The sequence below is a fragment of the Neoarius graeffei genome, chromosome 24 (assembly GCF_027579695.1).
Source record: "Neoarius graeffei isolate fNeoGra1 chromosome 24, fNeoGra1.pri, whole genome shotgun sequence".
In the NCBI taxonomy this organism is placed as follows: domain Eukaryota; kingdom Metazoa; phylum Chordata; class Actinopteri; order Siluriformes; family Ariidae; genus Neoarius; species Neoarius graeffei.
The window spans coordinates 391,145-492,500 of NC_083592.1; the positions used below are offsets into that span (position 1 = coordinate 391,145).

General features: G+C 44.0%; 3 protein-coding genes across 6 annotated transcripts; all 3 read right to left on the reverse strand.

Annotated features, from left to right (window-relative positions):
- Nucleotides 1–2,162: 2,162 nt before the first annotated feature.
- smad4b (SMAD family member 4b) lies at nucleotides 2,163–34,293 on the reverse strand. Of its 4 annotated transcripts, none has more exons than XM_060907638.1 (11): nucleotides 34,192–34,293; nucleotides 17,363–17,591; nucleotides 12,748–12,922; nucleotides 12,509–12,538; nucleotides 12,161–12,421; nucleotides 11,743–11,832; nucleotides 11,211–11,261; nucleotides 4,145–4,328; nucleotides 3,771–3,939; nucleotides 3,287–3,425; nucleotides 2,163–3,168 (listed from the first exon to the last, which is right to left on the reverse strand). In XM_060907638.1, exons 2-11 carry the CDS (start codon nucleotides 17,588–17,590, stop codon nucleotides 2,957–2,959), a joined length of 1,539 nt encoding a protein of 512 aa, XP_060763621.1. In that variant the 5' UTR covers nucleotide 17,591; nucleotides 34,192–34,293; the 3' UTR covers nucleotides 2,163–2,956. The 4 variants fall into 4 exon arrangements, with proteins under 4 accessions (XP_060763621.1, XP_060763622.1, XP_060763623.1 ...); XM_060907639.1 differs by having other exon boundaries at nucleotides 12,161–12,415; nucleotides 17,363–17,638; XM_060907640.1 differs by having other exon boundaries at nucleotides 3,287–3,395; nucleotides 17,363–17,638.
- LOC132872857 (uncharacterized) lies at nucleotides 32,241–37,039 on the reverse strand. Its single transcript, XM_060907963.1, has 2 exons — nucleotides 36,971–37,039; nucleotides 32,241–33,566 (listed from the first exon to the last, which is right to left on the reverse strand). The coding sequence occupies exons 1-2, from the start codon at nucleotides 37,037–37,039 to the stop codon at nucleotides 32,241–32,243; spliced, it is 1,395 nt and encodes a 464-aa protein (XP_060763946.1).
- Nucleotides 36,132–91,387, reverse strand: me2 (malic enzyme 2, NAD(+)-dependent, mitochondrial). The gene is made up of 15 exons (XM_060907642.1): nucleotides 91,218–91,387; nucleotides 90,163–90,280; nucleotides 59,468–59,601; nucleotides 58,457–58,606; nucleotides 58,282–58,357; nucleotides 57,977–58,138; nucleotides 55,336–55,549; nucleotides 54,988–55,085; nucleotides 45,443–45,556; nucleotides 45,239–45,350; nucleotides 44,973–45,115; nucleotides 44,746–44,848; nucleotides 39,099–39,169; nucleotides 37,676–37,774; nucleotides 36,132–37,558 (listed from the first exon to the last, which is right to left on the reverse strand). Exons 2-15 carry the CDS (start codon nucleotides 90,268–90,270, stop codon nucleotides 37,397–37,399), a joined length of 1,746 nt encoding a protein of 581 aa, XP_060763625.1. The 5' UTR covers nucleotides 90,271–90,280; nucleotides 91,218–91,387; the 3' UTR covers nucleotides 36,132–37,396.
- Between the last annotated feature and the right edge of the window lie 9,969 nt (nucleotides 91,388–101,356).

Here is a 101,356-nt window from a genome sequence, read left to right on the forward strand (position 1 = left end):
CAATGAAGAGTTTACAACATCAACGAAACTGACTTCATGTTAAAACTGTTAATGTTATAGTCATGCTGTCTGTTGTTGCCCAAATGAGGATGGGTTCCCTTTTGAGTCTGGTTCCTCTCGAGGTTTCTTCCTCATGTTGTCTGAGGGAGTTTTTCCTTGCCAACGTCGCCACAGGCTTGATCACTGGGGATAGATTAGGGATGAAATTAGCTCATGTTTTAAGTCCTTCAAATTCTGTAAAGCTGCTTTGCGACAATGTTTATTGTTAAAAGCGCTATACAAATAAACTTGACTAAACTCCCGTTGAAAAGTTTAATCTATGCAGCTAATTTGGTAATCATAAGTGATTTTTTAAAATACTTTGTAATGCATAAAAAGCTTGCCTGCCCAAGCTTTCAACTCTATCCAGTGTCTTCGTTAGGGGGAAATGACGTCACTTCAAGCATGCATTGCTTACCTTGAAGTGATGTCATTTCCCCCGATGAAGACTCTGGATAGAGTTGAAAACTTGGGTAAGCAAGCTTTTTATGCAGTACAAATTATTTTTTAAAAATCACTTGTGAAAAATAAACTCTTTTTGCCAATCATGGCAAGTGCCCTGATGTGCCCCTCCAGGGCACTGGGGAAGGACCCCCAGATCATCACTAATCCTTCACCAGATTTCACAATGAGCGTGAGACACTGGGGCTTGTAGGCCTCTGTTTAACCATTAGACAACCAGATGATGGGAAAAGCTGAAAATTTGATTCATCAGAGATGATGACCTTACTCTGGTCCTCTACAGTCCAACCCTTATGGTATTAAGCAAACTTTAGCTTGGCTCTTCTTTGCTTCTCATTGAGGAAAGGCTTTTGTCTAGCTTTACATGACTTCAACCCCACCCGGAGGAGCCTGTTTCGAACAGGTCTGTGAAGATTTTCAGTCATACGGTGGTGTAGTGGTTAGCACTGTTGCCTCACAGCAAGAAGGTTCTGGGTTTGAGCCCAGTGGCCGGCGAGGGCCTTTCTGTGTGGAGTTTGCATGTTCTCCCCGTGTCTGCATGGGTTTCCTCTGGGTGCTCCGGTTTCCTCCACAGTCCAAAGACATGCAGTTAGGTTAATGTGGGGTGGTTTTGGGCTGACGTGCCCTTGAGCAAGGTACCGAACCCCTGACTGCTCCCCGGGTGCTGTAGTGCGGCTGCCCACTGCTCTGGGTGTGTGTGTGTGTGTTCACTGCTTCAGATGGGTTAAATGCAGAGGATGAATCTCACTGTGCTTGAAGTGTGCATGTGACAAATAAATGTTTCTTTTTCTTCCAGGTCATAGAAAACTATGGGTGGTAACCACAGCCTGTTTCGAACTGTCCTTGCCATGCACTTAACCCCAGCTGCCATTTGTCATTCTTTTTGTACATCACTCGATGTCATCCTACAGTTGTTGAGTGACATTTGAAGGAGTTGACGATCATTCTGCTCAATGGCAAGTCATTTTTGCCCTCTGCCAGCCTGTAACTTTGTTGTCCCCAATGTCTGCTGCTTGGCATTGTTCTTATGAACTGCTGTCTTTGAAATTTTGAGGACTGAAGTAACACGATGCCCACTGTATCCCTCTGCCAGTAAAGCCAAAATTGAAACTTTTCTTTTTTAACTCTTTTGGCATGATGAATATTTTTGTATTCCAGTTAAAGGTTCTACTAGCACTGTTTTTGCCATCCAAACTGGTCCTATTGCAAGAGGATAGTGGTGACCATAGCAGTGATTTTTATACTTTTCCTCATTAAATAAGATTTGGTTCAGGTGATCACCTAATGAGCGCTTCGTTAAGTAAAATGAGGTGTGTGCTTGTGTTGGAATTCCAGCACAGACACTGGAATGAAATGACTTATACATAGAGATGCAGATTTACGAAAAAATTGGTCTCTTAATTTTTTTCCAGAGCTGTATTTACTGATTGAGACTTCAAAGCACTTTTGTAATTCACTCTGGATGAGGGCATCTGCCAAATGGCATAAATATAAATGTGATGGCTTAACATATCAGCTTTCACCCTCCCTGTGTCAGTAACTATGGTATAATAGGTTAGAACTGAAAAGTGGGCAGGAAAATGACCAAACCAAAAGAAAATGGGGATGGGGTATTAAAACAAACAAACAAGCAAACAAAAAAAAAACCTGGAACACAGGGGAACACTGAATGGTGTTTATTGTAACTCTCTTATAAAGTCAGAACTCTAACATGGTTTTATGCTACACCAAAATGTCTAAATGCAGATTATTGTGATTTGTGTTTACTGTGACATTTATAGCATGTTGGGTACGTGATGGTGCCACAGCCTTGTCTAGGCTTGATAGTTTTTCTGTGATACACACTTCATAGCTAATGCTTCTGTTTATGATCCACTTTCAAAAATTCATCAAGAGAGAAGCTGCAATCCTGCAGTGTGTGTTTGGAGAGCTGCTCCAAGTTCTGGTCGTGTTCCAGGAGAACTGTCCTCTTCCTCAGTGGTTCTGATGAGGTTCCTGCGGTTCCTGTACTGTCGTTTTCATCACAGTGATGTGTGTGAGACGAGCTCAGTGTGTGTATGAGTGCTACCACAAAAGGTTAATAGTGTCAATCTGTTATTAGGTGTAGTCCTACAGGAATGAAGGTATGCTAAATAACTGCTTCTCAGCCACGCCTCATTGAGCTAAAATAACACCTGCCTGTAAATCTCTCTCTCACTCACACTCTCTCTAACATCTTTATTTACACATGTGGTGCTGAAGCACCTCTCTGGTTCAGTGCTCACCCTTTAGGAAACAGTGGGTTTTTTTATGTTAAATGCTGAGGTGCACAGAGCCGAGAGCCAAACATGAACCTCGTTTCATTCAGCAATGAGGACAGCCAACTGAGGTCAACCAGGGGACTGAAGGTCAGTTGAGTGGTGGGGTTTCTTCTGGGTTACAGGTCACTCAGATGACCTGGGTTTGGGGTCCAAGATCAGTCAAGTGGTTGAGGATCAGCTATAGGCATGGTGTGTAGAACCTCATCCAGCAGCTGCAGTGCTCTGTGGAGGTGAATCTCAATCCAACATGGTGTTTCTTTGATGCTCTGACGAGGATAATCAGGACCCCAACCTTTCACAAAACTCATGCGCAGAATACACAACCGCCGCAGATCATCCACGCCGATACCTGCAGCTGCAGACAGACCTGATAGACACATACACAGAGTTACATTGCCACTGATGTAGAACATGCCCCAGTATATCAGTACATTTTTGTGTGTGTGTGTGTGTGTCCATCCCCCCGTCCGTCTGTCCGTCCTCACTGATAGCTGGTGCGATCCCTCCCACTGATCCTGGTCCTGGTATGTTTCCTGCGACTGCTGCAGCTTGAGCTGCTGCTGCTGCCTGAGCCGTGGCTGCCTGCTGCTGCATCTGCCGGTGGCACTGTCTCAGATCAAACACCTCCACACCCAACCACCACAAGACACCCACATTTGCATGGAACAAAGAGAACAGTTGTTAAAAATGGGATGATGGGTAGTGCAGAATACGGATTGTGGGGATGGACAGTGTGGATCAGGGTAGTGACGATAGTGGATTGGGGAATGGAGCATGTGCACTGGGGGTGTGGAATAAGGAGTGTAAAATCAAGGAATGGGTAGGGTTTTTTTTTTTTGGGAAAACTTTGGTGTGGGTCCAGTGTTTAGAAATCAGGAATTATGTTTTGATGATTGTGCGTTTCGCTTCTGGAGAGTGGTGTTCAGGGTTCTCTGATGTAAACACGGAGGATTTTGAGGTTAGTGTTACCTTGATGTAAGCACTGGGGTAAATTTTGTGGACAGCATCACCTGGTGCACGCCCAGCTTCCCGATCCAGATAATAACTCTGGACAAACACGGCGTGGTCACTAAGGCATCGCACCCAAACATCACCCTCACCCTTACACTCCAACTGTACCCCTTTACCAATGTGCAACCTGGACAGAAAGCGCAAGATCAGTGAGGTTATAGAGTTTTCCACTGAAAAATTAATTAGATCTACTAATTGCTATTCACAGGAACACTCATGATGATCCTGTAAAATAATTATGCTATGAAAACACTTTATAATTAAAACATGATAATGAGCAGCATGCAGCTGTGATTATTTTTGACCGTGTAGTCTGGGATAGATTAGCATGCCTGGCTCTCTCGATAGCCTCAGTGCGGTGAACGTTGCTGAGCTGGCCCAGGCAGAAACGATCTCCTCCTGATGGATCCACATAACCGTCAACTGTCACCACCGGACATGAAGACGGCACCTTAAAAGTCTCGCCCACCTGAACATCCATCTCAAAATACGCTATAGAACACCAGTAATCTGGAGCTGAAAGAAAGACAGCAGTCTGTCCGAGTTCTGGATAATCAGAACACCTCATAACATCAGTGACTACAATTCCAGTCTATATTACAACGCGTGTCTGTGCACGTGTGTGTAGGGCTGCTGGGATTAGTCAACACAATCGATAAGTCAACATCAATATTTTAAATCGATGCACATTTTTTAAAATTCATGAAAATTTATCAGTTTGATTTCTAAAAGGATTTAATTCATTATAAATTGTTTTTCTTCAATATCACTACATTCAATTCAATTATTTTATGGTCAGTGCACAATGGGCAACAAAAATTAGTTGTTTCCAGTGGTACATACACTACAGTAAACAGACCCAGCCAAGTGAACACATTATACACATATATCAAATAAGCAGGAAAATAGCAATAAATAAAACTGGGGTATTAAATATTGCATATAGAGATCATATTGCACACATCCAGTATATTACTGCACCCATCCAGGACATCCACTGCATCACTGCATGACTGTATCATAATTATTCAAAGGTTTATTACTTTAATGGCACTTGGGTAAAAACCTTTCAGAAATCTGGAAGAAATCTCCATACAAGGTGCAGTCAAAAAGTTCAGAGTCTGTTCCTGTTGTGAACGAAGCGAGTGCACACGGTCATGCGCGTGCAACTGTAGCACATGCGCACAGTCACAAAAAGACATGTAACATGTTGACAGCGTGACATCACACAGCATATACTGACTGCTCGCTCCTGCTGCACGTGCATGACTGTGCTGTGCACCGATCATAGGCAACAAGAACAGATTTGGAACTTTTGATCCCTCCTCGTGTATGCAGCATGCAAGACGTCAGTCGTTTTTGGCTCCAATCAACACTGACTTTTTATTTAAAAAAACAAAAAACACCTGATCTGATGGTTCGAAAGAGGTTGAGTATAAAAATTTCCAAAGACCCAAGGCTTTGCCTGTTGTCTGCCTGAAACCTTCAAATTTCCATTGAATAAAGTGTTTGAGAAAATATTTAGGCTGGAATCTGGGCTGATTGCATGCTGATTGTTGGTGCCAGTATGTCTTCATGCACTTTGGGCTTATTGGGACATGTACCTTATCTTCAACCCTTTTTTCCAAAAAGTTGGGACGTTGTGTAAAATGTAAATAAAAACAAAGTGCGATAATTTTTAAAATCATGGAAACCCGATATTTCATTGAAAATAGTACAAAGACAACATACATCAAATGTTGAAACTGAGAAATCCAATTGTTTTTTGAAAAACATTTGCTCATTTTGAATTTGATGTCAGCAACACGTTTCAGAAAAGTTGGGACAGGGGCGTGTTTACCACTGTGTTGCATCACCTCTACTTTTAACAACACTCTGTAAATGTTAGGGAACTGAGGAGACCAGCTGCTGTAGTTTTAAAAGAGAAATGTTGTCCCATTCTTGCCCGATATACAATTTCAGTTGCTCAACAGTTCGTGTCTTTGTCGTATTTTGCGCTTCATAATGTACCAAATGTTTTCAATGGGAGACAGGGCTGGACTGCAGCAGGCCAGTTTAGCACCTGGACTCTTTTCCTACGGAGCCATGCAATTGTAATGTGTGCAGAAAGCGGTTTGGTGTTGTCTTGCTGAAGGAAGGCCTTCCCTGAAAAAGATTTTGTCTGGATGGCAGCATATTGCTCTGAAACGTGTTCATATCATGCAGCATTAATGATGCTTTCCCAGATGTACAAGCTACCCATGTCATGTGCACTAATGCCCCCTCATACCATCACAGATGCTGAATGCTTTTGAGCTGTGCATTGATAACAAGCCGGATGGTCCCTCTCCTCTTTAGCCTGGAGGACGTGGGGTCCCCTCGTCTCGTCTTCTTCCGCTTTATCCGGGACCGGGTCGCGGAGGCAGCAGTCTAAGCATGGAAGCCCAAACTTCCCTTTCCCCAGACACCTCGGTCAGCTCCTCAGGAAGAACACCGAGGCGTTCCCAGGCCAGCCGAGAGACATAGTCCCTCCAGCGTGTCCTGGGTCTTCCCTGGAGCCTCCTCCCGGGGGGACATGCCTGGAACACCTCCCCAGGGAGGCATCCAGGAGGCATCCGAAAAAGATGCCCGAGCCACCTCAGCTGATTCCTCTCGATGTGGAGGAGCAGCGGCTCTACTCCGAGCTCCTCCCGAGTGACTGTGCTTCTCACTCTATCTCTAAGGGAGCGCCCAGCCACCTTGCGAAGGAAACTCATTTCGGCCGCTTGTATCCACGATCTTGTTCTTTCGGTCATTATCCAAAGCTCATGACCATAGGCGAGAGTCGGAACGTAGATCGACCGGTAAATTGAGAGCTTCGCCTTTTGGCTCAGCTCCTTCTTCACCACGACGGACCGGTAAAGCGATCGCATCACTGCGGAGGCTGCACCGATCCGCCTGTTGATCTCACGCTCCATCCTTCCCTCACTCATGAACAAGATCCCGAGATACTTAAACCGTCCTTAAGTATCTCGGGACGTGGGGTCCATGATTTCTAAAAAGAATTTCTACTTTTGATTCATCAGACCTCGGGACAGTTTTCCACTTCGCCTCAGTCCATCGTAAAAGAGCTCGGGCCCAGAGAAGGGGGCGGGGTTAGGGGTTTCTGGATATTGTTTATATCTGGCTTTAACTTGCATTTGTGGATACAGTAATGAAGTGTTTTCACAGACGATGGTTTTCTGAAGTGTTCCTGAGCCCATACAGTGATTAATTTTGCTCACTCTTTCATGTGAATGTTTAATTATTTAAAACATACATGCTTGGAATTAAAAATGTTTTCGCCCAAAAATGTAAAATAGTTTCAATGATCAATTACCACATTATATATGTAATGCTTAATACAATATATTCACATATTTTAAGCACTTTATATTTCATTGGTTTTTGATTAAAAATGAACGCCATGTCACCTCATCGACTGGATTTAACAACTGCTAATGCCTTAGTCAACTACAGGACGAATGCCTTTTGCGAGGACGCACACTGCAAAGAAGTTCTTAGCAAAATTGCTCTCAAGACTCCGCCTTTCGAGCGAGTTCAGGAAAACCACGTATGGAAACAATGTTCATTGCTTAAGAGTCTCTACACTTGCTCTTCAGCCCCTAAAGGGCAACATTATCAGGAAACCCACCCGTTTCTGATTAATCTGATTCGATTTTTTTTTAACCATTACACAACTTTTCTAGTCTTTTGTTGCCCCCATGCTGATTCAAAATGAGCATATATTTTAAAATAAATAAAATTTCTCATTTTCAACATAAGATGTTATCTTTGTCCCATTTTCAATAAAAACACAGGGTTTCAATGACTTTCAAATCATTACCTTGCCTGGGACGGAGTCCACCAGGGGGCAAGGTATTGTTTTCGCTTGGGTTTGTTTGAGCACACCTCAGAGTGCCGCCTCAGAAAACTCCTCCCACAAACACACTGATTGGCTCACTATCTGCCTCATTTGCCTACAGTCATTGGATGGTTCCTTGGGTCATTTACATACACAAAGAGGTTTTGGCCACACCCACTTTTAAACCCTCACTGATAAAACTTCTCTGCTCTGTTAATTTATTACTATAAATATAAATTAATGGACTAGACTAAAGAAATCGCTTTCAGACATTTATGCTTATTACAGAGAGAAAGTGCGTTCCACTGAGCTTCCACTGTCTGCATTTTATATTATTCTACTCTTACAGTTTTTGAAACTGAAACCTCCGAACCGAGGCCGACACGCTGTCGCAGGGGGCAACAGAATCAGAATCATGTTTATTGGCCAAGTACGTTCACACACAAGGTCAAAACCAAGGTCAAGATAACAAAAAAGATCAAAATAATTTTTTCACAATATCTTCCTTCATATTCATCATAAGTGCTACCAGGCGGGGGCGTCGTGGCTCAGGTGGATAAGGTGCCATACCATAAATCCGGGGACCCGGGTTCGATTCCGACCCGAGGTCATTTCCCGATCCCTCCCCGTCTCTCTCTCCCGCTCATTTCCTGTCTCTACACTGTCCTATCCAATAAAGGTGAAAGAAGCCCCCCCCCCCCCCCCCCCCCAAATCTTTTAAATAAATAAATAAATGTGCTACCAGGTGAGGTTTGTTTTGCCTGACAACACTTGTTATATTTTGGTTTTATTTACAGTTTGCACAGCATCCCCCCCCCCCTTTTTTTTTTTGGGAAATGGAGTTGGGATTATTTTATTTCTGCCATTATTTAAACACTTCTTGTGGGGAATGTCAAAAACAACAGATAACATTTGAATTCTCATCTCATTATCTGTAGCCGCTTTATCCTGTTCTACAGGGTCGCAGGCGAGCTGGAGCCTATCCCAGCTGACTACGGGCGAAAGGCGGGGTTCACCCTGGACAAGTCGCCAGGTCATCACAGGGCTGACACATAGACACAGACAACCATTCACACTCACATTCACACCTACGCTCAATTTAGAGTCACCAGTTAACCTAACCTGCATGTCTTTGGACTGTGGGGGAAACCGGAGCACCCGGAGGAAACCCACGCGGACACGGGGAGAACATGCAAACTCCACACAGAAAGGCCCTCGCCGGCCACGGGGCTCGAACCCGGACCTTCTTGCTGTGAGGCGACAGCGCTAACCACTACACCACCGTGCCGCCCAACATTTGAATTATTGTGATCAATATTAACATTACAATTCCGGAGATTTTCGTCCCAAGCCAAAGGCAGTGTCTGCTCATCTTTCTTCCCACACAAGCTCACCCCTCCCTCTTTAATCCAGGTACCAATAGAACTTTATAGTGTTCTGTAAACATTCATCGTGAGTCAGTTTGAGTGCAGTAGCACCTGAGAAAGAGAAAAAAATGTGCGTGTGTGTTTGACATCAGTGCAATACATGCATTAGTGCAGCGTGTGTAACGTTCACGAGAGACTGTATCAAACAGTGTAAAAATAAGTGAGCTTTTATGCAAGAATAACACTGGGTAAATAAAAATATTCAAATTACATTTTTTTAGTATGTTTAGTGAAGGACATGGTGTGGATGATGGAAAACAAGAAAAAATAAATAAATTTAAGTGCAGACTGTGAAGTCCAAATAGATGGTATTGGAAAATGAATGTGTGGCAGCGGGGGCGTGGTCAAGTGCCGGTCTGTGACAGGAGGGCGGAGTCAGGGAAGGTAAGTGGCAGAATCACTACACCTGAGGTCAATTAACCGGTGTTTGTGTGTCTTCCCAGTGACCGCGCCCTATTTAAAGAGGGAGAGCGTAGAGCAGAGGAGAGCTCATCCCCGAACCAGACGCCAGTCGTGTGTGTGTCTGTCTAGTTAAGAGTTGTTCACTGAAAAGTGTGGCAATAAAACCCCTATTTCAGAACTTGATCTCTGTCCTGTCGTCCTCTGTGCTCCACCCACCCATACGAACCGTTACAGAATGCTAATTTGTATAGATTTAAAAATATGTTAAGTTCAGGAGAGACGGTATCAGACAGCGCAAATATATTCAGTGTTGTTCATGAACGTGTTAAATGAGTGCCATTCGTTGAACATGCTCATATTTTTGGTGAACTGAAAGAATCAGTTTGCAACTAATGAAAGTGAACATGAGCGTTGTTCACTCTGGTGAGAGGGAACAGTGTTCACACAACAGAAGCAGGGACAACAGGCAAAAACGTAATGTTCATATTGTGATAAGAAATACAATGTATTACGACATCTCAGGATCGAGCCTTAAACTTATACAGGACCATTGTGATTTTCTCACACGTTCCTTGTCTTGATCAGTGTTGCCTTACGGTGATGTGCTGGTCATTACATGACTGATTTGCTTATAATCAATAAAGCAGACTCCAAGAACGTTCTAATGGTAGGTGAAATTTGATATTTTAATTGCTGTTCAAATTTTCACTCTGGATTCAGTGCAGCTCATTGTTTAAAAAGAAAGAAAGAAAGAAAGAAAGAAAGAAAGAAAGAAAGAAAGAAAGAAAGAAAGTGAATGTGAACTAGCTCATTTTTGAGACTGAACGAGTTCATTTTAATCTGTAAACTGAACTTCGAGATAGCTCTTTTTAAGTGTGAACTTGCACAACACTGAAAATGTGTGCTTTTATTCAAGAATAAAACTGAATAAAAATTTATTAAAAAGTGTTAAAATAAGAATCGATAAAAAAAAATTTAATTGAAGCGTAGACTGTATGAATTAACAGCCGTTCCTCATTACCATTGTTTTGGACTACACACAACCTACTTTTGAATTTAATAATTTTTTTTACGCACTAAACATACAAAAACGTGCACACATCAGTCCTGAACAAACTGAATGTATTTCACAGCAACATTTGAATAATTTTCTTACTCGGTTTTATTCTTGCATAAAAGTTCACTTATTTTTATACCATCTGATACAGTCTCTCCTGAACATTACATGATCTATGCTAATGTGTGTATTGTGCATATGTCAAGTGCACACATAGCTTTTTCTCTTTGTCAGGTGCTGCTTCGCTCAAACTGACTTGCATTCAACATTTGCATACCAAAGTTGTACAAGTGATCGCTGCACTGAAGAGGGAAGGGTGTGTGTGTGTGTGTGTGTGTGCACCCGTGTTGGCTTGGGATAATTCTTGCAGTGCTCTGGAATTCTTGTGTTAAAGGTGAAAGTAAAGGAACAGTGGGAATATGTGTATATTATTACATGTTAAATAATTATGATGCATTTGTTTTCCTCAGTTTCTCTCCTGCTCTCAGTAAAAATAAAACAAATTAAGTTTGATTTTTGACAATCATTTCATCAACTAATCAGTAACATAGTTGAGAGATTAATCGAGAGAGAAATAGTTGTTAGTGGCAGCCCTGTGTGTGTGTGTGTGTGTGTGTGTGTGTGTGTGTGTGTGTGTGTGTGTTAGTTACCTGGATGTGTAGATATCGGGGGCTGGAAGATCAATTCATTATGTACAGGCCCTGAGAGAGAGACAGCAAGAAAGAGCAGCAGGAGACAGAAAGATAAACATCACAAACATTCCTGAGGTAATGTGGTTATGATGTTAATGCAGTAACATTACTGAGGGTATTGAGGTAATATTAACAGATATTACTGACAGTAATGTGATAATGTGACATTACTGATGGTAATGAGGTATATTATTGAGGGTAATTACATTAATGGCATTTAGCAGACGCTCTTATCCAGAGTGACATACAACACACCCAGAGCAGCCTGGGGCAGTTGGGGGTGAGGTAACTGTTAGGCCATGGCTTCCCCATGAGGTAATGTTAACAGTATGTGGTAATGTGACAGTAATGAGTTAATTTTATGATGGCAATAATGAGGTAAATGTTATGACAGTAATGTGATGATGGCAATGAGGTAACATTATGATGGAAATGAGGTGACGTTATGAGGATGCTACTGACTGTTAGTGTGAAAAGTACCGTTACTCACAGTACTGAGGCGGGTGGTGTTGCAAAGCTCCGCTTGGGTTGGCCAGGTTTGTTGGAAAGCCACTCCCTCTTGGCCATGAGCCACCGCTTGCTATAGGTGAAAAAGAATGACCTGGTTGGATTAATCCACTCCATCATTACACTGTACTTTATGTCTTCCTATTCCTACTCCCCCTGCTGGAGAATAATGCACACTACACTGGCAACAGAATAAGTGATGATCAATATTTAGCAATAGATTTAGTTCGCTACGGTTCTTCAAGTTGGTGTGCTCCAAACCAAACATTATATTCACTACATGAGTAAGCTAAACATTTATTAGCACACTCACTAATGTGCACACCTTCTGACAGCGTTACAACATAGTGTACTATGTAGTGAACAGAGTGTGGTTTTAGACATACAGGACCAGGTCTTACAGGCTGGTGTAGGCGCCATGCTGGAGAACGCAGGGCTGGGGGCAGAGCTGGCTGCCTCAGGTGGTGGCATAAGAGCAGGGCTGCTGAACGTCTCAGGAAGTGGGGGGCGTGTGGAAGTGGGTGGGACTGGGTGAGAGGGGGCGGGCTGATGCTGGATGGTCTGAATATTGTGTGATCCATCAGAGTTGGAGTGAGATGGCTGAGGGTCAAATTCCTCCTTAACCAAGAGACCTGCACTGGGACCTGCACTGGGGCCTACCCCTCCCCCCCACACACACACGGTCAATTCACCAAATTACGGAGTTGCAATGTAATTATAAAAGGTTAAATAAATGACATCATCCTCACCTGTTCCACCCAGATTCAATCCAGACAGATCTGAAACAACAAGCAAGAAAACAAAACAGACAGAGAGAGACACAAACCTAGTTGTGTGTGTATTCAGTCTGTTGATTGTGTAGATTAATGAAAGGTCAATAAGATTTAAAAATAATTTGAGGGTCGTTAATGATCTTATCACCATCACTGTTCAAGGTACATCTCACACTCCTGCTTTGTGTGTGTGTGTGTGTGTGTGTCTGTCTTACCAATACCAGGTGATGCCACCCTCTCGTAATGGTAGGGGTTTACACACACACTGTCACACTTCAGGTCAAAGGCGTACTGGCAGTATTTCACATGTTTCAGCTCATTCTTATGGAGATCAGGCCACCGCCATAACCGTGCATAGATCACATGGGGAAAGCCCTTACGGCCAGCAACCTACACACACACACACACACACACACACACTACTCTGAAAGTATTGGAACACCAAGGCCAATTCTTTTGCTTTTACTACACACTGAAGACTCTTGGATTTGAGATCAAAAGACACGTAAAAGATGATGGATCAGAATTTCAGCTTTCATTTCCTGATATTTACAATCCAACAATAAATATTGGAACATGTGACTGCCAGGTGTTTCTTGTGTCCCAGGTGGCTCCTGTTTGACTGACAGTTTCAATAATCTGTGTGCATGTGTTCACTGCTTCAGATGGGTTAAATGCAGAGGATGAATCACTGTGCTTAAAGTGTGCATGTGACAAATAAAGGTTTCTTCTTCTTAATAGGTCCAAATGTCGACTTTTGGTTGAACCCTGGGTTTCACCTGTGAAGACTGTTAAAAAAATTGCTGCTTCAAAGGAAACCCCACCATGATGACCAGAGAGCTGTCTATGGGAGAAAACGAGCCGTTCTGAAGCTGAGAAAAGTCGATCAGAGCCACTGCACGAGCGCTGGGCATCACCAATAAAACAACATGGAATTTCCTGCAAAAGAAAGAAACTGCTGGTGTACTAACAACCAGACATGGACCAGATCAGGCAGGAAAACAACCACAGTTTAAGACAAGCATTGTGAGAGCTGTGAAGAAAAACCCAACAACCGTCAGTGACGTCACTAACAACCTCCACGGGGCAGCGGTGAAGGTACCACAATCCACCATTTGAAGACGACCTCGAGAGCAGAAATATAGAGACCATGAGAGCAGATGGAAACCTCTCGTCAGCAGTAAGAATCAGAAGTCCGATTGGAATCAGGGATCCCAGCAGTAATTGAAAAAAATAGAGGAATGTAAGAAACTATCAGCAGGGATCAAGGGGGCTGCAAGCCCTTTGCGTGGTGCAGCGGCAGCGCCCCTGCTGGGGGTACAGGGGGTGAAGCCCCCTCAAGCTGTTGAGATTTTAACATTTAAAGATGCTATAGAACACATTTTTTACATAGATTTAACATAGAAAAGCAACAGAATTTAACAATAATGTGTATCTATTTGATGCCATATTTTGTAATCAATGACATAAGTGGCAAAAAAAATTGTTATTTATAAAAATTAGATGAAAATGTAGCTTTGAAGAATATACTTCTTCTAACCCGGACACTGTTCCGCTATCTCTTTTATGGACGATATCTTTTTTCCACGACATATTCAGGGCTGTGAAATTGTAAATAAGAAATCCGAGGAAAAGGGGGGGCCCGCAGGGCCCCAGACACCAAGCCATTTTAGGTGTTATATGGTGTATTCTGAGCATTTCCTGCAAGTAAAAAATTGATCTCAACAAGTAAATATTTGACTAGTCTTGGTCTTCATTTTGCCATATAAAATACCTATCAACAGTTTTCTCTTTTAAAATGAAAGATCCATGTAAAATACCTTGAAATATCTAATAAGTGCCTATATATTTTATCTCTTAATCAAAATAAAAGTAAAAAAAATGTGTAAATAACAATTTAAATAAATGTTAATAAAAGAAAACTTTGATAGGCCTTTCAAAATGACTTTGTGAAAAATCATGCTCAATATTTAAGTGAGAGATACCTGTTGTCTTCCAAATTACACTTAATTCTTGTATTATGTCCTGGCTTTTTCCAAGAGTCTGTCACAATGTCTCTTGTCTACAGAGCAAAAGTTTAAAAAAACTAATGTTTCTTATCTAATATATTATTTACATCTTTTCTTTTACTTCTGGCTCCTTCTATTCCTCTTTGCATCACTCCCAGCTATTTTTTTCAATTCATCTTTCAGTAAGGCTATTAGTTATTAGTTCTATAGTATTTGCATTCCTCTATTAAAGCTATTTACAAAATGTTCATAGTCTGTCAAACAGCATCTAATGAAAGTCTTTTAATTTTCTTTTCTTTAACACCATCTCTTTCAGTTTTGCAAACTTGTTCTTTTTCATCTTTTCCTTCAGTCTGTCTGTGTGTTGTTTTCTAGCCCTCTCTGCATCTCTCTCAAACACCTCCTTAGCTTTCCTTTTTGATGGCATCTTAACTATGTCTGATCTTGCACCCTGTAAGTACAAAATTCACGTACGCGGTGCCAGGTCACGCAATGGCTATTTTTAGCTCTGTCATGCACTCCTGAGCAGTGTTGCCAGATACTCCTGACGTTTTCCATCCCAAAATATGTTCAAAACCCACCAAAATGCACTTGAAACCGCCCAATCTGGCAACATTGCTCCTGAGTCGCAGTCAAGACGTGTTCCACGCTCAGCTGGCATAAAACTCCACGAGTCCGGCTGTATTGAGCTGCCGGTCTCGTGCAAGGCGATTAAAACCGACTAGACCCCCCCCCCCCCCCCCCAATGATTTTTAATGCAAAAATAGACATTTTGTGAAGATGATATTTTTCGCGACAGAATCCGTGGAAATTTCACAGCCCTGCATATTGAATTAAGTTCAACGCATTAGAAACAAAAGCACGAACGGAGTTAAAACACATTTTCTAGCAAAAGGGCGCAGCCATATTGTTTTCTCGTTCTATCGCGTATGCAGGGGTACTCAAATAGAAATGATGAGGGGCCACATTTTTTTTTCCATTTACTCAAAGGGCCATTTATTGAGAATGTGTATGATACATGCCATAATAATGTAACATATTTATTTTAACATTTCCTTGTCATTGAACACAACAGTATTAGGGCCTACCTAAAATAAAAATATATTTTTCATTTGGGCATAAATAACTGAATAAAATAAATAAAACAAATAAATAACTGAATAAAACATTACCCTGTTAATAATCCAAAACAAATACCCTTCAAGCTGCCCATTTTCTGTGCTTTGGTTAACAAACTCAAGAACTAACTCTCACTCTCAATATTGCTTAATGGGGGAAATGGCCTCGTGTGTCTTTGGCCAATGTTTGGAACCTTGGTTTGAATGGTGTGATAGCCAGGGAGACACACTGATGTGTATGTTCATTAGTGAGCCGGTTGCAATACCGCATTTTTATTTTATTTTTAAATTTTTATTGCCGCGACACTTTCTTGGCAGATTAAACACAAAGGTCGAGTGCTGGACGGTGGAAGAAAGAACGCAAACCTTTCTGTCCATTCTGGTTGGAATTGGTGGTTCTCGCTGTCCAGTTTTCTTTTTGGTGCAAACTTCGAGCATGCCATTGTGGCTACGGCCGGTAAACTGGCTGTCTGGAGTTTTGCGAGGGCTTAGATTAGCCTTGCTATTTGTTTATCGTTGCCATAGAGGCAATCCTCACATCTCGTCGCAGTGCGAGGGGCGCTCTTTCAAAATAAGAGCGGACAGTGCGATTGAAAAAAAAAAACGAATTAAAAAAAAAAAACACACACAGAACAGCTCGCGGGCCAGAAATAGACCCCCCGGGGGCCTAAAATGGCCCGGGGGCCGCTATTTGAGTATGGGGGGCGTACAGTCTCACGGTATTTACATCAATTTAACTTCCAAGTGTTCCCGAATGTCAACGAGAACAAACGAAGCTGACAAAAACATCGCTAAACAAGCAAACCAAATCAGAACGTATTCTGCTGGTCATTTTACGTAAACAAACATATTTTTAACAGATATACAAGAGATTTAAAAAAAAAACACCACCACTTTGGCTAGAAAAATAGCGGAATTCCGCTAAATAGTGGACGTCTGGGATCCCTGTTGGAATTCACAGAGAACTACAGAGACGAACCACAAACACTCTGGAACCAAGATGATCCTCGACCAAAAAGTGGAGAAGGAAAGGATCTGCTGCGTGGAGGTGGTGTCACGGCGTGGGCTTCATGGCTGCTTCTGGAACAGACTCACTAATCTTCACTGATGAACTCCTGATGGTATCAGCAGAATGACTTCAGAAGTTTACAGAAACGTTCTGTCTGAGGTTTTTACACAGAAACGCATCCAATCTAATTGGGAGGAGCTTCATCATGCAGCAAGACAGCAACCAAAACACACTGCAGCACAACACAGGACTTCATCAGGAGAAGAAAAGGGGAAGGTTTTAGACTGGACGAGTCCATCAGCAGACCTGAACCCAACTGAGCAGCGTTTCACCTCCTGAAGAGGAGACTGAAGGGAGAAACCTCCATAAACACACAACTACTGAGAGAAACTGCGCTACACAACTGGAAAAGAGGAACACAGAAGGAACACGACGGTGTGGTGATGTCAGTTTAACACATTGACGTAAAGATCAGGAAGTGAAAGCTGAAATTCTCATCCATCATCTCATTCATCTACTGATCTCAAACCCAAACAATTTCAGTGTAAAGCAAATACAATAGAACTGGCCTTGACATTCCTTTCAGAAGAGAGACTGTAAATTCTGAAGGCTCTTATTGTCCGACAGCCACGGCTGAGTAAAGACTCCAGTAAACTAAAGAATAATAATTAAAAAAAAGTGTGGGAGAGCGTACCTGTAGTCTCCCGTCGAGTGTGCGCTGTATAGTAACACACTTGCTGGGATGAGCTCCATTGGTTGTGACAGCTGTGATCAGAGAGTCCAGTTCATCTTTTTTTTCCTTCAGTTTCTTCACCAGACTCTCAATGGCTCTCTTACTGAAGCTCTCACTCTCACCACCCTGCCGGTGGCACATCAGGCTGTGCACAATGCTGAGACATGCGTCACTGCTCGACACAGACATGCTGCACACACACACACACCTTTAGCTTCTGACTCCACTGAACCAACCCTGTAAAAACAAACACATACAACCACACCTTTATTTACAGTGTTTATCTAACAGTGTCTGTGTTTCTTGTGCCAGTCTGCATGGGGCATCATGCTATCCATCCATCCACCCATTATCCATAACCGCTTATCCTGTGCAGGGTCGCAGGCGAGCTGGATCCTATCCCAGCTGACTACGGGCGAAAGGCGGGGTTCACCCTGGACAAGTCGCCAGGTCATCACAGGGCTGACACATAGACACAGACAACCATTCACACTCACATTCACACCTACGCTCAATTTAGAGTCACCAGTTAACCTAACCTGCATGTCTTTGGACTGTGGGGGAAACCGGAGCACCCGGAGGAAACCCACGCGGACACGGGGAGAACATGCAAACTCCACACAGAAAGGCCCTCGCCGGCCACGGGGCTCGAACCCAGAACCTTCTTGCTGTGAGGCAACAGTGCTAACCACTACACTGCCATGCCACCAGGACATTACTACTGGACCATCAAAGTGCAGTCTCCTTTGAGCATGTCATCACATGAAATGGTTCTACAGATCTGTGATCGTTTAATCAGGCTTGCTGTAAAGCATCATGGCTGCCACCAGAGAGAATCAAGATTTTATCAACATGTTTCTTTTATTTAGTAAAATATTTTCACATTTCCCAACACCTCTGGGTTCTAGGGCTGTCTCAAATACCACTTCTTAAACTCAAGTGCATCAATAAAAAAAATCAAGTGTATGAATAATAATAATAATAATAATAATCATCATCATCATCATCAAACAACATGTGCTTTATTTCAGCTGCAGTGTTTTCACCCAGAACTCATGCACATGGAAAATTCTGCCTCAGGAGTCGAACAAGACAGTGAGGCATCAAGGGCCGTTTGAAACTGATCAAACTTTCATTTCGTGTCTAAGACCAGGGTTCTTGCAGGATTCAGTAAGTTAAATTTTAGACCTTTTTTAGACTTTTTAAGACCATTATGAAAATTTTTTAGACCAACACGAAGCATTACAACCTGCCCTACCCCCGCCCTTCCCAAAAAAAGACAATCGAGTTCAATTCTCAAAACAAAGTCATTTGTATTGGTAAACTGACTATCAGGGATACAAACTGATTGTGTGCTTATTTATGTCATATGGCAACATTAGTACAACATTAGTACATTATGTCACAGCAACAAAATTTTTATATAGGCTAAGCTCATTAAACTCAAATGTAAATGTTTAAAGCAATTAAACACATTTTGTATATTTATAGTAGGCCTACCTTTATTAATTTCAGAAGATGACAGAACATCCACATGGCTTATTTTAAGAGGTAGAAACATATTTGAAAGGAAAGCAACATTTCAGACTATATTACAAAAAGTGCTTTGGTAGCTTGAACAAGTTGAAAACAGTTGGATAAGGTCCAGGACAACCAAATATACAATTCTATTTAAAAATTAACTAAAATGTGAACTGAGCAATAACACATGCCCTTGTAACACTGTGCCTTTGAAGCCATTTGAAACCAGCTGAATTGCCCAACTTATGAAACCAGAGAGAATTTACTTTAGACTGAATGTGAAATTAGATTGAGTATTAGGTATGGAATTGGACAATGTGAACTGAGCAATATAGAACACAACACAACATTTCCCTCATGTTGTACCTGAAAGTGTCTCAAGGCCAGCCAGCTCCTGTGTCACTTCAAAATCCTCACTGACTCCGCGCAAAAACGCCATCAATTGTGCATAGTCACATATGTCGGTGCTCTCATCGCAAGCAATAGAAAAGGCCGTAAATCTGGATGCTTTACCAATGATTTGTTCTCTGAGATCCTCAGCCATGTCCTCGATGCGGCAGGTAACTGTGTTCCATGATAAACTAATTTGCGAAAAGGCCCGTGTCTGGCTCGGGGACACAGTCTCTGCAGCCACAGTCAGGCAACTTTTAACAAACTCTCCACATGACAAAGATCTCCCAGATTTCGCTATCATTGCGCTGATCTTATAGCTGGCCTTAGTTGCATTTTCTTGAGCAGATGACGGCTGCAGTAACGTGCGTTGTTGGGCACTGAGCCTGGCTAACAGTTCGCTAGCCTTCTGCTTTCTTATTTCACCACTGTATTTCGCAAACTGAGGTAAATGTTTTGTTTCATAATGTCTACGGATGTTGTATTCTTTCAAAACTGCCACTCTGTCTACAGATAAGGCACACTGCCGAGGAATCGATTTCCGTGAAAAAAAATAATCTTGCCAACTATTTTTGAATTTTCTTTTATCCGTGTGCCACTGCCTAACACAGCGCTCCATCGTAACCTCTGCTCCTCGCTTGTGTCATGAGCCTGCTGACAGGCAGAAGAGCCAGCAACTCAACAGCATCCCCCTTGTCCCCCCTTATAAAACTGTGGTCAGAAAGTGAACTGCAGGCAACTCTTCGGAGACATTGGGACAGAAATTCCCAGCGGCTGGCACAGACCTGGCACTGACAGGCGGGCACAGATGGGAAAAATGAGGTGGGCCAAAAAAAAGGGAGGTGGGCCAAAAAAAAGGAACATGGGCCAAACTTGGCCCGTGGGCCCCAAATTGGGCACCCTTGGTCTACAGTGTGAAAGCTCTCCGCGCTAATGTGAGCGGCTATTTAACCAACCGTTCCAGCCCAACACAGCTCCTTTTAGCGATAGTGTGCTTCAGCCTATTGCTCGCAGAACGTTCTCGTTTTTCATACTTATGGCGGTGCTTGAAAGTTTGTGAACCCTTTAGAATTTTCTATATTTCTGCATAAATATGACCTAAAACATCAGATTTTCACATAAGTCCGAAAAGTAGATAAAGAGAACCCAGTTAAACAAATGAGACAAAACTATTATACTTGGTCATTTATTTATTGAGGAAAATGATCCAGTATTACATATCTGTGAGTGGCAAAAGTATGTGAACCTCTTTACTCACTATTATTCGACGCGCTATCCACACTCTTCATCGCACTGCCAACACAACCGCTAACCTTCTCTGACTGCCACAGACTGCATAAACTCGGCGGGAACTTAGAAGGTAGAACTACGGTAGGCGTAGTGGACAAACTAGACCGTTGCATACTTGCCGCGATCATCGGTGATTGAAGTTTTTTAGCAGGCAGACAACAACGCAACCAGCACATTTATTATTAAATGTTTTGCAGGCACTTCTAGGAACGGACTGAGCGGATGTAAGAATTTTAGACTTGGATAAATTAAATTTTAGACCTGGGATGAAAATGTGTGTGTTTTTTAGACATTTTAAGGCCTAAAATTTAACTTTCTGAATTTTAGACTTTTTTAGACCCCGCGGGAACCCTGTAAGACGTCTTTAAACTGCCCCCAGTTGAAGGCAGCATGGATGTATTCTTGATGCTATTATCCATAAATCTGTACAGCACCTCAGACACAGAAAAATATAAAGATGATGGACTGAACTTCACAGAAAAGTGATTTCATATACAAAGACTAGTGCATTTCAAACAATTAGAATATTGTGAAAAGGTTTCTTTTTATAATTTAACTCAAAAAGGTAAGCTTTCGTATGTTCTATGTTCATTACATGTAAAGTGAAATATTTCAAGCCTTCTTTTTGTTGTAATTTTGATGATTATAGCTTATAGCTCATGGAAATCAGAAATCCAGTCTCTCAGATTATTAGAATATTTCCAAAGATCAATCAAAACAGGATTTACAATCCAGAAATGTCCCACTTCTGAAAAGTCTGTTCATTTATACACTCAGTACTCGGTTGAGGCTCCTTTACCATGAATTACTGCTTCGAAGGGGCGTGGCATGGAGGCGATCAGCCTGTGGCACTGCTGAGGTGTTACTGAAGCCCAGGCTGCTTTGATAGTGGCCTTCAGCTCGTCTGTATTTTTGGGTCGGGTGTTTCTCATCTTCCTCTTGACAGTCCAGGGGCAAAGACAAGTTTTTAATTTGGGCACCATGGCGAGCGTAGCAAGCCTAAAAATTTTATAATAGCTTATGCTATATTTTGTAAGCCTAATTATGATCACAGCATCTATTTGGGCGCACATCTATTTCAATTCAACTTCCAATATAATTTGTTATAAATTAATTTGGGCATAAATGGGATAAAAATAATTTTCACTTAAGTTTAAAAATAAGCTGGTACAAAGCAGATTACATAAAAGTCTCACATAAAATATGTAATAAAAATCCATAGTGTACCTGGCAACTGTAAGGCAGCTGTTGCAGACGACAAGTCAATGACCTCGACCTTGTCAACAATATCGTCTGATGTCTTCTGACTGTTCTGTCGTGTGATAAACCTCCCCATTCCCCCGCCTGGAGACTTAATAATGCCATCGATTGTGCGTTTTCCATGAATATATAAACTGCTGTTCTTATTATGTGATTTACCAGTTGTCTTAGGTCTACCACGACCCGGCATGACGACCACTTGTCGATCTATACTATCAACAGTATCACAAACCGACAGCCACGTGTTATCATGAATTGTTGAGAATTTCACAACATAAACAAAGGAAGTATATTTTACCACATTCAGACGTCAGAGACTCAGACACGGTTTACGGTAATCGCTAGACGCATTTCATGTTCACTTCATATTATGAAGTGACTGAACAACAAATTGAAATATATATATGCCAAAAAATGACATTTAACAATAATTTTAAAATATTTTGGGTTCTCCACCCTTATGAAACAGGATTTTTTCTTCTAATTTGGGCGATTTTCGTATGTTCTATTTTGGGCCTTTTGACAAGCCCGTAATTTGGGCGCCGTTATACGGTATGTAATTGGGGCTGTATTTGCCCTTGCAGTCGCCCATAGATTCTCTCTGGGGTTCAGCTTAGGTGAGTCGGCTGGCCAATCAAGCGCAGTAATATCAACAAACCATTTGGTAGAAGTTTTGTCACTGTGGGCAGGTGCTGGGTCTTGCAGGAAAAGGAAATCAGCATCTCCATAAAGCTTGTCAGCAGATGGAAGCATGAAGTGCTCGAGAATCTCCTGGTAGATGCTGCGTTGACTTTGGACTTGATAAAATCCAGTGGACCAACACCAGCAGATGACATGGCACCCCAAATCATCACAGACTGTGGAAACTTCACACTGGACTTCAAACCCCTTGGATTCTGTGCCTCTCCACTCTTCCTCTAGACTCTCAGACCTTGATTTGCAAATGAAATGCAAAATTTACTTTCATCTGAAAAGAGGACTTTGGACCACTGAGCAACAGTCCAGTTCTTTCTGTCCTTAGCCCAGGTAAGACGCTTCTGACACTGTCTCTGGTTCAAGAGGGGCTTGATATGAGGAATGGGACAGATGTAGCCCCTTTCCTGAAGACGTCTGTGCGTGGTGGCTCTTGATGCACTGACACCAGCCTCAGTCCACTCCTTGTGAAGCTCTCCCAAGTTCTTGAATTGACTTTTCTTGACGGTCCTCTTGAGGCTGTGCCCATCCCTTTTGCTTGTGCACCTTTTCCAGCCAGCCTTTTCAGCAACGACCTTCTGTGGCTTACTCTCCTTATGGAGGGAGGCGCTGACTGTCTTCTGGACAACTGTCAAGTCAGCAGTCTTCTCCATGGTTGGGGTTTTGTGGACTGAACTAGACCGAGACATACACAGTGTTCATAGTGTTTTACTCAAAATTAAATAGTCTAATATTTTGAGGTTTTTTTCATGCAGAAGGCCATAATTATCAAAATTGAAAGGGAAAAAGGCTTAAAATATTTGAGTTTCTATGTAATGAGTCTAGAACACATTACATTTTCACTCCCTTAAATAACTGATAGAAAATATTGAATTTCTTCATGATATTCTACAACCCCGATTCCAAAAAAGTTGGGACAAACTCTCATCTCATCTCATTATCTCTAGCCGCTTTATCCTGTTCTACAGGGTCGCAGGCAAGCTGGAGCCTATCCCAGCTGACTACGGGCGAAAGGCGGGGTTCACCCTGGACAAGTCGCCAGGTCATCACAGGGCTGACACATAGACACAGACAACCATTCACACTCACATTCACACCTACGCTCAATTTAGAGTCACCAGTTAACCTAACCTGCATGTCTTTGGACTGTGGGGGAAACCGGAGCACCCGGAGGAAACCCACGCGGACACGGGGAGAACATGCAAACTCCGCACAGAAAGGCCCTCGCCGGCCACGGGGCTCGAACCCGGACCTTCTTGCTGTGAGGCGACAGCGCTAACCACTACACCACCGTGCCGCCTTGGGACAAAGTACAAATTGTAAATAAAAACAGAATGCAATGATGAAGTTTCAAAATTCCATATTTTATTCAGAATAGAACATAGATGACATATCAAATGTTTAAACTGAGAAAATGTATCATTTAAAGAGAAAAATTAGGTGACTTTAAATTTCATGACAACAACACATCTCAAAAAAGTTGGGACAAGGCCATGTTTCCCACTGTGAGACATCCCCTTTTCTCTTTACAACAGTCTGTAAACGTCTGGGGACTGAGGAGACAAGTTGCTCAAGTTTAGGGATAGGAATGTTAACCCATTCTTGTCAGAGCTTTTTATTTTTTTTTTTTCAATTTTCATTTCATTTATTTTTTTTTCCTGTGTGTTTGTGTAGTTTGATGTTTGTTTGAGTGTTTTGTCCGCCGGTGGTGGTGTAGCTCCGGACCCAGTTTTGGGCGTCGGTTCCCTCCAGGCCTTGGTTCGCTGTGGGTGATGCCTGCGCTCCCAGCTGTGGACTGCAGTGAGCTCATTGCTCATTTAACATTCATGGTTGTCCAGCGCTCTGTGCTTTAACGCTTGGTGTGATGTTCTGAGCGATGTTGCTCGGTGGCGTCGCGGCGGCTGTGCAGGCGGTTTGGGACACACCAGCGCTCTGCGTGGCGGAGCTTCTCTGCTCGCTTTGTGGATCCACGGCATGGTGTTCGAGCGATGTTGCTGACGGCGTCACGGCAGCTGTGCTGGAGATGTGGGACTCATTTTCATGCGCCTTTTGGTGGGACTGTGGCTGCTGCACCACTGGAATTACATCTTGACCCCTACTTGGTTACTTTTTATTTTTTATTCATTTATTATTATTTTTTTTCTTTGTCTATAATTGTAAAGCGTCCTTGGGTTTCTTGAAAGGCGCTATATAAATTTAACTTATTATTATTATTATTATTATAATAATGTAGGATTCTAGTTGCTCAACTGTCTTAGGTCTTTTTTGTCGTATCTTCCGTTTTGTGATGCGCCAAATGTTTTCTATGGGTGAAAGATCTGGACTGCAGGCTGGCCAGTTCAGTACCCGGACCCTTCTTCTACGCAGCCATGATGCTGTAATTGATGCAGTATGTGGTTTGGCATTGTCATGTTGGAAAATGCAAGGTCTTCCCTGAAAAAGACGTCGTCTGGATGGGAGCATATGTTGCTCTAGAACCTGGATATACCTTTCAGCATTGATGGTGTCTTTCCAGATGTGTAAGCTGCCCATGCCACACGCACTAATGCAACCCCATACCATCAGAGATGCAGGCTTCTGAACTGAGCGCTGATAACAACTCGGGTCGTCCTTCTCCTCATTAGTCCGAATGACACGGCGTCCCTGATTTCCATAAAGAACTTCAAATTTTGATTCGTCTGACCACAGAACGGTTTTCCACTTTGCCACAGTCCATTTTAAATGAGCCTTGGCCCAGAGAAGACGTCTGCGCTTCTGGATCATGTTTAGATACGGCTTCTTCTTTGAACTATAGAGTTTTAGCTGGCAACGGTGGATGGCACGGTGAATTATGTTCACAGATAATGTTCTCTGGAAATATTCCTGAGCCCATTTTGTGATTTCCAATACAGAAGCATGCCTGTATGTGATGCAGTGCCGTCTAAGGGCCCGAAGATCACGGGCACCCAGTATGGTTTTCCGGCCTTGACCCTTATGCACAGAGATTCTTCCAGATTCTCTGAATCTTTTGATGACATTATGCACTGTAGATGATATGTTCAAACTCTTTGCAGTTTTACACTGTCGAACTCCTTTCTGATATTGCTCCACTATTTGTCGGCACAGAATTAGGGGGATTGGTGATCCTCTTCCCATCTTTACTTCTGAGAGCCGCTGCCACTCCAAGATGCTCTTTTTATACCCATTTGCCTATTGCCAATTGACCTAATGAGTTGCAATTTGGTCCTCCAGCTGTTCCTTTTTTGTACCTTTAACTTTTCCAGCCTCTTATTGCCCCTGTCCCAACTTTTTTGAGATGTGTTGCTATCATGAAATTTCAAAATGAGCCAATATTTGGCATGAAATTTCAAAATGTCTCACTTTCGACATTTGATATGTTGTCTATGTTCTATTGTGAATACAATATCAGTTTTTGAGATTTGTAAATTATTGCATTCCGTTTTTATTTACAATTTGTACTTTGTCCCAACTTTTTTGGAATCGGGGTTGTAATTGTTTGAGATGCATTAATAAGTTTCTTCTTCTTTTTTTTTTTTACTAATTTTTTTGAAAAGTTACAGAGAAATAATCACTACTCTCTTATCATCCAGTGACTATTACCAAATAAATTTGTTTGTATGATTTGCAGTGGTCGAAATACTTTTTTCCAGTGTTCTGCAAAATCACAGAATGTCAAAATTTTGTTCTGCAATTTGGAAATATTTTCTGCAAATACACAAGCCTCCATACTACACCCTTCTCAACCTAATAATGCCTATGTTTACATCATATCTAGCTTTACAACTCATAGCATTATTGTAATTCTTTATTCTCTCACTCTATTTTTAATTTCATTCCATGATACCTCCACAGGTCTTTCATCCCCCTCGCCCTGACACTACGGGCTACTACAACTTGAAGTATACCAATGTAACGGTTCAGTACTGGTGGGTGGAGCACAGAGGACGGCAGGACAGAGATCAGGTTCAAATGAGCATTTATTGGTTCACTTTTCAGTCTAACCATAACTCAAACAGACACACACACGACGGGTGTCTCGTTCAGGGATCTCCTCTGCTCTCTGCTCTCCCTCCTTATATAGGGTGCGGTCACTGGGAAGACACAAACACAGGTTAATTGCTCTCAGGTGTAGTGATTCTGCCACTTACCTTCCCTGACTCCGCCCTCCTGTCACAGACTGGTGCTTGACCACACCCCCGCTGCCACATACCTCCACCGCCCAACTCAGGCCGGGCGGCCGTCCGGCCTGCAGCCGACTCCCCCCCCCGACGGGAGAGGAAGTCCGCCACGACCATCTGCGCCCCCGGCCTGTGGACCACCTTGAAATTAAAGGGTTGGAGCGCCAGATACCAACGGGTGATCCGCGCGTTGGCATCTTTCATGCGGTGGAGCCACTGGAGGGGCGCGTGGTCCGAACAGAGGGTGAAAGGGCGCCCCAGCAGGTAGTACCGGAGGGCGAGAACCGCCCACTTGATGGCCAAACACTCTTTCTCTATGGTGCTGTAGCGCCCCTCACGCACCGACAGCTTCCTGCTGATATACAGGACGGGGCGGTCTTCCCCCTCCACCTCCTGGGACAAAACCGCCCCCAGCCCTCTGTCTGACGCATCGGTCTGCAACATAAAAGGGAGAGAAAAGTCAGGGGAGTGTAGAAGTGGCCCCCCACACAGTGCAGCCTTTACCTCTGAGAAAGCCCGCTGGCATTGCTCCGTCCACTGGACCGGGTCTGGTGCCCCCTTTTTAGTGAGATCAGTCAGCGGGCTGGTGACATCCGAATAATTAGGTATAAACCTATGATAATAGCCAGCCAGCCCCAGGAACTGTCTCACCCCCTTTTTGGTCTTGGGCCTCGGGCAGGCCGCAATTGCTGCCGTCTTATTAATTTGTGGACGCACCTGCCCGTTGCCCAAGTGGAAGCCCAGATACCGTACTTCCACCCGCCCAATCGCACACTTCTTTAGGTTGGCTGTGAGCCCCGCTCGCCTCAGCGACCTAAGGACGGCCCTCAGATGTTCGAGGTGCCGCTGCCAGTCATTACTATAGATGATGATATCATCTAAATATGCGGCCGCATAAATGGCGTGAGGGCGGAGGACTCTGTCCATCAGCCGCTGAAACGTAGCGGGCGCCCCAAACAGCCCAAACGGAAGGGTGACGAATTGGTGTAAACCAAACGGTGTGGAAAAGGCCGTTTTTTCTAGGGATAGTGGAGTCAAGGGGATCTGCCAATATCCCTTCGTCAAATCCAGCGTCGAATAAAAGCGAGCAGTGCCGAGTCGATCGAGCAACTCATCAATACGAGGCATTGGGTATGCGTCGAATTTAGACACCGCGTTGACTTTTCTATAGTCCACACAGAACCGGACCGACCCGTCGGCCTTGGGTACCAAGACCACCGGGCTGCTCCAGTCACTGTGGGACTCCTCGATGATGCCCATTTTGAGCATGGTCTGAAGTTCTTCCCGAACCACCTTTTTTTTGTGTTCAGGTAGCTTGTACGGGCGGCTACGCACTACCACCCCCGGGGGCGTCTCTATGTGGTGCTCTATGAGGTTAGTGCGACCGGGCAGGGGCAAGAACACATCCGAAAACTCGGTCTGCAACTGGGCGACCTCCGTGAGTTGGGTTGGGGAGAGGTGGTCTCCACAGGGGACCGGAGAGGTACGTGATGCCAATGTCCCTTTTTGAACCTCCGGCCCCAGCTCCGCCTTCTCCGGAACCACCGACACCAACGCCACGGGGACCTCCTCGTTCCAGAGTTTAAGCAGATTGAGGTGGTAAATCTGTAGCGCCCCACCCCTGTCCGTTCGCCTCACCTCATAGTCGACGTCCCCGACCCGCCGTGTGACCTCAAAGGGTCCTTGCCACTTGGCGATCAATTTGGAGCTCGACGTGGGTAACAGTACGAGAACCTTATCTCCAGGTGTGAACTCTCTAAGGCGCGTACCCTTGTTGTACAGGCGGGCTTGCCGTTCCTGGGCCTGCCGCAAATTCTCCTGAGTTAGGTGGGTGAGCGTGTGGAGTTTTGCGCGCAGGTCCATAACGTACTGAATTTCGTTCTTACTTTGTGAAGGTCCCTCCTCCCAATTTTCCCGCAGCACGTCCAGGATGCCGCGCAACTTACGCCCATATAATAATTCGAATGGGGAGAACCCCGTGGAGGCTTGGGGGACCTCTCGCACTGAGAACAGCAAGGGTTCGAGCCACTTATCCCAATTACGTGCGTCCTCACTTACGAATTTCTTAATAATATTTTTGAGGGTGCGGTTGAACCGTTCCACTAAACCGTCCGTTTGTGGGTGATACACGCTGGTGCAGATCGGCTTAATCCCCAGTAACCCATACAGTTCGCGCAGTGTTCATGACATAAACGTAGTGCCTTGATCAGTCAGAATCTCTTTTGGGATTCCAACTCGGGAGATGACACGGAAGAGTGCCTCTGCAATACTGCGTGCTGAGATATTGCGCAGAGGCACTGCTTCTGGGTATTGCGTTGCATAGTCCACCAGAACTAATATAAAGCGGTACCCTCGTGCTGACCGATCTAATGGCCCGACGAGATCCATCCCAATTCTCTCAAACGGGGTCTCGATTAACGGTAGAGGGCGCAATGGCGCTTTTGGAATGGCTGCTGGGTTTACTAACTGGCATTCGCGGCATGCCGTACACCACCTACGGACATCGCCGCGAATCCCCGGCCAATAGAATCGGGCCATTATTCGGGCTAGTGTTTTATCCTGCCCTAAGTGTCCAGCCATGGGATTAAAGTGAGCCGCCTGGAATACCAATTCCCGGCGGCTCTTCGGAATTAAAAGCTGTGTGACTCGCTCCTTAGTTTGAGTGTCCTGCGTCACTCGGTATAATCTATCCTTCATAATCGCGAAGTAGGGAAAGGACGGGGTGGCGTTCGGCTGGAGCATTTAACCATCGATTACTCTCACGTGGTCAAACGCATGCCGCAGAGTCTCGTCTCGCGACTGCTCTAATGGGAAATCCGCGAGGGATTCCCCGAGAGAGAGGAGGAGCCGGCGGCTCCTCACTCTGACGCGGAGATGACGTAGACGGCTCTGTGACAGCTGCTCCCGCCAAAGCGACACCGGGACCTCCCCCTGTCAAATGGCAGGACCCACTCTCTACTAGGCGCGTCATTAAACCTCGAAATCCCGGCCAATCAGTCCCCAAAATCAAAGAGTGGGTAAGGCGAGGATTAACCGCCGCCTTCACTATAAATTTTTCCCCTCTGAAAATAATGTGGACCGACACCAAAGGGTAGCGGTGAACATCCCCGTGCACACACAACACCTTCACCCCTTGTGCTCCCCCCAATGCCTCATTTTGAACCAGGCTTTGGCGAATTGAGGTCTGATTACAACCAGAATCCACCAACGCCTGATATGTAGCCCCTTGGATACTCACCGGTATGCGATACGCTCCAGCCTGATCGAGGGCGGCCTCTGGTGCGTCGGGGATCCGAACCACCGCGCCTACTTCCATTGCTGTGCACTGCTGTTGAAGGTGGCCCGGCTCCCCGCAGCGCCAGCAAACCGGCCCGGGCTTTCCCTCTGCACCAGTGATCTGGGGCTCACTCACCTGAGGTGGGGGAGAGACAGACACAGAAGGGAGAAACGTGAGGGCACCGCGGGTGCGGCAGGCTGGCTGGGGTGGTGCCGGCCCCCGCCTCCGCGGTGGGAGAATGGGGCGAGGACGGGACACAGGAGGGAGGGAGAGAGAGAGAGAGAGAAGAGGAGAGAAGAGATGATGCCATCTGCTGTCCTGCCGCCGGGACAGCCGCCAGATGATCCTCCGCCAGCTCGACTGCCTGATCCAGCGATGCCGGGCGGTGGCACTGGACCCACTCCGCAGTTCCTGCTGGTAAGCGGGCGATGAACTGTTCCAGTACCACCTGGTCGACGATTCCCTCGGCGTCGCGATCGTTGGCCCTCAGCCACCGCCAGCAGGCGTCCCGGAGCTGCTGGCCGAACGCGAACGGCCGGCCGACTTCCTCCAACTGCAGCGCGCGGAAGCGCTGGCGCTGTTATTCTGGGGTGCGCCCCACGCGCTGGAGGACGGCCCGGCGGAGGTCCGCGTAGGCCAGCCGGCGGTCGGTGGGGAGCTGTAGCGCGGCCAGCTGTGCCTCTCCCGTTAGCAGGGGGATAAGGCGCGCCGCGCGCTGCTCCGTCGGCCACCCCGAGGCTTCGGCGACCTGTTCAAATAACGTGAGGAACGCCTCGGGGTCGTCCTGCGGGCCCATCTTGGTGACAGTGAGGGGAGACGGGCCTGCGGTAGGAGCGCTGGTGGACCCCGCCGACGCGAGGAGGTGCCGTTGGGCCAACACCAGGGCCTCGAACCGCTCTTCTTGCTCCTTTCGGAGGGTGGGTAGCGCCTGGTGCTGGCTTTGCTGGGCCGTGGCGAGGGCATGGACCAGTTCAGCAAACGGGGCGGACTCCATGGGGCTGTGAGGCTGCTGTGCTCCAGATCCCGGGTTTCGGCACCACTGTAACGGTTCAGTACTGGTGGGTGGAGCACAGAGGACGGCAGGACAGAGATCAGGTTCAAATGAGCATTTATTGGTTCACTTTTCAGTCTAACCATAACTCAAACAGACACGCACACGACGGGTGTCTCGTTCAGGGATCTCCTCTGCTCTCCCTCCTTATATAGGGCGCGGTCACTGGGAAGACACAAACACAGGTTAATTGCTCTCAGGTGTAGTGATTCTGCCACTTACCTTCCCTGACTCCGCCCTCCTGTCACAGACCGGTGCTTGACCACGCCCCCGCTGCCACAACCAACTAATTCATAAATGTACTAGTTATCACACCCACACATTATCCTTCCACACAACATACTAATAAAGGTATCACCACAATAAAAAATAGAACACAACTGTTCTTCAAGAAACAAAACATTCATTTTTGTCACCCTCGCGGACGCGCGATCTGTCGCTGTTGTTGGAGTCACGCTGGCTGCCGGTTTTGCCGAGATACAACAAAATCATCCTTGTTTTCTTGACGTTTTTGTCGGACTCTTGCCCCGAAGAAACAATCCTCTTCTTGGGAGCCATGTTTGTTGTGTCGCACTGAATTCTGGGAGATGCATGGCGGAAACTGCCGAACACTGCCGAGGTACTTGTCGGGTCCTCCCGGCGGGTATTAAAAGTGACGAAATCTTACATCGGAAAATGGCAACTGCCCTTATTTGGTTGTCGTCGCCTTTCGTCAGTATTATGTAAATATTGCTCAACCTTGACATGGAAAACGCTGTCAGGTTCGCGTGGTGCAGGTTTCAGTTTATTTACAGCGCCGCTAGTTTGCTAAATTGAGAACCATTGAATCCCGAGCCTGATTTTTTCATTCTGCAAAATTGCAGGTTGTTTAATTTTTCTTCTGCAACCTTGAAAATCATTCTGCAAAATGCAGACTGGTATTTCGAACACTGGATTTGTGAGGAATCTATTAGCCAACTCGCTAACTCTTGTTTAGTTACATGGTGTGTCGATATCATGTTACTGTAAATTCTATCCTAAAAGGTTGTTCAGAACCAACATACTGAGATGCCTTCAGCTGAAAGTCCGGCCTTATGAGACACCTGTCGACTACAGCAGCGAGACAGCAACCAATGACCTTCTGTTTCAGTGCCGCTGAGGATGCGAATACCTCCACAAGCACCGCCGAGTCCGCTGTTGTCACCGGGGAGGCGAATACCTCGGCGGGTACTGGTGGGCCGGGTACTGCCGCTGAGGAGGCGAATACCTCGGCGGGTACTGGTGGGCCGGGTACTGCCGCTGAGGAGGCGAATACCTCGGCGGGTACTGGTGGGCCGGGTACTGCCGCTGAGGAGGCGAATACCTCGGCGGGTACTGCCGCTGAGGAGGCGAATACCTCGGCGGGTACTGCCGCTGAGGAGGCGAATACCTCGGCGGGTACTGCCGCTGAGGAGGCGAATACCTCGGCGGGTACTGCCGCTGAGGAGGCGAATACCTCGGCGGGTACTGCCGCTGAGGAGGCGAATACCTCGGCGGGTACTGCCGGGCCGGGTACTGCCGCTGAGGAGGCGAATACCTCGGCGGGTACTGCCGCTGAGGAGGCGAATACCTCGGCGGGTACTGGTGGGCCGGGTACTGCCGCTGAGTAGGGGAATACCTCGGCGGGTACTGGTGGGCCGGGTACTGCCGCTGAGGAGGGGAATACCTCGGCGGGTACTGGTGGGCCGGGTACTGCCGCTGAGGAGGCGAATACCTCGGTGGGTACTGGTGGGCCGGGTACTGCCGCTGAGGAGGCGAATACCTCCCCGGGTACTGCCGCTGAGGAGGCGAATACCTCCCCGGGTACTGGTGGGCCGGGTACTGCCGCTGAGGAGGCGAATACCTCGGTGGGTACTGGTGGGCCGGGTACTGCCGCTGAGGAGGCGAATACCTCCCCGGGTACTGCCGCTGAGGAGGCGAATACCTCCCCGGGTACTGGTGGGCCGGGTACTGCCGCTGAGGAGGCGAATACCCCTGCGGGTACTGCCGCTGAGGAGGGGAATACCTCGGCGGGTACTGGTGGGCCGGGTACTGCCGCTGAGGAGGCGAATACCTCCCCGGGTACTGCCGCTGAGGAGGGGAATACCTCGGCGGGTACTGCCGCTGAGGAGGCGAATACCTCGGTGGGTACTGGTGGGCCGGGTACTGCCGCTGAGGAGGCGAATACCTCCCCGGGTACTGCCGCTGAGGAGGCGAATACCTCCCCGGGTACTGGTGGGCCGGGTACTGCCGCTGAGGAGGCGAATACCCCTGCGGGTACTGGTGGGACGGGTACTGCCGCTGAGGAGGCGAATACCCCCGTGGGTACAGGTGGGACGGATACTGCCGCTGAGGAGGCGAATACCCCCGCGAGTACCGGTGGGACGGATACTGCCGCTGAGGAGGCGAATACCTCCGCGGGTACTGGTGGGACGGATACTGCCGCTGAGGAGGCGAATACCTCCGGGGGTACTGGTGGGCCGGATACTGGTGGGCCAGGTACTGCCACTGAGAAGGCGAATACTGGCAAACCTGCTGAAGTTGGGCAGGTGGCTGCGCCTCCCTCCCCCTTATCTCTCTCTCTCTGTGTCCCCCTCCCCTCCCACTTTTTGTTTAATTTTGTGTTTTAAAAAAGTACCTGACGAATTTTTTAATCCTTTTAAATATCAAGATACTCAACTCTAAATACATAATACTAGCTATGATTAGTACTACAGACATTAACTCGTGATGCTTGTATAAAAGTATTAAACTGTTCTCCCCCTCCCCCTCTCTCACACACCTGCACTCAGCTAAAAATTCACGCTAATGTACACAAAGCCCACGTTAGCATCCACATTAAACTATGCTAAGCTAAATTAACCCCTATAAAGCAATGCCACATGAACAGTGACTCATGACTCCGGGATTATTCAGAATTGTGAACCGACGCGTGAGCTGATGATTAGTTTTATTCCTGACGGGCTGTTTGTCTCCTCAGCAGCAGCAGCTCGGCTCCGGTTAGCCGCCGCCGCCTCGTTAGCGGAGATTCGCTCTGTGCAGCACAGCATAAGTCACTCACAGCTCATTTAGCTGCACTACTGTGCATTTAAAGGGTTTTATGAATGGATAAAGATATTAAATTAACACTTACAGTCATGTGTGCGCTGTACAGTCCGGTGTGTGTGTGTGCATTTATTCCGCCATCCTTAATAACAATAACACAGGGTAGAAGCCCGCTGCTTGTGCGCATGCGCACAACTGCCACTCTCCTCACAACCCGACACACAACGTGAGGGAAAACCCCGCCCTCAGCGTGAGGAAAACCCCGCCCTCAGCGTGAGGAAAACCCCGCCCTCAGCCCATGCGGGGGAGGAGATGATGGAGATGCGGTTCAGTGTTGAAGGCCAGCGCGCGCCTCCCAGGAAGCTGATTCCTGTGGAATAAGAGCAGCGCGGTGTGGAGCAGCGGCAGATTCCGCGGATACCTCAGCAGTCACTCTATTAGAAAATTAGGGCGCGTTAATACAAACCTGTGGTTCACGTTACAGCCGGAACTATCTGCTGCTGGAGGAAAATAACGCCAACCTTCTGACCAATCAAACTTTTTTTTATTATTATTGCAATAAAACAACAACAATGACATTGACATGTGACAATAAGGTAAAACAAGAACAAATGACTAAAACAAGTACATAAAGACAAAGTAAATACATTAATCAACTAAAAGGAAAAAAGGAATATATATTAGAGAACGTTCAGAAGTCTTGTATTTTTCTTATTACGTACAAACTTGAGAGAGTTGAGAAGAGAGGTCATTTCTAGAATAAAAATATTAAAGAGAGGCTGATTATTTTGCCATTTCTGTTTATGAATGAAAAACTTAGCCTGTAAAATATAAAAATGAACTAAAAATTCAAACAATAAATCAGTTGAGTTTTCATAGTAGAAGAAAATATCTTTAAGAGTGAAAACATAATGACCCTGCTGCGCAAAAAAATAGAAACTAAGGTCTGTTAGAAATTGTTTTACCATCTTACAGTCAAAAAATAAATGTACAAGTGTTTCACCTTCATCACAAAAAGAACAATTCAAACTTATGTCAGTGTATTTGGAAATATTTACATCTGTAGGGTAAATCTTGTGAAGAATCTTAAAATGAATTTATTTTATTAGTGATACAATATTTGTGAGGTAGCAGCCAAGCCTTCTTCCAGTTGATATTATGAACTAGAGAGTTCCAAAAGAATTTCCCTCTAGGAGAAATTCTGTTCCTGAGTTGAAGAGACTGACGCACATTTGTCACATTTTTTATCAAATATATTAATGCCGTTCAATACAATTTCTGAAGGAGAATTAATAGGTAAATGATATAAGTGACTTTTAATAAGAAGAGCTAATCCTTGAGGGATTGCTTTGATTACTGTGTTAAATTGACGAAAGGGTATAGGGAAGTAGTAACGTGACAAAAATTGCTCATATGTCAACAAAGTGCCAGAATTATCAAACAAAGAAATAACATCACATATACCATGTTCAAACCATTTAGGGTAAAATAAAGTTTTGTTTCTCACAGTAATGTCAGAATTGTTCCAGATAACCTGACCAATCAAACTGGAGATTGTATTAAAGGTGAGATGACATCATTAATCTCCTCCAGGAAGCTCTGAGGATGAAGGCGTTTCACTGAAAGTATCAGGTAGTGAAGTGTCCAGTGAGAAAAGTTTTTGATCACGGATTTATTGAATCGCATCAAATCAGCTGAACTACTCACTCACATTAAAAAATAAACTCAGACACCCAAGTTTCCTCCAGAAACCTGAGTTTCCTCCAGAAACTGTCCTCCTGAAGCAGCAGCTGTTCTGCAACAGTGTTGACTGAGTTCAGGACTTCACTCTGCTCTCAGGTCTTTAACCCTTCTACCTTGGAATTTTTTTGCACCTCAGTAGATATTACACCATGTGTGTTTATCCTGGATTGTGATTAATCAACACCTTCTGACCAATTTTCTCTAACAGCAGATCTGACAATAGTGCAGCTACAAGTCACAGATTTGTTTACACTAATTGTTGTGACTCAGGAAAATACTCACACACACGCTTTATAAATTTATTCACACAGCAAATATTTTTAGCCAAATTTTCAAATGAAATGGAATAAATTGAGCAGACAGCAGACACAAATTATTAATACTAATAACAGCAATAATAATCTGTCCATGGCTGTTACTCTCAGAACTTCTCAAACAGAGCTACACACACACACACACACACAGTGCTGAACTGAAACAAGTCACTGCTACTGTAACACACACACACACACACAGTGCTGAACTGAAACAAGTCACCGCTACTATAACACACACACACACACACAGTGCTGAACTGAAACAAGTCACCGCTACTATAACACACACACACACACACACACACACACACACAGTGCTGAACTGAAACAAGTCACTGCTACTGTAACACACACACACACACACACACAGTGCTGAACTGAAACAAGTCACCGCTACTATAACACACACACACACACACACACACACACACACACACACACACACACACAGTGCTAGGGTACAACAAAAAGGTCACAGGAGGTCAGTTTTGAAGCTCATGACAAAAAATCCTTAGTCATTTGCAGAGATGTGTTGGTGCTCATTACACATTTTAAAAAATATCACAGGCTTGTACAAATTAAACAGCTGCAGGTGTAGGCGGAGCAGAGATAACCCACTTCAGGAGCGGGCGGAGCAGAGATAAGCAGCAGGTATCATCACTTCCTTACAGTAGCAGGGTTCCATCCTGATCTCAGTTTACTCTCTATGTGGAGCTCCATATCTTCTACCCCTGTGGGTTCCTCTGGGTTCTCTGCTTTGATCACAAACGCACACCAGTCTATGGCTCAGCTGCAAGTGTGACTGACTGACTTCCCACCCAGGGTGTATTCCAACAGCACATCCTGGGGTAGACTCCAGGGTCCACCATCACCCATTTTGACCAGCAGAAAGATTTTGCTATCAAAGAATGAATCGTTCCTTTAGGGGTGAATGGGATTTGGTGACATTTCCTTCAGGGGTGGACAGACTGGGATTAGTAAAGCAGTCTAATGGAGTGTTGTGAATGATGGCAGCTATGACACAGATGAAGATTACTGGTGGATTTTGTTCGTGTTGCACAAAACTGTGTGAGAAATTGTGTGCACCAAGAGTGTGCGTCAAGTGCGAGTGTATTATGCCAATAATTTATATAATGTATTCAGTGCACACATACAGCTGGTATGTTCCTTCACTTTGAGTTCTAGGGCTGTGAATTCAGACGGAGGTATTTGGAATCAACAAGAATATGGGGATTAATCGAGTGCAGGGCTGTGGGAGACACCGGGCCATTCATAGGTGTCGGGGAGGAAGGAGTCATACTGCGTGTTCCACACAACTGATCTCACATACGCCTCCTTATCCACTGGTTCTGGGTACCGGAAAGCCATGCCCTTACTGTACAGGTACTCCACCACCTACACGCACACACACAAAAACACACACTTAGACACACAACTCCACCTCCATACGTGTGCATATACACACACACACACACACACACACACACACACACACACACACACCCCTCTCACCTTGACAGCCATCTGCACAGACACCTCTCTGATGTTGGACAGTGGAGGATAAAGACGACCTTGACACAGCTCCTCATCAGTCAGCTGATCTGCCAGGGTCTAACACACACACACACACACACACACACACACACACACACACACACACACACACACACACACACACACACACCATATCTACCCAGTACAGCAGGATACAGCACTGTTTATCCAAAACTAGAAGGTTATCTGGTTTATTAATGGTCAACAATGGTGAGTGTTCAGCCTCTACCTCATAGAAAGAGGCAGAGTTAAAGTGGATGTAATGTCCCTAAACCCCACTTTTCTCCTTGTAGAAAACAATCATTACGTTGATTGACTGTGTGTTTTCGAAGCATAGCTGATCCAAAAGGCCATAAATTAATGGAAAATCAATAAGATCAGCCAATTTTCACAAAATCTGCTGAGACTGATCTGGAAGATCCCGAAGGGCTGCGTGACGTCACACTTGTAACAAAGATCCAGGTATCAGTTTCGTTCCCGTGCGCAGCAGTAGTTAGAGCAGTCTCGATACGGAATCACGTTTTGGAGAGAATTCCGACAGTGACTGAGATTCATATGTCAGATGAAGGGGCAGAAGATTATCCAGGACATTGTGGAGTAAATGGTTCTCTTTTCAAGCCCCCAAGATGAGAAACAGATGCCAGTTCACCACAGTCCCACTCACTGCCGATAGCGTACCACCAGCCAGAGAGAATCAGAAACACAGACTGGTTTACATGTACCTCAATAAATGCAGAAATATAATCTTTAAAATGTACACTTATTCAGTGCAATTACTGAAAGAAAATATGAACTGGACGATAATAGGGGAATTGACCAAATGTCACATCAAATGTCATTTATTAAATCAATGGGTTTCTTTTTGCCCCAGTAATTCCCATGTGGTCGTTCTGGTGGTGGCGAACACTGGATGAATCAGATTTATTAGCAGTAGGGGACACGAAATCTGCCCGCTTCGTTTGCACAAACCCCACCCACTGTCACTTTAGATTAGTGTCATTTCCCAGAAATTCGTGAACCGAATGTTCTGTTGTGTATGGATTTGAAAATCCAAACAACGCAGCGCTTTCACATCGTTATTTTCATAAGATTCCAACAACAATATCCAATTTCAGCGAGTAAACAAGCACAGAGTCAGATGAACAGAAATGGCCCAGATAAATGGGGCTCCACGCATGACGTCATGCGAGATTAGCCCTGGGGCAAGGCGGTGTTTTTCCGGGATCCAGATGTCGCAATTTACTGATAGTTTTGTGCTTGATAATAAAATAAATAATTATTATTCCCCCCCTTCTTTATGAATTAAAGCATTACAACAAGGCATTACATACACTTTAAATTTCAGGAAATATTCTAACATCTGCAAACAGTCACGTTTTACCTTGGCAGCTTCAAGGAACACTGTATCACTGATGTGTCTGACTCCACTGAGAATCACAGCCAGAGCTACACCTAAAAACACACGTGCGCACACAATTATTTAGATTAATAATTTCATTTGTCCAGGTTTAAAGAGCAGCCACCAGAGGGTACTGCTACTAAAAACTGGGAATATAAAAAACACACACACACGAGATATAAATAATTATTTAGATTAATAAAAGGCATTGTTCTCCCGATCTGGAGTTCCTGATGATTAAGTGCAGGCCTTTCTACCTTCCAAGAGAGTTTACCGCTGTAATCATCACAGCTGTTTACATTCCACCAGATGCTAATGCTAGCACAGCACAAGGCTACCTGCTAAATGCCATCAACTCCCAGCTAGATACCAACCCCGAGGCTGTACACATCATAGCCGGGGACTCCAACCACGCGGATTTAAAAGCAGTTCTCCCGAAATTCCATCAACACATCAGGTGTGCAACCAGGGGGGAAAACACTTTGGACAAAGCCAACTCAAACATCAAGAATGGATAGAAGACCACACCACTACCTCACTTAGGACAGTCAGACCACCTATCCACACTCCTAACCCCTGCATGCACCCCCCCCCAGGAAGAAAGCTCCCCCCACCACTAAAACTGTCAAAACATGGCCTGAAGGAGCAATCTCACAGCTCCAGGACTACTTTGAAAGAACAAACTGGGACATGTTTGAGAATCATGACCTAGAAGAGTACACATCAGCAGTGCTCTGTTACATCAACAACTGTGTTGACAGTCTCACTGTTGACAAATGTATCCAGATACACTCTAACCAGAAACCCTGGATAATGAAGGAGGTCAGAGCTCTCCTGAAGGCTCGCAATGCTGCATTTAAATCTGAGGACAAAGCCCTATTGAGGTATTTCACCCACGTGACCAAGTCATGTGATGCTGCCATTTTGGACGGCACGGCTCGAATCAGTTTGAATGCGAGGAAGGCGACAAACAAAAAAACATAAAAGAAAAAGGAGCGAGATGCAGAAAACACCTTCACTATCCAGCGACGTAGGGCATTTACAGGGCGAGCAGAGGGAGAGGTATTTGCAAAAATTGAGGTTAGCAGGCTTAGAGAACGACGTTTACCTGCTTCCACCAGGATTGTTCACTGACGTACGGAAGTACACGAAGCCCTCGTCTTTACCTGACTTCGGCCCACATGATCTGTATACCTATGTCATTAAAAACCCATCGCCATACACTGGTATTGATCTGAAAGCGTATAAGAGTTTGGATGCCTACAAATATTTTGTGTCAGGCTGGGTAACATGCCTACATCAGCGGGTCGTCCCTGGAGCCGGTGGTCGCCATCTTATTACAGCTAAGGTTTGTTCACATTTTCATTTACTTTCGGTCCTCAGGATAAACAAAATGTTATTAAATGTCATTGAAATAACTTCTTAGTCTGTTGAGACATGGCCCGTTATAAATTTGCTGTTATCAGGCAATAACCAAGAACTGTATTATTAGGGTCGGTGTAGTCGTAGGAGTGTATTAGCAACTAGCTGTTAGCACTAGCTAATGTCAACAAAATCATAGCTGGTATGTTACTGTAGCAATGTTTACGTTCAGTCATTTGGATGACTGTTAAAACCTTTCAGTTTCAAGTTTTTCCTTTACTGGATTTACTAGTTTACTGAGCTAGCCTGCCGGCGGCCGGCGCACGCTAGCCTGCCGGCGGCCGGCGCACGCTAGCCTGCCGGCGGCCGGCGCACGCTAGCCTGCCGGCGGCCGGCGCACGCTAGCCTGCCGGCGGCCGGCGCACGCTAGCCTGCCGGCGGCCGGCGCACGCTAGCCTGCCGGCGGCCGGCGCACGCTAGCTCAGTAAACTAGTAAATCCAGTAAAGGAAAAACTTGAAACTGAAAGGTTTTAACAGTCATCCAAATGACTGAACGTAAACATTGCTACAGTAACATACCAGCTACTGTTGTTGACATTAGCTAGCTTGACGTTCAAAATGGCGGACACCGGGGCGTCACATGACCCTGTGACGTCAGGTGAAATACCTCAATACAGCACAGCCAGAGCTAACCTCAAGAGAGCCATTAAAGGTGCAAACGCCGAGTATGGGAAAAAGATTGAGGACCATTTTGCCTACAACGACCCACAGACTATGGCAGGGGATCCAGCACATCACCAATTACACAAACAGCAAATCACGGGACTGTTGAGGTGAATGCTGCATTAGCAGAGGAGCTTAACTGCTTCTTTGCCCGCTTTGAAGTAAGAACGGCGGAGGCAGCAGACATTACAACCACTCCCACCTACAACAGCCACATGCTCAGTGTACAGGAGCACAAAGTGAGGCATGTGCTCAGGGCGGTCAACCCCAGGAAGGCTGCAGGACCAGATGGAGTGACAGGAATGCCCCTTTTCCACCAAAGCAGTTCCAGGGCTGGTTCGGGGCCAGTGCTTAGTTTGGAACCGGGTTTTCTGCTTCCACTGACAAAGAACTGGCTCTGGGGCCAGAAAAACTGGTTCCAGGCTAGCACCAACTCTCTGCTGGGCCAGAGGAAAGAACCGCTTACGTCAGCTGGGGGGAGGGGGGAGGCGCGGAGTTGTTAAGACTAGGGATGTTAACCGATGACCGTTTGACCGGTGGTTGACCGAATCAACGTCAACCGGTTAATTTTTTTTTTTGGTTGTCAGTGAAAAAAAAAAAAAATCAATCGTTTTGAAGCTGCCGATTTTGGAGCGGAGAACCTGGAATTCTGTGTTGTAAATGCTTGGGCCATGCCATGCGGTGTAAGGACGACAGCTGACAAATCAGAAACACCCATTCAGTCATGTCCCGCCCTCCCGCCCCAGCTAAAGACAGCTGACAAATCAGAAACACCCATTCAGTCATGTCCCGCCCTCCCGCCCCAGTTAAAGACAGCTGACAAATCAGAAACACACATTGTCATGTCCCGCCCTCCCGCCCCAGTTAAAGACAGCTGACAAATCAGAAACACACATTCAGTCATGTCCCGCCCCAGTTGAACAGAGCTGCCACTCGGCGAAAGAAGAAAGTGTAGACACAGGCTTTTTAGCTTACAAATTACTATTCTTTTTTTTTAATTATTATTAGAAGGCACATGGAGTTTAGTCCTGCCTTGGCCAGTGCATTCTGAAAGTATGTTTCGGTCTGTAGCTAACAATGCATGTTATTGCAGATCATATCTCTCCACACAAACTAAAGGCACAGATGCCGACTTTTTCACGGCTTTTTCATGGACTGTAACGGCATTTGCTTATTTAGTAATTTTAATACAGAATTTACTCTGATGAAATTATTCAGACACTCCAACGCCCCCCCCCCAAAAAAATCGGATCTGCACGAGCCGTGAAAAAGGCGCGCTGTTTGCATCCCTGTTTAAACTCATAGGTTAACCGACTTTAACCGGCTAATGAGGCTCGGTGGTCGGTCAAGATTTTTTTTTAGTTTTCGCCATCCCTAGTTAAGACCAACAATAGCAAGACCACGAAAGGTCACCATTTTTAAGCAACGAGAAACAGCAGCTGTACAAACGCAAAGTCATCCATTATTATTGCTGTTGCTTCTTCTTCTCCATGTTGTTGTTGCTTCAATGTTCACACCAAGGTTTATGCAAACGCAGCAACATAACTGACATATACAGCGACATAACTGACGTGGCTCCCCTTAGCACCCCAAGCTATGGAAAAGCAAACTGGTTCTCAGCTGGCTCGCAAGTTGAACGAGTTGTGAACCAGCACCGGCCCCGAACCAGCCCTGGAACTGATTTGGTGGAAAAGGGGTAGAAGAGTACTGAGAGGACGCGCCAACCAGCTCTCAGCAGTCTTCACAAACATCTTCAACCTGTCCCTGTCCAAGGCCACCATCCCGACCTGCCTAAAATCAGTAACGATTATCCCAGTACCGAAGAAACCAGTCATCAGTGGCCTCAGTGACTACTGCCCAGTGGCACTCACCCCAATCATCATGAAGTGCTTTGAGAAGCTGGTTCGGCAACACATCAAATCCAACCTCCCAGCCACCTTTGACCCACACCAGTTTGCCTACAGATCAAACAGGTCTACTGAGGATGCGATAACCACTGCCCTACACACTGCACTTTGCCACCTCGATCAGCAGAGCAGCTACGTGAGGATACTCTCCATAGACTACAGCTCTGCATTCAATACAGTCATCCCAGACAGACCGATTCCCAAACTGTCTGACCTAGGACTCTCTCAAACCATCTGCCACTGGATCAAGGACTTCCTCACCAACCGCTCCCAGATGGTAAGACTAGGCCCCCACACCTCATCCACCCTCATACTCAGCACTGGAGCCCTACAGGGCTGTGTGCTGAGCCCTCTCCTCTATGCACTTTACACCCACGACTGCACTCCCACCCACCCTACCAACACAAGTTCGCGAACGACACAACTGTGGTTGGACTTCTCAAGAAGAGATGATGAGACAGCCTACAGGGATGACATCCAAAAACTAACAAGGTGGTGTGAAGAAAACCTAGCCCTAAACCCATCAAAAACAAACGAACTCATAATAGACAAATGAAAACACAACAAGGACTACATTCCATTGCTAATCAGTGGGGTCAGAGTGGAAAGAGTGCCCACTTTCAAGTTCCTGGGCACATACATTGCAGAGGACCTCACCTGGACCACAAACTCCACAACAGCAGTGAAAAAGACACAGCAGTGAAAAAGACACAGCAGCGACTGTACTTCCTGAAGATTCTCAAGAACATCATCATCCATGAGCAGTTGCTAGTGACCTCCTACTGTTGCTTGATTGAGAGTGTGCTGACATACTGCATTGCTACATGGTACACCAACTGTTCTGTGGCAGACAAGAAAGCCCTTCAAAGAGTCATCAACTCTGCACAGATCATCATTGGCCGTCCACTGGCCTCTCTAGAGCAACTCTACACCACCTGTTGCCTCAGCAGAGCCACCAACATCTTAAAGGACCCCTCCCACCCTGGACACCAGCTTCTTGAACCACTGCCCTTTGGTAGACGGTTCAGGTCCATTGCATCACAAACAAATAGACTAAAGAACAGCATTTACCTGAGTGTCATACGTGAACTGAACAAAGCCAGTCACCTACACAGATGCCAGCAGTACAGATAGAAACAGGACTGAACAGTAACACAAACTGTCTACACCTCTACATGCCTACCTCTTACCTAAATAGTATGTTTTTACAACCACATGCACCTTATTCTCTCAACCACCTATATTTCTTTATTTATATTGCTCCTGTTCAACTGCACTCTGTCAACATGGGCAAATGTGCAATTATCACACCGAATTGTGCAACACCCCGCTGTATCATAGGTCACACCCTAGATACATAGAACAAGTTTTTTCAGCAGTTCTTGAAAAGATATGTTTATCTTTTTTATTAACTTTATCCATCTCTTTACTTGAATGTTTATCTTGTACGGATCTGACCCCCGGAATACTAAGTGTTTGTATGAATACACCGACTGGATTGCGTGCTTCAATTTCACTGTACTGTATGGTGCAGTGACAATAAAGGAATCTTGAATCTTCACTTGTCCAGGTTTAAAGAGCAGCCACCAGAGGGCACTGCTACTAAAAACTGAGAATATGTGCACGCACACACACACCTGGAAATATGTAAGCATTGTTTCCCTGTCCCGGAATGAGGATTCTGCCATCATCCAGAGTAACAGGACCAAACGGACTCCCGCTGGCAAACAGACACCGGCCCTAAAAAACACACACACACACACTGTAGCCTAACAGACATCCAAGTGATTCTTTCTATATGACTCATAATACTCAGTTTATTACAGTGAGCATTACAGAAAAAGCTGTGTGCGTGTGTATACACCTGTGTTAGGCCATATGCGTCCTCTGCAGTGCACTCAGCTTTAGCAGTCGGATTGCTGAGAGCAAAAATAATTGGCCGCTCATTTAATGAGCCCATTGCTCTGATAACATCATGAGTGAAGTGACGCCCTGCCCCTGCCACACCTACACCACACAGGAAACAAAACACGAACACACAGAAATGAAGGACTTTTGGCAGGGGATGATGTGTGTGACCACATTCTCCATTCCCACATGCTAATAATCTCCAAGTTATGAAACACACACCGATGATAGCTGTGGGTTTGATGACATTAACAGCATCCAGAAAACTCTTCACATCTCCTGGACTCGGGTGAACAAACACTTCCTGATTACTGTCTGTGGACTGAGCTCTTCCCTACACACACGCACACAGTCATGTATTTGGAAGTAAATGCGTTAATTTTACTACACACTGTATCTAGCACACACTAACGAGTGCGCACACACCTGGACAAGGAGGCCGTTTTTGTCAAACATCCATATCTTCTTGCGTGCGTCTGTCTGACTCACTCCCTCCTCCATCATTGCCATGACGATCAGGTTAGCGATGCCCAGAGCTGCCTGAACACATCCACACATTGCTCATTAATGCTAATGCTGGAAGACCCTTCATGCTGCCATCCATTAGGCCAAGCTAGGCTAATTTTGTACTATGCACAAAATATGAATTTTTTTCTACAAACAGTTTGTGATATTAATACTTTTGAATGAAATCATATGCAAATTACTACATGATGTACCTGAAACTTTTAGAGGCAGACCCTGCATGGTAAGCTAGTTACCTTTAGCGAAACAGTCAACTGTGTTACCTCATGCTAGTGAAATTAGGATATGAGAAATGAGCTTCCCCTCATGAAATGAAATTTTCTTAGGTGGCATGGTGGTGTAGTGGTTAGTACTGTCACCTCATTGCTCAGATGTGTGTGCATGTGTGTATATTCACTGCTTCAGATGGGTTAAATGCAGAGAGGAATTTCACAAGTGTATGCGTGATGAATAAAGTTGTTATATACTAGTGCGTCTCAAAAAATTAGAATACCATGAAAAAGTTCCTTTTTTTCATGATTTAATTCAAAAAGGTAAACTTTCATATAGTCTATATTCATTACATGTAAAGTGAAATATTTAAAGCCTTTTTTGTTTTAATTTTGATGATTATGGCTTATAGCTCATGAAAATCAGAAATCCAGTATCTCAAATTATTAGAATATTCCCCAAGATCAATCAAAAAAAGGATTTACAATACAGAAATGTCCAACTTCTGAAAAGTATATTCATTTATACACTCAATACTTGGTTGGGGCTCCTTTACCATGAATTACTGTATCAATGCGGTGTGGCATGGAGGTGATCAGTCTGTGGCACTGCTGAGGTGTTATTGAAGCCCAGGTTGCTTTGATAGTGGCCTTCAGCGTATCTGTATTTTTTGGTCGGGTGTTTCTCATCTTCCTCTTGACAATACCCCATAGATTCTCTATGGGGTTCAGGTCAGGCAAGTTGGCTGGCCAATCAAACACAGTAATATCATGGTCAGCAAACCATTTGGTAGTAGTTTTGGCACTGTGGGTAGGTGCCAAGTCCTGCTGGAAAAGGAAATCAGCATCTCCAAAAAGCTCGTCAGCAGATGGAAGCATGAAGTGCTCCAAAATCTCCTGGTAGATGGCTGTGTTGACTTTGGACTTGATAAAATACAGTGGACCAACACCAACAGATGACATGGCACCCCAAATCATCACAGACTGTGGAAACTTCACACTGGGCTTCAAACACCTTGGATTCTGTGCCTCTCCACTCTTCCTCCAGACTCTAGAACCGTCATTTCCAAATTAAATGCAAAATGTACTTTCATCTGAAAAGAGGACTTTGGACCACTGAGCAACAGTCCATTTCTTTCTCTCCTTAGCCCAGATAAGACACTTCTGACATTGTCTCTGGCTCAGGAGTAGCTTGAGATTAGGAATGCAAAAGTAGTATCCCCTTTTTTGAAGATGTCTGTTCATGATGGGTCTTGATACACTGACACCAGCCTCAGTCCACTCCTTGTGAAGCTCTCCCAAGTTCTTGAATCAACTTTTCTTGACAATCCTCTCAAGACTGCGGCCATCCCTGTTGCCTGTGCACCTTTTCCAGCCACCCTTTTCAGCAATGACCTTTTGTGGCTTACCCTCCTTGTGGAGGGCATCAGTGATCATCTTCTGGACAACAGTCAAGTCAGCAGTCTTCCCCGTGATTGTGGGTGTGTGTACTGAACTAGACCGAGAGATACACTGTGTTCATACTGTTTTACTCAAACTCGAAATGATATATTCTAATATTTTGAGGGTTTTTTTTATGTTTTTGTACTGTATGCCATACTGATTAAAATTAAAATAGAAAAATGCTTGAAACATTTTAGTTTATGTGTAAAGAGTCTATAATATATAACATTTTCACTTTCTTAAATAACTGATGGAAAATATTGAACTTTTTCACAATATTCTAATTTTTTGAGATGCATATAAAAAAAACCTTAAGACAATGTGTACAATTGTACACAAAGTTCCATAGCATTTTTTCTTGTGTCTGAAGGGGAGATATACAGTGGGGCAAAAAAGTATTTAGTCAGTCACTAATTGTGCAAGTTCTCCCACTTAAAAAGATGAGAGAGGGCTGTAAATTTTCATCATAGGTACACTTCAACTATGAGAGACAAAATGAGAAAAAAAAAATCCAGAAAATCACATTGTCTGATTTTTAAAGAATTTATTTGCAAATTATGGTGGAAAATAAGTATTTGGTCAATAACAAAAGCTCATCTCAATTAGGGTTGGGCGGTATCCAAATTTTGATACCTTTAAACTGTCTCTGTGTTTTCCCGGGGTATACGGTATTACCGAGAAAAAAATATTTTGTTTCGGCCTACTGTGTAACGTGCGCCTATGCCTCAAATGTACTATTTAAAAGCAGCATAGCGAATTGTGTGCATTGTGGTATGGATTAAGCAGCAAAGCGAATTTTGTGCATTGATGAATGGATTAGGAGATATTTCAAAGCATCACGCAACTCTTCCTTCATCTTGAAAATAGCATTCAACTGTCGTTTACACGTCTGCGTTGAAACGCCATTTGCAGCACTATTTCACCTACTCCATCAAAAAAAAGGACACGATGAGCAGGATCATACCCTTTCAAGCATGGGAAATAAAAAAAAGAAAAAGAATCAACCAACACCCAAGTCCGTTTAGACTGCGCGATAAACCATATTCTTCAGCGCAAATGAGGCGAACCTAATTCAAATGCGTGATAGCTGCACAAGGCAAAATCATATGGGCCCACGTCATGCCATGGCGGGGAAATTAATAATCAAATGGCCTTACCTTGCTTAAAACGTAGTCTTGATCACATAACTCCTTACAATTATTCCACTTAAATCCATACGGTTTAACACACCCAACAAAGATAGCAAGCGCATTGCTAATTCCCACCAGAAACCTAACAGTTTACGCTACGATGTTTTCTTCCGTTTCTTCAGTAGATGACATTTCAAACGTTTATTACCCACATCCCAAATGTCATACGTTATATTATTTTACCTTGTTGTTACTCATGTAACCTACTCAAAACACAACTCATTGGAGAGATCTCGTGGAAGTGGAGTACCCCAGGCTATGGTGTGCCTTAGGGGACATATTAGATTTTTCGTTTGGTTTGAAACCAAAATACTGCCACACTGCCGATGTTGTATTTTTTTTTTTGCCACTAACTCGTTATCTTGACTTGCCATCTTTCAACCACGGTCTCAGTCTCTTTTTTTTTTTTTTTTTAGATAGGACAGTATAGAGAGACAGGAAATGAGCGGGGGAGAGAGAGAGACGGGATCGGGAAATAACCTCGGGTCGGAATCGAACCAGGGTCCCCGGATTTATGGTACGGTGCCTTAGCCATCTGAGCCATGACACCCTCGGTCTCAGTCTCTTGCGAAGCTTTCTGTCAGACTCCAAATGTCACGCAGGGTTGCCATGGTAACGACATAAACAACCCTGCATGCGATGAGAACTTCTTTAGGAAATTGATAGAATTAGTGAAAATACGATCACACAGTTATTCGGGATGATCTTCAATTTATTATTTTATATTATGACCTCATGTACTCCATATTTATTTAGATATTATATATTTTTTTTAAAATGACGGTAATGAGACCGATACCGTTGGTGCTTTTGGATACCTCGGGATACCTTCTTACCGTAATACCGCCCAACCCTAATCTCAATACTTCGTTATATACCCTTTGTTGGCAATGACAGAGGTCAAACGTTTTTTGTAAGTCTTCACAAGGTTTTCACACACTGTTGCTGGTATTTTGGCCCATTCCTCCATGCAGATCTCCTCTAGAGCAGTGATGTTTTGGGGCTGTCGCTGGGCAACACGGACTTTCAACTCCCTCCAAAGATTTTCTATGGGGTTGAGATCTGGAGACTGGCTAGGCCACTCCAGGACCTTGAAATGCTTCTTACGAAGCCACTCCTTCGTTGCCCGGGCGGTGTGTTTGGGATCATTGTCATGCTGAAAGACCCAGCCATGCTTCATCTTCAATGCCCTTGCTGATGGAAGGAGGTTTTCACTCAAAATCTCACGATACATGGCCCCATTCATTCTTTCCTTTACACGGATCAGTCGTCCTGGTCCCTTTGCAGAAAAACAGCCCCAAAGCATGATGTTTCCACCCCCATGCTTCACAGTAGGTATGGTGTTCTTTGGATGCAACTCAGCATTCTTTCTCCTCCAAACACAAGTTGAGTTTTTACCAAAAAGTTCTATTTTGGTTTCATCGGACCATATGACATTCTCCCAATCCTCTTCTGGATCATCCAAATGCTCTCTAGCAAACTTCAGGTGGGCCTGGACATGTACTGGCTTAAGCAGGGGGACACGTCTGGCACTGCAGGATTTGAGTCCCTGGCAGCGTAGTGTGTTACTGATGGTAGCCTTTGTTACTTTGGTCCCAGCTCTCTGCAGGTCATTCACTAGGTCTCCCCGTGTGGTTCTGGGATTTTTGCTCACCGTTCTTGTGATCATTTTGACCCCACGGGGTGAGATCTTGCGTGGAGCCCCAGATCGAGGGAGATTATCAGTGGTCTTGTATGTCTTCCATTTTCTAATAATTGTTCCCACAGTTGATTTCTTCACACCAAGCTGCTTACCTATTGCAGATTCAGTCTTCCCAGCCTGGTGCAGGTCTACAATTTTGTTTCTGGTGTCCTTTGACAGCTCTTTGGTCTTGGCCATAGTGGAGTTTGGAGTGTGACTGAGGTTGTGGACAGGTGTCTTTTATACTGATAACGAGTTCAAACAGGTGCCATTAATACAGGTAACGAGTGGAGGACAGAGGAGCCTCTTAAAGAAGTTACAGGTCTGTGAGAGCCAGAAATCTTGCTTGTTTGTAGGTGACCAAATACTTATTTTACCGAGGAATTTACCAATTAATTCATTAAAAATCCTACAATGTGATTTCCTGGATTCTTTCCCCCCATTCTGTCTCTCATAGTTGAAGTGTACCTATGATGAAAATTACAGGCCTCTCTCATCTTTTTAAGTGAGAGAACTGGAACAATTGGTGACTGACTAAATACTTTTTTGCCCCACTGTATATCTATCCATCCATTATCTGTAGCCGCTTTATCCTGTCCTACAGGGTTGCAGGCGAGCCGGATCCTATCCCAGCTGACTCTGGGTGAGAGGCAGGTTCACCCTGGACAAGTCACCAGGTCATCGCAGGGCTGACACTCACACTCACACCTACGGTCAATTTAGAGCCACCAATTATCCTAACCTGCATGTCTTGGACTGTGGGGGAAACCGGAGCACCCGGAGGAAACCCACGCAGACACGGGGAGAAGATGCAAACTCCACACAGAAAGGCCCTTGCCGGCCACTGGGCTCAAACCCAGAACCTTCTTGCTGTGAGATGACGTACCACCATACCGCCCGGGAGATATAGCTCATCTCATCATCTCTAGCCGCTTTATCCTGTTCTACAGGGTCACAGGCGAGCTGGATCCTATCCCAGCTGACTACGGGCGAAAGGCGGGGTACACCCTGGACAAGTCGCCAGGTCATCACAGGGCTGACACAGACACAGACAACCATTCACACTCACATTCACACCTACGCTCAATTTAGAGTCACCAGTTAACCTAACCTGCATGTCTTTGGACTGTGGGGGAAACCGGAGCACCCGGAGGAAACCCACGCGGACACGGGGAGAACATGCAAACTCCACACAGAAAGGCCCTCGCCAGCCACGGGGCTCGAACCCGGACCTTCTTGCTGTGAGGCAACAGCGCTAACCACTACACCACCGTGCTGCCCCGGGAGATATATATATATATATCAAATTTATAATCCCCTTTGTGGGTAAAGATGTATTGGTGGTGAAGGAGTTTGTGTATTTCAGTGAACCTCAAGGTTCTCTCACTAATGCTCCCATGAGGGCTCTTCTGATTAACAGATAAGGAAAGAGGTTACAGAAAGAGCGACTCTAAAGACCCTTGTGAAAGGTATACAATGGGTGAAGTACACCTGCCTGGATTAGTCTTACTGGAACCACCCGGCCCAGCCTGTGGGTGGCATCTGCAGGAGAGGCCATGCGGTACCAGTCAAAAGTTTGTACACCCCAACTCATTCATAGGTTTTTCTGCATTGTGACTATTCTCTACATCGTAGAACAATACTGAAGACATCAAAACTATGAAATAACATCTGGAACATATATGGAATTATGTGGGGAACAAAATAATAATATTTGATATTTTAGATTACAGGCATTTAGCAAATGTGTCTATCCAGAGTGACGTACAACCCAAAGCAAGTGGGGGTTAGGGTACTTCAGCCATTTCTGCTGGTTCAGGGAATTGAACCGGTGACCTTTTGGTCCCAAAGCTGCTTCTATCACCTTTAGGCCATAGATTTCAGATTCTTTAGCGTATCCAGTGTTTCCCTTGATAACACGTCGCACATTACTGGCATTATCTTAACCAGCTTCATGAGGTAGTCACCTGGCATGCTTTTCAATTAACAGGTGTACCTCGTCAAAAGGTAATTAGTGGAAGCATTTTATTTCAAATGCATCAAGAAGGTAAATAGTAAATAATAAAAATACAGTAAATAGCCCTATTCCACAACTATACGTCTGTCTTATTTATGCTGCACCTCCAAGACTGAAGTCAGGGTTCTGTCCATAACAGAGTGGGACGCTCCTGTCAGGTGTGGCATTAGACCTCACCCTTTGTAGAGGAGATTAAATATCTCTGGATCTTATGAACAGGTGACAAATAAGAGTGTGTATTGCTGACAAACGGATTGGGTCAGCAGCAGTTCAACTTCACACTTTAATTTCTTCCGGATCCAGAGCCCAGGACATCCTGAAAATGTTGGTCTGGGGTTTGCATCACCTGAACCCATCGTGCAGTCCACATCAGCTGTGGAAACTAACATTGTTTGGGGCCAAGGAATCGGATTGGTTCAACTGACTGTGTTAATTCCTGCTTTAAGTTTAGTGATTGGGGGGCCAGGGCTGTTAGGGTCAGTGGAGGAGACAGAACACCTTAATGATATAAATTCAGACTTTAACAGGATGAGATCTAATTATTATTTCAGCTGTGTGATGAGAACATTGCAAAAAATAAAAATGCACGTCTTGTGCAGGCCTGCTCTGCACAGCAAAAAATCTTCTAATTCACGAACAGCTTCTTGTTTGCAGTTATTCCTGCACAATGACATGCAATGCATCCAAAAAGAATTGTTCTTCGACACTTGAATGTTGGCAGCAAAGAAAAATAACTTTTTGAAAAAAGTCACAAACAGATAATTTGTTTGTTTGTAAATGATCTGGTTCCTACCAATTTGCAAACCTGCATGTACAAAAGTACAGCCCCGATTCCAAAAAAGTTGGGACAAAAGTACAAATTGTAAATAAAAACGGAATGCAGTAATTTACAAATCTCAAAAACTGATATTGTATTCACAATAGAACATAGACAACATATCAAATGTCGAAAGTGAGACATTTTGAAATTTCATGACAGCAACACATCTCAAAAAAGTTGGGACAGGGGCAATAAGAGGCTGGAAAAGTTAAAGGTACAAAAAAGGAACAGCTGGAGGACCAAATTGCAACTCATTAGGTCAATTGGCAATAGGTCATTAACATGACTGGGTATAAAAAGAGCATCTTGGAGTGGCAGCGGCTCTCAGAAGTAAAGATGGGAAGAGGATCACCAATCCCCCTAATTCTGCGCCGACAAATAGTGGAGCAATATCAGAAAGGAGTTCGACAGTGTAAAATTGCAAAGAGTTTGAACATATCATCATCTACAGTGCATAATATCATCAAAAGATTCAGAGAATCTGGAAGAATCTCTGTGCGTAAGGGTCAAGGCCGGAAAACCATACTGGGTGTCCGTGATCTTCGGGCCCTTAGACGGCACTGCATCACATACAGGCATGCTTCTGTATTGGAAATCACAAAATGGGCTCAAGAATATTTCCAGAGAACATTATCTGTGAACACAATTCACCGTGCCATCCGCCGTTGCCAGCTAAAACTCTATAGTTCAAAGAAGAAGCCGTATCTAAACACGATCCAGAAGCGCAGACGTCTTCTCTGGGCCAAGGCTCATTTAAAATGGACTGTGGCAAAGTGGAAAACTGTTCTGTGGTCAGACGAATCAAAATTTGAAGTTCTTTATGGAAATCAGGGACGCCGTGTCATTCGGACTAAAGAGGAGAAGGACGACCCGAGTTGTTATCAGCGCTCAGTTCAGAAGCCTGCATCTCTGATGGTATGGGGTTGCATTAGTGCGTGTGGCATGGGCAGCTTACACATCTGGAAAGACACCATCAATGCTGAAAGGTATATCCAGGTTCTAGAGCAACATATGCTCCCATCCAGACGATGTCTCTTTCAGGGAAGACCTTGCATTTTCCAACATGACAATGCCAAACCACATACTGCATCAATTACAGCATCATGGCTGCGTAGAAGAAGGGTCCGGGTACTGAACTGGCCAGCCTGCAGTCCAGATCTTTCACCCATAGAAAACATTTGGCGCATCATAAAACGGAAGATACGACAAAAAAGACCTAAGACAGTTGAGCAACTAGAATCCTACATTAGACAAGAATGGGTTAACATTCCTCTCCCTAAACTTGAGCAACTTGTCTCCTCAGTCCCCAGACGTTTACAGACTGTTGTAAAGAGAAAAGGGGATGTCTCACAGTGGGAAACATGGCCTTGTCCCAACTTTTTTGAGATGTGTTGTTGTCATGAAATTTAAAATCACCTAATTTTTCTCTTTAAATGATACATTTTCTCAGTTTAAACATTTGATGTGTCATCTATGTTCTATTCTGAATAAAATATGGAATTTTGAAACTTCCACATCATTGCATTCCGTTTTTATTTACAATTTGTACTTTGTCCCAACTTTTTTAGAATCGGGGTTGTAACATATGGAACTGTGGAATCAATCCATGGTTCAGAAAATAATTTCTGTGGAAAGGCAAATCTGTGATGAGCCCAGAATCAGCCCTGCGTGTGGACTGAAACATCAAGTCAGGAGCGAAAACATTCCAACCACTGTTCAGGTCTGTGTTGGTGAAAAAAAAAAAAAAAAGATCAGTTTCACTCTCTGATTCGTAAACAATCTACATTCCCATCCTCACCTACTGTCACTGCGGGAAGTGACCAAAAGAATAAGGTCATAAATACAAGTAAGGGAAATGAGGTTCCTCAGCAGGGCTGTTCAGTTTACACTCTGTAATAAAGACAGGAGCTCAACAATCCAGGAGAACTGCAGAGTAGAACTGCTCCTCCATATCAACAGGAACCACCTGAGGTCTGAGCACCTTACAAGCACGCCCCCTGGTGGGCTCCAGATAAAGCAAAATGAAATAGATGAATGGAAAGAGTTGTTCTTCACCACTTGAATGTTGGTGTGCGCAAATACATACCTCTCCAGCCCCCAGAAATAGAACAGTGTGCTCAGTGATTGGTTTCCCCACCACACGCTGTGCCGCCAACAAACCCGCCAGAGCTACTGCTGCAGTGCCTACACACACACACACACACACACACGTCAGTAGACCAAGCTGTTGAATGTGTGAATCTGACACTGTGTGTATTAAAATGAGATTTTTAGACTTTACTGTCTCACTGTACGAGTCCCTCCTAAATCAACATATAGTCAGTCAGTCGCTCGCTCACACGTGCACACACACGCACCCCCCCCCCCAAAAAAAAGGTCCCCGTGATGCTCAGTAGTGTACATCCATTTGGCTCCTCTGTGCATGTGTGTGTACCCTGGATGTCGTCGTTGAAGGTGCAGTATCGGTGTCTGTACTTTTTCAGGAAGCGGAATGCGTTGTGGTTGCCAAAGTCCTCGAACTGTATGAGTGTGTCCTGACCATACTTCTCCACCACCGCCTCCATAAACTCATCGATCAGATCATCATACTGCTGTGAGCGCTCACGCCGCCGGTACAGCCCCATGTAGAACGGGTCCTTTAGCAACTTCTACACACACACACACACACACACACACACACACACACACTCAGAAACCAGCCAGAACAGTCAGAAGATTCAGGCCATAATACTGCGGTACTGGTCAGTGGTGGCCCAGTGGTTAAGGCTCTGGGTTACTCCCTGATCCATCCTGATGCCCTACTTCTGGCTGAGATTCTCATCACTTCGCTCCTGTGGAGGATGGCCCCATATAGACAGACTAAAGATGCACCTGCAGGGCTTGACAGTAACTTTTTAATCCACTTCTCCAGTCAGACAAGCAGTGAGATTTTACACTCGTCCTGACCAGAACCTTTTTATTCCTATGTATTTACTAGCTCAATGAAAGGAAAGTGATTAACAGAGTTTATCAAAAAGCAGGTATAGTTATGATTAATCATTATGCTTTCATGATTTTTAATTTTTCAATAAAACTCAAAAACTAACAATAAATAAACTATCCAAAGCTCCTCTATGGTGCATGTGTTCTAACCCATTACTTGATCTGCAGTTTTAAGAGTTAGACTCACCCAAATTCAAAGCTTCTGGAGGAAATAAAGTTAAATCTTGATTAAGTCCAGTAAAACCTTAAGTATAAATTAACTTAAAGAAATAAAACCAAAAGAAAATGAGTTGGATATGATAAGGGGGACAGAATCAAGCTGTGAATGAAAACAAACCATAAGTGAGTTCAGCACTGTCGTAAAATTCCCCCGAAATATTTTACCACATTTGTGATGGTTAATCTGAACCATACAAAAGAAAAATACAAATGAACATCAGAATGAAATGAAGATTCACCACAGATATTTATTTTATTGAGGTGTTTGATCGCCATTTCTCCAAGTTCAATGAATTCAGAGTCTAATAATCTATAATTAGATATTACGCCGTGGTTATTTTTTTACACACACACACACACCCCGCACTCGGCTTCCCTGGAATTTGATAAACAATAACACAGCCGGATCACTGAGGGGACTGAACTAGTTTTATTGGAACTTTATTGTAGTAACTCTTGAATAATTACTATAGAAATGATTTTAACAATCCCTAAAAGATATAAAAGTATCAGGGATCATTACTGTATTGTCTGGGGCGGTTATATGCAACACTCTGTCGAGTAATTTTCTCTCATCTGTAAACCAAATTAGATCAGCCTTTATGGAGAAAATGCGACAAAATATGTAGACTATTAATACTATTTATGCAAACTGCTTATTACTGTTATTTAACTCATATTTCATATTCTACTGCAACTGTAAGCAAGTCTTCAAGGAGTTTGTCCTGATCATGTCGCCTTAGCAGCGTGCCAGCGAGTGTAAATAATCTGCACATGAACACATGACACTGTTAAACTCACCTCAACATGTCTTTTACAGTCATTTTCCCCGCCATGGGCAATGCTAAAGTCACTGTTACACACAGCACAGCATGCAACACCATCATTATTTTACGCCTATTAGGCAAGGGGACACTCTCGTGTAGTCTGAGGTGAAGTGTGTTTTGTATTTTGGTTTTTTGGGGCGCTCTGGCATGACGCTCCTGGATACACTGAACTGATGGACTCTTTGTCCGGGAGAGAAGACTTAAAGCCCGCCCACACACAACACCGACTGGTCTGCTTAAGACGACAGAGCAATCAGCACACATGCGCGCTTCTCTCTCTCTCCCTCCCGTTCGAGATTCCAGGATTTGGGAAAGTTGGGAAGAATTCAACTTGTCCTGTTGGACAAGCAGATGCAGATTTGACTTGTCCAGACCAAAAACAATTACTTGTCCTGGACAGTCGGGCAACCGTTAATGTCGAGCCCTGACTTGGAAGATGGCTCTGGGCACTTACAGTTTTGCTCTGATGGTTTAGAACTCCCATCCCCATGATAACTTTAGGACTGCAGTTGTCATGAACAGTTTTACACTCAAGTCTCCATCAATGAACAGATGATAACTTCAGATGAGGGTGGGTTCCCTTTAGAGTCTGGTTCCTCTCAGTGTTTCTTCCTCATGTCGTCTGAGGGAGTTTTTCCTCACCACAGTCACCTCAGGCTTCATCATCAGGGATAAATTTATTCATTCATATATTTAACATCTTTATTTTTTTTGTAAAGCTGCTTTGTGACAATGTCTCCTGTTAAAAATGTGAGACAAATGAACTGACCTGACTTTCAGCTTAACAGCTCTACAGAAAACCCTCAGCCACAAACATGATTCACTTTGTACAGTCAGGTCCATTCAAAACCAAATCACTCTCTCATAGACACCGAACCGCACTGGAAGCAGAGATCACCTCACTCAGATGGTCTCAGATGAGTTACTGTGATCCACAGCCACGTGTGATTATACTGTTCACCTGTACCAAGAAACTGCACCTATGCACGTAATGAAACGCAGTGTCTCATGGCCAAAGAGGCAGTGTGTGTGTGTATATATACACACCTCGTTGTCTGTTCCCACATCAATACACACAGGCAGGCAGCTTTCTGGTCTGATTCCAGCACAGGCAGTGTACAGACACAGCTTCCCTACAGGAATACCCATCCCATACACACCCAGGTCACCCAGTCCCAAAATCCTCTCACCGTCCGTCACCACCACGGCCTGCACACACACACACACACACACACTTCAGTTAAGAATACGCAGCCTGTCCAGTGGTCAGGTTAAGAAGGGAGCGGTGGCAGCAGGTCAGCAGGTAAATGTGTCAATGGTGTGTGTGTGTGTGCGCGCGCGCACACAAGTACCTTCACGTTAGTTTCTGGCCAGTTGTCCAGGATGGAACGGATGTGTCCCTGATCCATAATGGAGATAAATAGGCCTCTAGACACACACACATACACCACTAGCTAAAGAAGGTGAACTTTGCAGAGTTGTGTTGAATATGTTGACTGTATAGTGTGTGTATATATAGTAATGTACTTGGGTCTGCGGAAGATGTGTCCATACTGGGTGCAGGCCAGACCCACAGTGGGCGTGTACACGATGGGCATCAGAGCCTCGATGTCTTCCATTAACACTCGATAGAACAAACGCTCATTACGTTCCTGAATCCCCATCAGGTAGATATACCTACACACACACACACACACACACACACACACACACACACACACACACACACAAACACACACTTTTTATAGATTTATTTTTCCCCCCTCTGTGATGAAGTGTGATGAAGGTTGGATGAGTTTCCTGTACGTTAATGTTTAATGTTGTGGATTGTTGTCGTGTCACCGAAAACTGCAAAGAAGCGTAAACTCCTCTGTCTTGAAGATGTTGGACTGTTACAAAGCAGCGACACTGGAGACTCCTTCCATAAATACTACACAAACATCTCCTTACAGAAAAATTCACCCCGTCAATGATCATTAATGTGTTTATGTGGAGCCTGTGAATGAGCTGTTACTATAGAAACACTAAGGTATCCGAACGAGAGACCTGTGCAGGTGTGAGCTCAGCCTTTGTCTGACTGGGAGAAAGAAGCTATAGTACATAAATGGAAAAATAACACGCTCAGAAATACATTAACACCAGGATTCGAACCAACGTCGCAAAATCTGTTCTTTTCCTGGACAGCACTCTAAACCGCTCGGGCATGGAGGATTATATCATGAATTGAGGTTCTGTAACATGGCACTTACATAGTCAGTATACAGTGACACCACCCCATGACTGTGGAATCGCTACCTGAGGCTAGCACACCAATTACATTCTTAAACTCACTCAAACTCAGTTAAACACACACACACACACACACACACACACACAGACAGGAGCCTCTACAGGCTTCGGCCTAAGGCTGAGCCCACGAGAGCATTTATATAAATGATTTACAGATGCACTACTGTCACAGATGCTCTTATAGAGAACAAATCATTGTGTGCTGTGAACACAGAGGAGGATTATGGGTAAGGGTTCAATGTACAGTACTTCTGCAGAGGGTCAGACATCTTCCTCAGATTCTTCTGAAAGCGCATGGCCTGCAGGTCCTGAGTCTCAATCTTCGGGGGCAGCAGACCATGGAGTCCCAGAACCTGTCTCTCCTTCAGGGTGAAAGCCATGCCCTGAGGGAAAAAAAGTCCAAAAATTCTATGAATAAAACAGACATATTGTGCAGCATGTTAATATTCCGGTGTATTACACTGACATTAAGGAAATGCACTGCTTATTATCAAAAGGTGAGAGAAAACTGCTGTGATTTTATTTTGCAGAAATAGGTAGATTTTACGGCACTGTTTTTCAGGAATCTGTTATGTAGTCACAGTCCAAGTTTATAAGAGTCCTTACTAGAACTAGAAAATATGACCCCATCACCCCGTCTTATCCACACTGCATTGGCTCCCAATCAAATTTCGTATTGATTATAAAATACTACTATTGACCTTTAAAGCACTGAATGGTCTCGCACCACAGTACCTGAGTGAACTTCTGCTCCTCTAAGACCCGCCACACCTATTTAGATCAAAAGGTGCAGGCTATCTGCTGGTACCTTGTATAGTGAAGGCTACATCAGGGGGCGGAGCCTTTTCTTACAAAGCTCCACAGTTATGGAACAGCCTTCCAAGTAGTGTTCGGGAATCAGACACAGTCTCAGCGTTTAAGTCTCGGCTGAAAACACATCTGTTTAGTCAAGCCTTGTGTTAATGGTGTTTATGAGGTAAAGGTGTAGATCTGGAGGATCCTCAGACCGAGTGTTTTGGTAAACTGGGATGTATGGATGCTGTCAGTCCCCACTCGCTTGCTCACTCGAGTTTGTTGACGGTGTAGTGGCTGCTGCTTTATGTCCCGGGGCTCCCTCATGCCTGTGTTACCTTCTGGCTCTCCCCTTTTAGTTATGCTGTCATAGTTAGTTGCCGGAGTCCCTGCTTGTACTCACTATCCGTTTACGTCATTATGTTCCACCTGGGGGCGGGTATGACGTTGCATGTGAGTATTCACAGCCTTCTTCCAGGCAACCCGGTCAGTGGCCACTTCTGGGGACAGATGGAATGTCTTCAGGTCGTCAGCGACCACCTTGACCCACGTCTTCCTGGGTCTGCCTCTTCTCCTGGTGCCAGCGACCTCCATCTTCTCAATGGCTGATATTGGGCCAGATGCTCTTTTGGTGTGGCCAAACCACCGAAGCCGTCCACGGCGAAGTGCGGCTTCAAGGGGGACAATTTCAAGTTTGTCCCAGATACTTGGGCTGGTTTCATCATTGGGGTTCAGGCCACACATCCACCTCAACATAGCCCGCTCATTCCTTTCAAGTCTTGACAGGTCAACCTTTTTAGGGGCCCAGCACTCACTTGCGTAGAGCAGGGCACCCCTGACACAGCTACCATAGACTCTACCCCTTGTTCTGAGCGATAAACTCTTGCATGTCAGCAAAGGGAGCAGCTCCCTGAACTTTCCCCAAGCAGCTCTTACTCTTGCTATTATGGCAGCTTCACAGCCACCACCAGCACAGATGGTATCGCCAAGATAGCGGAAGGAATCTACTACCTCAAGGTGTTGCTCGTTCACCATAACATAATCACACGGTCTGCCATCGATTGGGCGAGCTGTACCCCGACATCTGCTACATCTGAACAAGGGATCCGGTGTTAGTCTGCCAGATATGTTGCTGCATTTTTTATGGACCCAGTGGGAGCATCCGTTGCAAAAGATAGAATTACTTCCTACGCCCTTCCTGAGTCCTTCAGAGAGTTCAAGTTTGGACCAGACATCAGGATTTTTGTCTTACTCCTGTTTACACGTAAACCCTTGGACTCCAGACCAATTTTCCACAGGCGCAGTCTCTCTAGGAGTTCTTCCAGTGAGTCTGAGGAGAACACTAAGTCATCAGCATACAGAAGCTCCCAAGGGCAACCAGTACGAAATTCTCGTGAGAATATCGTACTCAGCGCAATATGTATACTGTTCCTACTTATTCAGGTGACATTGGGCATACCTAACAACCTGTGTTTTCTCTCTCTTTCTCCCCCCCAAATCTGTCCCTCTGAGTTGCATGTCAGTCCTGGGATCAAGATGCTGAACCCCTTCTGCTCCTCGGACCTGCCTGATTCATCCTGGTGCCCTGTGTCTGGTTGGAGTCTCATCGCGTCGTGCCTGGAGGACTCTCTGGACTCTTGCAGTGGTGCTTTTGTGGCTGGGGACTGCAGTTGACTTGCTGACTTTGGGACTACGGTTGTCATAAACGGTTTTGCGCTCAGGTTTCCATCAGTGGGGGGGTTTATAGAATCAACGAAGCTGACTTTATGTTAGGACTGTTAATGTTATAGTCATGTTGTCTGTTGTTGCCCGGATGGGGATGGGTTCCCTTTTGAGTCTGGTTCCTCTCGAGGTTTCTTCCTCATGTCATCTGATGGAGATTTTCCTTGCCACCGTCACCACAGGCTTGCTCGTTGGGGATAGATTAGGGATAAATTTCTCATATTTTACAACCCCGATTCCAAAAAAGTTGGGACAAAGTACAAATTGTAAATAAAAACGGAATGCAATGATGTGGAAGTTTCAAAATTCCATATTTTATTCAGAATAGAACATAGATGACATATCAAATGTTTAAACTGAGAAAATGTATCATTTAAAGAGAAAAATTAGGTGATTTTAAATTTCATGACAGCAACACATCTCAAAAAAGTTGGGACAAGGCCATGTTTCCCACTGTGAGACATCCCCTTTTCTCTTTACAACAGTCTGTAAACGTCTGGGGACTGAGGAGACAAGTTGCTCAAGTTTAGGGAGAGGAATGTTAACCCATTCTTGTCTAATGTAGGATTCTAGTTGCTCAACTGTCTTAGGTCTTTTTTGTCGTATCTTCCGTTTTATGATGCGCCAAATGTTTTCTATGGGTGAAAGATCTGGACTGCAGGCTGGCCAGTTCAGTACCCGGACCCTTCTTCTACGCAGCCATGATGCTGTAATTGATGCAGTATGTGGTTTGGCATTGTCATGCTGGAAAATGCAAGGTCTTCCCTGAAAGAGACGTCGTCTGGATGGGAGCATATGTTGCTCCAGAACCTAGATATACCTTTCAGCATTGATGGTGTCTTTCCAGATGTGTAAGCTGCCCATGCCACACGCACTAATGCAACCCCATACCATCAGAGATGCAGGCTTCTGAACTGAGCGCTGAGAACAACTCGGGTCGTCCTTCTCCTCTTTAGTCCGAATGACACGGCGTCCCTGATTTCCATAAAGAACTTCAAATTTTGATTCGTCTGACCACAGAACAGTTTTCCACTTTGCCACAGTCCATTTTAAATGAGCCTTGGCCCAGAGAAGACATCTGCGCTTCTGGATCATGTTTAGATACGGCTTCTTTGAACTATAGAGTTTTAGCTGGCAACGGCGGATGGCACGGTGAACTGTGTTCACAGATAACGTTCTCTGGAAATATTCCTGAGCCCATTTTGTGATTTCCAATACAGAAGCATGCCTGTATGTGATGCAGTGCCGTCTAAGGGCCTGAAGATCACGGGCACCCGGTATGGTTTTCCGGCCTTGACCCTTACGCACAGAGATTCTTCCAGATTCTCTGAATCTTTTGATGATATTATGCACTGTAGATGATATGTTCAAACTCTTTGCAATTTTACACTGTCGAACTCCTTTCTGATATTGCTCCACTATTTGTCAGTGCAGAATTAGGGGGATTGGTGATCCTCTTCCCATCTTTACTTCTGAGAGCCGCTGCCACTCCAAGATGCTCTTTTAATACCCAGTCATGTTCATGACCTATTGCCAATTGACCTAATGAGTTGCAATTTGGTCCTCCAGCTGTTCCTTTTTTGTACCTTTAACTTTTCCAGCCTCTTATTGCCCCTGTCCCAACTTTTTTGAGATGTGTTGCTGTCATGAAATTTCAAATGAGCCAATATTTGGCATGAAATTTCAAAATGTCTCACTTTCGACATTTGATATGTTGTCTATGTTCTATTGTGAATACAATATCCGTTTTTGAGATTTGTAAATTATTGCATTCCGTTTTTATTTACAATTTGTACTTTATCCCAACTTTTTTGGAATCGGGGTTGTAAGTCGTTCAAATTCTCTAAAGCTGCTTTGCGACAATGTTTATTGTTAAAAGCACTATACAAATAAACTTGACTTGACTATTTTACTGTTCCTCCACGTGAATCCTGTCACCGTGTGAGATTCAACACTCAAACATGGATTTGCAACTGAATTTTCATATACGTTTTAAGATGTAATTCAAGTTCAGTTATGATATAGAGGATATTACATGGAGGTGTGGAGATGTGAAGTTTATCTTCGAGTAGTGAATGTATATATACTGAGTGAGTGAAGCGAATGGGTGAAAATATTTTCAACACGAGAAGATAAACTTCATATTTTTTCGAGCCAACGTGTGATTTTCTTTTTATTAAATTGACGCATTCACAAACAAAAAGTCCCCACATTTATCAAAATTCATCGATTTCCTCACGAATGACAAATAGAGATTTATGTCATGGATGGAGCGCGTATGAAAAATATACGAGTGGCGTATTTCCCAGTAAAACATTCGTGTCCATTATATATGAGTGATTCCAAGCTTATGGGTACTGAAATGGGGACATGAACTTATTTTTAAAAATTCACCTAAAACCATTTCTTTTTTTACCATCAGGTCACAAAACATGTAATCTTTAATGAATGATATGTTAAAAGATAACTTTAATTTTCTGAGATGTAATAAAAACATTTATATGCCAAAGTCAGAACGTAACAGAAGTGTTGTGGACATATATATTCTCAATTTTAACAATGTAGAATTACTTTTTGAAACATAGGAAGGTGATGTTTTAGCAAATATAATTAATAAACATGTGTAGTAGAATAAACATACACATTCTTTCAATAAGATTAACATGGTATATAGCTAGATTGTAATTAATTTGTAACAGACGCGAGATGGACAATCGTAACAGAAGTAATGTAACAGACATCATTTTGGAACTCATAGGCTTGACTTTGGCATATAAATGTTTTTATTACATCTCAGAAAATTAAAGTTATCTTTTAACATATCATTCATTAAAGATTACATGTTTTGTGACCTGATGGCAAAAAAAGAAATGGTTTTAGGTGAATAAGTTCATGTCCCCATTTCAGTACCCATAAGCATGGAATCACCTATATATATATATCATATATATATATCAATCAACCCGGCAGCAGTTCCAGCAACATGGCAGTCAACCCGGCGGCAGTTCTGGCTCAAGACTGCAACGGTGGAGTAGGCAGGCCCACTGGGAGTGAAGGACCCCTAGTTCTTGTCAGAACATTCTTCTAGGAGAGGGAAACTCAGAAAACCTGAGGTTCAGTTGGTTGCTGGTCATCTCAACCTCCGTTGTGCCACTGATGTTAAACTGACTGCACTTCAAAGCGGTCCAACACATGGCAATGGCGTGATTCAGCAGCACCTCAAGCGATTAAGCAGTCCTCTTTAGGGATAGCCTGCTCACCTGCTGGTCAGGAGAGGACCTAGAAAAGGTGGTCCTAAAAAAGCTTGCCCCATTTTAAACCGATCAGCAACCCACGGCTGGCTGGCTGTTCACTGTGCGGGTGAAATACAAGCAATGAACAAACCACCGAGTTAAATCATGGACTACTACAAAAACGGAATCGATTAAATCTACGGATAGCATGTTGGAATGTACGTACCCCGTTGAACTTACCGGGATCTTATCATCCTGAGCGTCGCACTGCACTTATATGTAGGGAATTTGCTCGATATGATTTAGACATAGTTGCACCCTCAAACAAGATTCTCTGATGATGGCCAAATATTTGAACCAGAGTCAGGCTATACCATCTTCTACAAAGGCCGGCTGGCTAATTCGCGCTGGGAATCTGTGTGGGGTTCACTGTAAAGACGCATCTAGTGGCAAATCTTGCGGACCTTCCATATGGTTTCTCCGACCGCATAATGACTCTGAGGTTGCAAGTTAAGTCGCAACAATTCATGAAAGTAGTCAGTGTATACGCACCGACTCTAGTTAGTCCCCAGGATGAAATAAACACTTTTTACGACGATCCGAGAACAGTTCTGAGAAACGTTGATAAGAATGACAAACTTGTACTTCTGGGGGACTTTAATGCCCATGTTGGACATGACCATGAACTTTGGAGTAGCATAGGTAGACATGGAATGGGAACATGTAATGCAAATGGCCTACTCTTGTTGCAGCTTTGCTAGGAGTTAGATCTAGTGATAACCAATACTTGGTTCAGGCAGAAAGACAAATATAAAGCTACTTGGAAACATTCTCGTTCAGGTCACTGGCACATTCTCGACTACATAACTGTTCGCAGAAAAGACATACGTGATGTAACATTTACTCGATGCATGTGAGGGGCCGAATGCTGGACAGACAACAGACTCGTGCGTGCCTGTATGGCTATCACAATCTGTAAGATCCAAAGGCGTCGTTGTGCAAAGTCACTAAAGCGCATCAACAAAACCAAACTAAAAGATCCCTGGGAAGCTCAAAAGAAGCAGTGCGATCAATTAACCCAAACAAGGATGACGTATGTGCGAGTTTTAGTAAACAGCTCTATGATGCCGGTTCCTCAGTGTTAGGATTTGTTAAAAGGAAACAAGAGGACTGGCTCCAAGAAAACACTGGGTTAGCATCAAGGTTACTTGAAGAAAAGAAAGTGGCATATGACAAGCTTGTGTCTCGTCATGCTCCAGGGTGTGAACGGGAGAAGCTTGAGAAGGATTTTAAGGAATGCAAGGCCAAGGTCCAACGAGAGCTGAGAACAGCGAAGGATACATGGTGGTGGGATAAAGCTTGTGAAATACATGCATTTGCTGACAAACAGGACTCAAAGTCTTTGTACCATCAACTGCATGCAGTCTATGGCCCACCATCAGTGTTTGCACCTCTTTGTGCGAAGACTGGAAAAGTGCTGCTGTGTAAGCCAGATGAAAATCAAGGTGAGATGGAGACAGCACTTCAATGATGTCTTAAACCACGAGTCTATAGTCAATCCTGCTGTCGTTGAGAAACTTGCACAAGCATCCATCACCCACTAGCTTGATGATCCACCCACGAATGATGAAATAATGGCCGCTGTAAAGTTGATGAATTCTGGAAAAGCACCTGGGAATGATGAAATACCTGCTGAACTACTTCAGCAAGGAGGCAATGCAATCTCTAGTCATTTGTATACAATATTTCACGATGTATGGGCGAGAGGTGCAACTCCACAGCTATGGAGAGATGCTATTCTCGTTTTAATTTATAAGAAGGGACCCAAAGACGTATGTGACCACTATCGTGGGATCTCTCTACTATCAGTTGTCGGAAAAGTGTTTGCCTGGGTACTGCTTCATCGGTTGCTGGATCATGTTGCGCCAAACATTCTGCCTGAGTCACAATGTGGCTTCAGGCCGAATCGAGGAACAACTGACATGATCTTCACAGCCCAACAGGTTCAAGAGAAGTGTAGAGAACAACAACTTGATTTATATCAGTGTTTCATAGACCTCACGAAGGCTTTTGACACTGTGCAGAGGCCAACTCTTTGGGGTATTCTTCTTAAGCTTGGGTGTCCAGAGAAGTTCACAGGGCTCATTCAGTCTCATGACAATATAAAAGCATGGGTCTGTGTCAATGGTGAGCTCCTAGAACATATCCCAGTTGAATCTTGAGTGAAACAAGGTGATATTCTGGCACCTACGCTATTTGCTATCTTTTTTGCCATCGTTATTATGCAGGCTTTTTCACAAAGTGATGCTGGCATATACATCCGATATCGCACAACAGGAAGGCTTTTCAACATCCGTCGATTCGGTGCTGTAACCAAGACGTCTGTGGCTCTGATTCGTGATCTCCTTTATGCTGACGACTGTGACCTTGTTACCCACAATGAGAGAGATTTGCAGCTCCTTATGGACTGCTTTTCAACCACCTGTGATGAATTCGGACTTACTATCAGTCTCAAGAAAACAGTCGTCATGCTGCAACCAGCACCAGGCAAGCCATACATCCCGCCATCGGTATACGTCAAGGGTAAACGACTAGAAGTCGTAGACACATTTGTGTACCTTGGTAGCACATTATCTAGATCCAACACACTTGATGAAGAGATCTCTTATAGACTCTCAAAGGCATGCGATGCATTTGGTAAAGTGGAATCAAGGCTTTGGTCACAATCAGACATCAAAGCAGCAACAAAAGTCGATGCGTGTCATGCATGTATGTTAACATCCATGCAGTACAGCTGTGAGACATGGACAACTTACCGCAGGCATATACAACATCTTGAGCATTTTCAGCAGTATTGTCTGCGTAATATTCTAAAGATCTCATGGCGATCTCATACGCCTGATACAAGTGCGCTGCAGTTGGCGAACACAACAAGTATTGAGTCCATGGTTATAAAACATCAACTTAGATGGTCTGGTCACCTTGTCCACCTAGAAGACACTCGCATGCCTAAGCAGGTTATGTTTGGTGAGTTAGCACAAGGAAAATGACCGCAGTGCAAGCCCCACAAGCGCTTTAAAGACAAATCTCAAAGATACACTCAAAAAGACACATCAATGCAGACACCTGGCTAGACCCTGCATCAGATCGGCAGGTGTGGAGAAATCTGATTGCTACTGGTCTCAAAGATTTCAAGAACAACAGAGTAGAATATGCACAACAAAAACGTGCAGGCAGATATATGAGGTCAACCCTCTCCCAGAGCAAGGCTCAAAGGAGTCTCTTACGTGTGATCAACGTGGCCGCATCTGCTTCTCAAAAGCAGGTCTTCTCAGCCACAAATGGAGTCATCGGGAGGTCAATTACCAAATCAAATCAAGTTTATTTGTATCGCGCTTTTAACAATAAACATTGTCGCAAAGCAGCTTTACAGAATTTGAACGACTTAAAACATGAGCTAATTTTATCCCTAATCTATCCCCAATGAGCAAGGGACATCCCCGATTATCATACATGCACGATCTGCCATAAAGTGTGTCGATCAGTCAGCGGACTCAAGCGCCATCATCAAAATCAACATCCAGAAAAGCAAACTGCTGCAGGAAGATTGACATGTCAGCAATGTAGAAAGAACTGCAAGAGTCTTGCAGGTCTCAAAAGCCATCGGAGGCATCATCAGCGACAAGAAAATAATCTTTAAGATGCGCCGAAAGTTTACGAGTACAAGAAATGGTCTTACTCGGTCACGAGTTGACTTCCACCATACACACAGACACACTATTTTTATATATAAAAAACCGAAGTGCAGTTTTCTTGAACAGCAAATGTACAATGCCTTCCAAAATTAAAATGAGAATGTAAACTTGTTTTCATTTTCAGTCTTATCTGGTCTGATTCAGCCATGTTGAGCCCATCATAGTGATCAGGGCTGGGTTTCCCAAAGGCCTCTTAAAGCTAATGCCGCTTTTCCACTACCAACGCGGCTGAGCCGTGCCGTGCCGAGTCGAGCTGAGTCGAGCTGAGCGGGGCTATTGAAGTTGCATTTCGACTACAACCGCGCTGAACCGTGCTGGCTGGAAGTGGGTGGACACATTGGGTGGAGTTAGCGAAAGTGGGTGGACGTCATGTGATGTCGTTAAGCAGCGCAAACAGTGACATCAGTGACAGTGGCGGAACAAGTCAGAGCCGGGCCGGGGGCGGGGCAAATGACCGGGCCCTTTATTAAAGCTTATCATAACATCATTTTAGGCTACAAAATGTCCGCAACTGCGGTGTTTACCAATTTCAACACTACCGGGTGCAACTATGTTATTTAGTACATCAAGTCCTTCAAACGAACATGTAACTCAGAAACAAAAAACATTAGGATACTGTACATGGCTCATAATAAAACATCAATAGCCTATACTGCGCACATTATTTGAAGGGCATACGAATGAGCGCTCAGAGTGGTGACAGGAAGAGTCAGAAATAAAAGGAGGGCGGTGCAAACCTCACTGAATGCACTGTGTTTACCAATTTCAACACTACGGGGTGCAACTATGTTATTTAGTACATCAAGTCCTTCAAACGAACATGTAACTCAGAAACAAAAAACATTAGGATACTGTACATGGCTCATAATAAAACATCAATAGCCTATACTGCGCGCATTATTTGAAGGGCATACGAATGAGCGCTCAGAGTGGTGACAGGAAGAGTCAGAAATAAAAGGAGGGCGGTGCAAACCTCACTGAATGCACTGTGTTTACCAATTTCAACATTACGGGGTGCAACTATGTTATTTTGTACATTAAGTCCTTCAAACGAACATGTAACTCAGAAACAAAAAAACATTAGGCGACATACTGTACATGGCTCATAATAAAACATCAATAGCCTACTGCGCGCATTATTTGAAGGGCATACGGCGAGCCTTGCGCTCCGCGAACTCGTCCACGATGCTCTGCATGTCACTGATTCAGTGAGCTTTTAAGCGGTAGTCTCACGACCCGAATAGTAAACAATAAACATGGAGGACATGGAGTCGTTAGTGTTGCTGGTCTTGGTGCTGTGGCTTGTTGTCACCGACAACGCCAACAGATACTGGCAAGAGCGTATAGATGAGGCGAGGCGCATAAGGCTTCAGAAATTCTCGTAATTCGTAATTATTCTTCTTCCGGGTTTGTGGTGTTTACAGATCCCAGCGCGCTCGCGGGGCGTGTGTGGGCATGTGAGGACATGCCTCCTCACCAATCAGTGCACAGGGGAGTGTCTGCTCACGCCTCCAGCCTCAGTCGGCTCGCTTTGGCTCGCTTCAGCCCTACTCCAAAACGGTGCGAGTTTTAGGGGCTAAGCAGGGCTGAAACGAGCCGAGTCGTGCTGGTTTTTGGTAGTCGAAACGCGAGCCGTGTCGGGCTGAAGTGAGCTGAAGCGAGCTGAAGTGAGCTGAAAAAGGGTAGTGGAAAAGGGCCATAAGAGCATCTTTAATTACCTCTTAAGATCTGTCATTAAGCTAACATGGTTTTCCCGAACAACGTCGTAGCCAAAGTAGTCCTTTAGTTTGCTCTGAACTTACGATGGACCTGGATCACTCTTTCACAACAAAGAGCATATCCTCACAGCCGGATACACAGAATGTGCATGCGCCTCCGAGGGACTCTCACAGTCAACAGGCAGAGACTGCAGGGTTGAAATTTAGCAGTTACATGGTCACCAGTGGCAATTAAAAACTGACCAGGGCCACTAAAAGTTGGTTTGATCACCTGAAGGGCAACTACAATTTAGGAAGTACGAAAAAAATTACAATAAAATGTTCCTTCCTCGGAGTACCTTTCTTTTCTTTGCTTTCCTTTTCTCAACTCCAAGTTTGTGAATTCTAGTAAAATTTTAGTTCTGAAGTGCAAAATTTAAAGCCGTTCGTGAGTTTTCAGATTGCACCATGATATCCACAACTGTCCCGAACTCTGACCTTTCCCAGGATTCATTGCTGCGCCATAGCAGAAGCCAGGATCTTTCTTCCACTCCACCGTGTTGACATTTGTAGCTAACACTAACTGCCAGGTAGGTAAGATTAAAGATGACTAAAAGATAGTTACACAGTCCGATTTTCTGATGGGCTCTGGGGATAATACGATCAAAGTGCCCCATCTGTCTACCCTCATGGAATGGATAGACGGCATGAAGTTGGGGCCTGACGTCAGCTACATTGACATTGTCAATTATTTTATTCTTAGCGAGGGCGTTGATGGCGAGGAGCTAAGGAACTACAAAAGCACGGAGGTGAACAATTATCTATACAGGAATAAAACTTGCAAAATTTGTGTGTAAAAGAAAGGGCAAGTTTGTTTGATTAAAGGAGATACACAGAATCTTTATTTTTAAATACATTTCTGAGTGGATAATATCTCCATCCTTGACTCTTGTATGCTGCATAAATGGGAATAAAAATATATATATTTTTTTGAGAGTTAAAATCGACCGCAAAGTTGGCATTTGAGCTGCCCTGCTGAGCCAGCCAGCGGGGAGGTCACTGCCCGAGTGATAATATGTCCCGTCCTGTGTTTTAGCAACAACCCTCAGTTCACACTCCGGGAGAACTGGTGCAACTGAACTTACTTTCCTTTTCTTGTAGTTTTCTTTAATTGTTGGTACTGCACCCTCTTTCAATATGGGCTTATAGCCAATGCCCCTCAACAGATCAGAGGTCTCGTACGAGTCTTCAGTAAAATGTGCAGAGCAGAGGAGAGACCACTTCGTAGGCACCCAATGTGCCCGTGAACTTCTCGCAAAACGCGTCCAAATCTTTGCAGTTTGAACATTCTTGGGCCGTGAATACAATGTAAATCCACCTCCTGTCGTGTTGCTGTACCGGTCGGCAACACATCTACGTGACATGGTGATAAATTAGCTCAAAATGGAGGACTGGAGTTGCAGTCAGCTCTGTGTTTTAGTATAGCGGAAATGGCGACGAGACCGATAGACTTCCTGCTGTGATGGTACGGACGTCAAGGTCATTCACTCAGACCGCTACCTATATAAATCACTTTAATCATAAAAATGACTGTTAGATTTATTGTTAACGCTTAAAACTATTCCTGTGCCATTCTTGAGGTCTCAAGGCATTTATAAACAAAGTGAGGCCATGGTTCTGCATATCTCCTTTAAAGGCTGAGGTTGAGCCTTGCCAGAGCAAAAAAAGGGAAATCCTGTGGTCACGCAGCAGCTCTCATCTGGAAGGTCGGCTCTGTCAGAGTAGAGCAAGTGTATTATTGCATTGGTTTAATAATAACGTAGTGTATATATTGTAAGTCACTTTGGACAAAAGCGTCTGCTGAATACCATAACCATATTAACCACCAGCTCCGAGCTCTAGTCTAATAGAACTGCAAAATCTGAATGAGGGAAGTCTTTCATCTTCCAAGGAAGTGCAGTCTGGAGTGCCCCAAGGCACTCGATCTAATACTAATCGATCTAATACTAACATTTGGGTTAAACATAGACAATATAGTCATACTTCCACAGTCTGAAGTTCTCAGATCATTATCTCATCTCATTCAAACTATGTCTGAGTAATAATATATGCACCTCACCACACTACTGTATTAAGCATACATTTGCATCAACTACTGCACAGAGCTTTATAAATGATCTCCCAGAGTTATCAACTCTGATTGGGTCACTGTCAGCCCCTGCAGAACTTGATCAGGCAACTGAATGCTTAGAGTCAACATTCCGCCATACTTTTGATAATGTAGCTCCTCTTAAAAGGAAAATGGTCAGAGACAAAAAATTAGCACCCTGGTATAATGAAAATTGGAACATAAATGGCATCAAACAAAATCGGTAGTGTTCAAATTAGCGTGGAAGGAGAGCTTCCTGTATAGAAAAGCTCTTAGTGCTGCGAGATCAACATATCTCTCCTCCCTAATAGAAGATAACAAAAATAATCCTAGATTCCTATTTAATACTGGAGCAAAATTAACCAGGAATAAGTCCACTATAGACACATGCACACCTGCAGTATGGAGTAGCAACGACTTCATGAATTTTTTTTAATGACAAAACTGAGAATATCCAACAAAAAATTCAAACTACTAATTTAAGGTCAGACAATGTAAGTGACCTTGTGGTTAACAATATAACTATCAGATCAGCAATTAGAATGTTTTACTCCCCTTAAAGAAACTGAATTACTTTCATTAATCTCGGCGTCAAAAACCTCAACTTGTGCACTAGATCCCTTACCTACACGTCTATTCAAACAGATAATACCTGAAGTAATTGAACCGCTTCTAAAAATAATAAATTCTTCTCTTACGATTGGCTATGTACCCAAATCCTTTAAACTAGCAGTTATCAAACCCCTGATTAAAAAACCTGACCTTGATCCCTGTCAGCTGTCCAATTATCGGCCAATATCAAACCTCCCCTTTATCTCCAAGATCCTTGAAAAAGCTGTGGCACAGCAGTTATGCTCATATTTACATAGGAATAACATCCATGAAATGCATCAGTCAGGATTTAGACCTCATCATAGCACAGAGACAGCTCTGGTTAAAGTAGTAAACGACCTACTGTTGGCGTCTGATCAGGGCTGTCTCTCGCTGCTTGTGTTGCTTGACCTTAGTGCAGCATTTGATACCATTGATCATTCCATTCTTCTGGATAGACTAGAAAATGTTGTGGGAGTTAAGGGAACGGCCCTCTCCTGGCTCAGCTCTTATTTAACTGATCGCTATCAGTATGTTGATATAAATGGTGATATTTCTAGACGTACTGAGGTAAAGTTTGGTGTTCCACAAGGTTCTGTCTTGGGTCCACTGCTTTTTTCTTTATACATGTTCCCTCTGGGTGATATTATTCGTAAACATTGTATTAGTTTCCACTGTTATGCTGATGACACACAGTTGTATGTTTCTACAAAACCAGATGAGAGACACCAGCTTAATTGAATTGAGGAATGTGTGAAGGACATTAGACACTGGATGCTTATTAATTTCCTTCTGCTTAACTCTGACAAGACTGAAGTACTTGTACTCGGACCACATGCAGCTAGAAGTAAGTTTTCTGATTCCACAGTAACTCTGGATGGCCTTTCTGTTTCTTCACGTGCAGCAGTAAAAGACCTTGGAGTGATTATTGACCCCAGTCTTTCATTCGAAACTCACATTGATAACGTTACCCAGATAGCTTTCTTTCATCTCAGAAATATTGCAAAGATAAGAAATTTAATGTCACTACATGACGTGGAAAAACTAGTTCATGCTTTCGTTCCCTCCAGGTTGGATTATTGTAATGCCTTACTGTCTGGATGTTCCAATAAGTGCATAAACAAGCTCCAGTTAGTTCAAAATGCAGCAGCAAGAGTCCTTACTAGAACTAGAAAATATGACCCCATCACCCCTGTCTTATCCACACTGCATTGGCTCCCAATCAAATTTCGTATTGATTATAAAATACTACTATTGACCTTTAAAGCACTGAATGGTCTCGCACCACAGTACCTGAGTGAACTTCTGCTCCTCTATGACCCGCCACGCCTACTTGGATCAAAAGGTGCAGGCTATCTGCTGGTACCTCGTATAGTGAAGGCTACATCAGGGGGCGGAGCCTTTTCTTACAAAGCCCCACAGTTATGGAACAGCCTTCCAAGTAGTGTTCGGGAATCAGACACAGTCTCAGCATTTAAGTCTCGGCTGAAAACAGATCTGTTTAGTCAAGCCTTGCGTTAATGGTGTTTATGTGGTAAAGGTGTAGATCTGGAGGATCCTCAGACCGAGTGTTTTGGTAAACTGGGATGTATGGATGCTGTCAGTCCCCACTTGCTTGCTCACTCGAGTTTGTTGACGGTGTAGTGGCTGCTGCTTTATGTCCCGGGGCTCCCTCATGCCTGTGTTACCTTCTGGCTCTCCCCTTTTAGTTATGCTGTCAGAGTTCGTTGCCGGAGTCCCTGTTTGTACTCAGTGCAATATGTATACTGTTCCTACTTATTCAGGTGACATTGGGCATACCTAACACAGGCATGCAAACTGGTCAGGGGTGAAAAAGGTGAGAAGGATGCACGGGGACACGGCACGCGCGCAAAAGTACATTTCGTAGTCTACATTACAAAAATACGTATTACAGACATGTATATATACTGAATTTAATCACAGTTTGATGACAAATAGTATGTACACACTACAAAAGGGCACAGACTGCCATTTACAAACTCATACAGATAAACTTAATCTCATGCCTTTATTGTTCACGAAGAACACACATTCTCAGATGAGGTCTATACCGTTTCTGGACAGTTTTATACTGTATATGCAAAAGAACAGACACTAAAAAACAACAATAACAACACTGCTTCAAGTTCAGCATGATTTAAACCATTTACACCAGTGTCACATTTTATAGTTTTTTTCCTCACGCTTTGTAAAGGCTCACCAGTGAGCATAACATGAACTTGTCATGCCTACAACAGCTGAATGCGGCGATTTCCATGTTGCTCAGCAAAACGCTTCACAAATTTATCAAGATCTAATGCTTTTGTGCGCTTTGATTCAATGCTGAGTACAGCCAAACTTGATAGTCTCTTTTCTGTCATAGTCAACCGCAAATAAGTCTTTATGAGCCTGAGAGATGAAAAACTTCGTTCACAGGATGCTCACAGGCAAGACAACCACTATTTTACACAACCTGAACAACTAAAAAAAAAAAACATCATCATCATCTTGGTATGGGTCCAAAAATAGTGAACTCCATGAGAGTGGTAGGACTCTCCTGTTCCCCCTTTTTTCTGTCTAGTACTCTCCTCGTCTGATGTAACTCATGTTTAAGATCCTCAATATTTGAATCATAAGCTTCAGCCAATAGCAATGTTTTCCTTGACAGACGGTGAATCAATATTAACTTTTGTGGCCGACTTTACACAAAACTAATGTCAGACCTAGCTAACATTAGGCCAAAAAAAAAAAAAAAAAGTGTTTCAGGTAACATGAAATACTAAAATAAGGTCGGTAGGTAGGAAAATTTTTTTTCTTAATTTGTTTTATTTTGTTCGAAAAAATTAACACAAGTAAACATCTTACAAAATAGTATTTTGGCACAGAATCCTTTATACCACACATCATAATAAAATAAGTGTTTTAAATCTTTAAACGAATAAAAAAAAATATCGCAAGAGTTCGAGTTATGATCTGCGGAAGCGTATTGCTGCCACACTCAAAAAAAAAAATTGGCTTAGACTCAAGTAATTACGTGAAAAGATATTGTTAACAGAGTTATCACGTTTTTACAATATATTTATCATGTAATAACATAACACGTAATTTCATGATATTTTCATGTGATAATGTGAAAACACCTTATCAAGAAATAACGTGAAAATATGGTTTAACGTCCTAGGCTAGGCTACTTCCATTAAAAGCAGCCGGCCTCGCCTAGCCTACTGTAGAACTTGGGTCGAGCAAAAACACGGAGCAAAAACATGGCTGAATCCTGAATGACTCCTATTTGTATAAATAGGGGACTACATAGGCGGCAAAATGTAGTGTTTTTCCCTGCCATGGAAGTGCACTTGTATACTGAAGAGGAAGCAGTTTGCATTACAGCCAGGAGGGCGGATAGAAGTGGCAAAACATTTTACTTTTTATCGTTTCTTTCACAACTTGAATGCGTTGAAACAAAAAAATTATGACAAACTAACGCTGCTTACACTAAAATATCGAGGGAAATTTGTAATAAAAACTTTACGGTCGGCAATTTCGACGCTGAAATTCTCGATCGGTCGGGTTACCGGAAACACACTTTTTTTTTTTGCCTTACATGTATAGTTAGCTAAATAACCTTCTCCAACCTGATTTTTATCCTCTCAAAATCAGCATCGCAACTATACTAGCACTGTTCATTCATTATAATTTCATTTTTTGATAGATAGTTAATCAGCTTTTACCCCTTTCCTCCCGTGTCTCCTTTCCTCGCGACTCCTGGCTCCCTCGCTTCGCGCCTCTCAATTTTCCAAAACAACCAATCTCTGGTGTTATCTCGTGCTGCATTCGCCGCAGTCGGACATTGGAAATTCACGCACGTAAATGTCAAATTGGCCGTAATTTTTCTTTGAATTCGTCGCTGCCAACTGGGGTAGCAGCAGGGGTGGCAAGGCTTTCTTTTAGAGTGGCATATGCCACCCCGGTAGATCCGCCCATGGTTATTCACCCCCGAGCGCGCTGGAAACTGTTCCATTGGTATTCAGATTCAGTCGCGAGATGAGGTTGCCAGATCTCTCTATAAAAAGGTGACTTTGCGGTCTGAATCTGTGGAATGTTCGTAAGCGAGGACTGGCAACCAGCAGTGGGTTGTGCACCAGCTGATCAGAACTCCAATGGAAAAGAAGCGTGTTAGTAACTGTTTATCTTGATTGGCTGTAACCTTGTAAGTGAAATGTTTGGCAACAATAGCGTTGTAGCCTGCCTACCCCCCCCCCAAAAAAAAAACTCTTCGGATCTACACGATTCACACAAGTGACCTATTTTGGGACCAAAACGGCGAATTTCGCCGAAAGGTGAGGAGTTTGCATGTGTGCTAACAACCTGCGTTTTCTCTCCCCCCCCAAATCTGTCCCTTTGAGTTACATGGAGTCAACAGGAAATCTTTTGGTGGAGAGGGTGCAGACCTCGACTGGCTATCGTAGCCTGCAGGGAATCGGCCGTCAGACATTCTGTCGCATGTCCCCGACCCGGTGAAATGTAACTGAATTGTCTTGGCCAGCCCTAAGGGTCTGCCTGCACTCACTCTGATCTATAATTCCAACTGTCTCATTGCTGAGGAGTGTGCTCCCATCACCCAATCAAGCATCCAGCCAGAGCAGGTCAAGATGTTTTTTAACCATATTAACATGCCATTGTTGTGTATTATGCCTCATGTCAGGACTCTCGTCTCTGCAAGCCTACCACACAGACTTAATACTTGTGTTATTTTTAGGCATTGACACCTGTTGCCTACACTTATTCAGGGGACATTGGGCATACCCAACAACCTGTGTTTTCTCTCCCTCTCTCCCCCCCCCAAAAAAAATCTGTCCCTCTGAGTTACATGTCGGTCCTGGGATTGAAATGCTGAACCTCCTCTGCTCCTTGAACCTGCTTGATCCATCCTGGTGCCCTGTGTCTGGTTGGAGTCTCATCGCATTGCTCCTGTGGAGGACGGCCCCATGAGGACAGTTGAAAGTCACACCTGGAGGACGCTCTGGACTCTTACAGTAATGCTTTTGTGGCTGAGGACTACAGTTGACTTGCTAACTTTAGGACTGCAGTTGTCATGAACAGTTTTGCACTCAAGTTTCCATCAATGAAGAGTTTACATCATCAACAAAACTGTCTTCATGTTAAAACTGTTATAGTCATGCTGTCTGCTGTTGCCCAAATGAGGATGGGTTCCCTTTTGAGTCTGGTTCCTCTCAAGGTTTCTTCCTCATGTCGTCTGAGGGAGTTTTTCCTTGCCACAGGCTTGCTCATTGGGGATAGATTCGGGATAAAATTAGCTCATGTTTTAAGTCGTTCAAATTCTGTAAAGCTGCTTTGCGATGATGTTTATTGTTAAAAGCGCGATACAAATTAACTTGACTTGACAAGACGACATCAATTTCACATCGATATCCCATTTGCAAAGAAAGACGTCTATAAGAACTCTTTTTTCCGAGAACATGCCGAGCCTGGAATGCTCGAGCATACCATTGTCACTACAGAGCTTTAAAGGAACACTGTTGCATGCATTAAAGGGGAACTGAATTCATTTTTAAACTTGCTTTATTTCTTAATTAATGTCTTATTCAATTACGCTTTTGGTTTTATTAACCTTATATCGTGACTCGTATTGGCATATTATATTATACTTAATCAGCCTTTTCGGTTTTTAGCCATGTTGAATGTAGTTCGTTTGGTCCACGGTAGGCGTCGCTTATCTACACGATCTTCACAAGACTTGCGCGAGACTTCAAACATGAAGTGTCAGCGCCGCCATTTTGAAAACTGTTTACACAGCGGCCAGATTGCCATATCATTCCAATTTAGATTAATTTCGAGATTTGCCAGCTTCATCAGTGATGGAGTGTCAAGGCCTCTGAATGCTCTTGCGACAAGGCTTTCGCAGACAGCTTTTCGCAGACAGTTGTAATTTACCGTTGAGTGGGGAGTATAGGCGTGCGCGATGTTATTCACCGGCACAACGCAAGGGGGCGCGAAGTCGCTAGGAGTAGTTGGTGGGTGTGGTTCGTGGAGTGTTTATCCTCCGGTTACTTATAATGACTAGAACTTTTTTTTTTTATAATGACTAGAACTGGAGTCGTATTGATGTACGTACTTCCTCAATCAACCGTTCTTCATGCTGCTCCATCTTTGCTCGTGTTTTTAAAAATGCCGGTCGTGAAAACAAACCAAACCGGGAAAGTAAGGAAGCGGAAGTGCGTGTACAGCGGATGTAGAGTGGCCCAATCAGAGCCCTCTTGTCTGTGAGACTTCTGTGGTGGTCACAATTTTTGGGAGGTGCGCGCAGAGCGTCTGCGAAGGTGGGGGGGCTACACAGACACTGTCTGCGACGCTATCTACGAGGACTGGGTTGTCAGCATAAATTGGCCTTCAGTCCCGTGCACTGTGGCACGTGCACCTGAAGGCGCTGTGAACAAGGCGCACCTGAGCTCAATTAAGGAACTGTGTGTTTGCCTATTTAAGGACTGTGCTGATGCATTGCGAAGTATTACGATATGCATGTACGCATTACCGAGCCTTTCTACCAGTTGTCTTGATTTCCTGTTTCACGATCCTTGTGCCTGTTTCTCGTTCTTGTCCTCGCTTAGCCTTTGATGATCTGTTTGTGCCTCGACTGACCCTTTTGCCTGTATTTTCATTTGTGATCTCGCCTGCCGTTTTGGATTGTTTGCCTGTGTATAGATTGTCTCACTGTATATATATTCTGCACTTTATTAAACTGTATACTTCTGCACATACATTCGCCTCCCTCACATACGTGACATGGAGATTATTCCATACGACTTCCAACCAACGTGAAGTAGAGAAGATTTGGAAAGACGTCAGGATAAGGACTAGTCCGTCGCGCTGGTATTTACATCATTACTGTCGCGCAATTAAAATGTGCCAGATCAGGTGGCTGGTGGGTTTTCAAAATAATAAAATACATGCATGTATTTTTCTGATAAATACATATATTATACTGAGCACATTTCCCACATAATCCTCACTAAGGTTTCAGACAGCACTACAAAATGGCGTCTCCACTATATAGTGCCCTAGGGAGCGATTTCAGACACAGGGAAAACTTCCAGCTTGGTGATGTCAGCATTTGAAGGAGGACATGCGTGTCTTTTGACAACGTTGGCAAATGTTGGTCACTTTGATTTCCGTTGTACGTTTTACTTCCGTCCTACGATGTCTCGCACAGGTCTCAACAAATCTTGTTGATGGCCATTGCTTTGACATATAGACTGATATATTACAGAGCATATTTCAAACACTCATAACTTGCTATGGACCCTTTTCACGTGACGTCATGGCAAACGCTGCCGCCATTTTGGACGTGTACTACCAGTAGTTTACCACAGCCAACATTGAGGAACGGCAGCAAAGAAAGTTTTTACTTTCAGCAAGACTTCCATCATGCCACTATATTGTTGTGCACCTGGATGTAGTAACCATCAACAAACAAGGCAAGGTTTATCATTTTATCGGATCCCGACGGAGAAGATAGATAGCGGCCATTAACAGATTGGCAGCCCTCGGCATACCAACGCTTGTGTAGTGACCACTTTGTTGGAGGCAAGATGAATAAAATTAGCCAGAAAAGGCATTACATTGCTGTTAACATTCTGTGGCGGCGAGTGTGTAACCAAATAGGTTAAAATAACCCATTGTAACCTCTTTGTTCTTCTGTAGTAGCTATTGTTGACTAGCTAATGTCAACAAGTAGCTGGTATGTTACTGTAGCAATGTTTACATTCAGTCATTTGGATGACTGTTAAAACCTTTCAGTCTCAAGTTTTTCCTTTACTGTATTTACTAGTTTACTGTAATTATGATCCGGCAGCTATTTACACCAGATCCAGTGTAAATAGCTGCCGGAGCCAACGTCCGAGGTTCTGGAGTGCGCGCCGGCTTGCTCTCCCTCAAATTAAGCAGCGCGTGCCGGCTTGCTCCCGGAGTGCTCCGGCCGAGGTTCCCCTCAAATTAAGCAGCGCGCGCCGGCTTGCTCCGGAGCAAGCCAGAGCGCGCTCCGTAACCTCGGCCGGAGCACTCCTGGAGCAAGCCGAAGCGCGCTCTGGAACCTCGGCCGGAGCACTCCTGGAGCAAGCCGAAGCGCGCTCTGGAACCTCGGCCGGAGCACTCCTGGAGCAAGCCGGAGCGCCCTCTGGAACCTCGGCCGGAGCACTCTGGGAGCAAGCCGGAGCGCGCTCCGGAACCTCGGACGTTGGCGTGTATGTGTATGGCGATGGGTTTTTAACGACATAGATATACAGATCATGTGGGCCGAAGTCAGGTAAAGACGAGGGCTTCGTGTACTTCCGTACGTCAGTGAACAATCCTGGTGGAAGCAGGTAAACGTCGTTCTCTAAGCCTGCTAACCTCAATTTTTGCAAATACCTCTCCCTCTGCTCGCCCTGTAAATGCCCTATGTCGCTGGATAGTGAAGGTGTTTTCTGCATCTCGCTCCTTTTTCTTTTATGTTTTTCGTTTGTCGCCTTCCTCGCATTCAAACCGATTCAAGCCGAAGTCCACTACATGTCCAAAATGGCGGTCGCGTTTACGAAGGTCACGCGACTGAAAAGGGTCCATAGCAGTGCCAAAATAGCTGCAGGGTTTTTCTAGAAAAATTTAGTACAAGGGCACTCACCATGGCGAGGGAGCGAAGCGGGGGGGATGGTGCCGGTTATCCTCCCCCCCCTCCGCCGTGCGAAGCCTTTGAAAAATTGAGGCTCCAATGGGACATTCTGAGGCTATCTGAGAGGGAAATTGTAACAAATTGTCTGTCAACATTCAAAAAGAAAGAAGTAATCGTCTTCTGCCCCGGACAGTCTTTGGCTTTCTTCTGTTTCGTGCCGCGGGATGGCATCTTTAAATGCCCAAGTGTCAACAAAAACAACTCGCAAACTACTTCTGTCAAAAGCTCCCGCGCCGGTGGGTGAAAGGTCATTCAGTCTCGAGAAATCTCGCTCTACAAGTCAGCTGACCTTGTATGTAACCCATGTCAAATCTCGCGAGAGCAGCCGCGACAAGTAAACAACATGGCGCCTCAGTCTGGAAAACACCAATTCGGATTGTTTTTGCACCGTCTGGCGGTGTATCTACTATGATTGGAATATTTTTGGAGCAATTATAACATATTTGATGATCAGACACATTGTCACGTAGTGTTGCTGGGATGTTTTCACGGAGAAAAGATCATTTTGAGAGATTGCATGTTGTGCAGTAGCATATAAGTGCATGGCCTAAGTGTGACTTGGGGTTCAATCGGCATTTTGGTAAGGGGGCGCACGCCGAGAATAAGAGGGCGCAGTGCCCCTGTTCCCCGGTTTAGACGAAAGCCTGAGCTGTCAGAAATGCATTCCTATATTTTATAAAATGAGATAAATAGAATTTTGATAAAAAATTTGCCTTCAGTTCCCCTTTAAAGTCTCCAAAGTTAGCGACATGTGGATACCCACCCTGCTGTAGGTACAGTCCCTTTTAGAAACTACATTTCCCATCAGCCAACTTCCGCGTTGACCTACGTCACGCTGGGTGGGATCACCAACGTCACTTCCTCCCGGAAGGCATAAATAACGGAACAACGCTTCCGTCTCTCTCTCTCTCTCTCTCATCTGGACTTCAAGCTGTCTGGACACAAAGATTTGCTCCACCAGAAAACCAGATAAGATGTCTTTTCTTTTCTTCAAGAACCAGAGTTTCGCGCTTTCCTTTCACCTTTGGCCACGGTAGATTCTCGGATCGCGCGATTTTAAACTCAGCTTGAGTTACAACCGGTTTTCATTTGTTCCTTATAAGTACGTACAAAACTGCAGCCCAAGCAGTTAATTTAAAGTTAAGAAGCGGCTGGATCCCTTCTAACAACTGTGCACACTGTTTGACCAGAGTTTTCTTCCCACGAGCTACGAAGCGTCGGGCCAAGAAATCCTCTGCTTTCCACGGAAGCAACTCACATGCTCCACAACCGTGAAACTCAGCCTCTCTAAGAATTCTCTGCTTTCTACAGAAGGGCAAGATACTGCAGTAAGACTTGGCAATTTGGGCAGATAAAACCTAGTCTTAGGAATTAGCTTTTATGAAGAAGTGTGAATTTAAACTCAGGAACGGTTTAAATGTGTATACTATAGACCCTCAGGGTATTGAATTAATGGTTCTGTTTTGTTTTAATATCTCAATTGTTTAATAGATAGGCTGTGCATGCTTCTCTTTATTCCTTACTAACATCCTCAATATCCTTATTACACATTTTGACCTCATCAAGATTTCAGTGGAATTAGCTGCTACGGCTAATTCTTTTGTTTCATTAGCATCCAGGGCTAATTGTATTGTCTCAAGGGACCACGAGGTCGTCATCCTCCCCCCACAAACACATGTGGAGTTAGCTACCGGAGCTAATTCTTTTGTTTCACACACACACAACACACCTTAGCTAGCCACACGGCTAATTGTTTTGTCTCGTTAGCAAGCTAGGCTAACCTTTTGTTTACCACAGGCCTCACAAACACACCTTAGCTAGCTTTCCTTTGTCCTAGCTAGCAACACAAGGCTAATCTAGGCCTCCACCATGTGGACACACACAAACATATCTTAGCTTAGCTACACAAGGCCTATACCATGTGGTCACAAGGCCTCACACCCACAAACACACCTTAGTTAGCAACAGAGCTAATCCTTTGTTCTACTTAGATAACATTCCTTTGTCTTAGCTAGCAACCAAGCTAGGCCTCCACCACGTGGACACACACACAAACACATCTTAGCTAGCAATCCATGCTAACTCTTTTGTTCTCCTCAAATCCCACGTGGTGATCCCTACACCACGTGGACACACACAAACATACCTAGCTAGCATCCCACACTAGTCTTCTGCTCAGGCCATAGGGCCTCTCACTCACTCACACACACACACACCATATCATATTTGTATTAGGGATGGCGAAAACTAAAAAAAATCTTGACCGACCACCGAGCCTCATTAGCCGGTTAAAGTCGGTTAACCTAGGAGTTTAAAATTCTAGAATTGGAATTATTACAGGAATGCAAACAGCGCGCCTTTTGACGGATGCCGCCCTCTCCACGGCTGAATCGCGCAGATCCGACCTTCCTTTCCCAAGGGGGGGGGGGGGGGGGGGGGGGGGTGTTGGAGCGTCCGACCACAACTTCATCAAAGCAAATTCTGCATATAAGCAAATGCCGCCACAGTCCACGAAACACAGGAAGTACAAGCACGAGAAGAAAACAGCTAATCAGAAAGCCGTGCGCCCACGCAAAATTTAATGTGCGCATTCTGATCTACTGATTGCGCAGCTTCCGCGCAAACGCGTGCAGCCCCCCGATCCACTGCCCTCCTTTCACACACCCCACGCCTCATGGACTGCAACGGCACCCGCCTATTTAGTCATTTTAATACAGAATCCACCTTGAAATTACAATCGGACACTCCAACGCCCCCCCCCAAAAAAAAACCAAACGGATCTGCGCAATTAAAAAAAAAAGTCGGCATCTGCGCCTTTAGTTTGTGTGGAGAGATATGATCTGCAATAACATGCATTGTTGGCTACAGACCGAAACATACTTTCAGAATGCACTGGCCAAGGCAGGACTAAACTCCATGTGCCTTCTAATAAAAAAAAACAATAGTAATTTGTAAGCTCAAAAGTTTCTGATTTGTCAGCTGTCCGCTCCAAAATCAGCAGCTTCAAAACAATTTTTTTTTTAACCGACAACCAAAAAAAATTAACCGGTTGACGTTGATTCGGTCAACCACCGGTCAAACGGTCATCGGTTAACATCCCTAATTTGTATATAATTATTTCAACTGTTACTATCCATTTTTATCTTTGTTATAATAAATTCCATTATTATTGAAACTGTGTCTTTATTTGTTGTGCCTAATAATATTCTCTGAAGTCATCCAATCTCAAAAGAATTCAAAGGTGCATATAGGTTGTGTAATACGGTAAGTGATCATAATAATTTGGAATATACCATAATTTAGCTGCTTGGTAATTTGTTATTAAGCACCAAAATTAATGAAACAATTCAATGAGACTGATTCAATGAGACTGATCACTTAAAACCAACTGCACCTACACTGCTGACTTCAACTTCAGAAGGTATGAAATGAATAAATACCACTCTCAAATTGAAAAAAAAAAAACAATACTCTTCATTAAAGATAGGAATAAAACTCGATAGAGGTCAAAGACATCACATGGGCTGTCTGCTTAGTTCCAGACTGAAGTGGTCCTTAACTGGCTGGGAGTGTGTGTAGATGCCACCATCAGATTGTGATGGTCACTGCAGATGAGACATGTGTCCAACAGTGTGAGCCAGAAAGCAAGAGACAAAAGCATGCAGTGGAAACAGTGGAAGAAAATCAAACAGCAGTAGCCATCTGCCAAGAAAATCACAATGAGCACCTTTTAAGGTATGAAGGTTCATCTTGTGCATTTTCAGGAACACAGAATCAGTGACCAGAGAAACTGGAACCTGCAATTTGCAGCAAAAGAAGAGGAATGTTGTAAAAACCAATCAATCCTGCTGCTCTGTGATCACGCCTGTCCACACGCAGTGGCCGCAACGGCAAAGGCACTGAAACAGCTGCGGTGTGAAAGTCTTCCACACCCCTCTACAGCCTTAACCTGGCACCATGGGACTGTCACGTCTTTGGTGCACTTAAAGAGGCCTGACAAGGTCACATGTTCACCGCTGATGAGGTTAAGGACGCGGTGCAGACCTCGATTCAGGAGCAGCTGAAAAGTTCTCTCTCCAAAGAAATGAGGAAGCTAGTGGAACAATACAAAAAGTGCATCAACCTGCATGGAGACGGCATGGAGACATGATTTCACTCATGTTTACTTGCACATAGTTCCCGGTATTAAAGAGTAGGTTTCCTTTACTTTTTGATTCACCTCTGCAGGTACCTAACCCCTAACTGCTCCCTGGGAGCTGTAGTATGGCTGCCCACTGCTCTGGCAACAAAGGTTTTTTTTTTAAATAAAGTTTTTTTTTTCTTCTTCTTTGTAATTATGGCTTAAAATGTTGCACACTCCGAGTATGTGCATTTGCAAATACACATTTGATTTAGAATTACCCGATTAGCATTGGAATAAAGTCCACAGTATGCTGTCAATTTATTTTACAGCTTTTTCCAATCCCTAGTTTCCTACATTTCTCCAGGAACAGCCTGCACTGGACCTTCTGTAAAAACACTCATTACTCTGAGGACCAATTCCCAGTTGTCTTTCACTCATCCACACTGACTGATCTGCGGTGTTTTTGTGGCTACTGCCTCATACAGAGGCTGCAGCCATCATGTCATCGTGTTGTAAGAATGAGTGTAAGAATGTGTTGAAGGACTTTTATTTTGAAATGCTGACTGACTACCTCATGCCAAACAAACAGCTTTTTTCTCTCCGTTAATCAGCTCGTGCACTTGCTCACACTCCAGTTCCTGACAGCTCAGCTCGAGCATATTTGTTACTCATCAGCAGTTCTGTGCGCGCTCAGAGCAATAAACACACCTGACTGATAAAATGCTGCAGACGAAAAAAATGATTTAATCCTTTATGCAGTTATACTGTTCTGTAACAGAATAAACATTCACAAAGAAGGGAGTTTTGTCTACAAGTATAATAACATTCCATTTTCTGTGCCATTCTGCGGTTATTTATTGCAGGAAGGATCAATAGGGCTTATAAAATAGCAGGATCAGGACCGTTCAGGAAGCTGGATGTTGTATGAGGTGTTCAAAGATCACAAGATCTGTTTATTTCACAAAATGCGCATCTGTTTAAAGCTCATAGGCAACGGTTTTAATTTTATCCACATTTGAAACTTTATATGTTAAAAAACCCTCTGTAATTTTCTTCTGGTCCGAAGAAGTATTGTTAATAAGTGATAATTAAAATAAGTTAGTGTGGATCGTGGCAAATTTCTGTTGGCTATTTTTGTGACCACTCGGCGCAGGACGTCATTTAAGCCAAACAAACCGCTTGAGTTGAGTCCACTTCCGTTTACTTACATTGCCGTTCGGCTTGAGTGCAGATGTGCGTTTAGGAATTTCCAAAGAAAAACCCCCATGCCTTATTGTTGTGCAGTGAACTGCAACAACGGGACCGGTTCAGGAAGTAGTTTTTACCTTTTTCCAAGAGAAGAGAAGAGAAGAGGCAGAGCGAGAGGGTTGGCTTTTTCCAAAAGAGAAGAGGCGGAGCGAGAGAGTTGGCTTTTTCCAAAAAAAAAAAAGAGAAGAGGCAGAGCGAGAGGGTTGGCTTTTTCCAAAAAAGGAGAAGAAGCGGAGCGAGTGGGTTGGCTTTTTCCGAAAGAGGAGACGAGGCAGAGAGAGTGGATTGTGTGCATGAAGCCAGAGGGTTGTTTTTTTCCGGAAGAGGAGACAAGGCAAAGAGAGTGGATTGTGTGCATGAAACAAAATCAAGCAGTCAAAGAAGAAACAGAGCAGCAATGCTCAAGCAAAAAGGAGAAGATTGGAGGTAAACATTTTTACTTTTGCTTGCAACTGACAAGTCAAGAATCCTGAGGGATCCTGTACAGTCATTGTGGAAATGAGACAAAGGGATATTCCTCGCTTAGAGTCGGCTATAAATAATATAATGCCATGGATGGCAGGCTAATGTGGCCTACTGGCGCACTGTCCAGTAATCGTTCCCTATATCCACTAGGGAGGGATGTTTAATTATTCTTCAAAAGGGCTCTTGTTTAGTATTACGACGAAAGTAGGAATTTATCATAACTACCAGGATAAATCATTTGGGCGCGAGTCTTGTTGAGGTCCGGGGTCACCGCGATAAGAGTCGGCCAAGTCGCTGTCTGATTCCGAGGCCGCACGGTCAAACCAGTGAGCCACATTCACCGATTGCTTTGCAACGGCCATAGGTTCAGACATATATGGTTTCACCTCTCCATATTTAATTTGGAGAGTTCCTACTTCAAAATCGCTATCAGACATTTTACACAGCCTCTCACGACCAAAGTCCGTACATGTGTGCTCGGTTCGCAAGTAAACACAGAGCTGCTCCCGGTCTGTTTGGCTTAAATGACGTCATGACGACGGTCCCCTGACGGTGAAAGTGTGCATAAGTGAGATGTAAGCAAACCTTCAGAAACTGGGCAAAACAGTATATTTTAACCGTTTTATTCAATTTTAGGGTGCAAATTAGACACTAGGAAGATTGAATTCACTTTTTGGGTCGTTCTTCTAGACAATAAAGTTGATATTCTACGTTTCATCTCCGACCATTGCCTATGACCTTTAATGTTATGATGAACAAATGCGTCAAAGTTTTGTTTTTGTGTCTACTGCCTCGTAGAGGCACTTTTGGCATCGTGCTGTAAGAATGTAACAGTTGTGCGCTGCGCATACACATGTTCCTATTAAAATGGCTGGTGAGCATGTACAATTCGGTTCACCGTTTGAAATAAATGGACTAAAGAAATTGCTTTCAGACATGTTTATGCTTATTACAGAGGGAAAGTGCGTTCCACTGAGCTCTAGCGCCGGGCCATTTCCAGGAAATAAGAGTTTGGGTCGTGGCGACAGCATGTGTGTGTCTGCCTCGGCTCGGAGGGTTCAGTTTGGAAAACTGTAAGAGGGAAGAGGAGAATAATATAAAGTACAGACACTTGGTATATTTTACTTCTGTGATTTTTAAATTGCTCATTTTTGGATTACACTTCATTTTTGTGGCTACTGCCTCATAGAGTAAATATATATGCTGTATTTACTGTATGGACATGGGATCAGAAACCTATTTTATTTATAAGCCACATGGATCCATAGGGGACCCATTTTTAGCAGAAGACGATGCGCTGTCACTGTGGTAGTCAAAAGGGGTGTTCACACGGCAACTTTTACTCCGGTGTAGCACCGGGGCTGCCCCGGTAGAGCGTTCACACGGTACAAAGTTATACCGGTGTAGCCCCTGAAAGCTGCTTAAACCAGTGCAAATCTAACCCTGCTCGGGAGGTGGTTTAAGAAATTTACTCCGGAGTAAATGCTAGTTTGCGGGTCAGCACCGATATAAAATGGGACGTCTGAACGCTACAGGGGTAGACTCGCTACGCGTGAGGAGAGTTGATTACATACGGGCATTGCATAACTTGCATCCTGGTATTTTGCGCTTCCAAAATGGCGAATATCAACAACAACAGAACTGCGTGTCTTCCAGTGTTGCCAGATTTGGCAGTTTTAAGTGCATATTGACGGATTTGAACATATTTTGGGATGGAAAACGTCAGCAATATCTGGCAACACTGGTGTCTTCATCCACGTTGTTTTCCCGGCTCTTGGTGATGCCATGACAACCGGGAAAAAGAAGTACAGTTTCACGCATGCGCATATTTCATTTCCGCATTATTACTATCGGAAATGATAGTAATAATGATAGGAAATGATAGTAATAAAAGGAAATATCAAAACTTTATTACTATCAAAGGAAATGATAGTAATAGTTTTTGCTACTATAACACGGTCGCAGAAACTGCCGTGTGACCGCAAGTGGGGCTGCACCGGTGCTAACACGCTTCTCTCTAGTAAGCAGGTTTGTGACGTGTGAACGCTGCGCAAAATTTACACCGGTGTAAGATATATCGCAACAAAATACATCGGTGCAGCATCGATGCAAATATGTGCCGTGTGAACACCCTAAAATTCTGATTGGATTTCTGGTCTGAGTCGTCTCCACCTCTTCCTCAGTGTTCAACAGAAAATCAATTCTCATCATGTATCGTGATGTTTGGGGAACTCTCCTTTTTCTTCTTCAGTCAGGAAACTTTTTCCCAAGCTGTGGTCATGTTGATGAGGTCACATGATTCCTATGATTTTACTTCACTTTATAAAGGTTTCTGTGAATTTAAACACAGCACTGCAGTGTGAGGAACCGATCTGCTGAGTCACTGCTCTAATGACTTTCACAACCCCACATCCGTGTGTGTGTGTGTGTGTGTGTGTGTGTGTTACCTTGTTGGTGCGTGGGTTGAGCATCAGTGGTTTGCCCTTCTCTTTAGTGTGAACCCAGCGACACACACTCACACATGGCCGCACACTTGTACGCAATCTCAACAGCATGGTGACACACCTGTAGGAGAAACACAAACACACTTTAAATATGTTGTACAATTTCTACTGAGAAAGAGTTTTACATTTTTAAGAACACACGCACACAAAACAGGAACTCACGAATTTACAGCACCATAATCATGCCTACACACACACATTAACTGCTGTTACACAATACTAAAGAGTACATTCATTGTGTCAGAGGTGTGTTTTTTGGTTGTCCTTTATCAAACATAAGGACACGTTTGTGTGTGTGTGTATTGAAAGTGAGCTTAAACTGAAAATAAATGGCTGTAATAATGTTTTTCTGACTGCTGATTTGAACCTAAAGCAATAAACATCGTGTTCGTAAAATCCGACTAAGATATGATGACACTTTACTAATCCCTAAACAGGAATATTTGGAGATTGGGATTATAAAGTTTGTCTATTATTTTAAAGGTGAATCTTTACATAATAAATAAATTCATGGAATATAAGTTCAATTTGACTGAAACTTTAAAACATGTTGAGTTTATAATGAAGAACAAAATTCAAATCAAAAGTTTAGTAACAAACTAAAAAACATGGTCAAAGCTGTGTTCGTTTTCTTTTAGTTTTAATATTTAAAAAGTGGAAAAACAGTTTTATTTTTGTTTTTATTACCGACTCCCTCAGGGTTTACACTCGGCCTTTAAACACATCCACTCAGCACGGAGGTGTTTATTTCATCAACATTTACCTCAGGGCTTTTACTATAACCATCATAAAACAGGTTTAACACCGTTATGAGGCGATTATGAAGAGCTCGCGCTGACTCGGTAAAGTCAGTTTTAAAAGCGGCTAACAGGGTTAGCATGTATTACCCAGTCCACTGACATTAAACACTGAACAACCGCAACTTACTCCAGAATCCCGTGAGGTAAAGTGCGTGTGTGAATTGAACCGGCACCGTCACCACCGCCACTCTCTCTTACCTTCACACGATGTGTCTGTATCCTCTCTCTCTCGCGCGCGCGCTGATTAATAAATTAATAATAAATATTTATATTTGCATAACCGTATAAACGCAGCCGGTACCAGCGCGCGCGCGCTCCCGCCTTTACAGCGCAGGAAGCCTGAAGCGATTTGACTTCCACTTCAGTCTCGTAACTCCTCTCTGCGCATGCGCATTTCCCTCACCACTATTTCCACTCTCGATAAAAACATGAGCGCCCTCTACCGGAATGAAACTGATGCACTATTCACGGAGTAATCCCCATAATCTCCTGTGATGAGTTTTTCCGTTTCACACTGCACCTGCTGCGATTCAGGGGATTAACCCCAGAGAGAAATTCACACATTACAGCAGCAGCAAAAGAAATAAAACAAGAGGAATACAATAAAATAAAGTAAAATAAATATTCGGTAAGCCCTGTGATGACCTGGCGACAGGGGCGATTCTAGCATCTGATCTTGGGGGGTGCTTAGCCCCCAGAGCTGACAGAGGCACCTGGCTTGAACGACAGTGTTTCCACGTTTATTCCGCATTTAGACTAGACTTAACTAGACAAGAAGACTAGACTAGACAAGACTAGACAATGTTTTAACAGAAGCTGACCCAATAAACTATGATATCTACACATTTACAACCACTGACACAAATATTTACGTTATATTTTTAACTAAACAAGACCTACTACTGCATTTGTAATGTTGGAGCTATTCATTTTGAACAGTGGTAATTGTTAATTAATGTGTTATTGTGTATTGTGTAATAATAGTGTGTATTATTATGATTTTACATTAGTTTACATTAGTTTATATTTTTTGTTATATTTGTTATATTTTGGTAGTGTTCTTTTGAAAATGTAGGCTATATCCAAACCACACTCACTGTCCCCCCAGACAATGACCAGGGTTTGGATTTGTGAATGATAAGCAAACGTAAACGCTATGTTACATTAAATAAAACTGAGTAACACACGGTGGTCTAGCACCGTAGCACTTGTACAGCTCTGCACAAAAGTATCTCGATATGGATGATAAATGTCGTTTTTATCATTCTATTCATAGACCAGGGAACATCAATATTGCATTATGCATATTATTGTGTTGTGTTTAACAATTGTAATTCCAGTCCGTACCTTCACATCTCGCTATGCCAGTAATACTCAGGTGCTACTTCGAGTTCCTCATCGGCGTGGAATCCAGTTAAAAAAAAAACCACCATGTCGTAGCAAGCACTCGCACGGACAGGCAACCCAATCAGAGGGGACGCAAGGAGGAGAGGGATTTTACTGCTCATAGAACTATCACGTAACAGGTGAATTCAAGAACACACACACGCCCGCGCACACATTCATTGCGCAGTGCGCAAGGGCGCTTATTTCTGAAAATTACGTCCAAAAGCAGTGTTTTTGAGGGTGCTGAGCTAGGAGGTGCTGAGCTCGTTTTTGGGGGTGCTTGAGCACCCCCAAAAATAGGCTAAACACGCCCCTGCCTGGCGACTTGTCCAGGGTGTACCCCGCCATGGGTACACCCATGTCTCGCCCGTAGTCAGCTGGGATAGGATCCAGCTCGCCTGCGACCCTGAAGAACAGGATAAAGCGGCTACAGATAATGAGATGAGATGAGAAGAGAAATATTCAGTAGATTCAGGGGTGAAAGTAACTTTTATTTCTTGCCGGTACTATTATTTTGAGTAATAATTATTTATTATTGTCTACTTATCAAGCATTCACTAGGACTTCTTATCACTCAGTAGTCCTAGAATAGACCCTTCCCACGTGACGTCACGACAAACGCGGCCGCCATTTTGGACATGAACTACCAGTAGTCTACCACATCCAACAACGAGGAACGACGGCGAAGCATCGAAAGGAATATAGCCATCAAAGAAAATTTTTACTTTCAGCAAGACTTCCATCATGCCATTATGTTGTTGTGCACCTGGATGTAGTAACCATCAACACACAAGGCAAGATTTATCATTTTATCGGATCCCGACAGATGCTGACCGACGGAGAAGATGGATGGTCTCTAAAATATTGGCAAAATGATGTTTATTGGCATAGCAATCGTGTGTAACGGGAAGCATTTGCATATCCGAAGTGTTGTGTTTACATCAAAGATAAAATAAACCGATATGACAACGACTGCTGCTGCCATTGGGGACACAAACTAGTAGAAAGGAAGTGTGCCAACAGTGCCAACACACTTCCTTTGTGGTCGATTCTGCTTTAAGGTAAGATGCATTTAATTATTCGTCTGCTGTGGGTTTGGAATCGGTAGCCTGACCGATTCGTTCATGTTTGTGGTGCCATTTGTTTGTTGACGTGTGTTGAAATGGAAGATTGGTTGTTGACATGATTTCCAGTGATGCTTTGGTGCTGCTGTGGATCAGATGTGTTGAGTAGCCTGACTGTTTTTTTTTCTTGCATGTGGTATCATTGTTGACGCGAGGTTGTTTTTTGAACATGCCAATGCGGACACGATTTCCCCTGATGAGTTATGACTTCAGACGCGATGCGTGTGGAGGTGTGGAGTCCGCATGATATGTGCGTAAGATAGGCTTCTCATGTGTTTGGAGATCCGCGCTCTGAGACAAGCGCAAGCACCCCCCCAAGGGAAAAAAAGGGACCCCCCAAAAATATTGTCATAGTTCGAACACTGGGTTGGAGAAAGTAATGGCAAATAGTGAGTGCACAAACCATAGAAGGTAAACTGTACACAGCGCCAGGGCAGTGTGATGGTATGTCTACTTTTAGATTGTGTTAGCTTATCAATGAACACACTCGTCACTCGACGAGTTTCACGTCTTTACAACAGATACTTAAATGTGTGTTAGGTATTATTGTTGCAGTCTAAGCAGTCATTGTAGCAGCTAGATGAACGAGAACCGAAAGGGTCTGTGCCATAAACCGTTATTTCTTCATGTCCAAAATGGCAGTCGCGTTTATGAAGGTCACGTGAGTGAAAAGGGTCTATAGTACTTTTTTATCACACTATCACTCTTTCATCCACCTGTATCAGTTTTTGATTATAAATAAATTGCAAACATCATTTCAACAACACAATCGTTTTAATAACATTTTTTTTAGCTGAACAGTTGAAAACTAACTTTTCATTTTGGACATTCTGTCTACTAAAACCCTTTGGATAGCAGCTGCGCACGTGGCACAGGATGGTGACGCAGTGGCTCCGCGCGCGCGCGCTGTGTGTCAAGTGAAACCTGGAAGGAATTCACTTCAGACAGAGTTCAGAGACAGGCCACAACCAGGTATATGCAATGGATATTGAGGAAAATGTGTTGCTTTTGGTAAATTGACGTTAGCAGGTGTGTTATGCTGAAAGTGCATTTTTTTTTCAGAGGCAGTATATTTTTACGGCCAAATCTTTTAGTGGTACACCGGACCGGCCAGGACCGGCTTACTTTCACCCCTGAGGAGATTATAAATAGCAGTAGAAGTAAATATAAGTGAACACCAGTCCACTGAGTAAATGTAAGTGACAGTTTGAGTCGTAGCAGTAGATATGATCATCAGAGCGTCCACAGTAAGGTGTCCAGTGCAGTTACACGGTGAGGTGTTCAGACAGTGAGTTAGCAGCAGTGCAGTAAACAGAACGCCACCCAAGTGCAAAAATGCAAACAGACGTCCTGTGAGTTTATTCTCAGAACAGGGTCTGGTTTCCGGTTGAGAGTACGTCGTGCGCATTCTGGCTGCCGCTTCTCACCGGAGCTTTTTATTTCTCTCCTTTTTTTTCCCCTTTCTTTTTTTCTGTGTGTTTGTGTAGTTTGATGTTTGTTTGAGTGTTTTGTCTGCCGGTTGTGGTGTAGCTCCGGACCCAGTTTGGACATCGGTTTCCCTCCAGGCCTTGGTTCGCCGTGGGTGATGCCTGCGCTCCCGGCTATGGACTGCAGTGAGCTCGTTGCTCATTTTACATCATAGTTGTCCAGCGCTCTGTGCTTTAATGCTTGGCATGATGTTCCAAGTGATGTTGCTCAGTGGTGTCGCGGCAGCTGTGCAGGCGATTTGGGACACACCAGCGCTCTGCGTGGCGGAGCTTCTCTGCTCGCCTTGTGGATCCATGGCATGTGTTAGGGTTTTGCTGGGATTCGAACTCGGGCCGCTGGTGTGATAATCCAGCAAACCCCCACTAGGCCACCAGGGGGATGACTCAAATGCAGAGGCGTGAGGCGAAGGTAGAGTATCAAAAAACAGTTTATTTACAATATTTACAATCCGATGGAAAAAACAAAAAGAAAATCCAAAAGCTCAGAAGATAAACAAAAATAAAAATATCCAAAGGTTCAAAGTCCAAAAACAAAAGGAAAGGCAAAAATGCTGAACGCTCAGAAGATCAAAAAGTACAAAGTCCAAAGAAAGCAAAAATATCAAAAACACAAGGGCACAGGCAAGATACGTGGGACAGAGGAAACTAGCACTAGACAACATAACATAAAGACTCTGTGACAAGGGACCAAACAGAGGGGTATTTATACACAACTAATTAAGGAACAGGGCGGGGCAGGAAACAGGCAATCAAGACAAACACAAAACACAGTGGCGGCCTCTAGAGGCCAAAACAAACATGACAAGATAAACATAACAGCGGCCTCTAGAGGCCAAAACAGTCCCAGTCCTAACAGCATGGTGTTCGAGTGGTGTTGCTGGTGGCGTCACGGCGGCAGTGCTGGAGATGTGGGACTTGTTTTTGTGCACCTTTTGGTGGGACTGTGGCTGCTACACCACGGGAATTACATCCTGACCCTTACTTGGTGGACTTTTTATTATTCATTCATTTTTTTTATTATTATTTTTAGTTAGTTAGTTTTTCTTTCCTTGTCTATAATTATCCGTTATTTGTGTGTGTGTGTGTGTTTGAACCTCTGTAAAGCGTCCGAGATCCCCTGAAACAGACATGAGATCCCTTGAAAACATGATTTGGGAAATGTTGGGGGGGCTCTAAAATATTGGCAAAATGATGTTTATTGACATAGCAATCGTGTGTAACGGGAAGCATTTGCATATCCGAAGTGTTGTGTTTACATCAAAGATAAAATAAACCGATATGACAACGACTGCTGCTGCCAGGTTGGGGACACAAACTAGTAGAAAAGAAGTGTGCCAACAGTGCCAACACACTTCCTTTCTACTAGTTTGTGTCCCCAGAGTAGCCTGACTGTTTTTTTTTTCTTGCGTGTGGTATCATTGTTGACGCGAGGTTGTTTTTTGAACATGCCAATGCGGACACGATTTCCCCTGATGGGTTATGACTTCAGACGCGATGCGTGTGTGGAGGTGTGGAGTCCGCATGATATGTGCGTAAGATAGGCTTCTCATGTGTTTGGAGATCCGTGCTCTGAGACAAGCGCAAGCGCAAGCACCCCCCCCCCCCCCCCCCCCCAAAGGAAAAAAAGGGACCCCCCCCGAAAATATCGGCATAGTTCGAACACTGACTCAGATGTTTGAGAAGTGCAGCCTGGAGGGACTGTAACACATTCGAAACTGTCCAGGGGCATCCCAGCACAGAGTCAGTCCTCTTTATCACACCCCACTCACAGTGAAAACTGTACATGTTCATCTGTTATTCTGTAATGGTGTCGTGTGTGAAAGGGAGCAACATGGCAAAGTTGAAATGTTAATCTTCTCCCTGTTGACCTAGTAACATTTACTAAAATCTTTTGTTTACAGCTGCAGTGGGAATTGGAACGGTCACCCCCAGCAACGTAAATGATGTGATATTGTGACGTCACTCACACTTCCTCAGTGTAAAACAACCAGAAGTGACGCAAAACAATTAACGAAGAAAACATCAGCAGATACGGTGGGAGCGGCGTCTCCACAGGGAACACAATCTGAGCTCTAATGTGAAGAGCCAAAACCACAGATAGGACAGAACCAGATATAAAGCTTCCCTCTGATAAAGTTTCATTTATAAACAAGTGTTGCCAGGCAAAACAAACCTCACCCGGTAGCACTTATTTTAGTGTTATAACAACTGCTTCAATCTCACAAGTGTGGTCTCTGTTCTTTCAAGGATACCAAGTTCAAAATTGATGATACCAAATGAAAACTCATATGTGATTCCCTATATGTTAATAAACATTTCTCTGCTTTGAATCATTTCCCAGTTACAACCATTTCAATAATCGTAATCTCTCTCAATAATCGTCTCTGTATCTTGAACCATTTCCCAGTTATGAGCCTCTGAAAACCTGTGACTTTGAGTTTGGCCTTTCAAGGTCACTCAAGGTCAAAGGTCATGGTGCCAAATGAAAGCCCATATAGGACTTCATACATGTTGATAAGGATAAACATCTCTAACCATTTGAGTTATAATGGAAAATATGCAAATTTTAGCAATGACCTTGATCCCCCCCCGGACATTTGACCCCCAACCACTAAGAAAACTATGAGAGATACCCCATCATGTAGCATATCAATGGAATCAGAATTGAAAGATTAAAATTTTGGAATTGGTTTGAAGTAAATATGGTGAATATGAAGGAAGATATCGCAAAAAAATATTTTGACCTCTTTGATGACCTTGACCAGATGACCCTCAAAATGTTGGAGGTTCTATTTGAGACCAATGCCCATCTATCCTCAAAGTTTCATGAAGATTGGTCCAGCCATTTTCCCCGCAATGTTGCTAACAAACAAACAAGCAAACAAACAAACCCCCCCGAAAAAATACCTCGCCCCCTGGTGGACTCTGTTCCGGGTGAGGGAACTACACACAATAACAACAACCGTAACTAATAATAAAATAAAACAATACACTGTAATAAAAGGTATGTGCATACTCTCTCAGGATTCTGACATTTGCATTTGATATGTTTATCAGGGTTAAGGCACAGAGACAGATGCAAGTGCAGAAACCTTTTATTTACACAGGATAGTCAAAGCAAAAAAACAAAACAAAACACCAGGCATAAAATCATGACAGTAGAATTGAGGAACACAACAAGCATCAGCATGGGAAATAAAAACAAACAGCTCCCTCGACAGAGACGTGATGCAGATGAACTCATGCCATGTTGTTCACTAGCTAATGTCTCGGCTTGTGCTTTTCAGCACGGTGGAATCACCGCCTTGTGAATTATGCGTCATATCCATCGCACATGTGATTTTTAAATTTTTGCATTAGCTTTGCCATATATATATATATATATATATATATATATATATATATATATATATATATATATATACACAGTGGTGCTTGAAAGTTTGTGAACCCTTTAGAATTTTCTATATTTCTGCATAAATATAAAACAACATCAGATTTTCACACAAGTCCTAAAAGTAGATAAAGAGAACCCAGTTAAACAAATGAGACAAAAATATTATACTTGGTCATTTATTTATTGAGGAAAATGATCCAATATTACATATCTGTGAGCGGCAAAAGTATGTGAACCTCTAGGATTAGCAGTTAATTTGAAGGTGAAATTAGAGTCAGGTGTTTTCAATCAATGGGATGACAATCAGGTGTGAGTGGGCACCCTGTTTTATTTAAAGAACAGGGATCTATCAAAGTCTGATCTTCACAACACATGTTTGTGGAAGTGTATCATGGCACGAACAAAGGAGATTTCTGAGGACCTCAGAAAAAGTGTTGTTGATGCTCATCAAGCTGGAAAAGGTTACAAAACCATCTCTAAAGAGTTTGAACTCCACCAATCCACAGTCAGACAGATTGTGTACAAATGGAGGAAATTCAAGACCATTATTATCCTCCCCAGGAGTGGTCGACCAACAAAGATCACTCCAAGGGCAAGGCGTGTAATAGTCGGCGAGGTCACAAAGGACCCCAGGGTAACTTCTAAGCAACTGAAGGCCTCTCTCACATTGGCTAATGTTAATGTTCATGAGTCCACCATCAGGAGAACACTGAACAACAATGGTGTGCATGGCAGGGTTGCAAGGAGAAAGCCACTGCTCTCCAAAAGAACATTGCTGCTCATCTGCAGTTTGCTAAAGATCATGTGGACAAGCCAGAAGGCTATTGGAAAAATGTCTTGTGGACGGATGAGACCAAAATATAACTTCTTGGTTTAAATGAGAAGTGTTATGTTTGGAGAAAGGAAAACCCTGCATTCCAGCATAAGAACCTTATCCCATCTGTGAAACATGGTGGTGGGAGTATCATGGTTTGGGCCTGTTTTGCTGCATCTGGGCCAGGACGGCTTGCCATCATTGATGGAACAATGAATTCTGAATGATACCAGCGAATTCTAAAGGAAAATGTCAGGACATCTGTCCATGAACTGAATCTCAAGAGAAGGTGGGTCATGCAGCAAGACAACGACCCTAAGCACACAAGTTGTTCTACCAAAGAATGGTTAAAGAAGAATATAGTTAATGTTTTGGAATGGCCAAGTCAAAGTCCTGACCTTAATCCAATCGAAATGTTGTGGAAGGACCTGAAGCGAGCGTCCCAGAGTTGAAGCTGTTCTGTATGGAGGAATGGGCTAAAATTCCTCCAAGCCGGTGTGCAGGACTGATCAACAGTTACCGGAAACGTTTAGTTGCAGTTATTGCTGCACAAGGGGGTCACACCAGATACTGAAAGCAAAGGTTCACATACTTTTGCCACTCACAGATATGTAATATTGGATCATTTTCCTTAATAAATAAATGACCAAGTATAATATTTTTGTCTCATTTGTTTAACTGGGTTCTCTTTATCGACTTTTAGGACTTGTGTGAAAATCTGATGATGTTTTAGGTCATATTTATGCCGAAATATAGAAAATTCTAAAGGGTTCACAAACTTTCAAGCACCACTGTGTATATATATATATATATATATATATATATATATATATATATATATATTAGAGAGAGAGAGGGGCACGTTAGTGCTGTTGCCTTACAGCAAGAAGGTCCGGGTTCGAGCCCCGTGGCCGGCGAGGGCCTTTCTGTGCGGAGTTTGCATGTTCTCTCCGTGTCCGCGTGGGTTTCCTCCGGGTGCTCCGGTTTCCCCCACAGTCCAAAGACATGCAGATTAGGTTAACTGGTGACTCTAAATTGACCGTAGGTGTGAGTGTGAGTATGAATGGTTGTCTGTGTCTATGTGTCAGCCCTGTGATGACCTGGCGACTTGTCCAGGGTGAACCCCGCCTTTCGCCTGTAATCAGCTGGGATAGGATCCAGCTCGCCTGCGACCCTGTAGAACAGGATAAAGCGGCTAGAGATGATGAGACATTATGGCTGGGAAACCACTAAAGCTTTTCCCAATTACAGTGGCCCCATTGTACCAAATCTGCATGTCTTTGAACTGAGCATGGTTGGCACTCTGTAGCACTCTGTTAATGTCAGGTGGGAATACACAAAATCTGTAACTTTTCCATTATGGAAGCCTGAGTGGGAATTAAAATTTGTTATCTATTCCATGTTCAGATTCAGATTCAGAATATTTATTGTCATTGTCACAAAAAAGAACAACGAAATTTCATTTGGAGCATCCATACAGCAGAGTTGATAAAATGCAAACCCATAAATAAATACATACCCCCCTAAGTAACCCTGTGTAAGCATTTGACCCAGTATTACATCAGTACAACAAAAAGCAGCATAGCAAATAGCAGCATAAGTTCAAGTCATCAATGTTGATAAAGTGCAGAGCAGGGACATTCAGACAGATACCTGAGTATTATGACATTGTATCAATAGTGCAAAAACCAGATCAGTGCCATTATAATGTTATAACGTTATTGTCGGGGGGGGGGGGGGGGTCAGGGGAGAGAGAGTAGTGACAACTGCAACAATGCAAACATTAATTGGTGGATGTGGTTGTGGATGTGGCAGAGTTCAGTAGCCTCACAGCTTGTGGATACAGGCTATTGGCCAGTCTGGATGTTCTGGCCTGTATGGACCTGTATCTTCTCCCTGATGGCAGCAGGTGGAAGAGGTGATGAGCAGGGTGGTGCTGATCCTGCAGGATGTTGCGCACTCTTCTCAAACAGCGAGTGGAGTAGATGGTGCTGATCTCTGGGAGAGTCGTTCCAATGATTCTCCTGGCAGCTTTCACCACCCGCTGAAGTGCCTGCTGGTCGGCCTTAGTGCAGCTGGAGAACCACACTAGAAATCCATGTGTCAGCACACTACTGATGGCACAGTTG

Excerpts from the sequence above, each read along its gene's own strand:
- smad4b (XM_060907638.1), bottom strand. The coding sequence starts at position 17,590 with ATGTCTGTGTCGAGCAGTGACGCATGTCTCAGCATTGTGCACAGCCTG. Across the intron at positions 12,923-17,362 it reads CACTCGACGGGAGACTACAG|GTTGCTGGCCGTAAGGGCTT; the intron begins GTACGCTCTCCC and ends GTGTGTGTGTAG. Across the intron at positions 11,262-11,742 it reads ACACCACCCGCCTCAGTACT|GGCCTGTACATAATGAATTG; the intron begins GTGAGTAACGGT and ends TCTCTCTCTCAG.
- LOC132872857 (XM_060907963.1), bottom strand. The coding sequence starts at position 37,039 with ATGGGTGATGGTGGACCCTGGAGTCTACCCCAGGATGTGCTGTTGGAA. Across the intron at positions 33,567-36,970 it reads ACACCCTGGGTGGGAAGTCA|TGGCAGTACCTGGCCCACCA; the intron begins GTCAGTCACACT and ends TCGCCTTCTCAG.
- me2 (XM_060907642.1), bottom strand. The coding sequence starts at position 90,270 with ATGCTGTTGAGATTGCGTACAAGTGTGCGGCCATGTGTGAGTGTGTGT. Across the intron at positions 45,116-45,238 it reads CAAACCCACAGCTATCATCG|GTGTGGCAGGGGCAGGGCGT; the intron begins GTGTGTGTTTCA and ends TGTGTGGTGTAG. Across the intron at positions 44,849-44,972 it reads ACGCATATGGCCTAACACAG|GGCCGGTGTCTGTTTGCCAG; the intron begins GTGTATACACAC and ends TGTGTTTTTTAG.